General features: G+C 40.1%; 12 protein-coding genes and 1 long non-coding RNA gene across 34 annotated transcripts in view; 5 read left to right on the forward strand and 8 right to left on the reverse strand.

The window, feature by feature from the left end:
* Nucleotides 1-2,824: 2,824 nt before the first annotated feature.
* On the reverse strand, nt 2,825-13,011 carry prima1 (proline rich membrane anchor 1). Of its 2 annotated transcripts, none has more exons than XM_039786258.1 (4): nt 12,268-13,011; nt 11,197-11,338; nt 8,502-8,634; nt 2,825-2,985 (listed from the first exon to the last, which is right to left on the reverse strand). In XM_039786258.1, exons 1-4 carry the CDS (start codon nt 12,547-12,549, stop codon nt 2,886-2,888), a joined length of 657 nt encoding a protein of 218 aa, XP_039642192.1. In that variant the 5' UTR covers nt 12,550-13,011; the 3' UTR covers nt 2,825-2,885. The 2 variants fall into 2 exon arrangements, with proteins under 2 accessions (XP_039642192.1, XP_039642193.1); XM_039786259.1 differs by having other exon boundaries at nt 2,859-2,985; nt 8,502-8,628.
* Nucleotides 13,012-18,689: 5,678 nt separating this feature from the next.
* On the forward strand, nt 18,690-19,972 carry LOC120549376 (protein FAM181A-like). Its single transcript, XM_039786257.1, has 2 exons — nt 18,690-18,850; nt 18,991-19,972. The coding sequence occupies exon 2, from the start codon at nt 19,052-19,054 to the stop codon at nt 19,826-19,828; it is 777 nt and encodes a 258-aa protein (XP_039642191.1). The 5' UTR covers nt 18,690-18,850; nt 18,991-19,051; the 3' UTR covers nt 19,829-19,972.
* A 244-nt stretch (nt 19,973-20,216) lies between these two features.
* Nucleotides 20,217-26,648, reverse strand: LOC120549374 (ankyrin repeat and SOCS box protein 2-like). Of its 4 annotated transcripts, none has more exons than XM_039786256.1 (9): nt 26,611-26,648; nt 25,825-26,008; nt 22,744-22,913; nt 22,403-22,558; nt 22,066-22,311; nt 21,813-21,984; nt 21,026-21,629; nt 20,775-20,928; nt 20,217-20,635 (listed from the first exon to the last, which is right to left on the reverse strand). In XM_039786256.1, the coding sequence occupies exons 2-9, from the start codon at nt 25,944-25,946 to the stop codon at nt 20,505-20,507; spliced, it is 1,755 nt and encodes a 584-aa protein (XP_039642190.1). In that variant the 5' UTR covers nt 25,947-26,008; nt 26,611-26,648; the 3' UTR covers nt 20,217-20,504. The 4 variants fall into 4 exon arrangements, with proteins under 4 accessions (XP_039642190.1, XP_039642188.1, XP_039642189.1 ...); XM_039786254.1 differs by lacking the exon at nt 26,611-26,648 and adding an exon at nt 26,113-26,161; XM_039786255.1 differs by lacking the exon at nt 26,611-26,648 and having other exon boundaries at nt 25,825-26,071.
* A 1,684-nt stretch (nt 26,649-28,332) lies between these two features.
* On the forward strand, nt 28,333-31,485 carry si:ch1073-416d2.4 (coiled-coil domain-containing protein 42 homolog). The gene is made up of 9 exons (XM_039786260.1): nt 28,333-28,467; nt 28,588-28,633; nt 28,818-28,994; nt 29,106-29,263; nt 29,348-29,430; nt 29,555-29,727; nt 29,817-29,927; nt 30,010-30,126; nt 30,204-31,485. The coding sequence occupies exons 1-9, from the start codon at nt 28,361-28,363 to the stop codon at nt 30,354-30,356; spliced, it is 1,125 nt and encodes a 374-aa protein (XP_039642194.1). The 5' UTR covers nt 28,333-28,360; the 3' UTR covers nt 30,357-31,485.
* Nucleotides 31,486-32,015: 530 nt separating this feature from the next.
* Nucleotides 32,016-33,748, forward strand: LOC120549885 (ubiquitin thioesterase OTUB2-like). Its single transcript, XM_039787082.1, has 6 exons — nt 32,016-32,145; nt 32,266-32,346; nt 32,459-32,577; nt 32,656-32,740; nt 33,197-33,388; nt 33,512-33,748. The coding sequence occupies exons 2-6, from the start codon at nt 32,266-32,268 to the stop codon at nt 33,716-33,718; spliced, it is 684 nt and encodes a 227-aa protein (XP_039643016.1). The 5' UTR covers nt 32,016-32,145; the 3' UTR covers nt 33,719-33,748.
* Nucleotides 33,749-33,765: 17 nt separating this feature from the next.
* On the reverse strand, nt 33,766-39,183 carry ddx24 (DEAD (Asp-Glu-Ala-Asp) box helicase 24). Its single transcript, XM_039787076.1, has 9 exons — nt 39,072-39,183; nt 37,950-38,851; nt 37,406-37,861; nt 37,152-37,305; nt 35,653-36,165; nt 35,053-35,128; nt 34,519-34,707; nt 34,313-34,442; nt 33,766-34,219 (listed from the first exon to the last, which is right to left on the reverse strand). Exons 2-9 carry the CDS (start codon nt 38,845-38,847, stop codon nt 33,960-33,962), a joined length of 2,676 nt encoding a protein of 891 aa, XP_039643010.1. The 5' UTR covers nt 38,848-38,851; nt 39,072-39,183; the 3' UTR covers nt 33,766-33,959.
* Nucleotides 39,184-39,984: 801 nt separating this feature from the next.
* Nucleotides 39,985-42,251, reverse strand: LOC120549882 (protein Z-dependent protease inhibitor-like). The gene is made up of 5 exons (XM_039787078.1): nt 42,134-42,251; nt 41,274-41,902; nt 40,869-41,142; nt 40,440-40,587; nt 39,985-40,347 (listed from the first exon to the last, which is right to left on the reverse strand). Exons 2-5 carry the CDS (start codon nt 41,875-41,877, stop codon nt 40,156-40,158), a joined length of 1,218 nt encoding a protein of 405 aa, XP_039643012.1. The 5' UTR covers nt 41,878-41,902; nt 42,134-42,251; the 3' UTR covers nt 39,985-40,155.
* A 122-nt stretch (nt 42,252-42,373) lies between these two features.
* On the reverse strand, nt 42,374-48,713 carry atxn3 (ataxin 3). The gene is made up of 11 exons (XM_039787081.1): nt 48,585-48,713; nt 47,889-48,053; nt 47,755-47,799; nt 47,581-47,666; nt 47,424-47,490; nt 47,262-47,349; nt 47,053-47,182; nt 46,764-46,927; nt 46,251-46,407; nt 44,417-44,481; nt 42,374-44,295 (listed from the first exon to the last, which is right to left on the reverse strand). The coding sequence occupies exons 1-11, from the start codon at nt 48,627-48,629 to the stop codon at nt 44,243-44,245; spliced, it is 1,065 nt and encodes a 354-aa protein (XP_039643015.1). The 5' UTR covers nt 48,630-48,713; the 3' UTR covers nt 42,374-44,242.
* Nucleotides 48,714-48,997: 284 nt separating this feature from the next.
* On the forward strand, nt 48,998-69,718 carry ubr1 (ubiquitin protein ligase E3 component n-recognin 1). The gene is made up of 47 exons (XM_039787075.1): nt 48,998-49,242; nt 50,846-51,105; nt 52,473-52,551; nt 53,034-53,144; nt 54,491-54,618; nt 54,701-54,839; nt 54,952-55,014; nt 55,138-55,261; nt 55,449-55,556; nt 55,646-55,734; nt 55,832-55,930; nt 57,915-58,072; nt 58,156-58,255; nt 58,389-58,517; nt 58,671-58,851; nt 58,941-58,993; nt 59,149-59,259; nt 60,017-60,082; nt 60,175-60,276; nt 60,365-60,428; nt 60,517-60,641; nt 60,740-60,792; nt 60,883-60,985; nt 61,075-61,123; nt 61,261-61,415; nt 61,523-61,622; nt 61,734-61,837; nt 61,949-62,029; nt 62,869-63,050; nt 63,152-63,360; nt 63,454-63,553; nt 63,684-63,836; nt 63,924-64,024; nt 64,946-65,045; nt 65,141-65,289; nt 65,394-65,449; nt 65,559-65,655; nt 65,813-65,880; nt 65,977-66,124; nt 66,227-66,296; nt 67,385-67,521; nt 67,603-67,711; nt 67,825-67,881; nt 67,967-68,044; nt 68,161-68,331; nt 68,479-68,580; nt 69,188-69,718. The coding sequence occupies exons 1-47, from the start codon at nt 49,198-49,200 to the stop codon at nt 69,327-69,329; spliced, it is 5,208 nt and encodes a 1,735-aa protein (XP_039643009.1). The 5' UTR covers nt 48,998-49,197; the 3' UTR covers nt 69,330-69,718.
* Nucleotides 69,719-70,777: 1,059 nt separating this feature from the next.
* On the reverse strand, nt 70,778-74,584 carry prph2la (peripherin 2-like a). Of its 2 annotated transcripts, none has more exons than XM_039787080.1 (4): nt 74,446-74,584; nt 73,455-74,250; nt 73,040-73,286; nt 70,778-72,179 (listed from the first exon to the last, which is right to left on the reverse strand). In XM_039787080.1, the coding sequence occupies exons 2-4, from the start codon at nt 74,036-74,038 to the stop codon at nt 71,907-71,909; spliced, it is 1,104 nt and encodes a 367-aa protein (XP_039643014.1). In that variant the 5' UTR covers nt 74,039-74,250; nt 74,446-74,584; the 3' UTR covers nt 70,778-71,906. The 2 variants fall into 2 exon arrangements, with proteins under 2 accessions (XP_039643014.1, XP_039643013.1); XM_039787079.1 differs by having other exon boundaries at nt 73,455-74,270; nt 74,446-74,583.
* Nucleotides 74,585-75,474: 890 nt separating this feature from the next.
* On the forward strand, nt 75,475-96,790 carry LOC120549053 (transmembrane protein 179). 16 transcript variants are annotated; one of them, XR_005637316.1, is made up of 12 exons: nt 77,067-77,261; nt 77,374-78,623; nt 78,701-78,822; nt 78,930-79,134; nt 79,220-79,325; nt 79,446-79,534; nt 79,623-79,792; nt 79,891-80,342; nt 80,571-80,686; nt 81,433-81,680; nt 82,921-82,957; nt 86,612-86,720. XR_005637316.1 is itself a non-coding variant. In XM_039785650.1 (4 exons), exons 1-4 carry the CDS (start codon nt 85,596-85,598, stop codon nt 95,624-95,626), a joined length of 972 nt encoding a protein of 323 aa, XP_039641584.1. In that variant the 5' UTR covers nt 85,259-85,595; the 3' UTR covers nt 95,627-96,790. The 16 variants fall into 16 exon arrangements, 1 of the variants encoding a protein (XP_039641584.1); XR_005637309.1 differs by lacking the exon at nt 86,612-86,720 and adding an exon at nt 75,475-75,628 and having other exon boundaries at nt 77,165-77,261; nt 81,433-83,491; XR_005637310.1 differs by lacking the exon at nt 86,612-86,720 and adding an exon at nt 76,392-76,421 and having other exon boundaries at nt 77,165-77,261; nt 81,433-83,491.
* Nucleotides 96,455-113,816, reverse strand: c20h14orf180 (chromosome 20 C14orf180 homolog). Of its 2 annotated transcripts, XM_039785648.1 has the most exons (10): nt 113,363-113,816; nt 112,625-112,655; nt 109,172-109,258; nt 107,262-107,382; nt 104,974-105,004; nt 104,754-104,862; nt 101,121-101,284; nt 100,847-100,979; nt 98,713-98,739; nt 96,455-98,281 (listed from the first exon to the last, which is right to left on the reverse strand). In XM_039785648.1, exons 1-10 carry the CDS (start codon nt 113,513-113,515, stop codon nt 98,076-98,078), a joined length of 1,062 nt encoding a protein of 353 aa, XP_039641582.1. In that variant the 5' UTR covers nt 113,516-113,816; the 3' UTR covers nt 96,455-98,075. The 2 variants fall into 2 exon arrangements, with proteins under 2 accessions (XP_039641582.1, XP_039641583.1); XM_039785649.1 differs by lacking the exon at nt 98,713-98,739 and having other exon boundaries at nt 113,363-113,814.
* A 26,391-nt stretch (nt 113,817-140,207) lies between these two features.
* The window catches only part of LOC120548664, a 133,951-nt gene continuing 133,443 nt past the window's right edge, over nt 140,208-140,715 (reverse strand). The window contains exon 4 of the long non-coding RNA XR_005637241.1: nt 140,208-140,362. This is a non-coding gene — a long non-coding RNA (uncharacterized LOC120548664). The remainder of the gene's footprint in view (nt 140,363-140,715) is intronic.

Here is a 140,715-nt window from a genome sequence, read left to right on the forward strand (position 1 = left end):
CAGTGACAATCCCTGGCCCCGCCTGCCTCGTGCTGTCACATTTCTTTTATTACAGTGAAATCCACAGCGCCCTGGCTGGACAATGCATGAATGTTTAAATTGCTCAGAGTGTCCATTGGCATTACCATCAAGTGGCACATCTAAAGCAGGGCAGGCAAAGTACTCTATGGCCCCTCATTCACATTATAAGTCATTGACATTCCTCTTCAGTGCTCCACTGCATCAGTCTGTATAGTACAGTTTTGTCCCCCTTGTTTGTTTCACATCATTAACTACAGTTAATGTGTAATGTGCAAATTAATATCGAAATGGGAAAATGTCTGTACGATTTAATGTAAGAATGTAGCCTCTTACGCAGAGGTGTTTTTAATCTACCTTCTTTTAGCTTCCTTTAAAACAAATTTCGCAACTTGTGTTCTTGCTTTAGCTGCAGAAATCCTTTGCACACACCCATGGTTTTTTGTCACACGATTATTCATCGAGCCCAGAGCAAGCACAATATGCAACCTATAAGTATTCTTGTTTGCGTCATTAAGCCCAATGGAGAGCAATACGCTTGATAATCGTAGTTCATTAAAGATGCACTGTGTGAAACAGACTGAGGACATGTCCTCCGCTGTGGGGGGCCAAGGAGACAAGGCCAGCACAGTTCTCTGCCCAAGACATGAACGGCAAAACACAGCACAGAGTAGACAGGATGGGCACATGCTAAATATAACTCCTTTTTATCACCTTTGCCACACACAGGCCAGTTTGTCTGCCACAACATGACACATTCATATCTGCACATATACCTCTTTAAGCACAATAGACTGTGGGTCTGTTGTTCTGTACAGTTTTATTTACAACTGAAAAACTCAGCAATGAAATCAACTTATGCACGTCTTTCTATCTGTTTGGTATAATGCATAAATTGTATTTACTATTGATTGCCATATATACATTAATGGCTTGCTCCATCAACATGACAACATTGACATAATTTTAAATGGTAGCACATTGTTTAAGTCTTACTATGTATAAACATATGTTCTGTTACACTGTACATTAATTAACAGTCCAGAAGGCAGATATTTAAATATCAATATTTACATTCATGCATCCATCATTTCTCTCATATAGGTACATGGTGGGGTATACTGTTAGCTAATATCTGTGCATGTTTAGATGCAAGCATGTGTTTTTCCAAATGTCCACAATTTAGCCAATATCTATACTTAACTGACAGCCACAGAGTACAGCCCACTCTTACTGTGTACACTCATCTGCATGCACACTCACAGACAGACAGACAGACAGACAGACAGACAGACAGACAGACAGACAGACACACAGATTTAATGTATAAAAGCAGAGCAGCGTTGAGTGATGCTCCAGTTCCGCTCAGTTGTGTTTTTCCATTGAGGATGTGGAGGATGCCTGTGACAGCACTGAGTCACACACATCACTACTGAGGCCTTCCTCTGTGCAACCTGATCTCTGGCTATTGGCTAAGTCTCCTGTCTCTCACCAGTCACAAGGTCAGCTGTGGGCTCATGTCCCCTGTTTCTATAGCGATGGGCTAAGCCTTTCTTGACGGATAGGAAAATGAAGATTGTCAAATCCAAACAAAGTGAGGCTGAAGGCATCTAGCTGACCCCAAGATTTAACCAAATGACTTGTGATAGCAGGTTTAACTTTGTAAGGGGTGGGGATGGGTGGGGGGCTTACCTTGAGATAATCAAATAAAAAAATGGAGACTGGCATTATGATGCAGCACAAAAATAATGTTTGGAAAACACACATTCACATAGCACATCATAGAGACCCCTGGTTTTTAGCAGAAGTCTCAGGGAAACAGAGAGAAGCATATCAAACACCCAGAGACAAAACAACCAATACCAAAACTTTTCTGCATCAGTGTCTCAACAAACTGACAGCAGGCTTAACGCAACGGAGCATCACAAATGAATTATATGGTATATAAATTATTCACTTAAAAACAGAGCTATCAAGAAATCAAATGAATTCATCAAGATGTTTGAGATTTGTAAAGATGTGAGTAACATACAAGACATTTTTCTTTTAAGTAGAAAAATAAATTCAAAGGTAGATTAGTAAATAAATTGAGCAAATAAATCGATGAATGACTGAAGTATATTACATTGAGCCTAAGTCTTCGGTGGCATTTTTGGCATGGTAAAATAACCAGAACGTCCCATGTTGATGTTGTTGCTCCTTTTTTTATATGGATTTCTTTAAATTGCATAGTCAGATAAATCCACATCTCAGAGCCAGGACCGATAGGAACATCATGCCTCTCACAAAGCATCTGTCTCAAAAATGGAGAACAAAAGATGGACAGTGTGTTTTGGGAATGGAATGTAAAAAAAAATGTTGCATTCTCTGTAAAAACTGCATGCACTTTATTTATTGTGTGTGATGGGCTTGTCCTGTCTGGCCGCTCGTAGGACTGCAGGGATGCTGTTATTGTCTGTTGTTCCATTGCAGATGTCAACAGTGTGTGAGGTCTGGATCTGCAGCAGACTGGCAGACAGTCCCTCTCCAGCCAGCAGCCAACCAGCCTGTCAGCAACACTTGCTGTTACTAAGAGCATAATGTTCAGCCTGCTGTGCCACTTTCGACACCATGGGGGTTTGTGGATTTTTCGCTCCATCCTTTCTGGCTTGATTTTTTTTCCTTCCATCTTTTGCAGCTCCTCTTGAGCTGAATGGTGTCTTCAGTCCAGGCAACATGCCAAACAAAGAGGGAAGGTTTACCTATTGGAAAACCTTGGGTAAAACCCTGTTGCATTCTGGGTGAGAAGGGATTGTTGTATTTGTGGGGAGGGGTAAGGTGAGAGATTGTAATGTTGATGTCACTTCCTGCGTCTACCAGGAGGCAGTCTATACCACAGTGTTGTTTGTACCCATGGCCTTCTTGTTACGGATGCTCATAGCATATTCCCCACGACTTGTCCCGTTCTCTTCTTTTCGTAGTGGTTTCCTGCGAATAAACATTTTCATAAAGTGAAGACAAATTCCTTGACAAGAGAGTTACATTTGCCTCCAGTCTAAGCTATGTCATTAAACAGAGTTTCTAGACTGTTAACCTTTCTGCTGATTTGATTTCTGATGCTACTCTGGGTGCAACACAGGGGATAAGGCAATTACCTACTCTGACTGGTAGATGCAATGTTCCCTCTAAGTAATGAGTATGTGTGTGGCTGTCAAAACAACTTGGGAAAAACACAGATACATAACCTTCTCCCAACACTGGTTGCGCTGTAGTGCTCTGTCCTTTCTATGAATACGTTATGGTGCAAAATAAAGCTGTAACACATGATCCCCTTGCTGCTACTGGCCTGTGAAGAGCAGTATCATTCAATGCAGCCCTTTTCATGCACTCCTCTGTGCCTTTGTGGTTATTATATTTGTCCAGTGTACTGTGGCTTCTGCAACGACCCCCTCAACTGCTCTCCCCTGCTCGGGCTTATGTAAGTCGGAGACAGATCTGAATACAGTTAGTACAGTCATTGTCCCACTCAACACTGTACTATGCCTTCATTGCTACAGAGGACCCTTGAGCGACATCTTAGCTTAGCGTCTCCTCTCCTCTGAAAGCCCTAGCTGGCCAGTCCAACTTTGACGAACAGTCATTTCCAGTCCAGTCCAGCACAAATCTTTTTCCCTTCTCGGGCATCATGTAGCAAGGGAATCCTTACAGGGTGAAATGAACTCATCCACAACATGATGCAATCCAATACAAAAGCCATGCAAGAAAAACTACGTTTGTTAAGTTTTATTATGTTTATGCGTCAGAGACATGAGGATAAACATATAAAAACCTTTTTTTGAAGAGACTATGGAACTTTTGAAAAAGGAAATAACACAATCTTCCTCTCGTAAATGAAAAGTTGAATTCATAAATTTCTGGTCTGTTATGACCGGTAGCTTATGGCAGCTAATGTTAGTTAACTTTGGATAACTGTTGTCGTGTAACTGAAATTCCTGAGTTAATTTACTGACTTTAGGACTCTTTTCTAGTTATTATTCGTTACACTACATTTTAGCTTATGCCATTATACCATGATTGCTACTTGTGGCCAAAGTTCAGCAAAAATACATAGACTTGCCTTTGAGACAGCATTTTGTGCTGCTGTTGTATGGCATTGTGTTATATACTTTCTGTTATTATGTCCATGGACTCAAAACCTTACTATTGAGTTAAATCAACAATTTTGACAAGATCTCAGTAAAAGAAATAGGTCCATGCACACATTAACAATTGTAGCATTTATTATATGCTTCACACATTGGATTGCTATATGGTTCATGCCCCCATGTGTATTTACACACACCGTCTTACACTGGGACTTTAAAATAACAGCTGATGTAATGTCTCTCAATTTGTGTTATGTAAAATGTTTTTTTTTTGTAACATTTCTCTTGGATATAATATCATTCATAGTCTAGTAAGTGTGCACTTAAGATGTGTAGTTGTCATGCACATGCTCATTTTGCTGATTTTCCCCCTGCTGTCAACTCAATTTGTCTGCTGTCTTTCTTCATTGCTCCCACACAGCCAATCTGATTTTGCCACACCTGTTAATCAACCATCTTGTTGCTGTCACATTTTAAAACTGTCCCCGTCTTGGCTGTTTTTCAGCTGTCATTTGAAAGCCGTGAACCACCTCCGCCCCAACACCTCCTGTGTTCCAGATACTTTCATCTGTCAACAAAGTCAATCTCAGTCTTTACCAGTCTTTAAAGAGATTCAACAAAAAAATCACAATGGGGGTTAAATAATAAACACTCTCTGTCATTTTGAGCTATGCTAGCAGCATGTTTCTAGGGATGGAAATGTCAGTCTGTCAGTCTACCACATTGGTCCAGACTGAAATAAATCAACAACTGATGAATGGATTGCCATGAAACTTTGCAGACATTCATGATCCCCAGAGGATGAATCCTACTGACTTCAGTGATCCGCTGACTTTTCCTCTAGTGCCACCATTTGTGTGAAATTGGATGCATTGCCACAAAATTGGGTGCAGACATTCATGTTCCTTCAAATGCTGTGCCAAAGCACAGCCTCACAGAGCTGCTAGCATGGCTATAGAGCCTTGTTATAAAGTTATCAGTAAAAATAAAGTCATATAAATAATAACTAACTCTCCTTACTTTTAACTGAATTGTAACACTGTACATTGAGCTTTCTTTGCCATTTTATAATCTCAGATTGATTGTGATATTTTTGTTAATATTTTGGAGTGTCATGTACTGTGTACAAGCCATTTACCTGATAGGGACTGCAGATGAAAATTAGCCTGCATGGCTAAATCTGGCACATTTACATGTTGGACTCTGTGCTCATGTTGATTGATGTGCATTGTCCCTTTTAAATAAATACATCTAAAAAAAAAAAAAATTCTAAAGATGTACTGCCCAAAATAAATGACAGATTGTTTGTTAACATCAAACACTGCATTCAATCTATCCATTGTTGATGTTGTTGGAGGTGATGCGAGCTAATGGCTCATGAGCAAAGTTGTAAACAAAACACAAGGCGGTGACTAAGACTTCCTGTGGGACTCTGTCAGCTGGGAGGGGTCGTATGGGCTTAGGACACCAGGGATACATGCCGGCCATGTAGGACAGATGCTGCTTGCTGCGTCCCCCTGGGACCCGGGGAAAGCCTCAGAATAGAAACTGTCCAGTCCCTGGGTGGAAACACATTGTGCTGCGGGGGAGAAGATTGGCTGATGCAGCTGCAGCTAGGGGAGTTGGGATATACCAAAGTTTGGGACAGACGGCAGTGTTTACAGCCAGTTTGGGAATTCTTCTACTTGGAATAAAAGGTCACGGCGATATTCGTTATGCAAAGTCCTTCCAGCTCACAATAATGATTTTAATTTAGAATATTTTTGGCAGGCCAGTATTTTATCTGCTATGTTGTAAAATGCTGTCTGACACTGGTGATCCACAGCCTGCTGGAAGGTGCTTGGGCCCTGTTTATTTCTCCCAGGATGTAATCTTTGCTCAGACTGACCATGTCGCTTTGGGCCACCACACAGGGCAGAGCACTGGGGCCTCAAACCGACCTCTACCCAGGCCTTCAATAATAGATGCCATGCTGTTGACACATGGCAGGTGGCAACACAACACTTCACAGGTTAGATGAATATTTCATATCAAAGCTGTGCAATCACAGCGCACATTCCTGTTTGAAGTTTGGGGAATGGATCATGGCAAAATTGGGACATGTGTTGAGCTGTTTACAATTACTCCAGCCATCTGGAAATTAGAGTAACATGCTATGGTTCAAAGAAAACACATTAAAAAACAGACTGTAAAAATCTGTCAATGGTTTTGATGTCGCCGGTATTGTAATTTTGAAAATAAAACAGAGGAGATTAATAATGCATTTGTAAATATTGGATTTGAAACCATTTTTTCTGAGAAGTATTTCCCTTTATTGTATCTCTGGTTGAGTACTTCGGATAATGTATTGCCCTTGGACAGGAGCAGCTGTGATGTATTATCTGTCTTTAGACAAGCCTACCAGAGCGCTAAGTGATTGGGAAAAGCATCTAGCTTCATTAGTCAGTTGGTTTGAGTTTTGTTGGTATTTGCTTCTTGGATGGCTGACAGCCTGGACTGCAGCATCATGTCTTTTGCTTTGGATGGCACAGCAACACTGAAACGCAGCATGTGTCTGAATCCTCTTCTCTATGCTTGCACACACCAGCCTCCCTGGTGCTGTGGACTCTCTGAATAGAATTGTATAGAAGTGTTTTTCCTTTCCAGCCCCTTTGCTTCTGACACATGACTGGCAGACAAAGATTATAAAAAATAACAAAAGGCCAGGAAGGCTGGGACCCGCAGAGCTAGCTCCTCTGCTGTCTGTGTTGCTCAGGCCTTGGCCCTTAGCCAGCTGATTTTCATTGGGAAAGCCCGAAGCACTGAGGAGCTGGAAGGGCTATATATAACTGGCTGTGTTATTCTCACTGATAAACCCTCTGTCACATTGTTATTGACTAAGACGCTCAATTACTGCCTTTGCTTGCTTTCGTAGACGTTTTTTTTCTGTCCTTTTCGCTGTGTTGTTTCCTCTCCCTTCCACTCAGGAACGATGGATGATTAGAGCATCTGTGATAAATGTTAATGAAATCACATTTGTCCCTGAATTGCTCTCCTATTGGCTGGTGACTAATGCATGTCTAATGAGGCCAGTCTGGCTGGACCTGTGTATTTTTCCCTTCTCATTCAGAGTGGAGGGCAGCTTGGCGTGGCGCAAAGTCTGCAGTCTAGAGCCCACAGAGCTTCAGGACACGACCCGCTTGCATGTATAAAAGATGTGGCCTGCGACTGAATGACTGCGCAAATTAATTCATAAATAATGACTTGGGTTTGGGGCTAGAGCCCGTATTGCAACAACACTTTCCTACCACTGCTGCATTAAAAAAGGTGCCCCTTGGCTACACAGGGGGCTGGAGAATTGCCATAATGAATTCCTGAGCCAACCACCCATTACTTCCGCTGCCTGACTTTGCCTTTTTGTTGTTTAAAGAAAAGGGAAATAGAGTTCTGCTGAGGAAAGCCATATCTGGCATGCAGGCTTAATATAATTCCATAAATATAATAAGGTAGGATACTAAATCAATTTAAATACACATACATTAAACATAGTAGCTCCCTGATTTAGCGCACAGATCTGTGGCTGTTCTCACATGGGTGTGTGAGAGTCAATGTTTGTGCCATATTTCATAGTGTGTAAATATGCCAAGATGATGTATCTATGTATGTAAATATGTTGTGAGTTTATAGATGGGTGCACACAAGTCTCCTCTGCTTGCCTCGCTCTCTGTGCACGTGCAGTGCTTTGCACGATGTCTGTTTGTAAAATGTCTGTGAACATTAACGTGGATGTTAGAGTGCATGATGTGTGACACTGTGCTGCCTGAATGTCACACAGAGAATTGGGTCTGGGTTGTGCTGCAGGCTAAAACCTCACGCAGCCTTTTCTCTAATAAGCCAAATGGGGGAAACAGTTCCTGCTGCAACGGTGGCATCTTGGGATTCCTCTGCTTGCCTCTTGCTTTCATTTTCATGAAACCAGCTGCCGTTCTAGGAAGCTTGAGACACTTATGCAAATTAAAATCAACACAGTATTGTGAACGCGGGTCATCATGCTCAATAAATTAATTTATAGGATGTTTCTGGGTAACTCAGTGTAGTGGAGCTTTCTCAGTGACATTTACAACCCATTCTATTATCTAATCCCTGACCTTAGTGTGACCCAGCAGGGTGATGTCAACGTAGCCTAACACTCAAAGACAGGAGAGATAGTACACTCTGCCATGGGTCAAATTACACATGATATGTTAAGGAGCCTGCCTGCGACAGTTCCTATTTCCATATGTCATCGCTTGAAAATACTTCAGACATACAGTATGTGCGAGTGAGACCTAATTGGAATAGTACAAGAACAGAACAGATAAGAGAAAAGTGACATCCAACCTCTTGATGGCCTTGTAGCAGATGATGATGGCTGAGAGGAGGAAGACAACTGAGGCACAGCCCACCGTTCCAAGCACTACAATGTCCATCTCCATCCACCAGGGCCTCAACAAGGGCACCATGGGCTCTGCCCCTTAGCAAAAAAAAAGAGAAGAGGGGGCAAAAGGAGAGAGATTTGGATACAGAAGATGAGTAGAATGCATTTAACAACATAAATCAGAAAAATCTGTTCAAAATAACGAAAAACCATTTAATACAGTGCTCATCCCTTAGACACACACAGATTTGAGTTATTAGATACTAGATACTGATTATACAACACAATAAAAGCATGGAGGTGATTTTCCACCCTTCCTTCTGAGTTGGGAAGTAGCTGTGTCCTCGCCTGTTCTGTAGGTCTTAGGTTCAACGTTCAAAGATATCCACCCGACACTATGAATCATTTAAGGTCCTGTCAGTCTTCCTTACACCAGCACTCTTGTCCACACCAATTACTGTTGCAGGAACCTCCTGCTCTTTCCACATTAGATATGTGGTGTAAGACCACTCACTAGGAATGTTGTATAACATTATGTGCATCAGCAACTCCGTGTCTGTAATGCGGAACTTCTCTCTTCTCTTTCTGCAGCATTTGATGCTCTCCTAGCATCTATAAATCAGTTTTGTCATCTATCTATCTATCTATCTATCTATCTATCTATCTATCTATCTATCTATCTATCTATCTATCTATCTATCTATCTATCTATCTATCTGAATGCCGGTTTACTCCAGTTTTGCACTCCTGAGAAAAATACACTGTGCGCTGTATGTAATAAACTCGTAGCTCCTGCATTTACAGATATTTTGTTATGAATTAGAGGAAGGGTTTACACCATAGCAACAAATACTCCTTAGTAATGCTGTGGACTATTTTCCAACACAGCATATTTCTACAGAGCAAATAACAAGCCTAGGCTCTCCCTGTTAGAGCAAACCACGTCATAAGTCACTCTGAATTTAAAAGCTCCTCTCAGCCAAACTTCCATTTTAATCCTTCGTTTTGTCAACGGCTGGAGGATTTAATTCAGTCAGTAGTAAGGATATACTTCATTGTGATAAAGCACACTCCTTTGAAGGACTTCAGAAACCATTTTTAGCACACAGACTTACTTTACAGTGCCAATTCTTCTCACTTTTTTTTTTTTTTTTTTTAGACTTTTAGCAGATAAATAAGGTCTCAGTTATTGTCCCAGTTTTTCACATTAGCTATGCATATTTATTGCATTTTTAAAGACTATAGTTAAAAGCTATATTTCAGCTCTAACCATTCTGCAAATTGGGCTACTGAAGGAATATCAAGATAATTATGCGCCTGTTTTTAAATTGGGAACTGAAGAAAAAAAAAAACTCCCTTAAAGTGAATTATTCATGCTGTCTCCACCCTCTGCAAAACATTTCTGTGTAAAGTTGAAAAGGAATAAAAATTGCCTGCTTATCATGTTTATCGTGACACACTGACACTTTATTGATGCAGCATTCAGAGTTCCGCTCATGCGTTGGCTGTAATTGGGCGTTTAAACCCCCCCACCATAGCTTAGAGTCAGATGGTCCTGACAGCATTTATGCAGTGACCAACATTTACAGAAGGGTCCATAACTCTCAATATGTATCTCAAATGGTGAGTAAGAGGGTAAAAGAGGTCCGTTTAAATTGACCAGACGGAAAGAAATCATTCAAACTGATTGATTTAAAGCTTTACACTGCAGCCTGTTGAGACTGTGATGATTAAATGCTCCTCCCAACTCATAATATTAAGGGCTCAGGGTGAGTGATATTAAAGAGTCACAGTAATAGCTCAGAATGGCTGCATCATCAACAACGCTGTCCCATATTTCAGACCACTGTTCATTAGGGTGCTTGAGACTACGTACAAATCATATCAACTTTCAGCGAGCAGGCTGGTGAAATATTTCCACCCATCCATCTTTCAATGGATTTACCATCTTGAGAGGGACTGTTGGAGGGAAAACTGCTGCAACAGGCAGTGGATCCACACATATACACGCTTGTTGTACACAAGTAATACGCACACACACACACACACACACACACACACACACACACACACACACACACACACACACACACACACACACACACACACACACACACACACACACACACCCCTATTGCCGCCAGCTCAACTTCAAAACGAAGCTAAAACTACTGGGCTGGTTCATTAGCCCCTTATCTCTATCAAATTAGACCTAATTTAATTAACTCATCTGTGTTTTAATCAGGGGTCCTCCGGGGGAAACCCTACCACTGAACCACTGAGCTCGGGAGCCCAGCAGGCATGGATTTCACAGGCAGCTGGGTACTCCCCAAGGTCAGACCCGGCATAAATTAGTCCTGTGTTCAGCTGTCAACATCCTGCTGGCTCAATCACAAGCACAAGACGCACAAGAGCAAAATAGTGCCCATGCAAGGGCACTCACACAGTAATCTCAGGGGGTTGATGGTACATTTTTCTTTTGAGCATAAAAGGAAACACTTTACGTCAAAACAGTTCCTTCAGACTAGCCAGTTGCTTGACACCTGCGTTTGGCTAGGAATGAGATCCAACTGTGGGGCGAGAACAGACTGAGAGTGAGACAGACAGACTTGGAGCGAGACAGGTGTGAAACCTGGGAGTGTGAGCTGGAAGTCTTACCTGTGGTGCCCAGTAGCCGTGGGGGAGGCGGTGGAGGCGGTGGAGGAGGAAGGGGAGGGTATCTTCTACAGTGGCATGCCAGCTGGCACTGTTCACTAACTTTCTCCGCCACAGTCCGTGAGCATGACCTCTGGAGTTCTCCCTTATGGTGAGGGGAGAGAGAGAGAGAGAGAGAGAGAGAGAGAGAGAGAGAGAGAGAGAGAGAGAGAGAGATCCATTGAAATGACTAAGGCACTGTATTTTAGTGCATTACTCATGAGTGCCATCAGCACAACACTGTGCAGCACAAATGGAGATGCTTGAACACTCAGCAGCCTCTCAGTTAGCAACACTGTGGATGTCCTCTCAGCATTCTTTGTATTACAGCTCCAGTGTTGTTGTCACCGGGGCTGCTGTGTATGTAGTACATGCAGAATAGTATCACGTCTATGGCTGCAGCACGCTCCCTGTAAGAAACCACCCACCAACAGAGTGGGCAGCAGGCTGCCCCGAGGAGTGTGCGTGGGTGGACTTGGAAACTCAAGCAGATCACATTACACATGAACCCTGGCAACACTGTGTGCGTGTGAACAACAGCTCACCACTATCTGTAGGCAGCAGCACGGGGCAGAGGTTAGAATACTCATCACTAACATATGCTTGCTGCAGGGATCCTGGTGGGATAACTGAATCATGTTATCATAAAAAACACAGTTGGCTACTCCATGTTCCCACTACAAAAGAGCTGAGTGTGTGTGTGTATATATGTGTGCGTGTGTGTGTGTGTGTGTGTGTGTGTGTGTGTGTGTGTGTGTGTGTACATAGCTATATTTCTTATGCCAACTCTACACATGCATGTCTTTTTCCTAAACACAGGTGTACCCTGAAATGGTGATCCCAACATCTGGTGTAAACACACAAGCAATGCATTGCGTAGTAATTGCAGCATAATGAGTAGGCATACATAAGTTACTTGGTAAAGATAATCAGTTCCATAGCTCACAGATCCATCAGTAAATCAAACTCAAGTTACATTAGTGTAACATCTTCTCATGCGTAAATTGAGAAGTGGCGCGCCTGAATGATCCTTACCTGGCATGAGAGTAAAAACAGTGAGAGAAAGCAATGACCGAAGAAAAAAGGCCAAAAACTTAAAGTAAATGGCATTAGATCTTGGACCAGCATTCCTCTTGCGCTGTTCTCGAAGATAATAGGCAGCGATTCCAATAAATGAATGCAGTATACATAGGCTTGAACTGTTTGGGAAATAACCATCCACCCTGTCCAGTTCAGCGGCGATATCTGTGACAAGCTACTCCAGAAATAGTTTATGCCACAATCATTTTCCTCTTGAAATCCCGTTGTCGATAGCATAGGACAGGCGAGCTGGTGGAATGAGTAGCAAATCTCGATAATTCACATCTCGAAAGTAGTTTTTTTTCTTATTAGCACTCAGATAGCGACCTGAATCACGCCGCTACTCCGTGCAATGTGAGGGCGGTAGATGGCCCGTACCTTACATCCCTCCTCGGCTGCAAGCATGAGTGCAAATGGGCCACTCAAGCCATCGAAGTTGAAGAAAAAAAACGAACAGAGAGAGATCCTCAGGAATATCGTGCGGCAGGATTCCTCACAATAGGATCACACATCCCCTCAACTTATCTAGGCTGAACACTGTATGGGCGAGTCCGGAGGGCAGAGCCGAGGGTTAAACTGATGCATCCCCCTCTGTGCCAAAATACAGCGGGCTGTTTAATGCGGGAGCATCACCACCGCGCACTTGATGCAGCGCTCACATCAGCTCATCCCGACAGCGTGTGCTCAAACAAATTCACCCTCCGCTTCTCAAAAAGTCCCCCCCCTCCACCACACACACACACACACACACACACACACACACACACACACACACACACACACACACGCACACACACACACACACACACACACACACACACACACACACACACACACACACACATAGGAACGTGGTTGTGTAGGCGTCGGTAATATCTCTTGTGCTTTGTTTGTTTTTGTTTGCTTGTTTATGTTTGATTACTATTATGATATGATAGCCTATATATATATATATATATATATATACATATATAGTGGTCCAGGAAGAAAGTAGCCCACAATGCGTGAAGACGAGTCCGTAAGGATGACGCGTACTAGACCGAATTAAAGTCAAGAGGAGAAGAGAGGGAGAGAGAGAGAGAGAGAGGGAGCGAGAGAGAGAGAGAGAGAGAGAGAGAGAGTGCAAGACGCCTACCGACTGAAAACACTGCCGTACCCATGTTTGATGTGCTGTGTGTCTGCTAGAACACTCTGAGGTCCAATGTCCCAAAGTAGGCTGAGATAAACAATACTGATGTAACCTGGCATTTACTGCTAATGCTCAACACAACGCAAAGACATTTATAAGATATTTATTAGATTTTTATTTTTAAACACCAGCTTCATTGCATTTATGTTTTTTGCCACCACATTGATATAGTTTATAAAAGGTGATGCTTTAGGCCAGAGTGCAAAGAATCAGACTGAAATGTTTTTAAGAGCAGAGTTGCATAATATTGTTGGTGGTCTTCACAAGGCACAGTTATGAAATTACCCCACAGCCCACGGCCATGTACTGGTACTAGAGAGCCAACGTGACATTCACAGTTTACTTACTAAAACAGATAACTGTCAGTGGGAATAAAACCTTGGTGTTCATCTTAATAAGGGAGGCAATATAGAAGAATCGTGTTTGGATCTATGTGAAATAATTCTTTGACACCTCCACATTATTTTACATCACATTAATAAAAAAAATTATTATTTTACCAACTACTCCTAGTATTGACACAATTGGACACTTAGTGGTCACAATTCTAGAGCACATTTTTTAGTAGGTTTTAATTACAGAAAATGAATCAGTATTTATTGTTTTATAATTGTTGGTTGTTATTCTACAAGAAAAAGCTGCAAACTATGTCAAGTTCCAGCTTGCTTTTTTCTGTCTTATGTAATTGCAAATGGAATATATTTGGGGTTTGGACTGTTGATTGGACAAACCAAGACATTTGGAGACATTACTTTGAGATTGAAGAAATGATGATGGGCATTTTGACTATTTTCTGACATTTTATAGACTTTTGTCAATTCTGAAAATAATCATTAGTTGCAGCACTGCACAGTTTAAATACTTTCTCTCTTTGTAAGCTCTACAGGGATCTTAGTTATAGAGCTTAAAGGCACTTCAAAAGGGGTGATGCTTGAAGTTGAAATGTCTGTTTTGCAGGTCAGCTTCTCTGCTCACTACACCAACACACTGTCCAGCCTGTATGTCATTATCATGGCTTATTGATGTTTCATAAATCCACAATAATTCTTTTTGCCCAAAGGACTTCTGTTTGAAAGTATTGCTCGAGGTTTAAATAAGAGAAGTGACAGCCAATTGTGTCACAGCCTGCTTATTCCAAATAACACAAACAGCATCTAAGCCGACTATTCAAATAACTTTGGATTAAGATCAATGAACTCAGCATCTAGCCCTACAGCCTTTTGGTGCGGCTGAGCATTTATCACATCTTTTGCCTATCAAAAAGCTCTTCACAGACAGTAATGGGGTGAGCTAATGCACACGAGCTGTGGATGACTTTTAGAGTGTAAAATCCACATCTGCTGCTGAACTGCATTTGCAGATACAATGCAGAGATTTTTCAGAGTTTTTGAAGTATACAACAAGCCTGGGTTTGGCGTATAGTGTGCCGGGTGGTTCAGCTCGTCCATCCTCTCCTACAGTCAGTCCCAGTATTGATTATCTGACAAGAGGAAAGCACTACATCCTGGTTCCTTCCTGCTGCCTCACCTCATTCCAACTAGCAGCAATCTACCACAACATACATGACAGCCCTTTTATACTCAGATAAGCAACCCTCTTAATATAATTACTGTGGTCCTTTAGTGTTATTATTCTTGCCGACATACTCAATCAGCAACTCTGCGAACAAACAGAGCCCAAGAATATTACTTGCATCAAACAAAGAGAGATTTTAATGCCCTGTGTCATTTAGGGAATATTAATGTTCAGAGAATTTATCTTTACTATCTGTGTATTCTCCTTTATTGTAACAGTCCAGCTTGGCTGTATCACAGTGGAGGTAGATTACCATCTAGTGGGTAAGTCTGGCAACACATGACATTAAGTTGCATACATTATAGTGAAAAGGGCAGAAAGTACATATAATTGTCTAAAGTTGGATCTTTTTGCTTTGCTGCATTTTTCTTATTTTATATTTCTTTTATTTTTGTTGTAAATTATTCTGTTTATTTTGTATCCGCATATTGCTTTTTGTCACTTTGTCACAATTTAAATATATTTTACACAAACAAATTGAGGGCAAACAACAAAGCATTGGAGCCAAATAGGGAATACATCAGCCTACTGTCTCGTTGTCTGTGTCCATATTGTCCTTAGATTTGCCCAGATATGATAGCATCCTTGTTGTTTGCCATGAAGGTGATCAATTTCTCCCATTTTTTGCTCAGTTTTTCCATCACACATAATATTTTCCTACGTCCATAGCATCATGTTTAAGACTGGGAGGACCTAATTTATAATAGTTTTTGTTGTCCCTTTTTTGCAGCTAACCAGTAGAATCTTACCCTTTTTTACTCCCTTATTGTAAAGAGAAACAATCTGAAATACCTCCAACCAAAAATGTTTTATCTTGTCTGATACTTGTGATGCTGTAACTTGGTTCTCCCATGGGCATCAATACATTTGTATCTTATTTTAGCTATTTTTAGCAAAGAAGTCAAACAGGTGACAGAAAGAATTGCTTACCATAGGAAGTTGCCCAATAACGGATGTATCTTAGACAGCTTCTTGATTTGAGTCATATTAACGCTCCTCTGGGAATCTACCACACTGTTAAACCATTTTAGTTTTTACACAAGGTGAAACTTAACAGGTCAAGTTGTTGACCGCTTACAGAGCGGTAAGTTGATGCAGTAGACACATCAAGTTGACATTAGTAGTCATTACTAAAAATAATAATTAAACATACATTTTTCTTCATGTTGTCTAAAATAAGCAAATAAAGTTAAAGCTTAAGTGCGTAACTTTTTTTTATATTAATGAACGTCCGTTACATTTAAGCCATTGCCAAATGAATTGATAAAAAGCTAATTAAGACTATCAGCTTCACAAAACTAACTCTCTCTCTGTATTTCTCCGTTCCAGCAACTTCGCGCGCAGAAAATCGAGTGAAGAAAATTACCTCTTCTGAAGAGTCCATCATGTTTCCTTAATCCTCCGTGTTCTCCTTGGCTACAAGCAACTGTGTCATTACTTATAATTCCTTATGGGGGACACAGAAAATACGCACTATAGCTTTAAACATGCAAATAAACAACAAATATAAAACAGGCTACTACTTATCACTACTAGAAAAATAATTTGTTAATATAAATATTGTTTTTCCTTTATGACAGTATAACTTTAACAACAATGTATACAATACATTAGAGCCATTAAACAGAGAGGAAATCAACACAAAAAACATCGCAAAGGTCAAACGTATCGTACTGCATGAAAAGTTTAAATCAGCAGACAGAGTTATTGATTTCCAATTAACTACGTGACAGTAACCCGTTTTCTCACTGCCCAGAGCCCAAGAGTCCCCCCGCCTGGATCTCGGTCATGGTGCAACAATAAATGTAGATAAACATGAACACTAAATCAACCATACATAACTAAAACCCAGATAATATAAATGCACACCCAAAACATTGACAGAAAATTTTTAAAACACACTTTAACTTGGACAGAAACCGTTGAGAACATATATTTTTTTTTAGCACAGAACAGTTCAAATGACCCCGCCCCTCCCATACAGAAACTTAACATCCTTAGTTATTTCTGCTTAATATGATCTGTGCACTGCATACTTAAGCTGATTATTACAAATAACTATTGTGATTTAGTAATGAATATGGTTTTTAACAAAACATGAAAAAACAAGTAGTGACCACTAAAAAGTTTAATTACAACTAAGTCTGGGTTTACAGTGTAAAGAGATTTCTGTTACAGAATGCAAACATGGTAAGAAATGATGGTTCAATATTTTCTAACATTACTGTATATCACCAGACCCCACACACTCCCAGGCTGCATTTTTTCATGCAGTTTGCATGTGTGTACCAGAGATATGAAATGCAAGACCAACATCCCGTCCACCTGTCTTGGCACAAGGACAGCTGTCACAACGTGTGATTTATGGATGCCACTGTGCTTCCTCATTCTCCCTCACTTCAAAAGCACAGGAGTGGGGTGACAGGCCAGGGGAGGGGAGCCCCATTGTTAATTGGCCTTTTCAGCTGAACAGAGAGGTGAAGGGAAGAAGAAGAGAGAAGGACAATAGGGTCCTATTGCCTCTCCAGAACAAGAGGGATGTACCACCTAAAAAGATAGACCAGTCAGAGCACATATAGACCTACAGGGCTCTCCTCAGACAACCCCAAACGGAGTGAATGAGGCAATCAATCATGTTGGCTGCAGCTTACTCTGAATAAATGGCCTGTAGCCTCAATATAGACTGCAGAATGTTTTTTAAAATGCTCTGTCCTGGTGCTAGTGGTTCAGGGTATGCTTTAAGGGTAGCACAGTGCACCAGCATGAGGTGTTACTTACCAGACAAACAGTTTCCTCACATCTCTTTCCACTGCTGCTGCGGTTCAATGGGACGATAGGTAGCTACTACTTTTCCACTTCAATAAGGGGATGAAGCTCAATTAGCATTTCACAAGTCCCCTTTTCCTCCTCCATTGCAACCTTCCCCGCGGAGCCCATGCTTTCTCTGGGGATTGTCCTGTTTTGGGCCCTTGTTGCCGTTGGCAGGGTGACAGTATTCGAGTGTGCAAACTTGTGCTATTGTCCGCGGGCCAGAGGGAGCCATGGAGACCCCATAATATGACACAGGAAAATGTTTGCTGATGGCAATTCTATGGGCTTTGTCCGACTCTTTCTCCTTCATGACGACTCGATTTAAGTCTCTAAATGTTTGACTACAAATGCAGGAGTGCTATCCAGCTCCTTTCCCTTTGTCCCGCGAGGTTTGAATGAGTAATTCAGTCTTTGTGTCGCTCGATTGAGGGGGCAAACAGAAAGACAAGATTCTTGAGCGTTCAAGCCCCTTTCCATGGTTATGCACTCTTTAGATCTCTCCCCCCCCCCTCCCCCCCTCACCAAATCCTGCAGCTGACATCACTCTTGGGGAGGGTATGAGGGGTATCTATGTTTAAGACTCAACTTTAACAGCTCCAGAATAAAGTTAGAATGCACAGATATTTCAACAAAACTTCTTGGTTTTATGTATGCACACTCCAGATTTTAGGAGATGTTTGGCCAACGCGCGGAAATCACCGTGTAGGAGAAATATCGCATCCCCTCAGCGGCTTTTTTCATCCATGTTTCCATGACAACAATTTGCAGTGGTGAAGAATTCGATACCAGGGCGCTTGGAGGCTGATTGGGGTGCATTGTGAGGGGCCTGGGGTCGCTGATTGGTTCAAGAAAAGCACCATAACTACAAGGAGTTTATATTCATTCAACTTGTTGAAGTGCTCCTACTGCAGCCTGGAGAGAAGTCCGTGTGGCTTCGAGAGAGTCTGGATTCATCCAGCAGTAGTGAGTAAAGGGTTATCAGGCCTTGGCCTAAAATATCAACTGAGAGGCATCACATTCAATGTATAGGCTTGATTGCAGAATTAACAGAGAAAAATGCGCAATTACGCAACGCTTAAGTTTGTTTTCTGATTTCCCTTCAGATATTGGCGGTGGACTTCAAGCACCAACATGGACTGATATTATAAATGTTTTTTGCAAGAAATGGCGAACGCAGACAGTGAGGTCAAGACGTTGCTGAATTTTGTGAATTTGGCATCCAGCGACATCAAAGCGGCCTTGGACAAGTCAGCTCCGTGCAGACGCTCCGTGGATCACAGGAAATATCTGCAGAAACAACTGAAACGTTTCTCTCAGAAGTACTCCAGAGTCCCAAGATGCCACACGCACAGGTCAGCGGAGTATGGCTGCGCCAAACCGGTGGGGACTGTTCACCAGAGTGTGAAGGCCACAGAGAAGGCCAGTTCGGATTCTCGTTGTGTGGAGAATGTGGGGAGCGCCGTGGAGCAGGTGCCTATGAGGAAACGCCAACTACCAGCCTCATTTTGGGAGGAACCTAAGTTGACCCAAACTAAGAGGGAGCACTCGCATTTAGGACGGAAAAAGAACCCTGCAGGCACACCTGAGGGCAGTGAAAACGAAAAGAGGAAAAGGAGTTATGATGATGATGATGCAAAGGCCACTCTGTCTGCGTCTAGTCGACGCAGCTCTGCGGATAAAGAGACACTGAAATTGGACCTGACCTCTCACCACTGTGTGAGCGTGTGCGGCTGCTGCCCCTTCCAGTACCACGGCCACCAGGTCCTCCACAGTCACATCGTTGTCCCCCATCCGCCCCTGGGACTGTGGAGCAAAACAGCGGAGACAGAGAGACCTGAGCATTATTATGGACAGAAAATCCACACGCACGTTGTGGTCAAACCTATACCGACCAAACCCACCGTCCAGTCGCCGATCTTCAGTGTGTTTGGATTAATTTAATTATCCTACTAATGGAGTCAGTCACACACAAGATGTGTAAATAGGACTAATTGTTTTCATTTTGTGTTCTACACAGCCAACTCTTTATCTGTCAACATTTGTACACGAGACACTTCCTCAAGCACTTATTTCTATTTGTAATGTTTAAATCTAAAGGACTAAGTTGCACTTGTAGAATAACTTTATCATGTTCACTTCAATGCCAGTCTGATGCCTTCCAAGTATCTGAAAACTGACAGTAAGTTCAAAAGTTTCTACTTTTAGCTTCTTTTTTGTACCAAACGTCATGCAAATGAATGAGAACATCCGGTTTTCTCTTTCAACAATGAGAATAGAATGTGGGACATAGATTGCTTTTTCTTTGTCAAAGTAATGTTTGATAGGCACATCATTTGAAACGATGACTTTTATTTTTAAATAAATGATTCAACTTCTCTCAAGAACTCCTTTGGGCATTAGATCATTTTTGCTTTCATTGAGCTTTTCTGTGAAACTACAAAACACTCTTGATGGACAGATTAAAGAAACTTGTTGTCACATTATAAATGTTATAAATAGATATTTTATACATAGAGAATTGCATTTACAGATTAAAGATATTAGATGCAGCTAAAAAAAGAAACATAAATTTAGTCACATCTCTTGATGCCTATATTGCTTGAAGTTCACTTAAAAGTCAGTCAGCCAGGCTCAGGTATCTGATCAGTCTGTCTGGCAGAGGTAGACATGTGAGATATTTCAGTCTGTGTCTCCCCATTTGGGTCCGAATCCTGAATCTGCAAAGGTGCAGCAGTGGACGAGGCGACGCTGTGGACAAGACAAAGAGACAAGATAAAGAGGATTGTCGCCTGCATATTTGTAGACTACATTTGCATATGTGAGGAAGTGAAAGACAGAAAGAGACACATTTGCATTTCAGGATGATAAGATTTTGTCAGGTGCTTACACGACTTCCTCTTCACAGCGAGCCATTCTTCTCGGCTGTCCAGCAGTTCAGTGAGCTTGCTGCACAGCTGAACATGACCAACGTGCTCCAGCAGCAAGTCTATGATTGGTCCTGCCCATTTACACATAAGTGATGTTGAAATCCACTCACAGAACTTGAAAAAGGAAATCAGAAAAAAAAATACTCATAAATAACATACAAATGTCAGTTATTGTGAAATCGGTGACACTGTTTTTGTTTATTTTTCACACCTGTGTTGCTCTTTCTGGCAGCTCACTGCAGTTTAAAGGAAGCATGCTGTCATTCTGCAAAACATATCCATTGCTGCCAACAGTTCCTATGTGGGATCCTCCAGATGTTGGGTGAGGGGCACAGCCATATGTACAGGTAAAACAGGACAGGGCATTGCAGCCGGTGTCCAAAAGGCACTTGAGTAGAGGGAGGTTATTCATGCAAAGTGCAACAACAGCGGGGAACGTAGTAGCATAAGAGGGTATTCTGGCATTGACATCGGCCCCTCTCTCCAGCAGTAAGGACACAGTGCTGACACAGCCCTGCCGTACAGCCATCAGAAGAGGACTGACTGGGTCTAGGCTTAGACTAGCGCCAGCGTTCAGTAACACCTCTGCCGTCTTGGTGCTGCCGTTGGCGATTGCAAAGTAGAGGGCTGTTGCGCGTCCATCAGCATACTGGATGGAATGACTGTTGGCCAGTGTAGCATTTACATCTGCACCTGTCTTCAGCAGCACAGCTGCCACGGTGTGTCTGTCGTGCTCTGCTGCCAGGTGGAGGGGGCTGACACAACTGTGGCGGAGCCTGGCTCGACTTGTCACTGAGACAAGCAGGGCCACAATCCTGAACACAAAGTGAGAACACAAAACACAAAGACAACAAATACAAAGCAGTTTATATGACTCTTATCACAGCTCCATTCACAATAACTACTTTATTGTACATGTTGAATGTGAATACAAATGTTACATCTTCACCAATATTTTCTATTATAATAATACCTGACTAACAAGTTATAGTACTTACTCATGGTGTCCATATTGTGCAGCAATATGCAGTGGCAGCAGTCCTGAGTTGGTGGGTTTGTTGGCATCTGCGTTTTTAGTCAACAGCACTACTACGCTTTCCTTGTGGCCATTTTTACTAGCCTCATGCAGCGCTGTGACACCATCACACGTCTGCATGTTCACATCTGCACCTACAGAAAAGCATTGTCCCTTTATAACCTTTAAATGGGGATCAGAAACATGAAAAGGAGAATTATTGTATAGAAAAGTACCTTTCCCAATAAGGTAACACAGTGCCCTCATCTGTCCTCGCTGAGCTGCTACAATAAGTGGTGTGATGCTGTAGGTATTAGGTGGATTGATTGCAGCTCCGGCTCTTATTAGCATCTCACAGATCTCTGTGTTGTCCCTGGATACAGCCTCATGGAGGGCCGTCCAACCCTGACCACAACGCTGGTTCACAGTGGCCCCATATGACAGAATGAGGCTCACTGTGTCCACATTCTCCAACTCACATGCTACAGAAACAGACAAGACACTGAGTCATTTAGCTGTTATACAGTTATCCATAATGGGAGCTGTTGTTTTTAATTGATTTCACAGCTGTACCTTTGTACAAAGGGGTTTCTTTGTTCTTGCTGCTGATGTCGGGGTCGGCGCCTTTCTCCAGAAGGCACCGCACACATGACAAGTGTTTACAAGACACAGCAAGAAGCAAGGCTGTCTGCTCCTGCAAGGTACGTTTGTCTACCGAACCTGGATGGGCTGGAGCAAGAAAAAAAAGTACATATCACACAAACCAGTTGGGGGATTCATTTAGCATTTTGAGAATGTACAGAGCACCGAAAACACCTATTTGAAATGATCTGTTTTCTTTCCCATATTGTAACACTAAGCCCATGTGATTTGACTGAACACATTGACTGTTTGCATTGCTTTCAATGTCATACCCCTGAGTAGGATCTTCAAACACTCTGTCTGCCCACAGAAGGCCGCATCATGCAGAGGTATCCACCCATCTTCGTTCTCCTTCAGCAGGCTGAGAGGAGCGGATGTTGCCAGATCATTAACAGCCTTCACATCCCCTCTCCTGATGGCAAAGACAACCGGCTCAACATCCCTTGAAAGGACCAAAACAAAAAACACTTTAACTGACTTACACTTAAATGCAATCAAGTGTAATTTTATACAGACATCAGCACTTTGAGGGCTGTAGTTTTGATGCAACCAACCATGGATCTTTATATTTAGGTGATTATCTTGATTTGAATTTGGCTTGATTTAACCTAAATAAGCAATTCTAATTGGTATGTTATGTTATTAAATCAACCAAGATTAAACATGTCTTACTCATATTCTTCTATAGTTATAGGCTACAGAAGACCTCAGTTGCGCACAAGGACACACACAGCCCCCGTGTCAAACAGCCCACAACAACAAAAGACTCACTCCGGCTCTGACGTTACGTCGCTCTGACTGTCTCCTCTCCTCCTATCTCCTCGCAGTCGCGACAGAACATTATTACATTTACCTCCAGCATTACGGAACTGAGATAAGTATTCAGAATAGCTGAATTTCGTCATTACTGATGATAGATTTCACGGCAGTGTTTCCTCACACAGCGCGGCGAAGCAGAGCGCGCAGCGCCGAACGGGGCTCAGCTGCTGCCTCAGATTATTTTGGGACTGTATTGTCAGGCGGCAGGGTGACGGGTTTATCCATATATGTCAAGAGACTCGGACATCCACAGATAAGGCGAACAGCACTGGAGATAATGCAGCCGAAGCCGAGATGTCTTTCTTTGCATGGCGCCTTTATTTCATTGGCTGGTTTCCACATTAGACATCCAGATAATAAAAAGCACTAATCTTAAAGGGGACTCTTGGAGGAAGGGAAAAACACAAAGCGAGGCATAACAATGAGTATTACAGAATATTAAAGATAGACCCACCATCATTCATCAGACACTACTCACTTTTAAATGCCACAGACATTGCAGTCGTGTCCACTACTGTTATTTGAATCTTACTGTTTTGAGTCCTTCATTTTTACAAAGAAAGGAGGTAACTGTAATTACAGTTACCTCCTTTACCTCCTTTCTTTAGATCACTAAAGCGATCAGGGCTGTAGGCATGATTTTACAAATACTGGGGCCATGAATCTGAATTTCCCTACTACCACCGCACCAACATTTTTTGACATTGTCTTTAAGCTATAGTGCATAGTTTCTGTCGCCCCCATGAGGAATTCTAAGATTATCCATACAAGGACCACGTCTGTGAACTGGTCAGATTTAGTCTGTGAACTAGGTCAATAAGAAAGACAACGTCTGTGAACTTGTCAGATATTTCTGTGAATTTATCAAGAGACAGACTGTGAACTGTCCCGGATTTAGCAAGGTTTACCGAGATTAAACTTTGTAGACGGCTACATTGTAGTGAAAAGTAGAACTACTGCAATCTTGTAATGGCTAACGAAAACACCAAGTCACTTTTCTTTTTTTTATCATTTCTACCTGCACTTTAATATTTTAATTTGTTTTTTTAATTCTTTTTAACTGCTCTTTAATGTTTTATGTAAAGCACTTTGAATTACCCTGTTGCTGAAATGTGCTATATAAATAAAGCTGCCTTGCCTTGCCTAAGTAATGACAACAAAACTGTCGGAGTCCACATGATAAGCCCCCACCCCTCCTCCACGCAGTTGCTAGTAGCCAAGAAGGACACGGAGGATTATAAAAACATGATGGATTCTTCAGAAGAGATAGCCTAATCATCTTCACTCGAGCTTCTGCGCAGGTAAGTCACCGGACGACACAATCTTCTGAACATAGCCATACTGAGAAATACAGAGAGAGTTGTGTGGAGCTGATAGTCTTAATTAGCCTCGTAGAAACTCATTTGGCAAGTTACGCACTAAAGCTTTATACGGCAATTATATTTTCAGTAAATCCCATTTCCCCAAGTGATGGTCGAGAAGCTGTTGACGATGACGTTGGAAACCCCTTCCCATCCAAAATATGAGAATCATGCCTTTAAAAACCCACCATATGTAATGTGTGTGTCTTTGTAGAATGTAAACTCCTTAAAACCTCCATATTCCTAGAAACAATACTGAGGATGTGACCTCTGTGTCCTCAGCTACAGACATGGACCTCTGTTTGTGTTTATGTTTTCACACCAGAGAGAATGAAATAACTTTATATCCCAGGTATTTACCACAAAATCTCCAAGCTTTAACTTTTTTAAGAAAATGATTCCCCTCATATGCTTCTTAAAATGGTTCAAAATGAAGTCCTATTGAGGGCGCTAATGAGCAAATCGTGTCCTAACTTTTTACAAATCTGGTTTGGCTGCATAGTTTGTCTGGCAAAACTCCTATTAAAAGATTCCATTCCTTTCAAGGCAAACCACCAGGTATTGGTTAGAGTCACATGGGTACAGTAACAAACTTGTTCATGTTCATGAGCTCTGGGCAGAGCTCATCAGCTAATGTGTCTTACGTTTCTTTTAAAATGTGAAGCACCTCATACTGGCTTGTAACTTAGTCACTAATTCACTTTTAGCGGGCTGCAGTTTCACCACAAGAGGGAGGTGTTGTCATTAAAAGACCAAATACATATTTTTATGTTAAGTTAAATATGGCATCTACATGAAATTAGAGTAATAGCAGCAGTTTAGACCTGCAGATGTATACATTTTAATGTCGACTCTTAAGGTAGAAAGTAAAAGCTGCTGCACACTTACAGTCAGGCCACCTGCAGGCAATAAGTATTAGAGCAGTGGTGTTTTCTTTTAGTTGCTCTTTTCTTTGTGTGTTTATTTACAGTTTTAGATATAACACTTTTACCATGTTAGCCAAAATGAAATAACTGATAATAATGGAATGCCATTTTGTCATATTTCCCCTCAGAGTGTGTTAACTAGCCTACACCAAAACTATAATTCTAAATATTCAGCACAGTTTATTATAAGACATCATGAGCATGTGCATACTAAAGTGCCTTATAAAGTAATATTATGTTTCCTCACCTGAGCAAGTTTACTGTTGAGTTGGCTGAAGTGTGGAGACTCAGAGAGAAGACAGCCAGCCTGTCTTTGACATCATTGTTTAGTCTCTGGTAAAGAGACATGGATCTGCTGACTGCGATCATCACAGGAGGAGATGTGTTGTCCAGTCTGAGGACCGGGACATCTAACAGTGTGCTGCTGTCTTCTTTATAGACCAGAGATTCAGACCAACAGATTAGAAAACCAAAGTCAGAACACAGCAATTGTAAAAACAGGATTGCAAAGTCCCTAAAACAAAAGATAACATACCAACATGCAGAGTATAATACACACATGCTCTACAGCCATACTGTATGAATTAGAGACCAAGCTCATTTGACAGAGCTGAAATCTGCATGGGCAGACATCAGTGAGCAGCAGCTCAGGCAATAAGGATAAATGCCTTTTAAGGGCATGCTCAACTGTGTTTGATACCACTTGTTTCTGTTGCTCCAGAGGCAACGCTGAGGTGAGCTCGTGTAAAGTGAGTGAGTTATGCAGCAGAAAGTTGGCGTAAGAATAACAAATAAAGCTGGAGTTACAGTTTATTTGCTCAACTATGACTATGATTAATGAACTAAGGAAATACCGTATATTTTTATACAAAGATAAAGTTAAACACACACACACACGCACATTTAGAAGACCAAGTGTGTGAAACTTGTCTTTAAAGCTTGAACTATAATTCAAAGACTTCATCTCACCATATGAAAGTTCCTCATCCCCATTCACAGAAGTTGCTTCAACATTACAAATGTGTTGACCTACCTTTATAACAAGAAGAGAGTATCCCTCTGTTGTGTGTATAAGCTCTTACTATCAGAAAATGAAGTGTGAAAATGTGCACACAATGACCACAGATTATTGTTTCACAATAACTTCTTTGGAAGGTGAAAAAGGCTTCCTGCATGTAAACTGGAAGTGGCCTCTGGTTTACTTGACACAAACAAGTCTAGCAGTGTATCTATTTACAGCTGCAAGAACTAGAATACATGGACTAAAGCTCTGAAGCTTTTGATGCAAGTGCATTTGTATTTAAAAATGGAGTGGACAGAATATGTAACCAGTACACTCACCAAAAGGACCACACAGTTGAAAGAGCACTTCCCTATTTTCAACAAAAACTGAACATTATAACCATCATGAAGGTAGGATTTAATGCAGGGCAGAAAAGATAGTGGTAATACCTGTAGTCTATGGGTAGCTATGTTCCTTTATACACTTACTGAATCTTACTTTTATTTTACCTTGTATTTGACTGTGAGAAACTGCAACTAAATCATTTCCCTGAGGGGAACGATATAGTATTCTGATAACAATTTTCTTTTATAATATAATATAGTTCACATGGAATTTTTCCTCTTAACATTACCAGCTTTGCTCTCTGTTTAACACAGTAATGATATACCCTTTTCACAGACTTGACTTGACACAGCAGGTGTAACACAGGTGTAATCACCATTAACCATGTCTCTATCCCATTAAAGTGTGTCAGCAAGCCTTGTCAGCATGTACAGTGGCTAAATGAAGTTCAGCCCTTATTCATATTATTAACACCTGTGGGTTTCCTGCTATCTCAAGTCAAAATATCTGCTGGGAAAAATAGTCTATTGGTAAAACTAATGTGGATGCAACCATCATTAAGGTATTAGTTTAACCTGTGATTTTCCTGTTAATGACATGTCATATCACTATCCGCTATGAATTAAGGTCTATAAATCTAGAAAGTCCCCCTCCACTCAAAAATGTGTTTTGCTTATTCACTTGGATATTTGACCGGGAGAATGATGTGAAGGCAGAGTTTGACACCAGAAGGCTGTTTTCATATTTATCTGATGAAGCATAATTTTGTGATGCCTACTTGTTTTGGAAACCACATGGTTCAATATGCAACTTACACAAGTGTAATGTAGAAACTTCAAACCTCTAGTGCACAAACACAGAGAACGAAACGTTCAGTGAAGTAGTTTTCAATGAGGTAGAAGGAGTAGAAAAGTGTAAAAAAAAAAAAAAGGATGTTTAATGGAAAGTTAGAAAAACAGGAGGCTTTTACATTATCATTCCATATTACTGTTGGGTTAATTGTGGGACATCTCACCTGTAAAGTCTGCAGAGCAGCAGAATGTATCATGTTAGCTCTTAATGGAGTTGATACAGTAACAGTGGATCACAAACCCTTCGTGAAGTTCCTGGACTTCAGAGTCAGCAGAGTTTTTTTTATACCACTTAGTTCCCGGTTTTAGAATTAGAACGGAGGGAGCGCTGTCTCGGACCTCTAATGATCTCATTTCTATGCCTCTCATTCAGTCAATAAAAACGAACCGCCTCTTTGGCAGTTGCCATGACAACCGAGAAACGATCCCGGCACATTCCCTGTTGTCTCGCCCGCGGTGTCCCAGGCAACAGCTACACAAATCCAGGAAAACATCCGAAAAAAGACCCTTGGTCGTCCTTATTCTGGTCGCCCGAACGTTGAATAACTGCAGGACTTGTTTACTCATCAGGATTCCTCGACAATATGACGACTTCTTCCCTTCCTGTTTTAGATAACAGCGACCCCCGTCTAAAACTGACGGTGCAAAACAGAATTAGAAACATTTTTGTAACACAATCGGAAGACTCCAGGTAGGCCTGTGCTTTTACTAGCTAGCTATACAATGGGCAGCATGTTCACTTCCCTTCTCTTTAACATCCCATTTATAAATGTTTCAATTGAATGTTCCTGAAAATCAATTTCCTCCTCAGACACAGGAAGGAGGACAATGTCAACCACATACCTGTTGTGACAGAGGTGAGAATAAAGCATGTGATAAAAAATAAGGATACAATTATGTGCTGTCAACCTGTGCATTTAAGAAATATACTATTAAAATAATAATACAAAAATATTATTATATATTTTGTGGCCTGTAATGGCTCCCTTTTTTAAGATATTTTGGTACATGGAAAGAGTTTTACTGTTTTTATATGTTTAGACTTCAAGCAGAGTCCTTGAGGCAGGAGTGAACACTTTGCAAAAAACCCTGGTTCTGAAGAAGCAGGCTGAGTTGGACGAGGTGGACCAGCAACTCACACTCAAACGGAAAGAGTTTAAGAACTATGTGGAGGCTCTAGCTCAGAGGAGGTCTGAACTGGAAATAAAGCAACAGCAGGTGAATTGAAACCCCATGAAAGTACTTGAAAGCATGAATGATTGTGTACTAGACATTCACTGTTGACATGGGCCTAATGCCTAAAACCTTGGGGTGTGTATTTCCACCCAGACTAAAGAGAGGGCGATGAAGTTTGAGAAGTTTGTGGCTGAAAATGAAGTGAAGCGACGCCGAGCGTTGAAGAAGTATGAGGCTGCACGGGAGCTGAACATTGCGAAACAGAGAGAGATAGAAGATCTGACAGAACAGTTGAAACAACTTAGAGCCAGGTAACTTTAAACCAAAGCCTTAATGTGAGGATCATGCCCATTATGTCACTTTTTACCCCACTTGTACCACATCTCAATTAACAGACAGCAAGTTTTAAAGGAGAGAATGGCAAAATACAAAATCTATGAGGACTACTTGATGAAAACACTAGATTATCTCCCCAGCAGTAAGTTAAACTGACTTGTATTGGCCTCCATAACAGAACTTTTACATGTACCTGTGCTTTTTATCCTAATGAGTTAATTACACACCAGCTGTAAAATTGACCAAAATGCACAAATCTCTTGCAGCTTACCTTGATAATGGGTCTGAATCTTTGGTTATGCCCATCATTCGGCGCCACGAGACCCTGTCCATCACCCACCGGGAGCTGCTGCAGCGTTTGGGGCGTCTGGAGGAGGAAGTGGAGCAGGGGCAGCGACAACTGCAGATCATGAAGCAGGAGCACAGTATTAAAAAACTGGTCAGACAAGCACATATATTCACTGCAACTTTTCTTCAATTGACAGTGCTTGAATGAACAACCTATTAGAGTCTGTATGTGTGTTGCAGATGGCCAATAAGGAACTGTCTGAACTCCAGAGTGAGTTAGAAACCCTCAAAGAGAAGAACAAGCAGGCAGAGGTTAACCTGCTGATGGAACAAGGCCTGTCCAGAGAGAAGGTGTGCTTTCAAGATTATTGAGTTTAGCTAATTTGCAGACAGGAGTTTTGGATAAAAATGTGAATGTGCCATTATCACTCAGGTTGAGGAAGTGGGTTGCTTGCTTATGGCCATCAACAACCTTGCAGAGCAGTGTTATCTAGCAGCATATGGACCTCTGGAAAACATGAACATACTGACAAGGATGGACATGGTGAAGGTAATATCTTCATATCGTTATACTAGTAATTTACGTTTCTTTACCTACCTTTTAACTAACAAAGAGTATGATTTCAGGAGTACATCCAGGACAAGGCAGACACAGAGAGAAGAGCGAGAAGACTGATGGAGTCGGGGTCTGCCATGACAAGTAGAACAGCCCTGACGGACAAAAGAGAGAAGGCCATGAAGAGCATCGGCAGTAAAACACAAATTAAAAGTTCAAGTTAAGTCGGTAGAAAGAGTGAAACAATGAGTTGATGTAGATCTTTATCAACATGATGTCACTGCTTACAGTAATCAAAGTTGTTGAGAGTTAAAGTTCATTTTTGACCTCGAAAGCAGTAGTTTGACAAAAGAAAAGTAAAACATGACAAGTATGACAACTAAGAAAACTACATCCGATGATGAAGAATTTGAGATGCGTGAAAAAAAAGCAAGTAAGTACAGTTTCAGTGTTAGAAACTCTTAATGTAAAATGATTTGCACCCAATTCTGCACCTACAGTTTCATACAGATTTTAAAAATAGGGTGATCAAGTGTATTCGAGCATCAGAAGTTTGTAAATGTGTATCTCTGGAATGTGGAATCATTGTTGCATTTTAAAAATAAAATGTTTAAAATCAACTGATGCTGTCAGATAGGAAGTGATACCCATCAAAACAGCACATGCAATGGTATGTATGCAATTTCTATCAGATTTCGATTATACTAACAGCAATGAGAAAAGAGTATGGACTCTCTGTGATATCTTGAATGTATCTATTAAATACAGTAAATATATTGCAGCAGAGAGAATCTGACTTTTCTGTTGTAAATCCTACATATCATGCAGGACCATACGTTGCATCCACTTACTTTTTCTGTTCTGTATCTACCACAAAAGTTTGTGTTTTTGTACAAGACACCAAGCATTAGCAGCAATGCATATGCCTGCTCCATGTTGCCAGACACTGCCATACAGGTTTTCATACAGGCAGCCTTCTTGTGCAGACAGTGATCACCAATTATGTTTCAATGCTACTCCTCTGGGCAAGTAGCAAAACATACTCAACATATACCTTTTAGGCATTTATATCAAGTAGTAATCTGGGTTGTCAGGCTGTGAGTACATTTACTCAAGTATAGGCTACTGAAGGACAATTTTGAAACTTTTGAACTTGTACTTGGCCCAATTCACCAAGTTGTTTTTAAATTAATATTTATTTTATGATATTTTATAGGCTACTACTACTTCAATACATTTGAGGGGGAAATATTAAACATTTTACTCCACTACAATAATGTGACAGCCAGTTAGCCTACTGAGATTCAAATATCAACAGATGATGAATTATTGTACAGGCCTATTAAGTAATTAAAATCAGCCCCACCTCGACCAGATTAGAGCTGGGCAATATATCAATATTATTTCAATATCGTAATATGAGTAGATATCGTCTTAGATTTTGGATATCGTAATATGGCATAAGTGTTGTCTTTTCCTGGTTTTAAAGGCTGCATTACAGTAAAGTGATGTCATTTTCTGAACTTACCAGACTGTTCTAGCTGTTTTATTATTTGTCTTTACCCACTTAGTCATTATATCCACATTACTGATGATTATTTATTAAAAATGTCATTGTGTAAATATTATGTGAAAGCACCAATAGTCAACACTACAATATCGTTGTGGTATCGATATTGAGGTAATTGGTCAAAAATATAGTGATATTTGATTTTCTCCATATCACCCAACCCTACCAGATACATTGAAATGCAGTACTTTTACCTTGATACTTTAAGAATAATTTGCAGATAATACTTGTACTTTCACATAAGTACGAATGCGAATGTAGGAATTTGCTTGGCGGTTGCAAACAAGTCCTCTACAAAGGTATGACGCCAGCATTTAACACCCCCTGTACTGTCCCTTTAACACGAGCACGTGGTATCTGCAAACATCCGGTTTAAGAAAATGGAAATAAGATTGCATCAATGTTTTGACACACAGCTTTGACGCACGGATTCTTGCTAAACTGTAATTACGTTTTCGTACATTGTTTCCATGTTGTTGAAATACAAAGGTATGTCGTGCGGGCAGTCGACCCCGGAAACTGCTGTGGTCTCCAAATAGTTAAAGCTGTTTGTTTCTCGACAGATGGAGGCAGGCAGCCTCGTCTCATGCCGAGAGGACATTTCTTCGCTGTTTCCTGAGCATACGCCGGGTGCCAAATATAAAGTAGGACATGTATTTGGGGTGGGGTGGTGTAGTGTGCAATAAGTGATCATAGTCACCCCTCTTAACTCAAACTGTCCGCCGCATAATAATCACACCCATTGTCCTTTGTTAGGATTTAAGCAGCCAGTTCTCCACCGTCAGACAAGTGCGCGGAGATGGAAACTGCTTCTACAGAGCCCTCTGCTTCGCACACTTGGAGTCAGTCTTACACAATGCCAGGGCTTTGCAGAGGTCAGTTATCATCATTACTGCCATCTGTCCAAACTGATGTCACTTAAAATGTAAGGTGGCATTGTCTTTCCCTTTCAGATTTAAGGAGAAAATTGTTCAAACCTGCGAAGACTTCTCTTCTGCGGGATTTGATGAGAGTTCCTTCAAGCACCACCTGAACACAGTAAATAATACATTTCCTTTTACAGTCGCATTTCATTTACTTGCCAGGTAGCATTAGGTCAGTAAAGCACGAAGTGTAATTGTCTTGGTGAAAAAACTCCATTAAAATATTCAATAAGGGGAATTTATTGTTGGGAACGAACCATTCAATAAAACAAAGATAGGCAGAAGACAAGCCGATTATTAGTTTGGTCCTTTGGGTAGGCCATAACAGTGCTCCAATAAAGGTGGTGTGTTTGACATAATACACACTTAAATGCATAGAATGAGGTGTACAGTACAACATACTGTAGATCAAGTTATGTTTTTGTGGTTAGTGTGCCACTGAATCTCTTTGTATTAAAAAGGTGCAGGGAATGAAAATCCAAAGTATTCAAAGCACACTTGTAGAACTAGGATGGACAGTTCTTGTAAAACCAATGTGTCAAAATACCCAATTGGTTCTGTTCTCTTGAAGGTTGTTAATGTTGTGGAGCAGTGCCAGGCTGATGAGCAGGAAGACACGCTGCTCAGGCTCTTCAATGAGCAGATGACGTCTGACAGCGTGGTGCAGTACCTCAGGCTGCTCACTTCAGCACACCTGCAAAACCAGGCAGACTTCTTCTGCAACTTTGTGGAGGCGCCCAATCTATTAGTCTACTGTCATCAAGTTAGTAAAAAAGTGTTGCTGCCATCTAGTGAAAAATAATTGTAGTTCCAAGTTTTTACAAAAAGGATAAGTCGAAGAAATACCATTGTCAGATTTGGTAATGTCTTTGCTCTATTCATTCAGGAAGTGGAGGTCATGGCGATGGAGTGTGATCATGTGGACATCTTAGCTCTGTCACAGGCTCTGGATATTTGCATCCACATCGTCTCTATGGAGGGTGATGAACAGCAGTTGGCTCACCACGTCATTCCAGAGGGTGCTGAACCCTCCCTGCACCTCCTCTACCAAACGTCACATTATAACATTCTCTACCCACGACCTCGACACTGACCGGAGATCCACGAAGACTCAGCTCAACTCAGGGATATTGACATTGGTTAAATAAAATCCCAACTGGGCTTTTTTTTTATTTTTTATAAAGTCTTGCAGTGTACAACAACATTTGCAAATACATTTTTTTTGCACATTGTGCAATAAGTATTTAAATGAATTATGTAAAAACAATTACATAAATCAACAATTACATAAATCCTGTCAAAGATGGTCTCTAAATACACATTCCATTAACATGTCACTGTTGCTGCTGTTCTTTCTTCTGCTTTTTCTGCTTCTTTGACTTCTGTTTCTTCTCCTGTATTGAAACCTTGGTGAGGGCACTTTCTCTCCCAGCTAGAGGCATGTGAGGCAGGGAGAGCTTTCCCATTTGAGTGGGGTACCTGGTCTTTATCAAATTCTTAAATACAGGCTGGGAGATCAGATGCTTCAAATGCTTTTTCATCCCCTTCACCATCTTCTGCTGCTCTCTGTCCCCTTCCTCATCCCCGGCTCTGCCTGTAGACATAGATGGCATATTCAGTTGTCTGTATTTGAACATTTTTAAATAAAGGGAACCTATTACAAGAGATTGTGTTATGTTGGTCTTACCAATTAAAAGATCATCATCCAGGTCCACCTCCAGGGCCTCTGCTGCTTGTCTGAACCAGGAGTTATGCTGCTTTTCCCTGCCATTGTGGAACTCAATCTTTTCTATCCTTCTTGCCAAGTTCACCCGCTCCTGTGGAGGAACGCACTCAACAGTCAAATATAACCTCTTAAATGTGACAAAGGAAGGACCTAATGCTGGAACTCACCTTGATGGCTTCCATGCATTTGATCTCTATGGGGAACATGGGAAGCTCCTCATCCTTCCCAAGAGCCTTGTAGATCTTTTTGAAGTTCATCATGTCGTCTGGGCCTATTAGCAGCAAACTGAGACCCTCTTTGGTGGCTCTCGCTGTTCTGCCACTCCGGTGGACGTAAGTCTCAGATGTCCTAGGAACCTGATGTTCACAGGAGAACATTAGAAATGATAACACTAGATAACATTTACACAAAAGGTTTTCTTTATGCATATGTTGCAGAAGAACAGCCTCTAACACACTATTGCAGTTAAGCTATATTCTTAAAAATCAAATATCTGGCCATGTATAACCAGTACTAACAGCTGTAAATGAAATTCAGTTCGACAGTAGAGCATCTCCTGCACTATGGCTCAGTAATACATAGTGGTTACAGGTAATTAGTACCATTGTTTATATATGACTATACTCATGTTGGTTGAATAGAAGTAACTGGCTTTCAAAAGTAATAAATGCTATGGAAAAAAAAAGTCTAAGAAAGCTCACCTGGTAGTGAATAACATGCTCAACATTGGGGATATCCAGTCCTCTAGCTGCCACATCAGTAGTCAGTAGAACACAACTGTGAATGATATTTAGAAATTCAAGTGTCAATTCAGTAAGCAATGAGTGAATGGTGGAGTTAAGGTTGATTACATGCCAAAGGAAGTGTCACTAAAGAGATGAGAATAATGAGGTTATTTAGTAACTACTACTTAAGAGTAGCAGTGTGAATATCATTTTCTATGACAGAGCTTATTGTAAGAATTGGGGATTGTAAATCTATCCACAGAAGAAGGTCCTCCTCCTGTTGATTAAAACAAAAAAAATCTAAAAACTTGAAAATGTTGCACTATTGGAGAGACTCATTTTAATTTGCCAAACTATTGTGGTTGCAAACGTATTAGATATGCATTATGATAAAACTCAACGATGAAACTAGTCATGGGAAACATAATCCAGGACTTTTCACACATACAAGAAAAAACCCTTAAGGCCTTAGTTGCAGTTAACAGGGTTTTATATTTTAATCACAGGAATAGAATTACTAACCTAACCTGAGGCAAACACCTTCAGACCACTACTGCATGTGCGTGCAAACCTCACCTGTCCCTCTCAGCAAACCTTTCCAGGTTTTTGAGGCGTTGTTTCTGGTGCATGTTGGCATGAAGAGGCAGTGGAGTACAGTCCAAGATAACCAGCAGGGAGTTCAGTCTCTTGATACAGTCTATACTGTTGGCAAACACCATGGTGCGGCCAGGAAACTGGAGCAAAAAGTAATAAAGGTAGAAGTCCTTCTCCTCCTTCTGACAATGGATTCGGGTCTCAGTCAGGGTCTCCACAGTTGCCTCCTTCCTGGTCAGGTCAATGATTTTGGGTTTGGACTTGATCCCCACTTTCTCCATGAGAACTTCCAGCTTGTTCCTCTGGTCCAGATTCTTCTTCTTCTTCTGCAGGAGGCGGGTGGGCAGGCTGTGATCCATGGTCAGTGTGGCAGAGAACACAAAAGTTTGCCTCTTGGGATTAAACTGCACAGTGTTCAGCATCTCCAGCAGACTCTCCAGCTCTGCAAAGTGGCCTCTCTCCACCATGCGATCTGCTTCATCAATGACCAGGCACCTGTAGAATACACATCCAAGAGCATTTAATAAAAGTTAGTATGAAAATTCTAACAAGCCTCTTTGAATGATCTGGATCATAGAAATATTCATCCCACTTCTGATATTCTTGATGTTGATCTAGCTTTGTTGGGACATCAAATTCAATAAAAACAAAGTCATCACCTCTGGTATCTGTTTAGCTTTTAACACACACTTCTCTTCTGCCACAGGCCTTTGAAACCCTTAACCCCAAAATAGCAATAATGTGCATACAGTCAATGCCAGGTCTTTTTGTTTTATTTAGCCTTTCACTGCTGATGTTGTAATTAAGGCCCTACAGGCCATGGATGTTAGAAAGTAAAGGAAATGGATGTATTGGATTGTTTCTTCTTAAGCCCACTCATTACAGAGCATTTACATACTGTATATTTCATCTTTGTATTTACATCTTGTATAGTGCCCTGCATTTCAAAATTGGCTAATGTGGTCCCTCCTGACTTGACTTTCAATGGCTTCGTATTGTGATGACATGATCACAACATTAATATTAGCAAGTTGTCATTAAAAACTAATATGTTGAACTGAACTGCATCATCTTCTATCTATCTATCTATCTATCTAGATCTTTTACCATACTGCATAATAATACCACAATGGAGAAAGAGGTGGAGACATGAACAGCAATAAATCCAGTTTCTTCTTTTCTGTTCAGATTTGGAGATATTTGAGGTTTGTTTTTCCTACGTCGCTAGCTGGTGTTGCAATGTACTGTAGGTCCTTTGAATGCAATCAGATTGTATTTGGGACACTGGTCATGGCAATAACCAAATATTGTAGGTACCTCAGTTCAGCAGAGTTGGAAAAGTTACAACAACAATATTTAATTGATGTGACACATTCAATGTACAATAGCTAACTACAAATGGCAGTCAGTTTTCTCTCTCACTTTTTTTTGGTTTAGAGGGGGATTTTTGTACCATATAAGAGGTGTAAATTGTGACGTACCTGAGCTGTCGTAAATTCAGCAGATGTGGATGCCTCTCCTGGATCAAGTCCCACAGACGACCTGGAGTGGCAATAACGATCTCTGGTCTTCGGTTTAGCATCCTTCTTTGTTTCTGTTGTGCCATTCCACCCACAAGTATCGCTGTTTTGATGTCTACACAAAAGTTACATCTTTAGTATCTTGACATTCATAATTCTGTTTAATTATTTATTTATTTTTTTAAACTGGTAATCCTTAAACTTTAATGACCTACCTGTAAATTTTGCCACAGCATCAATATGGTGCTTGACCTGAACAGCCAGCTCCCTGGTGGGAGTAAGCACCAGTCCAAGCAGAGGCTGACTCCGACCACCTGCAGGTTCTTCTTCAGCGGTGGGGTCAAAGTCAAACTCTGCATTTTCGATTACGTGAACACACCCTAGCCTCTCATCTTCACCTTTATCTTCAATGTCATCATGTTCATCATCGCTGTCATGTTCATCTGTGTCACCTTGATCCTGCTCTGTGATGCTTTCACCCTCTTCTCCCTCAGCCTCCATGGTGTCCTCTTTGTCTTCTTCTCTTGTGGACTCATCTAAAGCTGGTAAATACAAACTCTCAACCTTTGTGGTTAGCTCAGTGTTGTCATCAACAGGTTTTTCTGAACCATTCTTCCACTCAAGGATGGCGTGGATCATGGGAATACCAAAAGCCAATGTCTTCCCACTTCCTGTAATGACAGTGCTCACATTAGCTTCACTAATGGAAACATGAGGACATATTGTTATGGGACAAAAACAACAGGTATTTTATCTTACCTGTCTCAGCCGCCCCAAGTACATCCATACGATCCCTGATAGCTGGTGGCAAAGCCAGGGCTTGTATAGGGCTCGGTGAGCTAAATCCAAGGCTGCTCAGTGCCTTCAGCACAGGGGAGGGAACAAACAGGTCCTTCCATGCACTAACATCAGCATTTTTGTCATAAGAGCCAGAATGTGCTGCATTTGTCCAATTCTTCATCATCTTTTTGTTTTGGGGGGCCTTTGTCAATTTATCTTGAGTGGAGTTTTCCTTTTCCAGAGGCTGAAGTTCTGATGGAGACTCCTGGTTTGGCTGGGTCTCTGGGATTTCATCCTTTTTTATCTGCTGCTTCTTTTTCTTCTTTTTGTTGCTCTTCTTTGTGGGTTTTGATTGGGCATGGGGTTCTGAAATAATTGCTGTATCTTTTGAAGCGTCTTCTTTAGGAGTTTTATTTCCCCCTGCCTCCTCAGCTGCAACTACATCCTTCTTTGTCACTTCTACAGACGTGTTATCTGGTTGGTCCGACTCCTTTGCAGTCAGTTTGTTATTTTTCTTCTTATTTTTGGCTTTTTTCTTGGCTGGTTCAGCTGTTTGCTCTGCCTCTTTGCTCTCGATATCTACCTTCTCTCCAGCCTCCTCTCCCTCGCTGGCTTTTCTTTTCTTCGTTTTCTTCTTCTTCTTCTCCTCCCTTTTCAGTTCATTTGCTGCTTTAGCTGCAGCCTTCTCAGAGTCTATCAGACGGTAATCTTTCAGCTCTTCAAAACACACCAGACCCTCCAAGCCCTCCTCGGAAAAGAGAGTGGGATCAAGCTCCACAGCTTCCCATTTGCCTTTCACATCGATGTTCCGTTTGGCTGGCTTTTGCAGTCCGGAGAACAGACGCTTGTTTCTGGGCTTCATCTTCTTTGTCTTCATTTTACTACAAATAAATACCGAGTTACGACAATATGTTGACTTGGCTCCCTCAAACTGAGTAGTTAAAAGCGTATGTGTGAAGTTAGCCAGCAGCTAGCTGCCGAGCCACTCCAACTAACGTTATACTGTATAGAATGCTCGTAGTTATATTAGAAACAACTGGCTTGCTAATCCATAAACAACAATACAACAGCTACAAGTAAAAACAATGAAAAACGTACTACCTTCGCTGACTTTGTTTTGGTTTTTTTAAATGTCAAAATATTGTAACAAATGTTGACAACCACGCATGACACGAGGGCGCAGCCATGACAGAGTTAATCACGTGGTTTGAAAAACTTTATTTTGTCGAACAACGGTACAGAGATACGGAAGAGGATTAGGGACACGTCAAAAATGTATTTGAGTTCTGAGTTTAAACTTAGAATTCTGACTTAAAACTTAGAAGTCATTAGTATGTTATTTATTCATAACAAAGCAATAACTCGTTTCTGATACTATATGTTAATATCAAATCCTGTTTTAGTCGCAAAACAATCACAGTATCTTAAAAACATATATTTGAATTGATTAGTGCTATGTGCTATGTGATCATCTTCAAAAAATCAAGATATTGATACGATTCAGAGAAAGTAATATTTTCAGACATTTCTATTCTGACTAAGCTCTAAGACTAAGTGTTAGAACTGGCACACGTCTAAGACTGGATGTGTTGGTACCACTTTCTTATAAGTCACCTTTAATAAAAGGTTTATACATTGTAAGTAATGACTTTACTAATATACTATTAATATTAATAATAATCACTTTGTCCAAATTAGCCTACAAGTTATATAATGCGGATATAAATGTTAAGTCATTAATAAAGGGACACGTTTCTCATTTTCAACCATCAGCAAAGGTTTGTAAGTAGCCTAATCTGCATAACATTATAAATGTAAATAAATCATTGGTTATTAGTTTTCACAATTATTCGTCAAGTCTGCAGTTTTTTTTTATAAATATTTAAAGGTAGTAGTGCAGAAAAAAAGCCAAAGTGTCCTTGTGATGGTGCTCACATGTATATAACCTACACTGCTCTCATATAGTCACTCATATCGTTATCCAAGAGCTGAAATTATTTGATTAATTCCAAAATAAAGGCACATTAACGTAAATTCTTTATTAATAGGTAATAATACATATAGGTAGGCTTATGGAACAGACCAGTACAAGCATTTTCAATTTAAAATTAAAAAATGCATCAAAATAGCCTTACACAATGTTAAGTGCAGTCACTTCAGGAATCAAACAGCACAGTCATGACTGCTAGTTTGTGGTGGGGTCAATGACCCTGCCCATGAACAGAATACAGTTTGTGTCTTCATGGTATATGAAGAAGAAAAATGGTCTGTTGACAGTGAAGGTTCTGGGTAAGGAATATGCAATAATGCCAGTTGTTGTGGCAGCTGCTGCAGTGGTCCCTGTCTCGTCTACCTCGATTACAGCCTTGTGCAGCACCTGTGATTTCACAGTCAAGATAAAAATTCATCATCTGCTGAGGTTGGAATATGCAAGTATGCTGTTACAGCGTGGTTAAATTGAAGACTAACCTCAGACACTTTGAGGCCTTCTTCCTTACTCAGCTTTGTCAAATTGGCATGATTATTGAAGATACTGGCCATGCCCATGTCTGGTAGAATATTGTGCATGGAATATGACTCCTCCATCTTGAATTTGGGCATGTTGACCTCCAGTTTGCTGTAAACATGAAGACATGGCCAGCCATGTTGAGTATACACTTGTTATCTGTTGCTGTAGGTATTTGAAATTGTTCATTTTTTTTAATATATATATTTTAGCATGTTTGTTGCAGTGTGCTTTTTACAGCACCTTTCTAGAGAAAATGTCACAAAGTGCTTGGCAGTAATAGCTAAAATACAACAAAATACAGACAGTAAAATAGTAGAAAAGCTAAACAAAGACAAGCCTTACAGGTGAGTGTAAAACATTTCCCACATAATGACTTTCTATGTACTTACATTTTCTGCAGCTTTTTGATCCAGCTGAGGAACCTCTCAGCAGTGATCCCATCATCAATTACAGTGTAGTCCATGCCTTTGTTGGGGAGCAGGATAAGCATGGAAACACCTTCCTGGTATGGTAGCTTCAGCACCCTGGCACCAAGAGGAACATCTTCCATGGAGTAGAACTTATCCTCTAAAAACATCATCGGCACTTGCACAATATTATAGTTGTCAATGTAGAACGGTGCATTTTCAGTTAAATTGGGGTTGAAAGGCATCTGCCAGGCTCCTGTGAAAGGAATGATAATGTTTAATTATGGACACTATAGGTCAAAGGCAAAAAACACAAATGGGTGTCAAAGCACAGTTATTAACGACCCAAGATAAAGTTCTAAACTGCACAAGAGTGATTCAAGTTACCCTGAAAGAAAATTGTGTTGATCATCATGAGTTGGGTCGTTGCATCCAGGGTGGAAATCATCTCTGTCACTTTGTTTTCAGTCTTATGCTTGATATACTCATTGATGAAGCGGATACTCCCTTTTGTGTCCGCAAAGTCTACACTTTTGATGTCAGCATCGAAAAACCTCTTGATTTGGCCTTTAAATATCTCCTTCACTGCAAACTGCTGCCGCATAAAGAGGGCCATGCCTTGGTCCAGTTTCAGTGATCCATTCTGTACGATTCCCTCATGAAGGAGTTGAAAGAGTGTTGGGATAAGTTCTGGCTGTTCAGCCCGCTCCAGCTCCTCCAGGTTGAGTCCCTTCAGGATTTCCTCGTGTGTGACACCATCAGAAGCCATTAAGAGAGCAGCAAAGCTGGTGGAAATGCTCAGAGGTGAGAAAAAGATGTTTTTGTCATGATAGCTGGATATATTTCTGTATAGGTTCATGGCAAAGTCCATATTTTTGAAGGAAAGGTCTGAGATGGTGGCGCTTGGAAGGTGCGCTTGGTGGACAGGAGCAAGGAAGCACATATAGGTTACAATAAACATAAATCCCATCTTCATTTTGTGTACCGCCATATTTTGAGAGGTTTGGTTGCACAACCTGAAACATGAAGACATGTAGATGTCAAGATAATAATAAAAGCACAATTTAACAGTAACACGATAACTAACCCATCTACTAAAAAAATATCAAGCAGATTGAATCTCATAAATGGCTTATTTTTTTCTATTAACCACCAAAAGCACTTGGACGAATTCAGTTTTGAAATGCAATAGATAGTTATGACTAAATAAAGAACGGTCTGTAAGATGAACTAACTGTCATACGTACCATTCAGCTTGTTCAAGATTGCTTCAGAAAGCTCCATCTATTATTTGGGGAAACAAAGTGCAAGTGTGCTCTGAGCGTTACATATTAACCACGACACACCGCCTCTTGTGTTGTTCCAAATGGAGTCAGAGCTGTTTTTCAAACATTCAGGGCCTCTTTTCCAGAGGCAATGTCACAAGAACCATCAATAACTGCATGTTAACGTTGAGTTACAAAAACTGAGACGTGAGAAACTTCAGGGGGAGTGAATGTCACTTTAATCCTGGAACAAGAACTAATACACTAAATGAAAGGATGTGTAACATGTGGAATATAACAAAAATGATGAGTATTTATTGTAAGAATGTAGTGAGTGAAAATAAAGACAACTACCAACATTTTATAGTCTTTTGCAAGTGCAGTTTGAATAGAAAAAAAGCCTAACAAATCCAAAACAATAATGAAATCATGGAAATTTCTTGGAAGTCATACAGCACAAGAAGTCCAACTTTGAATGACATCCAATACTTTTGTGGAGGAATCAAGATAAATCCATGCTGAGCAGTCACTGGTTCCAGAAAACATAATTACTTTAAACAAACTTAACAGTTTTGATGCTGTTATGTGGTCTATTTATTAACATTGTGTGTTGCAACATGATTTTATAAAATTATAAAACCAAGAGAAGAGTTTGTTGTATTCATACAAATATAACAAACTCTTGAGAGTGAATGCACGGTGAAACATTTTTCATGTTTTGTTCTATCTTTGGATTTTAAATTTGTCATTTGTCAGATTAGCTAATGGCTTCCATAGCTTTAACTCAAGGCAACCTCAGTGCACATGAATGTATATTTGTACAACAGATGTGAACAAAGTATTACTGAAATACAGGATAAGTCAAATCGGTGCAATTAAAAAAATATTTCTGGGTAAAACTATCAACTTTTTGTGGAGGTACATCAAAGTGAGAATCACTTTGATGTGCCTCAATTTAACAATCCTTTCTTTATAATAAATTCCCCATCATGACAAATACTGATGAGGAGAAACAGTAGATGAAGTCCTATACTAGAGTAGGCTGGTTGGACATGTCAGACGTTTTTTTGGTTTTAAGTGATCATACTGTGCTGGAAAAAATTAACTATGCATATATCTATTAGATGCAATTTCGTGGTGTTTACAGATTGCGTCTTTGTTCCAAATTACATGTTAACCTATTCTGGACAAGATATGAAAAATATGCATCAGTCAAAAGCATCTTGGATTCAGCAACTAGCTAAATAGAATTCTGTTGTTCACTGTCCATCCAAAATGGACAAAATACCCTTACATTAAATGTTTGTGAGCTGTGTATTCTTACATTTAATTATGCCTACTTATACACTTAATGATAATAACAAAGCTATAATATCACTATATTGTTGTCTAAATACCCTGGGAGTTCACTCTTACACGTTCATAAGTAAAATGATCGATGAAGTGAGGAATAAATGACCCACACGTTAGTGCTGCTGGCTAAAAGATATTTCAGTACCATAAACGATTTCAAAACCAACGGTGTTCTGGTATAGCGGGTGTTGGAACTCACATCTTAAGTCCTACAAACGCAAGTCCAGTGTAAAGGTAGGGGGCTCCGTCATCATGTATGAAACTCTTATCTGTGGTCTTAACATTGGTTTCCTATGGCTTTCACAGAACACCCATCACTGTATGTATTCACGCCCAAACAAAGTTAAAACACCCTTTGTGTGCTGAAGATTAATTTCCATCTCTTCCAGAGAAAAAAAAAAACGAGAATAAAAAAACAGTGTACAATAGAAATAGAAGGCGCCATGGTAAAAAGGCAATTGCAAACTTGGATTAACTGCATCATGAGTTCTGTGGTCACCCTTTTCCCAGCATCAGTGTCTCACTGAGTTAGATAGGACTAACTGATGCCTTTTCTTTGTCGTAGTTCTCTTCTCTATAACCTGTCAGCGAACTAACCACTGGAAATGTGTCAGCCTTCTGACTGTCCTTACTGTATGTTCGCATGTGCAAAAGGTTACAGGAAGGAGCAAAGCTACCCCTGTATGGGGTTGCCAATCCTGGCAGCTGGTAAACAACATAGGCAAACCTTGCACACTTTCACTGGCTGGGCTTTTGTTGTTGGTCCTCTTCAGAGCCAGTGTTTACAGATCCTAGAAGAGGGGAAAGGGCTTAGGTTAGTACATTTCATTGATTTCTTGGATAGTCTTTTTGATCAAATTCATTAAATAATCTGCACTATATTTATATTTAAAAAAAATAAGATGTACTTACCTGAGCCACCTGTTGATTTTGTGTCTGGTTGTTGAGGAATGTTTGGCTGAGCATGTTGCTGCTGCCTAAGAAGTCACCAGAGAGAATTTGTATTAAAAGGGGTGATGGTCACGCAAAACGTCACGTAAAATTTACATAAGCTACACAACTGACTTGAGATCAGGTAGTCTTCTGAATCTAGGTCAGGCAGATCTCTGCTTTTCCATTACAAAATTCACTTCTGAAACTTTTTTATGCGAGAAATCAACCATGTAAAGCTCAAATATGGGCCGTTTTATGAAAATTGATGGCTAATTGCAAATTTTGTCCGACTGTGTGTCGGAGTTCAGCAGCCGGTGCTGCCTGGGTTGCTACATCGCCGCCCTGCCTGTCCTCCGTCACAGACCCAGGCCTGCTGTGAGCTCGATTGAGGGCTGGCAGCTCGGTGCTCAATACCCGCGCAAACTCACCCTTTTCTGGGTGACTGGACTACCAAACGCAGCTGCCCTGACAGAGCTCCAGGGCCTGCACCTCGCTGTTCTCCCTCCCCTCTTCCTGCTAAATGGCCGGCCAGTGAGTGACTGAGAGCGCGGTCAGCGAGCTTGTTACGCCCACAATCTCTTACCGCAGGTTCCAGTTAATCTTATAATGAATATGTGTGTTGAGTTATTTAAACAAACAATCGAGGAAATAAACGCCTCTTGTCCGCGAGTCTCATTGACAGAGCCCGCGGTGAGCTGGAGTCCATCAATGAGAGCTAGCTAGCCTCGTCCTAATGAGACCTCTGACATTCACAAAAATGCATTCAACTGAAATCCGAAATCGGACAAGTGTTAGCTAAGCTTTGTAAGACCTTGGGGAACCTGTAATATACATGCCTTGACGAAATTCAAACTGTAAATATACTATAGTTATGCCGAAAGTGTAGCTAGCTAGCCGCAATCATTTCCCATTGTATTCAATGGGACACATAGCTAGCTTGCTGCTCCTCCTAACAAGACCCCTCAGTTCATAAAAATACCTTAAATTGAAATTGGACACAACGGTTAGCTTTATAAGACATTGGGGTAGAGGTTATATAATTTGCGTGATGAAATTCAAACCGTAAATATATTATAGTTATGCCGGCAGCCGGCCACGGAGCCCCGGTAGTGCAGTATCCACAAAGGGTGACTTTGCCCTGGGTATGGAGCCCAGCAGGCTGCCGCTTTCTCGTCAGACTGTGTGGAGCTCCTAAAGTCCGACACGTCTTACCAAATTTGCAATTAGCCATACATTTTCGTAAAACGGCCCATATTTGAGCTTTATATAGTTGATTTCTCGCATAAAAAAGTCTCAGAAGTTAATTTGGTAACAAAACATTGCAGTGTCTGGAATATGAGATTCTGCCGCGTCTCTAATGTGTGTGTATGGCGATTCGCTCAACCAATCAGCGTGCAGCTCATCTAAATATTCATGAGCATACCATATTTGGAAGAAAAGCTCTTGTTACAAATAGGGCCAAAACACAGGGATGCATAAGGGCCAATAAAATATCAACCAGACCATTTTCAGCCCAACCAATGTTATATACCCCATTAGGAGACCATAAGGAACAGTGTGAAATACCTTATATAATCATTCTATCACCCCTTTAAAATCCATGCATTCATTTTCTGTTCACTCAAAGGGGATGGACACAATATCATGAATACTTCAATCAGTTCTAGCTATAAATTAAATGCAAACAACAAAGAGGTTTTAATGAGGACACCATCAAATTCAAAAAACTTACTGCAGACCATTGAACTGAATTGTGTTTACAATATTATTTCCACCCCTGTACAATAGTCACCAGGCATTCAGTTAAACCTACCGATCAAAATAGGCTTGTCTCCTCTTCCGCAGTTCCTCTGCTGTAAGTGCCTCAATATGACCTTCTCTTAGTCCTCCTGCAGCACTCCCTGCTGCCTGGCTCCCTGATTTCACATTTCCCATTTCCGACTCTGATGACTTGTTGCTCATCACTGCTCCTATAATATTATAAAAAACCAAATTTTCAGTATTGACATTTCTAAAACACAAAATTATGATAAATATATGTTTAAAACAACATTATTGTGAACCTGAAGCACAATTTGTGAAAATAAATTTGACTCATTGATATGATTAATGGGAAAGGCCTAATTAAAAGTGCAGTGTATCTGTTCAAGACATGTAACTGTATGTGTTTGTATTTCTCTGTTATGTTGTGAAAACAATAAAAAGAATGTTGGTAAAAAAAAAGTGCAGTGTATAAAGAATTGAGAGTTCATGAAATTAATTGTTCTGTTAATTTCATACTCAACTGTTTTTAAAGCAATATCATATTTTAAAACTCAGGATTTACCTTGCATGCTAAGCTGTATGGCCCTGCGAAGATCAGCTTCTTCATCTTCCACATCTATGTCCTGCCTGCTGAGTGCCAGAGCTTTCTTCAGCTCTTCATCTTCATCCACAACCTCATCCTCCACACCAAAGCCCATTTCGGACTGGCTCAGAGCTGCTGACCTGCTGCTCACAGTACAAGGCTTAATCAGTTGCCACAAGTAAGTAAAAAGCTTTAATTTAGCAACTTCAAACATAAACTAAGATACTTCTCTTCTCCATATTGTACTGTCTGCACATACAGTACATACCCTGCACTTGGCTGGGCTTCATCCTCTCCAATAAGCCTTGGTCGCTGCTGCTGCTGCACCCTCATAATCCCAAGAATCTGCTCTGCTTCACACTCAGGGAGGTTTCCTCGGATCACAAATATGGAATAACCTGCACAAATTCAACTTTCAGAATCATTTATGCTTTGCAACAACTAAATATAGTATGATAAAAGTCAATTGTACAATACCTTCTTGTTGTAACTGTGCAAGGAAAAGTGCTAGATAGGTGTCTGATATCAACTCTGGTCCAGTCAACAGCGAATTCAGGTTAAACCACTGCAATGAAAACAAAATGATTTTTAGTAAATCCAGCTGTGTTAACATTGTTTATGATAACAAGTGCCTCATACCTGTTGCCCAAGCTTGCGTATAGTAAACCAGTGCTCCTTGTAGTTGCATATGAAGGCTTTCTCATTTCTGAAACATGCAAGTAGGATTTGCTGTCACGTTAACTGTAAAGTAGCTATGTGATTAAGACATTACACAATAAAGTCTTGAAAACTTTACATTGGATTAATCATCAGGCTCTGGTACTCCCGACTGTTGAAGAGGATTAGCTCCAAGCCCCACACACTCAGTGCATTGCTAATTACCTAGAGGAATTAGATGACAGAAAAGGGAATTGAAATTACTGACTTATAATGGTTGTTATTAAGCAACATGAAAAAGTGAATCTCTCACTTGTATTGAAAAGAACCCGCTGTCATCCATGTTACCAGATGGTTGCTAGAAACAGATTCACAAAACAAAGTTAAAAACAGTTTGTTAAGAGCATGTATAAATAGGCTGCTGCACTAGAATTTACTTTTCATCACCTGTAAGAAGGTCCTATACTCCTCACTGGCCATACCTCCCTCAGCCATCCTCATTCTTTCCTCTTCATCAAGCTGATGAGCAATGGAGGAGAGATCCACAGGAGTGAAATACTCACCCTGCAGGAGGTTGTTGAGACAGTGTTGGGCGCAAAGAGAGCCCTCTTGCTACAAATACAATAACATAATACATAAATACATATAATGCCACTTCTAACATCACTGCAAGATACAATTGTTAGCTTTATGGACATGGAATTAGCTAACGTCAATACTCAAATGTTATGGATTTGGTCTGTCCTCACGGTAACAGCCATACACCAGTAAAGCTACCAACAGTTAGCTTACGTAACGCTAAACAACAAACAACTAACGTTACTCTGCTTTGTGAGACCAGATAGCTAGCGATGTTAAGCCAGTTCGTTTTCTAACTTGACAAAAACAACATGATTGCGGCTGTTATAAAACTTCCTGCGTTGTTACTCCTAGCTGAAAAGAAACTTTTCATATCTCTGACTAGCAGGTTCAGTTAGCATTTTAGCTGTCTGGACAACAATACTGCCAAACACCACAACAAATCTCTCAACACCGTCCAGATAGCGCCGGTAAACAAACCGCCGCCAGAAGGCCCAAGGCTTTCCGAATAAACACGACAAATTAGTTGGGGCTTAATATTTTAAGTTAAACGTTTTAACTTACTTTCTCATGAAATATGGAATCCATATTCAGCTTTCTGTCAAACATTCAACTTTAACCTCTAGCCCCGCTGCATTCATTACCATGGAAAGAAGGGACAGTCTCGACCGGCGCCCTCTAGTGGCTCGGTTCCTACACTGGCACTTGCACCGTCTACATTCTTATCGCCTTTTGCGGATTTAAACATTTATACCAGCGACATCATGAAAATCACTGGCTGTGTGGGACACTCAGAGCAATGCAATTATTACTATACATAGAGACACTGATCCGTAATATAACAACAATTGACAAAAATGTTATAGATGGTCTTATAGTACCTCGGAACTCGGAAGCCGGAGCTGGGAATGACGTCCCTTAACCTAGCTAATAATTGTCCACCAGAGGGCGAGTCTATCAGATTTTTTTGTTTACAAAATGCTTTCTTTGACCAGAGGCATATTGACGGGCAATTTTAATAAATAAGTGTCCTATTTGATTAATAAACTAGCATATCTGTGCTTAACTACATTCAAATATTTATAACTGTTCAAATTATGGTTTAATAGCGTCGCAAAAGGTTTCGATAACAAGTGGAACAGTCTCCTAGTGACACCTCCTTTACGGCAAATGGAATATGGCGGAGGGTGAGAAATCCTTAGACGGACTGGAGCTCAGCAAGGTATGATTTTTAAACAGCTAATATAGCTAACTGTCAGTGGTTACTGCCACTCAAGGACAAAACCCTGAAGTATAATGTGTCAATTCCTTTCTACAAAATAGTTTGACCGGGCAGTTAAAGGGCATCTACTTACCAGGTTAGCATTCGTGGTTAGCTCCTGTGCTAGCTACCTAAATGGTTAAAATGTCTCTGCAGAGGCTGCGATATTTACTGCTTAGTGCTTACCAACAGTGAGTGTATGTTGCTGGTTTTGGAGCCAGTACTTGTTGTAAACAACACAGTCTGGGGAAATATGTCAGTGTTGTCCGTTGTGTTAATAACCATCCTGTGGTATTTTGGTGGGCGCTTTGTCCAAAGCGCTTCAACATGAGTTTTCCATCAGTTTATACATTTTAAGCACCATTGTCCCGATTTTTTTCCGACCTCAAACTCTTGCAACGTTTTGTTAGTCATAAACTATTGTCCAAAATGTCGTTCGCGTTGTGAACGTGAAAATGGCCTAACGTTACTTGGATATGATTTTTTAGTTTTTTAGTTTGTCACTTGCGGTTACATTGACTTGATGGAGTACAACAAATAAAGTGACAGACATTGTTTGCAACAGATGTGGCCAAACCTTGCAGAGCCAGCACTTTTAAAATATGAAAATGATTGGATAATATATTTTTATTTAGCAAGTGTAACTCGAGCCTCCACGTACAATGTGCAGTATTCCACTACAGCAGTTAACTGCCAGTATGAATGCTGAAAAAAAATGTATGAAATGAAATTGGAAAAAAAAATGCTGGAGCAATCTAGTATGTGTAAAACAGTGCACTGTATAGAAATCCAAATTCATGCACAGGTGTGAGTACTGTAAAATGTTTATCATGATAAACTACTACGTTTCAGCTTACACTTTCCGTAGGGTGTTGAAAGAAGAAAGTATTTTCTAGGCCTGCGGTTCTACCCTTTTTAATGTAAAGAAGTCAATCCAAGTGTTATTCACACTCCCAAATTTAGGTTGAATTACCAAAGATCACCTTCCAGTCACAGATATTTTATTAATTGTTAGTTATTTAATTCATTTTTAACGTATATAATATATAGATGGTACCAATATTAGTCATTCTAGCTTCATAGATATCTGTCAATTCCAACAGTAAAAACTACCCTGTGTACATGGTGCTTTCCACCCAGCTGCCAGCTAATACAGGAAGTGTCAATGTGAAAAGGCTTCATTAATTTGGTAGACATTAGGAGGAAGCAGTGTGACTACTTTATTACTAATAACTATTAAAACTAAGATTTTTTTTATTTTGATGCCAGGCTGTTTGTGGTGCATTTCAGATTTCTAAAGACAAAACAACTTGAAAGCTCTGCTTTGTGGTAGCATTAGCAGCAGTCAATACAAAATAACATATTTCTGCCTTTATCACAAAAGTTTACATCTTTATCAAAAGCCCTTAAGCCAAGATTTGAAGTTTAATTGTTACTTAGTAATCATAATGCCTTGCTAAAGTTTATCTGCGTATCACTATGGAAATGCTGGCTTATAAATGTGGTTATAAGTCATAAGGTGGAGTGTGTGGTGTGAGTCATGCTTTTCTTTGTTGTCTTGCAGGAATGGCTGGAGGCTGCAGACAGCAGGGCAGAGCTGTTCTGCTACCTGAAGGACCAGGTGCCACAGATCTTCTGCCTGAAAAAGGAGTCCAGCCCTCAGGAGGAAGAGGAGCTCATGCAGAGCCGGCTCCTCTACCCTCTGGAGTGCTTCCTGTTTGGAGAGGATCCTCAGGAGGGTTTGGAGAAGCTCAAGCAGGGCAGCAGCTCATCCCAGCTCTGTGGACGTGTCTTCAAAGAGGGAGAGACTGTCTACTCCTGCAGGTCTAAAAACATTTCAGATCTTCTTTAATAAACAAGTTATAACAGCAATAACAATAGCAGTTATGATAAAATACTAGGTGTTTATTTGCTCATATTAGTAATTTTGAGTAGTGGATGATTAATGTCAATATTTAGATAAAAAAAAAATATTTTGGTTGTTGCTAACATTTAGGCATGAAATGCAGGTATAAAAAAAAAAAACTGTATTTGGCCCCAGTGGAGGTTACTGGATTTTGTATAAAGCCACAGAGTCATATTTAAGATATTACTGGTACATCCTTGCATAATTAGGTATAATAAAAGACCAGGGTGTATTCTAGTAGGTATTATCAATAAACAAGGTACTATATTCAGACGCATCAGATGCATATAGTATTTTAATAACTATTTATTCTTAATAAATGGTATATACCCTAGAGGACAACAAACAAATCTCAATAACTTGCCAACTACAAAAAAACTTGAGTAACTAGTCACGTTAACACAACACTGATGAGTAACTTTGAAATAACTTGGGAATAAAAAATAAAGGGTCTCAGTTTTATGTGTTTGTACATACAAAAGTATATTAAAATGAGCACATAGTCATTGAAAACAGGTACTTGTAATATACTGTATAATGAAGCAAAGGTGTGTTTGCTTCTGTATGAAACCAATCCTGTGATACTATAATCAGTATGACAAGCAGCCAATGACAGTGAATCAGCATCAACACAACTAAACTAAAGTCCATGTTCTCATAAAGTTTACACTGTAGATGTTTACATTAAAGTATTGATTAGTCTTGCTTTGCCAGACCCTCCTCCAAAGCACCCTCGAGGAGGGTCTGGCTAGTCCACACAGCATTCGGGGATGGGAGGAAAACATGCTCTGGTTTATTGGCATTTCTTTAAACCAATCACAATCATCTTGGGCGGTGCTAAGCACCGGAGAAAAGCCGCTGTGCCGCTGCAAAATAGGCTCGGAAGGAACTTGTTTTGGTGGAACATGTGTACATTTAGTCATGCAACAGAAAACTCAGATTGGACAGATAGTCTAGCTAGCTGTCTGGATTTACCCTGCAGAGATCTGAGAAAAGGTTTACCATAGTCTTCATAAATCAACCGGAGATTAAAATGCCAACACAAAGGAAGCCCAAGGCAACGGATATCTGGCCTAATGAGTGAAATCCGGCAGATTTTCCGGTGGCAACAGAGCAATCCCGGAAGTGGAACGACAAGTATATAGACTAATGTTTAATTAATGCAGGAGAGGTTGTTATCCATTTCAATTTGGACAGTAACTACAGTGGCATGTCATGCCTCAGATAATACACTTTTGTTGTAATTTGCTCCCTCGAGTAACAAATCTTCTTCAACATGTTACAGGGATTGTGCAATAGATCCCACTTGTGTCCTGTGCATGGACTGCTTTCAGGACAGCGTGCACAAAAGCCATCGTTACAAGGTTGGTGTCAATATAAATGTTTGCATTTTTAATGAAATCCAAATGAACATGTTTTTTTGGAATATGTAATTTTGATCGTTGCAGTCTGCTTCTTCCCACGTGGATAAATGGGAATAATAGAAAATCACTCATCATTGGATTTCTGTTGTGAGATTTCTTTATGGCCCACACATACTAAAGCATCTTATCTTTCCCTTGTCAATTATAGTGTCTATGATTCACTTCTGTACACAGTGTGCTATAATGTCAACTTGATTACCCTCCCTAAACTTTGGGGAAAAAACACAACATATTTCTAGATTATACTAAAATCTATGTTTGATATATTTTATATTTATCTGACTTATATTTGGCCTCATGTTCAAACCCCAGCGTTGCATAATAATGCATTATCACAGCTAACATAGTTAAACAACTTAACTGCTGTTGTGTGTATCCATTACTCTCCCATTGTGATATACAGTATGTACATTTTTCCCCAGATGCATGCATCTTCTGGCGGGGGCTTCTGTGACTGTGGGGATGTAGAAGCCTGGAAGATTGGCCCCTGTTGCTCCAAACATGACCCAGGGGCAGCCACCGCCATGGTAACGGTGAGTTACATAATAGAGCGGAAAGAGGGACGTGGGAGGGGCATTCTTGTCCTATTCTGTGTCAGTGAACCCCAGAGTGCTTATTTTCCCATCTTAGTCCTGGATGCTGCGCCGTTGGCTATGGCTTTGGCTCCGGAAACGAGAAAGAAAAGCACTTTGTTGACCTGCACCAACTGAAAACATTTATAACTAGGTTAAGAGATTGGGAGGGTGATTGATGCTGAAAAGCTGGTTGAAAACAGTTGTCGGTGATACTGGTTCAAAGCAGCCTTTCTACAATTGCTTAAATCCTGCTGAAATGTGCAGGGATGCATTCAGTTTACAGCTTATTCTACCAAACTGCTGCTGATATATGTTGATGATTGATTCTGCTGTTCAGTAGTTGTTTGTCAGGCCTTCCTTTGCTGATCACAGTGTTGGGCTTTTCTCTGATAAGATCCTGCTCAGGGGCTTTGAGCAGACATACAGCTTGATGGCTCTGTGCCTGTTTCCGTAAACAGCAGGTGCTCCTTACAACAGAGACATTACTGGCACCCAGTCTGGCAGGCTGCTTTGTTTTTTCTACACCAGATCTGAACCTGTACTTAACATCACATGACCATGAACACATCTCCACACTAAACATGAAAACCCATCATGCTGTTTTAGACCTTCCAAGTATTCCAGTGCTTGTTCTCACACTGTAGTGTGACGTAGAGACTGGTGTAAATATACAGACTCACTGTATGTTTGGTTTGGTTTGTGTGTTAAATGTCAGACATTTGTATGAAATACTTAGCTTCTATGTGAAATGTTTGCTCTCAGGGGATTTGATATTAGCTTAACTGGGCCAGCTGCCTATTTAGCTCTTATTAAGCAAAATATTTAGATCAGCTCCATGTCAAATTGTAGAGTCACTGCTGGCACAGGAAACAGGGAATTAGGAAAGGTTATTACAACAAATTTGTCCATCATCAGATTTTCTTCATTTTCTGCAAAGTAGACATTTTTCACTTGTAGCAACATATTTATTAAATCACTCCAGGTTCAAGACTGACGGCACTAACAAATGAAAGTTAGTTGTCACAAAAGAAATGTTTCTGGTAGTGTTTCTAGTGCGTTACTTTCAGAGACCTACTGAGAGTGTTACGGTGCCTGCCCACTGGACGTGACCTGACTGGCGGCAAAAATTCCCACTCATTCATTCCGTATGGGAAGCGACTGATTCGCTACACAAATCATGCTGGGATACCTGGCGATGTGGACCATGCTGGCGGTGTAAGGAACTGGTCGCAGACAGTGGGCAGGCACCATCAGTGGTGTGCTCAAAAAATGTATGTCCTGTATGATTGTCTCATTTTGTGCAGGACGAGTGCGTGTTGGAGCCTGAGATATATGAGCGTGCTGAGAGGCTGTTCCGGATACTGCTGCACTACGCCACAGATTTCTTGGTGTGGGAGGAGAACCTTGAACTCTCAGCGGAACTCCAGCCCCGGTATGGCCCGTCTAATCCCATGCTAAATCCATATGCAAATCACACAACTTAACTTTGACACTGTATTTATCCATCCATGCAGGACAAAAGACAATGCATACTACTGTGTACTGTACAATGATGAGCACCACTCGTACGACCATGTGATCTACACCTTGCAGCGTTCTGTTAACTGTGATCAGGCTGACGCTCAGACACACACAGCACTTATTGACAAGGAGGTATAACTTTTACTTTGCAATACTGTCATGTCAAAGGAAAGCTGCTATGCATGCACTCATCATATCCACTGCAGATTATGCCATTTTGTAATTGTTGTTAACTGTTTTACAGGGTCGACGGGCAGTAAAGAGGGGAACCCTTCGTTCCTGCCAGCAAGCAAAAGATCTCATCAGGGTAAACACCAGCCACTGACTATAGACCAGAAATTTAGAATAACTTTAGTCTTGAATCTGTAATTATTATTGTCCAGATTTGCATTTCCAAGTGAGCTCTAACTCTTTTACTGCTGTGTTGCAGTCCAACTCCGAGCACATTTCCCTGCAGCCACTACGTGTGGAGATCCTTCACGCAGCAGTAATGGCTCATCAAACTTTTGTTTTGCGCCTTGGCCCCTGGTTCCAAAAGATCATCAGTTACTCAGGTTGTTGGCATCATCTTCACCATACTTGCAGTTGCACCACACAAACTTCACAGCGTTATTTATTGATTGCACACCTTTTGACGTGTTCCTTTTTTAGAAAAACATATCTACACCGTTTAATCCTCAGTTGTCCGTGCACACTTTCATGTCATGTGACTGGGAACCTATGTATGTGTGTCTTGTGTAGTGGGCTTCCGACAGGCCTTCTGTCAGGTGGCATTAGAGGCCAACATAGACAGAGACCAGCCTTGCCTCATCAGCAGACTCATGCTGCACGATGGCAGGATGTATAAAGGCAAGTAGAGCTTTATTTCCAGTACAAGCTTAATCTCAACTCTATTCCAAATGACAATAACATGAAGTTTTTTTTCTTGTTTCCTTAAGGAGCTCGCAAGATAGTACATGAACTGATTTTCTGTAGCATGCTAATGGAGACAGAGTTCAAGAGGCTTTTTGCAATTGAGTTTACAAAGGTAAAACGGGAGGGAATTTTTAAGTTTAAGTTTTACATTGTAATTCCAATTCTTTCGCCTGCTTAAATGAATACATGCCTCATGTTTGTATTTTCAGCACTATAAGCAGCTTCAAAAGGACTTCATAATTGATGACCATGACAGGAGTATATCCATCACTGCTCTATCTGTTCAGATATTCACTGTACCCACATTGGTAAGTGTTTGTTATTAGGGCATCAATGTAGATATTGTGTCATAGTGGGCTAAATGTTATCTATCTTTCATATTTGTGCTTCTTTAAGCACAAATATTGTTCTTTAAGATGGTCTTAAGGCATATAATATATATATATATTTTATATATATATATATATATATATATATATATATATATATATATATATATATATATATATATATATATATATATATATATATATATATACAGTGCCTTGCGTAAAGTATTCGCCCCTTGAACGTTTCGACCTTTTGCCACATTTCAGGCCTCAAACATAAAGATATAAAACTGTAATTTTTGTGAAGAATCAACAACAAGTGGGTCCCAATTATGAAGTGGAATGAAATTCATTGGCTATTTCAAACTTTTTTAACAAATAAAAACTGAAAAAGTGGGGGCGCGCAAAATTATTCAGCCCCTTTACTTTCAGTGCAGCAAACTCTCTCCAGAAGTTCAGTGAGGATCTCTGAATGATCCAATGTTGACCTAAATGACTAATGATGATAAATAGAATCCACCTGTGTGTAATCAAGTCTCCGCTATAAATGCACCTGCTCTGTGATAGTCTCAGAGGTCCGTAAAGCGCAGAGAGCATCATGAAGAACAAGGAACACACCAGGCTGGTCCGAGATACTGTTGCGGAGAAGTTTAAAGCCGGATTTGGATACAAAAAGATTTCCCAAGTTTTAAACATCCCAAGGAGCACTGTGCAAGCGATAATATTGAAATGGAAGGAGTATCAGACCACTACAAATTCTACACGACCCGGCCGTCCCCTAAACTTTCAGCTCATACAATGAGAAGACTGATCAGAGATGCAGCCAAGAGGCCCATGATCACTCTGGATGAACTGCAGAGATCTACAGCTGAGGTGGGAGACTCTGTCCATAGGACAACAATCAGTCGTATACTGCACAAATCTGGCCTTTATGGAAGAGTGGCAAGAAGAAAGCCATTTCTTAAAGATATCCATAAAAAGTGTCGTTTAAAGTTTGCCAAAAGCCACCTGGGAGACACACCAAACATGTGGAAGAAGGTGCTGTGGTCAGATGAAACCAAAATCAAACTTTTTGGCAACAATGCAAAACGTTATGTTTGGCGTAAAAGCAACACAGCTCATCACCCTGAACCCACCATCCCCACTGTCAAACATGGTGGTGGCAGCATCATGGTTTGGGCCTGCTTTTCTTCAGCAGGGACAGGGAAGATGGTTAAAATTGATGGGAAGATGGATGGAGCCAAATACAGGACCATTCTGGAAGAAAACCTGATGGAGTCTGCAAAAGACCTGAGACTGGGACGGAGATTTGTCTTCCAACAAGACAATGATCCAAAACATAAAGCAAAATCTACAATGGAATGGTTCACAAATAAACATATCCAGGTGTTAGAATGGCCAAGTCAAAGTCCAGACCTGAATCCAATCGAGAATCTGTGGAAAGAACGGAAAACTGCTGTTCACAAACGCTCTCCATCCAACCTCACTGAGCTCGAGCTGTTTTGCAAGGAGGAATGGGCAAAAATGTCAGTCTCTCGATGTGCAAAACTGATAGAGACATACCCCAAGCGACTTACAGCTGTAATCGCAGCAAAAGGTGGCGCTACAAAGTATTAACTTAAGGGGGCTGAATAATTTTGCACGCCCAATATTTCAGTTTTTTATTTGTTTAAAAGGTTTGAAATATCCAATAAATTTTGTTCCACTTCATGATTGTGTCCCACTTGTTGTTGATTCTTCACAAAAAATTACAGTTTTATATCTTTATGTTTAAGGCCTGAAATGTGGCAAAAGGTCGAAAAGGTCAAGGGGGCCGAATACTTTCGCAAGGCACTGTATATATATATATATATATATATATATATATATACACACACACACACACACACACACACACGGTCTTCTGAAGACCTTGTATATCTGTGCCTTAACATCCATCTCTGTCCTCACGTTCCTTTTCTAGGCCAGACAGCTGATTGAAGAGGGCAATGTCATTAAAGTGATAGTTGGTACAGTCATGGATTTGCTGCGTGAACATCTGGATGACAACAATCGCTTCTTCTTCCTTGGCTACAACTCGGACAAGTTTGCACGTATCCAGGTCATCTTCCACGACCTCAGGTCATTAAACAGGCAAAACTTTAAATAACTCTTTGTTCCTAACTTTCTTGGTCTTTATCTAAGATGTAACTTCTGTCTCTCAGGTATATTCTGATCAGTAAACCCTCAATATGGACTGAAGAGCTGCGGAGAGAGTTCATAGAGGGATTCAAAGCCTTTCTTGGGCTTCTCAAATGCATGCAGGTAATAATTATCGCAACCCTAACTCATTCTTTGATAGTGTGTATTACCAGGGCTATCACTGTACATCAGCTGACAGTAACTTAACAAACAAGATATTTAATGAATCCTGGCTTTCTTTCACCTACCTTTTCAGGGTATGGAGGAAGTGAAGCGCCAGTTTGGTCAACACATTGCAGTAGAACCAGAATGGGAGGCTGGCTTTTCTCTTCAGATCCAGCTTCGCCATATTCTTGCTATGTTTCAGGACTGGTGTTCCTCTGATGTGAGTTAGAGAGTCATACAATTTGTCCATCAAACAATAGTTATCCCACAAATAGAGGGAGCATAACTATAACACCACCTCCCTTACTCTCCATTCACTTAGAATAGGCGGAGTGAATTGCTGTGGTCAATTATTGCTTGTTTGCCCCCTCAGGATGAGATCTTGCTGCTTGCATTTGAAGAGTGCCACAAAGCCCTGATGCAGTGCAATAACCAGCCCTTCCACAGGGAGGCCACTGACTACTACATGTGCAAGCACATCCTCCATGTTCGTCCATACAAAGTTTCTCAGGAGCCTGTCAGCATACATCTGCCAATCTCCAGGCTACTGGCTGGTAGGAGAACCTATATTTCAGACACCGATTGATTTATTGGTATTTTTCTGTTACTGTCAATTTACTCCTCTGTACATTGTAATCCCTAGGCCTGTATGTACTTCTGTGCAGGACAGGGGCAGTTGAACGTCTGGATGATTCTGTAAGTGACATGAAAAAAAAATTATGATTTTAAATGTTTAGTAAGCTACTGGTTTCAGGGTTCATTGTGTGCTGCGTTGTTGTGTTTATTGAATGAACAGTCTTAACTTTTGCTACTGGTTTTAGAGAGTTAAGGTTTTTCTCCATCTGTTGCAGGAGAGCTTTGACCGCACCCAGCTGGCAGAGCATCCCCTGCGCTGTGTGGTGCTGGCTGCACAGGTCTCAGCTGAAATGTGGCGCAGAAACGGGCTCTCATTGGTCAGCCAGGTATACTGCATCCTAGGGCTGTCCCGAATACCATTTTCTGGGCTTTGAAGCCTATGTACTAATCAAGATCAGTGGCTTAACGCAAGCCAGTTCACTGTGTTTACCTTTATTGAAGCGTCTGGAAATGACACCAAGCTGCTGCAGTATAACCACACAGAACTCTTAGACTGTCATCCTGACATTTCTCTGTTCTCAGCTGAGATGGACGGCATAGTGCTGCAGTGTTTCAGTGTTTACACTGCATAAATTAGCCCATCTGCTAGTGGATTTCCATCACTTTCATATCTTAATCGCGACAGAATATCACAGTGAATTTTAGCCTGCATGCATGTTTTTTTTCAGCCTCACATTGTTGAAAGAGCAGCTAATATTGGTTGCGAGACCAACAAGTTAGCAGACTGCCAAGTTGTCACTGGACCTTTCTCTCCGCTCTGCACTGGGCGTGTGTGGGTGTGTGCAAAGCCCCTCCCTCTGGGAAACATGGAGCTCAAAGGAGAGAAGAGAAAGACCTAAAAATGCAGTAAAGACTCGCACTGAGCTAAAATGGAAAACACTGCGCTGCTACACGTGCCATTCAGTTTAATTAAAGGCCTTCATTTGGAAGGATTCTGTTATTATACAGTATTTAAAAAAATAATAATAAAAAAAACACGACTATCCAAATGTTCAAGGCATTGCTTTTATTCGGTATGCTCTCTGTTATTATTTCTTCAATTAACAAATGACAAGTACATTCATTGTTTTTTCACATGGTCAGGTCTACTACTATCAGGATGTAAAATGCAGGGACGAGATGTACGATAAGGATATTCTCATGCTTCAGGTTGGTAGCAATCACACATTGAGAATGTCTTGAGGATTTTTCTCATGCTCTTACTCTTCACCATTTATATAATACACTATGTGTCCCTACAGATAGCTGCTTCCAAAATGGACCCTAACCACTTCCTCATGCTGGTCTTGTTGAGATTTGAGCTCTTTGATTATTTTAATGGAAGTTGTTCAAGCAAAGACCAAGTAAGCAACACCTCAACTATCATTCAGAAAAAAAATCGTTATGCCACCTATTGCTCTACTTAGTGATGAAATGCAACACAATTTGCAGGATGAACTGACACAGTGGAACCGCTTGACAGAAGAGATGCTGTACCTCCTTATCGTCATTATTGGTACAGTGTCACATCCTACTAATCAGACTTGGGAAGTTAATTGGTTGGATAGAAACTGTACTATAGTGTCTGTGTCTTTTGTTTCCAGGTGAACGCTATGTCCCAGGTGTCAGTCAGGTGACCAAAGAGGATGTGACAATGAGGGAGGTTATCCACCTGCTGTGCATTGAGCCCATGGCTCATAGTAGCCTGGTCAAGGGTCTGCCGGAGAACGTAAGCTGCACATACTGTCTACATAACTTTAGAGTTAGTATCTAAGTTTTTATAAGGGAATAATCATTTTATAACAAGTTACAAAATATTTTTTGTAGGAGAGCCACGAAACAGGCCTGGAGACTGTAATTACCAAAGTTGCCACCTTCAAGTATGTAAAGACTGTGAAAGAGCTTATGCATTTTCTCCTTAATAGTCATTCCAGAGTGGGTTTAATCGGTCTGTTTTGCACTGTTTTAAGAAAACCGGGTGTGTCAGGGCATGGATTGTATGGACTAAAAAAAGAGCGTCTGGTAGAATTCAACCCTTTCTTCTACCATTATTCAAGATCACAGCATAGCAAGGTAATGCAATGTCTCAACACCAGTTTTACGATAAATTGACACAACTTTTGTTTAATATTCCTCATTTCATTATCTTTTACGGTTTGCAGGCTGAAGAGTCTCAGAAGAAGAGGAGGACTCAGGAGGGCAATGATAAAGGTGATCAATGTCTTTGCTCTGCACACACCTATGTATAGATACAAAATGTGACAATCTGTACTCCACTTGCAAATGAATCTGCGCTACTAACATTCCCTCTTTTTTTTTTTTTTTTTTTTTTTTTTTTTTGTTCTTAGCTCTGCGTCCACCGGTACCCCCAGCCTTCTGCCTAGCTTTCTCCAGCATAGTGCGTTTGCTCTGCTGTGACATAATCATCCATGTCCTGAGAGGTGTCCTGCAGAGAGCTGCAGAGGACCGGTCGACTCATTGGACAGAAGCCATGATCCAGAGGGTACACATTACATGTGTTTTTTCCTTTACAGAGTCTGCCTCACTCGGAATTTGCCCTTAATTACTTAAACCACTTGCAGTAACAAAATGCATGCATTTACCACACAGGCCCTGCACTTGATCGGTCAGGCATTGATTGAAGAGAAAACACAGCTTGAGCGTAGCAATGTGGAGGAAGTGACCTTTGATTTCAGCCTCAAGGCCCGCAGTAAGTAAAAAAACTAATTGTTTTGTATGATCTTTTCATCACTCACTATTCAACATAGTTCTCAAAGCTATAAACTGGTTTGGTTTTGTGACATAAATGTCTATCTTCCAGGAATCGGTTCAGAACACGGCAAGTCAGTGTTCCTCTTGTTGTCCAAGATTAAGGCTGTTCCTTCCCTTGAAGCTCAAAACGACATGGTCAAATGGGTTCTACAGGTAGGCTATTTAGTTAATAATTTTTTTTTATCTCCAACAGTTCGTTGTTGTAGACTGATGCATTTATTTTCTAGTTACCTTCATCATTTTATATGAATGTTTTTCTGCTAGATGTTTGAAATTGTCAAGTGCCTTAGAGAGAAGTCCAGTCCAACCGCCTCCATGAGCATGGATACAACCAAGCCAGAGGAGGTAAAAGAACAATAAATGATGAACTAAAAATTGTGCATTTAACGATACAATTGACTGGTCTTAACTTTTGCTTGCTCTGTTTTGGGTAAGTACTTATAGGTTAAGTTCTATACTGCCACAGTGAGTGTGAGAAACTGGACTTTTTACAAAGGCGGCTCTGGGCAGGGTAACTAGAAGATTTGGCGGTTGCATGAGTGCAGATGAAATAACAGATTCAAGAGAGCTTCATGTCATTGTCTCAAACAATAAAATTTTAGTTGTAACTCCATTTCGGGGGCAGATACAATTATCCAAATTAAAGGGCACCTTGTAGAGCTCAGAGCCGCCCTGTCTTTACATGACACAACCTCCCTCCTCCTAGGTTACAGCATCCCAACTCACCATTCATTTGGTTTCCAATTGGATCTTATTTCCAACCTTTATTTAACGAGGAAAAGTCCCATTGAGTTACAGAAACTCTTCTCCCAGGGAGTCCTGGCCAAGACTGGCGGTAAAAAGTTTCAAAATACATAAGACAGGACAAAGGTTACAAACTACACCGCAAATCTCTGTACATACACTACTAGAACACAAACAATACATTAAACTTAACTTAAGCTAATACAGACATACAACTTAAAGGGCATCTAGTTAAAAGCAATTACACTGTTCAGTCAGTTAACTTTAAAAGATTTTTAAAAGTATTGAAAGGTGGAAGTGATTCTAGATTTAAGGTGTTAAGGTGCCAAACACAATATAGCTCTCTGTCATGAAATTATAAGAAACAACGCAAACTGAATTGCATTGTGTATTTTCTCAGTATTGAATTTTTTTTGCTGTCTGACTTGTTATTATTCCAGAGTGCTCAGGACAAAGAGAAAGCTGAGCGCAAAAGGAAGGCAGAGGCAGCCAAACTCCACCGGCAGAAGATTATGGCCCAGATGTCAGCAATGCAGAAAAACTTCATTGAGTCAAACAAGATGCTGTATGAGAACATGCCAGAGAGCGGGACACAGGGAGAGCCTGTTACATCTACTGAGAGGTGAGAAGGACCATTTAATAAAAAAGAAAAAACAAAAAATCCATGTGTTTTTAGCTTAGTGTTTGGCTAATTCTATTTGGGGTTATGTTTATTCCCCCTAGCTGTCTCATGGAGCACAGGGAGCTGTGTGTAGCCATCGGGCCACACCGAGGCTCCTCTCCAGCCGAGAGGGAGGTGCTCACCTGCATTCTTTGTCAGGAAGAACAGGAAGTTGTGGCCCAGGCTCCAGCCATGGTGCTGACTGCGTGTGTCCAGAGGTCCACTGTTCTGACACAGTGCAGAGGAAAGATACCGACCAATAGAGCAGATGGTCAGTCCATTTACTAATCATTTAATTTAATTGTAACTGTAATTTGACTCTGACACTTTTGACTCATATGTGCATTGTATTTATCTCTTCAAGGGACAGGGACATCATATCCCCTCTTCATGCCTCCTGAACTGGCAGTTGGCACCCACACTGGCAGCTGTGGACATGTCATGCATGCCACATGTTGGCAGAAGTGAGTTATTACAAGAACAAATTTGCTAATTATTATTCTGTCAGCGCTCCCCTTTGTGTGTATGTGGTCCGTTAGAAGGCACAATTGACAGTTAATTTACCATTAAGGTGTTATTCTCTATATTTTTCAGATATTTTGAGGCTGTTCAGAATATGACCAGGAACCGGCTCCATGCTGAGCTGATCATCGACCTGGAGAATGGGGAGTACTTGTGTCCCCTGTGCAAGTCTCTGTGCAACACTGTTGTCCCTCTCATCCCGTTTGAAACACTAACGTTTAACTAGTAAGTTCAGTCCACCTTCTTCATGCCATTCTGCAATAGATCGTTGATTGTACAAATGTATAGAAGTTATTTGTTTCCCATGTACAGTGAAAATGCAGAGATAATTGGACAGCATTTGACCCTGCCTCGCTGGATTCAGATCATCTCTGCCAGGATTAAAGGACTCAAGTCAGTCACTCAGGATAATGGTAAGAAGACATACTCAACATACCATGATTGCATATCTTTGGATGAGTGGCACAGAAGAAGGCATGTGGCATTGGGAGGTTTTAGGTTCAGCCACCGCAGCTCTTTGCCTTACAGTGTCGTTTGGGTAGAAAGGCTTACCTTGATATAAGTTATTCAGCTTCAATAGTTACTTATGAGTGCCATGCAATGTCATTAGGGACTGTTCGTTATTTATTTCAGGGGCCACCGGAGGAGTTTTGGGACCTTTTAGTCAAAATAGACATGACCCTCCCCTCGCCTGTAATAATTTTTCTATGACCCTCCAAAACGGTTTGGAAAAAAGGCATGACCCTCCCCCAATAATTTATCAATACCTTCTGTATTGGTTTGCGCTTGGCAAATATATACAGATTCCCATTGTTTTTTTTACAGCAATGACTTACATGACTAGACCTCTGCATTCTAATCTGACGCATCACACTCCTCTGTTATGGTGTGGTGGCCATTTCAGTAGATTTACTCACTAACGTTGTTGTGGAAACACAATAAGCATGGAAACTAAATGCACACTTACTGCATTACTTCAAATACTAAGTTACTCCGCTAGTAAAGTAGTATTCACATGAAATAAAACAATAAAACATTGAGACCATTCAGCAAAGGATACTGGGTAACATTCAACACACAAACTGGTTGCTATGGACTCGTCACTAGGCTTCCTCCACTTCGCCGTTTAAACAAAGTGGAATAAACATAAGTCCAAATCTACACAAAACCCGCAATCAATTAGTAAGCTGACATCAAATGTGGCATTTAGGAAACTTTTATTGCAACCTTTTCCTCCGGTGGTCCATTCCATAAATACTGAACGGTCCCTTATGCCTAGTTGTTTTTGATGTGTGACACTCCGGTGATTATAATTAATCTTCTCTCTCGTGCAGATTGCAACACAGAAGGCAGTAGTGTTGATGGGGACACAGGGATGTGTGGAGAGGGCCAGTCAGACTTTAGATCCATTCTGAGCTATGGTGTACAAGAACCGTGAGTGAAACTGTCATCCCCTTTGGTGTCCCTTAAGGATCTATGTTTTTCATTTAGCACACAAGTTTGAACTCTATGCTGGTGGTTGTTTTCAGGAGGAAGTTCTCCGACAGCATAGCGGAGATGCTGGTTGTCTGCGCCACCACAGTTCACAGGGTGGGACTGCAGACGGCACCCAATGAGCTGTGCCCACATGTTCCTGTTATGGCTTGGAACACATGTGCCTTCACTATTCAGGCCATAGGTACAGTAGGAGTTACAAGGCTTATTGTGACTTTTTTTTTTTTTTTTTTCTCTTTCTTTTTTTTCTTCAATTTAATTCAAAAATACATTTGCATGTCTTCACAGAAAACATATTGCAGGAAGAGGGAAAGCCACTGTTTGGGTCCTTACAAAACAGACAGGTTGGATGCCTCATGACTCGTTAACAGCTGTCAAATAATGCGTATGATGTATCATAGTTCAGGTTTAACTTGGTCAGACATCAGTTTTTGAAATGCTTTTCTATTTTAGCTTGCAGGTCTGAAGGCAATTGTTCAGTTTTCAGCAGCTCAGAGACTTAAGAGCTCCCAGGCTGTCATTCAAAGGCATTTCCACGACATGTTGGGGGGTATGTGGTCATTTAAGAATACATCCATTTACTTGAAAAGTAAAAATTGTAGACATTGCACAGCTTTCTTCCTTGTAAAGCATATTGTGTTTTCCTCTAAGTATGAAATGTGCTATATATTATGGCTTGTGGTCATAACTGTGACTTATTTCCCCAGTTTTGCTTCCGGGCATGGGCAGAAAAAACAGCCCTTCTCTTCTGGAGGTGGACTTTTTCCATCTTCTGGTAGGTTCCACCTAGAGGGAACAGCTTTGTTGAGAATGATAGACTCCAACTTGTCTTGTCCTCATCTCTCAACAAGTTCTTGTTGTGTTTTGTCAGGTGGGGTTGGTGTTGTCTATACCTGCACTGTATCAGGAGGAGGCTGTAGACTTACAGCCGTCTGCAGTCAGCTCTGCCTACAACCACCTGCACATCCTGCATCTCGTCACCATGGCTCATATGCTGCAGGTCCTCATTTCCTCTAAAGGTACAAACCGCAAAACCATACATTCTGGTTCATTTACTGAACTACCTTTAGAACGTAGTACAATAACAAGGATGATTAAATAAAGGTGTCATTTCTACTTAGATTTCCCTGCAGTGGCTGGAGAGGAGACGGAGGAGGCGAGAGCAGCATCAGAGCTGTACACTACAGTGTGGTACAAGTGTTTCTCATCATCATATTATTTATCTGGCAAAATACATGAGCAGAATGAGCAAATTTTGTTGGCATATATATATATATATATATATATATATATATATATATTATACACACAGTACAGGCCAAAAGTTTGGACACACCTCATTCAATGTGTTTTTTTATTTATTTTCATGACTATTTACATTGTAGATTTTCACTGAAGGCATCAAAACTATGAATGAACACATGGAATTATGTACTTAACAAAAAAGTGTGAAATAACTGAAAACATGTCTTATATTTTAGATTCTTCAAAGTAGCCACCCTTTGCTTTTTTTATTAATAAGGGAAAAAATTCTACTAATTAACCCTGACAAAGCACACCTGTGAAGTGAAAACCATTTCAGGTGACTAGCTCATGAAGCTCATTGAGAGAACACAAAGGGTTTGCAGCGCTATCAAAAAACACTTTTTTTGTTAAGTACATAATTCCATATGTGTTCATTCATAGTTTTGATGCCTTCAGTGAGAATCTACAATGTAAATAGTCATGAAAATAAAGAATATTCAATTTTTCTTATTTAGGTGAAAGCTTAACATTTCTTCTAAAGGTCACACTACTAAGCTCAGAATTTATCTAGTAAAAAAATAAAAATGGAACTGTGTCCAAAGAATTACTGCTGCTAAAATTGAGTCTCTAAAGATTTAAGCTCCTTGGTGGCAAATCTGTTTTTTCCCTACAAAAAGTTAGTTTGAAATCTGCATTTCTACCAAACTACATTAATTTGTAAGCTCAGTTTGACTGTCCCTTTTACACTGCAATAAAGAGAAAATTGTTCTTTTTCCAACATGAAACTAAATGATTTGCATTTCTGTTCGTTCACAATTTAAATGGCAGCTCTTGACAGGAAAAAAAACCAAATTACATTTATTTTGTATTAGCCTGCTTCATAATCAAACTGGACAGGAATCAACATCATGCTCACTTAGTAGAGGCAAACTTTGCTCCTTGTTCCCTTTTCATGCTGCATGCTCAGTGATGTACACGGTAATGTGGACTGCCCTCAGCTTTTTTGACCGATTGTTCTGTGGTTTGCTCATCAGGCTGATTCCAGATGTGTCCGGCAGCTCTGTGGCAGAAAGAGTGAATAGAGGAATCGAACCTTTCCTGCGCTGTGCTGCTCTCTTTTTCAGTTGCCTTACAGGAGTACATCCTCCAGAGGAGCTTTCTAGTACTGCTGGTAGGTGAAGTATTATATAATTTTAACATACTACAAATGTCGATTTTAATGAATTCATGCTGACATTTAGGGTCTTTGCAGTTACCTCTCAAGGTCAGATGGAGGCGCTATGCAGCTACTTGGCACTGCCCTCTAATGTGTTCCAGCTCTTCCAAGACCACAGAGACACTGTTACTCCTCTGATGCAAAGGTACAGTATGTGATAAACATTGAGGCAAGGCCGATTGTACGTATTTGATCAGTGATCTTTTCATATTGACTGGAGAGATGAGCAGTTTTATGACAAGTCTTTTTCCTCCTTAGGTGGAGTGGGAGCCCAGCTGTAACTAAAGTCACGAAAGGCAACATCCAGACAGTCAGGTAGACTTTGACTTTTGTAATCTTTCAGTCCCACTTATATTTTGTAATAAAACATTACCTAATAATTGATCAATAAACTCTCCAGATACCCCAGGAGAAGAAATCGTTTGATTGATCTTCCTGAGGATTACAGTGCTCTCCTCAACCAAGCCAGCCATTTTCAGTAAGTGGGGGGGGGGACGGGGGACGGGAGATTGAAGTCTTTTCAATTATCACCTTTCAGTGGGAAACCTGCCAGAGGTGTTCAACCCGCTTGTCTACTTTGTACTTTGTCCTCAGGTGCCCCAAGTCTACAGATGATGACAGGAAGCATCCAACCCTATGCCTGTTTTGTGGGGCCATGCTGTGCTCTCAGAGCTCCTGCTGTCTCAGCCAGCTGGATGGAGACGATGTGGGAGCTTGCACCGCCCACGCTGCTACCTGTGGCGCTGGAGTGGGCATGTTCCTCAGGTGGGTCAATTCTAGGCCTTTTATAGGGATCAAGAGAATTCTTTTCCAGCTTTAAAACTTGATTTTAACTGCATTATTTTACTTTGAATTGTATTCTTTCTTGCTTGAAATTTGCTATATAAATGAAGTTTGATTTCATGTTGACAGGATAAGAGAGTGTGAAATTGTGCTGATGGCCAGTAAGACTCGAGGAAGCACATACCCTGCTCCTTACCTAGACGATTATGGGGAGACTGATCCTCACCTTGGGTAAGAATTTTAGCTTCTTTTCCAGGTGTCAAACTGTTATAACTTCTGCTTAGAATTGCAAATGTAGAGATGTGTATATGTACATGCATATTGCCTCCACAGGCAAATAGGTGAAAGCTGCTGCAATTTAAACCCATCCAGCACCTGCAGACAATGAGTCTTACAGCTGCAGTTTTAGGTCTACTCCACTAATTGTGTCACAAACCTGCACTTCCAGGTGCTTTTCATCAATGACACCATGTGTCCTTGTTTGAAATTTGTCTGTACTACACTAAAAAGACTTGATTTCCAGATTAGGAGCAAGCTTATATGACACATTTTTTATTATATTTAGTCAAATTTTAGGCAGAAGAACACTGTACAAGTCGCGCTGTCCTATTTTGCAAAAGTCTTCCATCAAAGTCTTGCAGAGTTTAATGTCATTCAACAATGAGGTCACTGAAAGGAAACTACTAATCATATGAAACATTACTGCTTCTGTAGGCAGCATATAGGCATGGCCATGAAGTACATCATTTTGTCAATACAGTATGAAATGTATTGTGTTGTTTTTTTTTTTTTGGACAAACCCTTGAATAAATCAGGCCTTTTGTCTTTTAATTTCTAGAAGGGGCAATCCATTGCACCTTTGCCCAGAGCGGTACAAGAAGCTGAACCAGCTGTGGCAGCAGCACTGCATCCTGGAAGAAATTGCCCGCAGCCTAGAGGTGGTCAACGTTATGTTTGCCTTTGAGTGGCAGATGTTGTGATGATTGCTCCAGCTGTGGTGGCCGGGAAGAGCACAGCCATAGAGCACGATCAGCTCCATTGCTCCTAAGGCGCGCGTACACACACACACACACACACACTCACACACACACACACACACACACACACACACACACACACACACACACACACACAACCTCCTATAGAGGAGGCCTGAACAGCCAATCCCTCCGTGATGAAACCCCTGCTGGAGTCGAGAGAGGTGGGACAGTCAAAAGAGGAAGAATAGTGGAGTGTGATGAATAATGAGTAAACCCAAGTCGCCTTGTTTTAATTTGATTGTCTGCTGTGAGAATGAGTTACTCCTAGAGAATTGTTATTTGCAAAAAGGCTCATTCAAATAAAGACAAGCATCAGATACACACGAAAATGTTTGTTATCAGTTTATATATTTGTTTTCTCTCAGTAATGCTGTGAATTTTCTGCATTCTCTTTTGGTGTTAGCAATTATGATTTGTCATAAGTTATAATTGTTGAATTGTGCTGCTTTGAAGGGTACATTTGAAAATTAGGCATGGTCAGAGATCTCATACATTTTTGCTTTCGACCATTATGTAAAAGGTCCAAATGATGCAGCCACATCCTATTGTCACCTTTACTCACATATATAAGCATATGTAATGGTTAAAACATGTATAGAATACATTATTTTTTAAAGTTGTATTAAAACAACTCAGTATTCTGAAAGGCGTATACAGTAACATGCCTCCATGATTTCCTGTTATAGATGCATTTAATGATAAGAAGACATTTTGACACTAAAGTTTTCTGAATATTTCAGCCACATTTTGACATTTATGGTTGTAAGTCCTCACTGACGTCAAGAATCAGTGAGTGAATTAAATGAAAACAAGTTACAAATCCTATTAGGACAAAGTGATTATGATGATCAGATATCCACTGTATGTTTGTAATGATTAAAACTTATCGAGGGGACCATTGATAGACAGATTATTTGAGTCACATTTCACCATGTGGTGGGAATCCACTTTACACAAATTGAATTTAAGTAATAAAAAAATCTATATTTTATTTAGGAAGGGAATTTACTTTTTATTGAAAAGTAAAATATGTGTCAATAAAAAATGTCCTCCTTTTTGTGTTGTTTGACAGTACTATTTGACTTCCAGGCTGTGGAAATAAAGACTCTAGCCAATATACAGCTGAACTGCTCCTGTGCCATGAATCCAGCTTGTGTCTATAATATCTGATGTGTTATGGGATTAGATTTGTTTTATTATAATGGAATAAAAATCTCTTCTCATTGCACACCCATAGAATCAATTAATGATCTATTTTCCATCATCAATATTGCGCTATCCATCAAGTGAGAGGCAAAAATCGGCAGCATTCTCTTATTTCATAATTCTGATGCTGCATTTTAACTCAATGTCTCACAGACATAATTAAAACTTAATTAAACCACACATTTTTATTTAGGTTTTTTTTTTATTTCCCCCAATGTTTAAGCTGTAATTGTCCTTCTCACCTGCCATGTTCTCTATAATTCCTGAAGCAGGCAGAAAAGGCAGACTTCTTTTGACCAACAGACAATGTCCTGCCAACAGCCAATATGTCAAAGGCTTAATCATTAAAACTAAGTAAGACATGGAAGCTTAGTTTGCAACGTACTGGTTTGGATCTCTTATAAAACAATCACAAACAACAAAATCCAACCATCACCAGCTCAGAATGTGTTTGTCAAGCTTTTGGTTGCTCATCCCAGTGAAAATGACAGGTTTTTTCATAAGACCATGGTGGCATTGCTGAGGCACATAAGAGTCATTGTACTGATGGCTTAACCGTTAAAAATGGATGATGTGATGTGTACTCTATTACACTGGTACAACTTTGTTTGCTAAAGTCTGGTAAAATGCACAGCAAGGATCCAAAAATGTTACTATTGATTTTATCACCCAGAACTAATGTAGATTTCAAGTCAAAGTATCCTGCACCTACATTTGTGGAATTTAATTTATATATATAATTTATATAATATATATATCTCTTCTCTTCTTGCTATAGTAATTTCAAAAAAATGTTGACTGCATTTTCTATCATACTTTGAAGCTAAATCAGACAAAAAATGTGGGCTTCAACTTCAACGACCCACATCACTAATTTGTCTTCATCAAACAATTATATATTTCACGTTCATTTTGATTTCAGTGTTGCAACTGACTGCTATACAAAACTGTTTTGTACACATGTTGCAAAATCACGATATACAGGCAATAACATATCAGAAAACAGAAGACAGATGTACAAAAAATATGTGATTAAATCATTAATAGTAAAAAGTCAACAAGGCATTATCTGCATTTTGGAAAAGAGCTACTGTCATACTAGCAAATGTATTATATATTATTGTGTGATATTTCCCACAATATATTTTAGTTTCCACACACAAACACCTCTGTATAGGTATTTATTAGTTCTAATTCTTGACTGATATGGATAACAACCAATAGATGTAACGTAACAACTCTTTTTAAGTAACGAGGAAAAGGCCCTTACTTAGGCCTTTAGGGATGCTGTTCACTGAGGCCTGTGAAAGGTCAACTGGCTTCAGGTATTTCCTTTGGTGGCACATTGTCCGGCCCATAGTGTGCTTTAGAGGTGGAGGGAACGTTAATGTTTGGATCTCCATTGTTGGCTGTGTCTATCTGGTTGCTCTTGCCAAGGCTCTTGATGATGTTCAGGTTGGTGCGGGCAGTTTCCATAAAGCTGTTTTCCAGCAGCCAGCCATCAGATTCAGAGTCAAGGTCGCCCTGTCTCAGCACATTTTCCAGGGAGGTCTGGAGGTAACGAACCCCTGTCAACACCGACAGCTAAAACAAGACACACAGATATTAGTGACAGTCAGATTACAATAGGTCAAAGAACTAGTTTTGTATGTTTTGTTTGGTATGGGGTCATTTTGTATTTGACATACAGTAATTTAAACTGAGTAGAGGACAGTAGAGTCCACTTCAGGTGCTGCATGGACGACCCAGAGATAATATGATAGTAGAGATTTGCTCAAGGATTAGTACTTCAAGTGTGTGAAGTGAATGTGCAATCCCAGTGTTAGTGCTATTGCTATGTATTTTTTAAATGTGAGAAAAGAAAAAGGCACCAGCCAACCTTTTCTTATTACCTTTTAAGTGATTTAACTTATCTGAGAGGATAATGTCTCATATTTCAAACAGTTTTAAGATAAAGAAAAGTTTAATGCAACACACCAGCACAAATGCAGCTTTTTTGGAGAACTCCGTCTCTTAAAGAGTACTGCGCTGATTTAGCATTCCCATAACAACTTTAAAAGATCAAAAACGATGCAGCATAACCAGAGATGTTGTCTTGTTTTTTGTTCCAAGCACTCTTCTTCTTTGTCAAACCCATGGTGCCTACATTACCCACAATGCACCATAAACAGTTAAGTTGGAGATTCAAGTGTTATGCTAGCAGTGAGCATAAACCTAGCTTTAACACAAACAAGAGGGCTACAGACGTCAACATTGCCTCAAGTTACGTCACTTGAGGCAATTTATCAGACTAGTGGGGCCACATAAGCTGTATAACGTTTTTGACATATATTATGCATAGAACCCCCCAAGACCTGAAACATTAAACATGTAAAAAAAAAGTGGATTTCCCCTTTATCTTCCCCATTAAGACATTATGTTGTTATAAACCTGTCTCTCCTCACCTCAAACAGCCAGGTGATGAGGACTGTGAGGCCAATGGACTGCATGATGTGGGTGTAGTACTCCAGCAGCGCCTGGCGACACCCTTTCATCCACAGGTTCAGCTCTTCCGTCTGGTGCTCATAGTTGAAGTGAGCGGAATTGTTGGTGATCTGTTGCTGGATGCAGGGCCGAGGGGAGTTGATGTTGCAGCAGCTGAAGGGCACTCCGTCCATCAGGTACTTCCCCTCCACGTTACTTCTTAATCGGCTAGAAAGGAGGAAAAAGAAGGAGAAACTCAGGATCCGACTTAATGCTTTTTTTTGCAGCAGTGTGTGCATATGTCTTTGTTTGGGACTGTACTAAAATTATGTCAGTAACATTTACAAAGTCCTGTTTTACGTCATCTTTAGTATGAATATACTCTCTTGCACTTACTCTGCCACCTCTTTTTTGGACATATCCAGGTAACGGTTGCTGATCCACTGGATTTGAAACCAATCTTTATAGCCATTGTTCCCACAGCACTGGAACTCAATATGCAGCATGTCCACAGTTCGCTTCAGGAAGCATCGTCCTGGTGTGTCTGTGTCCTTGTAGAACCTGATGGCCTCTGCCAGCCCCAGGTTCAGAGACTCCTCTAGCTCCCCACGCATGCTGTAACACATCAGAGCCCCAACCAGCACACAGAAGGTGAAAAAGAAGGTACATATTATGTAGGGCAGCATGATCAGCTTCCAGCGCAAGAACTTGGTGGTGTCCACGCAGTCGTAACAGATCTTCCCACCCAGGAAGTTTATGGCACAGGCGATGAGGCCCACAGCGATTAGCATGTTGGGCACGTACTGGATGTCCCTCTCAGCCATCAGCTCTCCTCGCTTGTTGATCTCCACCTTGAGGAAGAGCCCCAGGCTGAACAGGATGACCCCTGTCACGACTGAGATCCAGTTCAGAATCCACAGCACCTGAGCCAGCTTGTCTCTCTTGGTCTTGGTGAACCTCAATCTCAAGACCGCCATCATGTATCTATAACTCTCTCAATTTTCTTTTAAGTCTAAGGGGGGATTAAGGGTGGGACACAGGTAGAGCAGGGGAGAGGAGCAGGTTATCCTCCATGGAGTGTGGGGGACCAAGGGGAGGGGGATTGGTTGTACAGTTCTCTGAAGGTCCTCTCATAAGCAGCTTAGCCTGGTAGTCGTGATAGATATCTTGTGGACACTGCATTATGGTTATACTGTAGATGCATGGAAAACACTGTTAAGACAAAATACAATGACACATGATCAGTTGGAAACAAACTGAGAGAAATTAAACAAGATGTAATTTGGTTTTTAAAAAAAATCCTTTCAAATCCAATCGTCCTGACATGTCTTTCTGGACAAAGCTCCTAAAAATAAAATTTAAGAAATAAGAAGTCCACTGTACCGACCTTATTTGGGTCAGCAGTCACATTGAACATCTGACATCGTTCTCCTCTGTTTCTTTGCTGACATCCTCAGATTTAGTCCTGAGAGAGGCGAGTAGTCGACACAGAGAGTATAAAGGCAGCATCACAGCGAGACTAGTAGCCAAGTCCTGACCCTCCTCCTAATCCCCTTTAATCATTAATCAGCCCTGGGCCCAAGAGGGATTTGGACCCACCTTCTGCCACTTAGGCATTTCTGACTGTCCCTACACTGTGAGAGTAATGGATGATGGCCATTGTGTGTTTTCATTTGTGTAGTAGTAAAAAAGGGGACATCCAACTGGACATATAATATACAAAAGTAAATAAAGGTCATAAAGAGTCAACTAAGGTAACTAAATACTTACTGACACAATTATGGAAGGATGAAACTACTGGTGGACACCTTCCAGTAGGGCTGCAGCTAACAATTATTTTCATTATTAATGAATCTGCTAATAATTTTCTTGATTTATTGTTTTGCCTTTAAATGTCAAAAAAATGAAAAATGTATAATATACAAGAGCTCAAGGTGATGTCTTCAAATGTCTATTTAATTTGACTGATCGACTTATCATTGCAGCTCTCCAGGCATGTGGTGTTTTTGTCCACAATGAGTGATGTCATAGCAACAGCATAGCCTTTGCAAAATTGTGAAAAGAAAACTGGTTGTGACATCACTGACTGTGGTGTGGCCAAAAGTGCCAAATGCCTGAAAGATCCAAGCTGTAGAGAGCAGAGTACTTTTTCCTCCCTCTGTCATTTAAGTTCATTTTTACCTCCTGCTATCATCCCCCCCTGCTGGTCTGAGCTATTCTGTTTGCAACTTTAATTTCAACACACACACACATACACACACACACACACACACACACACACACACACACACACACACACACACACACACACACACACACACACACACACACACACACACACACACACACACACACAGCCAGACTGCAAATCAGCCAATGAAACATTAACTGAGAGTGAGATTAGTGGATTAACATGTACCAAAGTAGCTTGTGTAAGAAGAGAACAGTATCGTAGCCACAGGGCCAGTCAGCTAATCTACAAGGCAGACAGAACACACACAGCACTCACCTCTGTGCAGACCAAGAGAGAAGCATGACGAAGCTACTGGAAAACTAAACCACGTCTCCAAGTAAGTATTGAGAATCCAACAAATATTTACAATGTATTGTATGGAGGCTCCTCAAAATAATTACTACCACGTTCACGCTTTAATCTGTTCTTGCACAATCCATTGATCTAATAATGGAAACATGTCTAAGAGAGAAGTTTTCCAGGCTTAAGTGTAAGTTGTTCATTGAGATACCCTAAGTACATTACATTATGGTTAAAACACTTTAGTATACAGTACATAAGATATTTTCATAAATAACTATTTGTTTTTTTTGCTGTAATGAACTATCATTTCTTTTCCCCAGTAATGCTCCCTTGATCCCACCATGTTACAGTTTTTTTCGATTGCTAAACGACAGTGGGCACAACTGGAGTCACATGTGCAAAACTCTAACTACAGTCTGCACAGCAGCAGTTCATGTGGACCAAACTCTAGTTCATTTTTCATTGCTTGAACACAGTTTTCAAAACTCTACACACTTATCCCATGACTTTAACCACAACATGCACAACACTGTAGATTTACAGCACTTTGTTCAAATGCTAACACACTGCTGTCAAAACTGTTAACCACACATTCAAAACAGAATAGATTTCAGTCTGGTGCCTATCAAACACTGCTGATTGCAATTTTAGCTGAAAGCCTAAGCAAGTGTCTTATTTTAGACTAGTTAGTGAACATATATGGTATTTATACAGAGAAAGCTCAGAAAGTCTTTTTTTGTATACAAACACCAAATAAGAATGAAACAATTCTACACTGTACTGTTTGAGAGAAACAGGTAAAAGAACAAAGATACCAATATTTCCAGGTAAGATGTCTGAGGTTATGTACGCAGCTATAAAAAAAAGTGAAAAACACTAAATCTTTACAATAGTCAAACTGTGTTCTTACTGTTTTTCAGAAAGTAATGGAGGTGAAAGAAACACCACATTCATTTGTATTTAGAGATGATGCAGACATCCAATGTGATGAAGAAAACTTGCCACATGATGCTGGAGAGAGGCAGGATTAGTCACACTATTCTTTGTTACTGTTATGTACCTTTAGTTTTTTTTCCCCAGTAATTCCATAAATTACTAGAGACAAAATACTTTATTGAAGAAAACTGCTGATTTTCATTCCTTCTTGTTTACCTTATGTAAAAATTGGTATGCTATACAATCTATATTTTTTCCTTAAATAAACTGTTGAGTAGTGTCAAGTCACTCAAATTGTTCAAACTGTAAAGATGAGAAAGTTTGTAATTTCTGTATTGGTGTTTGATGCTAGTGTTTTACCCTCAGTGTGTTCTGAGTGACAGTGTGTGTTATCTCAGTGAGGCCTGATTGTTTGAGAGAGGGGGAGGTTTTTGGGGTGAATACTGTTTGAAACGTGTTTTTAAAGTTTTTTTTTTTTGAATGTTTTTGGGGGGGGGGGGCTTTTTGTTTAGCTCAGGTGACTGTAGGTAGTGCAGACTGTAGTTTGAGTTTTGCACATGTGACTCCAGTTGTGCCCACTGTCGTTTAGCAATCGAAAAAAACTGTAACTCCCTTTTCTCGTTGTGGGTCTGAGGACATCATGCTGGATACACAGGGCCAGTGGTCCGAGGCATTAGCCGACAACAACATGAGAGCCATTATCTGCTGGCTGCGGAAGCTTACAGCTAAAGGTATATAAGGATTTGACTGCCATAAAACTAGAATTTAGAACTCAGATGATTTGGCTTATAGATTTCTCTCTTTATTTTCTCTCTGCTTTTCTATTTTATTATGTTTGATCAGATAGGAGAAATGGAAAGATTTAGGTCTTTGATACAGGGTATCGTGACTCAGCTGGACAGACAAAATGGGTGCATTTGGACTTCTGAAGACTGCACAGACCATTGCTATCCTCCTCCTAATCTGCAGGCCCTGCTAAAGCTTGTGCTGGTGCCTCATATCGACAACATGTCAATCCAAGCACTCGTATCCATCCAAATACAGCATCAACAAATTCTTTGTCCTTTTTTCTTCTATCGTGCTCTGTTCTGCTTTATTAATAAATACTGTGTATTTGATTCCGGTTATTAGTTCTTAACGTTTATGCATCACAGTTAATGTACTTTGTTCTGGATTTGGCGAACTTCCTGCAGTGCAAGGACGACCTCTTTAAATCTTTCTGCCACGCTTGTACTATTCCTTCCAGCTTTTCCCAACATATCAGGGCTTTCTGGATGTTTGATCATGGACACATCAAGGTACATAACCAAGAAGCAAAATAGATTTTTACATTAGGGGAGTGGCTGATTCTATTTAAGTCATTAAAATGAGCATGTGCATGCTGACTGTGATGTGAGTGCAATTCAGGGGCCACTTAACCATCCTGTTGATTACATTAGCGTCTGTTTCAGCAGCCATAATGGACTGCAGGTGACACTAATGGGCCACTTGAGTAGTGCTTATGATTAATGTAATAATGCTCCACTGTGCCACTTAATAGGGATGAAACTACAGTATACCTCTCTTTTGAAAGAGAATATTCTTTCATGGATGATAAGAAATGTGCCAGTTTATTTCTTGGTCACAACAAGTAGGGGAGGTATAACTGACATATTAAGTGGCAAGCAGCCTCAGTTGGCATTAAGGTACCTCCACTGGACCAGAGCGCTGAGGATGCTAAGCTCTGTGCAGATGTGTTACTTCTAAACAGGTACATTCTGGTACATTAATGGCTAGCCAGTCATATGTTGAATCTTATTGTCTTACTGTGTGTCGTTGACAATGTCTTTGGTCTCCAGTTGTGTCTCTGAAGCCTGGGCTCTGCTGAAGAGAGGCCACACAGAATGTGACAATGTGGTCATGTACCTCCTCCAGGCTTGTAATAGACTTGGTCTATGTGCAGATACTTTAACGTGCATCCCTGCAAAATGCAATGTAGGTGAATGTCTTGTAATACAGCGAAACATATGCTTTTTTTCCCAAATTCTTTTAACAGGGTGCCAGAGGCACTGTAAATGGGACTACAGGGTCACAGCTGCCACTGATGAACAAAGGTAAGGCAGATTAAATGAATTTTAAATGGTATCCGAATAGAATAAACTACATTAAATGTAACCATAATTATTTGCAGGAAGGCCACCCTGCCCGCTGTCTGCCAAACTGTATCAGGCCCAGAGAGTCAACACAGTGTCCCCAGAGGAACTGGTCCAACTACTCAGAAAGGCTGTGATGGAAGCCACATCCCAAGATAAGGTACTGTAGTTGTAGATGGCATGTGGACAGCAGAGGTTGAAAATATGTTCAGTACCCCAGAGAATTCAGCAGATCATTTCTCTACCTTCTCTACCTTGACTCTGCAGAGGATCTCCTCTTTCCTCAATGATGGAGAGAACTAAAGCAGGGAAGAGGAAGAAGAAGAAAAGAGTGGAACCCCTTCATCAGTTGATGGTGACGCCTTCCCAGATTGCCTTGAGCTGACAATGACACTAGATGGCGCCACAGACCCCTTTTTTCTGGGCAACTTGAACAAAGACGTTTTGATAGAGCTGGTGTTTTCTGCAGAGGGTAAGCTTTGTGTTGAATTTTATTTTCACACCATTCACATTAAGAGGCAGTCATAAGATAAAGAGAAACTTGAACTCTTTCCTAGAGGGAGAAGAGGATGTTCAGACAGATATTTTCTCAGGCGAGGATCTTTTCAGTGATGCAGTTTCAGGAATTTCCATGGATGAAACCCTTCCTGTACACAACAACAGGTCAGAGGTCATCTTATCACACGCTGTACCTATGGTGCACCTAACATTGGTGAGTAAATTAAAACTACATTATATATTGTTTTCCTATGGTCCAGTTGCATGTTATTTCTTCCCCCTCAGTTCTACAGTAATGAGGTCAGCCAATCAGTGCCCTCCCTATGTGAGCCCCAGGTGGAGAGTCACAGCTTCCTCTCACCTGACTACGCTGTGTAGGTGCATCCAACTGAAGGGACAAAAATATATCACACTAAACTGTGGTTTACTTAATGTTAACATCACTGCATCGACTTTTATCAGCAGAGAAAATATCTTGCTGTAAAGGAGAAGAAATCCTTCATGGTCCCCCAGATGTCACAGATTTGTGGAGCGCTGCATTGCCACTCAGCCAAGAAGAACAATCGTATTGCATCCCTTCACAGATTTTCAGTTTTAGTGAAACAGGCTGTTTCCTGGAAGAATGTCACCAGGTAGGCAATATCTGTCTTTAACAGTACACACATATATATATATACACCCATATAAATGGGTCTCTTCATGTGTAATGCTTTACACCCTATGTGCCCAGAAAACATATGAGCATCACCAGCAAGAGGAAGCAGTGGGATGCTTCAATCAAGACCTTTCCTGTGCCTGAAACCACTCAGGACATGCTGACTGACCTTCCTCAGAGCCTTCTGCCAGAGGATCATGTAGCCAGTGGCCCAGGGGTCTCAGCAGGGACTGCTCAGCAGGACATTGCCCTTCTCACCCCCATGTGCTCTATTTTCCCCACACAGCTTCAGATCTCTGGTATCCCTCAGACCCCCAGCCTAACCTGCAACATCACAACCACCTCTGCTCCTTCTGACATCACCAACGAGAACTCCCCCAAAGCCCAATTAAAAACAGATGAACCCTGTGTCCAGAGCACCTCAGCCTGGCTCGATCGTTGCAAAATGGGCAGCTGGTGGAAACAGGACCTGGAAAACTGTAGAGCAGGGGTCACCAACCTTTTTGAAACTGAGAGCTACTTCATGGGTATTGAGTCATACGAAGGGTTACCAGTTTGATACACTCTTCTGAAATAACAAATGTGCTTGTGTTTGCCATTAGTTGTATATGATTATTAATGATTAATGACACTCATCTATGTGAAGACACTGATCATGTTAATGATTTCTCACAATAATTATCAACAATGACTTAACAAGGTTGGAAACAGATAATATCAATATTCAATTTTCATTTTTCATTTTTCATTTTTAGAACAGGCCTGAGGGCTACTCATGTGGTCCTTGGGGGCTACCTGGTGCCCGTGGCCTGCTGTAGAGCTTCCACTGGCCTTCTATCTGCTACAGAGCCAGGAGCAGCTATCCCATCAGGTGAAGAATTTTGGATGATTTTTATATTTCAAATAAACAATACTATATACAATACATATAAAACCACATACAAACATATGCAACCACATGTTGTTAACTGGTCTGTAGAGATAATGAAATATGTGCTACCAGTTGCCTTATTGACATTTAGAGCTACCAAAACATTGCAAATGGTCATTAGCAATATGCTAATTAAAAACCCCATTCATGTCATTGCATGTTGGATGCATAATTTGTGTTTGTGTTCTGGCCAGACATAATTATATGTCAGAGGGGCTGATGTTCACTGCAGGGTGCAGGACACAGGTACATGTACCAAAGGCAGGGGGTCTTGGCTGCTAGGAGAGGGAGACTGGCGAGGAAGTGAAGTGTCAGAGATTGGTTCCCTTAACCTTGCTGCAGCAGTCATTCATCCATAAAACAACCCCTTCTTCCTCACTCCCTCCTTCATGCTTTCTATGGGGGGTGTACTGTCTACCACTGCAAGCAGACCTCCCTCCATCTGCTGGGTTGTGCTGATCACCACTGGGCCTCTACGGCCTATTGCCCCACACTGATGCCCCAACCTTGTCACTGGGATAAGGGTTAAAGACATAAGAAGGATTAAAAGAATAGTGTCAGATCGGCAGTTTACCAGACATCTATTGTGTGTGATGTGTTTCCAGCAATTGATTATTACAACTTAGACAATGTAATTACGGTTATTGTGTTATGTTATTTACGGTTGTGTTTCTGTTTATTCACAGATAATAAGAGGCCTTCTCTTGCACTAGGCCAACCATATTCCTACGACTTTATGAACTTCACTGAAAAGCAAAAAGGGGATAGCAGAGATGGCTTCTATTGAAGCTGTGGGTGTTCATTATAAGGAGATAAAAGCCAGTCTGGCCAGTAGGGGTCACTATTGTTCCAGTTAAGAAAGCTTGACAGCACCTCTGATTTGGATGATCTCATTTCTGGTCCCTGGAGATGTTGCTTCATCACAGCCCAGCAGGTGCCCTCTTTACTACCCTTCATCCCTCTTTCTCCTGTCCTCCAGCATAAACACCATTGCTTTTAAGATCTCCGCCTACAATGATGTCATTTTCTAAATATGAAGGCAGTATTTCAGGGGATATGAATTAATTGTATAGTATATTGAAGTACAGAGTCAAATGTGCATGAAATACCACAGAATGAAGCTATTATTTATTTGTCAAAAATACAATATCTGTCGCTGATGTACTACTTATCTATTTATATTACATAATTTTACTGTTGTGCGTTGACCTGACCATTACACTGCTAAGCGCTGTAATATTATTGCAGGGATATGACCAGGTAATTGCTTTACTGCGGTTTGATCATTGGATAATTGTTTGATTGGGTTGCAGTCACCTAATTATTTTGTTCAGAATTGGGGACCATATGGAGCTTGGCAGGTGAAACGTAATTGGGCTATGTTAAGTTATGATGATTATACCTTGGGCCTAAATAGCCTATACTGTACAAACAGTGCGTGCCTATCCCAGGCAATCTATTTTGGTTGCATGGTGCATGTTTGTAATGAATGCATTACATCAATTAACTTGAAGTCTCAGTGTGAGAGTGTTTCCAGGGGGTTGTTTTGAAAGAAATGTTATTTAATCGTTCAACCAGTCCAGAAATGATGCTGTGTAGGATTTGCTTAATTGGCAGACAGAGAGATATTTGATGACTAATGTGTGAAAATTAGTTTAAGACAAACCCTTGCTGATCAAACTATCATCTGTTTAATGCCAGGGTGGCTAAAATCTGGATATTAAACATAGTTATTAGTGTAAACTATACATTTTGATCTTGTCCCATATGACCTCATGCATGACTGTTTATGACGATTATTGTGGCACAGTTGAAAATGAGATATTCACCATGGTGAAAACAAAGTCATCGATCAAATCGTAGAAGCTCAAAAAGAGATCCTGCCCGCTTAAAAAGATATCACAAAATGAAATATTATCGACTTTGCTGTCTTTATGAAAATACCAATATTTGCACAGAGAGAGGCGGGGAGTAGTAGTGTTGGGTGATGTTGCATTTTGAAACGAGGGGAGACGAATGGCCTCTATTAGGAGCATTTAATCAGTGCTCCCAGTCTCCTGCGCCCCCCTGGGGAAAGATTAATGGGTACAGGATATTTCACCAGGCCTTCCACATCACTGCCCAGGATATGAGGCTGTAATTGGGTCTGTTTTTGCTGTTGTTTTGTGTTACAGGGAGACAAAGAGGAGCTCGCAGGTTGGAGTAGTTTGGGTAAGGATTCACAAGGTGCCATAAGAAGTGTGAGAACACTATTAAGGAAAGGAAAATGAGTGAAGAGAGCATGAAGATTTAGCACATCTATGACACAGGACAGCGCACGAGAACTGAACTGAATGAAATATATTCTCTAAGTCTTTTAGAATTATGCATCTTTCCTTTGATTCAGAAACCTAAAGCAATACTGTAAGGATTAACATACACCAAAATGAACTTACTGATCATGCGAAAGGCTTGATGATCATTACATAGACTTTTCACCTTGACGTCTTCTTCCTCATCAATCATCTAGTCAAGATGTCCGACCTGCCAAACCCTTTTTCTTCCACTGTAATACCACGTGTCAGAAACACTCAATAATAATGAGTTACTCAGGAATTATTGATACACATACATTATTAAATATTTGCTAATTAAAACTCTAGTAAAAATAGATATTTTTTGGCTTATGTTTTGTATTTTTATTATCTGGTCACAAGGATGCATGTTGATCCATTTGAAACATAAATGCACTACATTTGAAATGCAGTGATGTTGTCCTTGAAAATTATTCTGCACTTTAGATTCTTCACTCAAAGGATGTTTGCTTTGCTGCCATTGTAACTCATGAAAAATGGATGACCTCCCAATGCTTTCTGCTGCCCATCGCTCCCCATATTTGCACAGAGCCAAGGGACTGCATTTGGGTTAGCATCCTCCACTCTCCCTCCCACCCTCCCTTGGTGGCTTGTTGTGGGGGTGAATAACTTAACACATATTTCAGCTTGACACACTTCTGCTCTGGGTCTCCCCTGGGTTCCCAGTTCACGAGCCCACACATGCTGTATTATTTAAAAGTGTGGGTTTGGAGTTCTGTCTGTGTGGCTGTGCATGTAATCTCCTGTTTGTGTAAGGAGGAATGTCTTATGGAGTTGTCAGGCCTTTACCTGTGACCTTGCAGGTGTGGCAGCACCTGATACCAGATGAATTCTAACGGGAGACTACATAAGCATGGCAGCATAGTTATGGTTCCCTCCACATTTTTAAAAATAACTTTTTGCTGTTCTGAAATTGAATATTCCTATTAGAAAAAGGAGAAATTGCTGTTTCACAAGCAGTACAATACTCCAGTGATAATGTATCAACAGAAAGGTCTGAACTGAAAAGTAATTTATTACAGAAAATCACTAATCTGGACAATTTATCATACACCCAAGAATAAAGATCTGCCAGAGCAATGGTGATGGTAAAAAGCAAACTACGACCACACACACACACACACACACACACACACACACACACACACACACACACACACACACACACACACACACACACACACACACACACACACACACACACACCATGACTCAAGCTAATCTGAGAGCTGATAACATCATGGAAATCAGAGTGCTTTGGTACAGCAAAATGACACATAAATCATGTGCAAGGGAGAGGATGCAAAATGCTGCAGTTTGTATGATGGATACAAATAGCCGTCTGATATCTGGAAAGCTCTCGTATAAATCCTTGTCTTTATGTTGCATGGGATATTTCCCAGGAAACTGCTGTAAGATTAATATTTTCGGACGCAAAATAACTCAGTGCCAGCCTCTAAAGACAAAAGGTCTTTTCATCCCAACATTTTGCAGCATCTGTAGACTTTACATCAAGGCAATTATTGTCTGAATATGCAGGTGACTTGCATGTGAGCAGCAGGCTTTTCATACAACCTTTCTTGGGTGGCCAAGAAAGGTTGAAAGACACCTTGGCTATCTCACCAGATGGGCTCAGTGAAGCGTGTCAGATGGCTGTGACAGCTACCTGCCCTTCCTTAAGGTCTGTCACCATGTATAAACAAACCATAACTCTCATTTGTGTATGTGTGTGTGTGTGTGTGTGTGTGTGTGTGTGTGTGTGTGTGTATGTTTGAGTAAACAAGGGCATGATTGCATTAAAGCCACTGAATGAACATATCAGAATAGTTGCATCTTCAGTAACGAGTCTACCATAAGAATACTAAACTATGACTTTGTTATGATCTTTTATCACATACTTTAATATTACTTTATTATGACATTTTTATGACATAGGACCTACTATACTATTATGTTGATTTACAACATACAACAGAAGGACTTTTTATGAATTCTTTATGACATAATATATTATTACTTTTTTATTACTTTTTATGAGATACTACACTATGACATTTAAATGTAATACTATACTATGCCTTTTTTAAGACTTTTTTATGACAAACTATACTAGAACTATTTATGATATATTATACTATGACTTTTTAAATACTTTTATGACTTTTTTATGACAGACTGTACAATGACTGTACAATGACATGACATACTATACAATTTCCTTTGTATGACTGTTTATGACATACTTTACTATGAGTTTTTTATGACATACTATATTATGACTTTTTATGACATTTTTTGTGACAGGCTTCTATGTCTGGTTAAACCGGATGGCGAGTTTGAGAGACAGCTGGAAACTTGCGTTAGCTGTTTACAAGTACAGTGTAGATCCCGCTCACCCCAGCGTCATCATGTTGTAGGCTACTTTGTGAATATTGGGGGTATTTACCATATACTGTCTATGATATTTACTATGCTGAAACACCATAGCCAATGCGATGCTGTCAGCCAGTAGGGTAGGCCTATCAGATGAATTGTCCTTATGGGGTAAACGGTACGTTAAGGGGTTAAATGTCATAATTAACTTAAATACTTGTGTTGCAAATGGGAACACCAGAGAAGATCTACACCGCCTGGATGCAGATAAGATGGAGAGCCATAGGCCTCAGCCTGCTCATTCATTTGCTGATTTGATGCTGCGCCTCCGCTCACCGATGCCTCCACTGCGCAGCCGCAGTTTCTCCAGGACACAGAGAGCAGAAGAGGCAGACAGAAAAATGGCCCTCGATAATTTAATTTTTGCCCAATGCATCCTTTATTTTTTATCCTTCGTATTCGGTTTCATCGCCGTGGTGCCTCTGTCTGAAAACACGGAGGATTTCGGAGGGAAATGCCTGCTCTTCACGCGGGGTATGTGGCAAAACGAGAACATCACGGTGTCGAAGCAGCGCTTCATCGTGGAGGAGTGGGGACCCGAGTCCTCCTGCAGCTTCATCACTTTTGTCGGGATAACGTCACTCATCCTGTCCGCAGTGCAGGCATGGAGGCTGCTGTTCTTTCTGTGCAAAGGACACGATGAGTGAGTGACCGTTCACTTACAGTGCTCGTTCTACGCAATTCAATACGAGCACCATAACATAAGTTCAGTAGGACATGATAACAGCTTATTGTAAATGTGTTTTTTTCTGTCTCATCATCATCTCCCACGCCCCTGCTGTATGTGCACGCTATTCTGGCAGAATCATAGACTGCATGTAATCGGCCTATAGGTATGATGATAAATGCCATAGAATCGTCCATTCCTCCAATCCTCCATTATAGATGGAGGTAATATAGGCTACTTAGTGTTGCCTTTGAACAAAAATCTCACATACAGTATTTCCAACATGTGTCTCTATATATAATTTCATGTTTGACTGGAAGACACTATTAATCACAGAAAACTAAATCATGCTGGGTGATGTAGGCCCAACTGTGTTTCAGTTTTATCAATTTCTGTTCTAACTGCCCGCAGCTCCATATTCAACGCCTTTCTCAACCTGCTGATCAGCTCCCTGGCGGTGTTCACAGTCTTCCTGTCCAGCACCATTGTCAGTGTGGGTTTCAACATGTGGTGCGACTCCATCACCGAGGGTGGGACCATGCCCAGCAGGTGAGAGAGCAGCCCACAAACTCAACTTTTCAGACAATCTCATTATACAGTGCAGAGGTCCTCCTAAACACCAGCTAATGTGTGTCATATTATAGTTGTGAGGACCTGCAGGACACTGATCTAGAACTCGGCCTGGACAATTCTGCTTTCTACGACCAGTTTGCTATAGCTCAGGTAAGACTATTATTGCGTGAATTCTGATTCAGCAGCATTCACAGTATTGTTAACTGATTCTTCCGTACAATTTTTGGTCGCTTACTACTTCTGCATGATTTCAGCTACAAAAAACATTCAAATATTAAAATGTTCGACTCTTTAAGGATATTTGTGCTTGTATTCAACTTTTTCCGCCATTTATAGCTTTTACAATATTGAGCTTTTTTCTTTTTACATTGAAAGTCAATGGAGCAATCTTTAAATCCTCTCCAGGCTTCTTCCACTTCTAAATGCTACTGCTCCCACATACCTTCACCTACAAACGTCATTCAAACTTTAAACTATTCATAAAACCTTCAGCTATTAGAATTAGCTCTTTGATATCTTTTACAAGTTTTGTGTTATCACTTTTTAAATTTGGTGCTTCTTCAGGCTTTTTCTGCATTTTTAAGGACTGCTCAGTGTGGGTGATGTCACAGCTACAGTGCAGAGGAGAGAGAACATTGAACTTTCTCTTTAACTTGCTCTCACGGCCACAATTCCTTCTTCTCATACACCACTTATACGTCAAAACGTAGATATACTTGTCTACTTTCAGCCATTGTGCTCATTTAAGCAAAAGGACTTGTACATTTGGCTCAGTGAGCCTCCGAATGACAAGAGCCACAAACATTCCTTCATTGACAGCCCTCCTTTTACAAACTCAACATTTCTGGACATAAGCACAGAGTACCAGTTTTTCAAATTGCTGATATAACCACATTACTTTTCACTTTATCCACGCAAATTATATATCAATATTTTCGCAAATGCTTTCTGGTGCTCACGGTGAGGTCATTATATTGATACCAGGTATTCTTTAGGCTGTTTTCAGGCTTCTTCAATGGGACGATTACCAGGGTGCTTTCAGTTAATCTCAGATGCTACACCATCACTTTTTTTTATCACTTTTTCGACATACATACCATGACTTTATTATCACTTACGACATACTATACTATGACTATTTTATCACTTTTTTGACATACTATGCTATCACTTTTTTATCACTTTTTTCGACATACTATACTGTAACTTTTTAATGGCTTTTTCGACATACTATGCTAACACTGTTTTCGACATAAATTCTTTAGTGGCACACTGGCTGAGTGGTTAGCACTGCTGCCAAAAGGCAACCAGCAAGTAGTCACTGTGGACTCAGACCCATGTTTGATACTCATTCCAGCCTGGCCCTTTTCATTTTTCAAGTTTTTTTTTTTTTTTTTTTACATACATTACTATGACTTTTTAAAAAACATTCTATACTATAACTTTATCACTTTTTTCGACGTACTATACATTGACTTTTTTCGACATACTTATAATATGACTTTTTTCGAGATATACTATGCTATGATTTTTTTACATTACATATTTTTATGCCAACATACAGAACAGAAACAGCGAAATACAAACTGAACAAGAACAAGCTGATAGTTGATGGTTTAGCTTTGTTAATCCTTGCTGTAGAGAGCTCGAGCATAACTATGTCCAGAAAGTATGCCAACCACTGTTTTATACAAAGCGAGTGGGCGGGGAGCCAGCGCTGAGCTATCATTTTCTTAGTTGCAGTTGAGCCGGCTAGCCAAATTTTCCTCTGTCTCCCAAGCAGGTGTAATTTAGAGTTGTCATTAAGTAACAAAACAATCGGGTCAGTAGGAATTCGACATCCTATCACATCAGATATTGTTGATTCCAGAACTCATGCACCTGTTCACACTCCCAGACCATGTGCAGAAAAGTTCCATACTATGACTTTTTTCAAACGAAATTCAAACTGTAAATACAGCTACTCTAGTTATGCCGGCGCTCCGTGGAGCCCCGAGCCCCGGTAGTCCAGTAACCGAGGAAACGGTGACTTTCACTGGGTATGGAGGTTGCCGCTTTCTTGTCAGACTGTGTGGAGCTCATAGCTAAAGTCCCACCGTATACCTACCAAAATTTTTAACCAATATACCATCCTTTACGTAGAAACGGCCTATATTTGAGCTTTATATAGTTGTGTGAATTTAATAACAAAATAGCCCGACAAACAAAAAAGCTCTTGTTCCAAATAGATCCATATTCACAGGTTAGTTAAGGGCCCATAAAATAGCATTCGGGCAATTTTCTGCCCAACCAATGTTACTTACCCTATTAGGAGACCTTAAGGAACAGTGTGAAATACCCTATATAATCATTCTATCACCCCTTTAAACATTCTTACTATTACTTTTTCGACATACTTTACTATGACTTTATCACTTTTTTTGACATACAATACTAAGGCTTTTCTCAACATACTATACTATGCCTTTTTTTGACATACTATACTATGATTGTTTTCAATATACTATATTATGATTTTTTTAAATATTCTATACTATGACTTCTTTCGACATACTATACTATGACTTGTTTTGATATACTATATTATGATTTTTTTTAACATTCTATACTATGACTTTTTCGACATACTATACTTGGACTTTTTTCGACATACCATTCTATGACTTTTTAACGGCTTTTTTCAACATAATATACTATGAGTTTATAAATTTTTTGACATGCTATACAATGCCTTTTTTATATACTATACTATGAGTTTATGACTTTTTTCGACATACTATATGATGACTTTTTTTGATATACTATACTTTTTTATGACTTTTTTCGACATACTATACCATGACGATTTTATCACTTTTTTCAACATATTACTTTGTTATCACTTTTTCCAACATAACATACATTGACTTTTTTCGTCACTTTATACTATGACTTTTTCAACATACTATATTATGACTTTTTAATGGCTTTTGTCGACATATTATACTATTCATTTGTGATAATTTTTTTGGGACATACGGTAATGCTATGCTTTTTTGACATACGGTAATGCTATGACTTTTTCAGCATATTTATTATGACTTTTTATCCCTTTTTTCGACATACTATACCATGACTTTATTCAATAAACATACTTTGACATTTTTTTACTTTTTTTCACATACTATTCTGTGACTTTTTTCGATAATATATTATTACTTTTTTCGACATAAAAACGTAGTAGTATGTATGTTGAAAAAAAGTCATATTATACTATGACTTTTTTCGACATACATACTATTACATTTTTATCCCTTTTTTCGACATGCTATACTATGACTTTTTTCAACATACAATACCATGACTTTTTTATCACTTTTTTCTACATACCATACTATAATTTTTTTCGACATTATACTGTGACTTTTTTCAATATATTATAGTATGACTTTTTTCGATATACTATACTATGATTTTTTTAAAGGGGTGATAGAATGCAAAACCGATTTTACCTTGTCATAGTTGAATAACGACAGTTTAGTGGGTAAATAGGACATACATAGAACCTCAAAATCCCATTGACACCTCTTTCCTCTGCAAATCTCACAATTTGAAACTGCCTTTGAAAACGGCCGAATCTCAACTAACCACCGAGTTGACGTCAACTCGGTGGCTCCTCCTTTTTTGGCTCTAGTCTCTCTCTTTGTCACGCCCAAACATTAACATAGGCTACATCACTGATCAGAGATCAGGTAGTCTTCTGAATAGGTCGTGCAGATCTCAGAAATTGTATACATTTTTCATCTGCTATTTTACCACTAAATTCACTTCTGAAACTTTTGTTATGTGAGAAATCAACTATGTAGAGGTCAAATATGTCCCGTTTTACGAAAATGTTTGTCTAATTGCAAATTTTATCCGACTGTGTGTCGGAGTTCAGCGGCCGGTGCTGCCTGTGTTGCTGCCTCGCCGCCTGGCCTGCCCTCCTTCACAGACCCCGGCCTGCTGTGAGCTAGATGGAGCTCCGTCACGGCTGGCAGCCCACGGCACTCCATACCTGGGCAAAGTCACAGTTTTTGGGGTTAATGGACTACCAAACGCTGCTGCCCTGACAGCGCTCCAGGGCCTGCAGCTCGCTGCTCTCCCTCCCCTCTTCCTCTTCCTGTGTGAGTGAGAGCGGGGTCAGCAAGCTTTTTACGCCTGCAATCTCTTACCACAGTTTCCAGTTAATCTTATAATGGATATGTGTGTTGAGTTATTTAAACAAACGATCGGGGAAATAAACACCTCTTGTCCGTGAGTCTCATTGATAGAGCCTGCGGCTGGATGGAGCTTTATCAATGAGAGCTAGCTAGCCTCCTCTTGGAATTCCTCTGGAATTCACAAAAATTGATTAAATTGAAATTGGACACCATTGTTAGCTTTATAAGACCTTGGGGTAGATGTTATATAAGTGGCGTGACGAAATTCAAACTGTAAATATACTCGAATTATGCTGAAAGTGAAGCTAACTAGCTGCAATCTGTACACATAGGATTGAAGGGACAGAAGCAGCTAACGAAACCCCTAATGTTCACAAAAATGCATTAAGTTGAAATCGGACACCATTGTTAGCTTTATAAGACCTTGGGGTAAATGTTATATAACTGGCGTGACGAAATTCAAACTGTAAATATACTCTAATTATGCCGAAAGTGAAGCTAACTAGCCGCGATCTGTAAACATAGAATTGAAGGGACAGTAGCAGCTAACGAAACCCCTAATGTTCACAAAAATGCATTAAATTGAAATCGGACACCATTGTTAGCTTTATAAGACTTTGGGGTAGATGTTATATAACTGGCGTGACGAAATTCAAACTGTAAATACAGCTACTCTAGTTATGCCGGCGCTCCGTGGAGCCCCGAGCCCCGGTAGTCCAGTAACCGAGGAAACGGTGACTTTCACTGGGTATGGAGGTTGCCGCTTTCTTGTCAGACTGTGTGGAGCTCATAGCTAAAGTCCCACACGTCTTACCAAATTTGCAATTAGCCATCACTTTTCGTAAAACGGCCTATATTTGAGCTTTATATAGTTGTGTGAATTTAATAACAAAATAGCCCGACAAACAAAAAAGCTCTTGTTCCAAATAGATCCATATTCACAGGTTAGTTAAGGGCCCATAAAATAGCATTCGGGCAATTTTCTGCCCAACCAATGTTACTTACCCTATTAGGAGACCTTAAGGAACAGTGTGAAATACCCTATATAATCATTCTATCACCCCTTTAAACATTCTTACTATTACTTTTTCGACATACTTTACTATGACTTTATCACTTTTTTTGACATACAATACTAAGGCTTTTCTCAACATACTATACTATGCCTTTTTTTGACATACTATACTATGATTGTTTTCAATATACTATATTATGATTTTTTTAAATATTCTATACTATGACTTCTTTCGACATACTATACTATGACTTGTTTTGATATACTATATTATGATTTTTTTTAACATTCTATACTATGACTTTTTCGACATACTATACTTGGACTTTTTTTCGACATACCATTCTATGATTTTTAGGGTTTTTTTTAAAAAAAATCCCCCCTTGTTTTTAAAAAAAAAATTTGGGGGGTTTTTTTTTTTTTTTCCCCCCACCACAAACCCACAATTTTTCTTACAACAAAAAATATTTATTTGAGTACCATTCCAGTCCGGCTATCCCTTTTCATGATGTTTTTTTTTTTCGACATACAATACTATGACTTTTTTTCCGACATACTACACTTTGACTTTTTAATGGCTTTCTTCGACATGGTATACTATGACTTTTTACCACTTTTTTTTATATATATTTGGCATTTCTGCCTTTATTGGCTAGGACAACTGTGATATGAAAGGGGAGAGAGAGGGGGCAAGACATGCAGCAAAACCATCACAGGTTGGATTAAAACCCTGAACCTTCTGCATCGAGGAATAAACCTGCGTGTATGTGCACCTACTCTACCAACTGAGCTCATCAGCCACTTGTTAACCATTTTTTGATATACTTTTACTATGACTTTTTCGACATACTATACTATGACTCATTTATCACTTTTTTCGACATGCTATACTAAGACTTTTTTTTATCACTCTTTTTGACATACTATACTGGGACTTTTTTGTCATTTTTTTGACATACTATACCATGACTTTTTTAGATATACTATACCATGACTTTTTTTTATAATTTTCTTTTGGATACTATACTATATCCAACATACTGTCAGGTCAGATAGCTTAGAGTGATAAGAGAATGATTAAAAGCCAAACGGTTGAGTGTTCAAATCTCATGTTTGAGGAAGTTTTGAGATCCAATATACTAAGTGAAAGAGACAAATATGCAAAAATCATGCATGCTTCTGTCATGTCAGATAGCTTAGAGTGATAAGAGAATGATCGGAAGACAGAAGCTTGAGGTTTAAAATCCTAAAGGTTTGAGGTCTGATATATTAACTGAAAGAGACAAATCAGCCAAAAACATACAGGTTGGATAGCTTAGAGGTATAATGCAATCTTTGGAAGACAGAAGGTTGAGTGTTTGAATCTCACGTTTAAAGTCTTTAAGTTTAAAGCTTCAATATACTAAGTGAAAGAGGTAAATGACAAAAACCTGTATGGGTGTTGCAGGTCAGATAGCTTAGGCTTATAAGAGAATGAGTGGAAGAAAGAAGGTTGAGTGTTCAAATGGGTTAGGGTAATCCTGCAATTAGCTTTTTTTTACATGCTATACTGTGACTTTTTTTATCACTTTTTTCATCATACTATACTATCACTTTTTATGACTTTTTTCAACATGCTATTTTCGACATGCTATACTATGACATTTTTTATTACTTTATTCAACATACTATACTATGACTTTTTTAATCACTTTTTTCATCATACTATACTATGACTATTTTGACATACTACACTATCACTTTTTATCACTTTTTTCGAAATACTATACTATGACTTTTTTATCACTTTTTTCAACATACTATACTCTGACTTTTTATCACTTTTTCCGACATGCTATACCTACTATAATTTGTTTATCACTTTTTTCGACATACTATACTATCACTTTTTGATCACTTTTTTGACATACTATACTATGACTTTTTCGACATAGTACACTATCACTCTTTCCGACACGCTATACTATAATTTTTTCATCACTTTTTTCAATATGCTATACTATGACTATTTTTGACATACTATACTATGACTTTTTTGTCACTTTTTTCTACATACTATACTATCATTTTTTATCACTGTTTTCGACTTGCTATACTATGATTTTAAGTACTTTTTTCACATTCTATACTTTGACTTTTATATCCCTTTTTTCGACATATACTAGACTTTTTAAAGCACGCTATACTATGTCTTTTTGTCACATTTTTCGACATACTATATATTTTTACTTTTAATCAGTTTTTATAACATGCTAGACAATTACTTTTTATCACTTTTTTGACATACTATACTATCATGTTCTTATCACATTTTTCGAAATACTATACTATGACTTTTTATTACTTTTTTGACATACTATACTCTGACTTTTTACGACATGCTATACTATAATTCTTTTTATCACTTTTTTCAACATACTATGCTATCACTTTTTTATCACTTTTTTACAATACTTACTATATTTTTATTACTTTTTCGACATAATACTTAACTTTTTATACTTTTACATTTTTGACATTATACTATGCCTTATTTTACCACTTACTTTTTACGACCTGTGTACTCGATTATTTCATCACTTTTTTCGACATACTATACTATGACGTTTTTATCACTTTTTTCGAAATACTATACTATGACTTATTTATGACTTCTTTCAACATGCTATACTATGACTTTTTATCACATATTTCGAAATACTATACAATGCCTTTTGTATCACTTTTTTCGACATGCTATACTATGACTATTTTTGACATAATATACTATGACTTTTTATCACTTTTTACTACATACTATACTATCACTTTCTTATCACTTTTTTCAACATACTATGACTTTTTTCAACATACTATAACTTTTTAATCACTTTTTTTTACATACTATACTTGGACTTTTTTATCATTTTTTTTCAACATATTATACTATGACTTTTTGTTTTTTTTCGACATACTATACTATGACTTTTTATCACTTTTTTCTACGTGATATACTATGACTTATTTATCACTTTTTTTACATGATATACGATGATTTTTTTGATTTACTATACTATGACTTTTTATGACTTTTTTGGACATACTTTTCGATTACTTTTTTCAACATACCATACTGTGACTTTTTTGGACATTCTATTCTATAATATGACTTTATATCACTTTTTTTGCCAAACCTATACTATGATGTTTCAACATGCAATACTTTGACTTTTTTTTTACTTAAAATATTCCACATTTCTGGTATTATTCAACATTTCAATGAAATTTATACTAATTAAAACCATTCCCACATTTCCAACTATTCTCAGTACGTCACCTCTTTCTTACGCAATTATGCCAGCAATCCTGTTTAGTTTTAGCAATTTAGCTTTTCAGCATTTACAAATATTTTCTTTTCTTTTTTTTTAGTTAATATTGTTCATAGTTCAACAAAATCCAGAATCTCAGTCTTTATATTTACAATAATTTCCTTCCGTCCATCAGTTTGGCTTGTGGGCTGCATGGCTCACTTGGCTTGGGATCGCAGTGATGGCCTTCCTGAAGGTCTACTACAACTACAGACAAGAGGACCTGCTGGACAGTCTGATCCATGAGAAGGAACTGCTGCTCGGCCACTCCTCGCGTCGCAAATCCGACCTCAAGACCGGCCTGATCTAGAAACCAGAGCACGCACAAACACTCCCACTCAATCATACAGTACTCTTGCCTGCCATGAGAAACACCAATGTTTGCCTCTGTAGACATTCAAATTTATATTTGCTCTCATTAATCATGGATTGAATCAAATGCAAGGTTTTAGCTTTGTTCTCCAAAGATAATAGATTTTCCCTCAAAAAAATTTCCCAATGGTAGTTAATCCTTGAGGAATCCTGCTTTATTGAGCTTATTCACTGTGTGCATTCCTCTTCAACACACACAACCGTAATTCAGCTCCGACAGTATTAAACCAGTAAATGGAAACTCACACTAAGTTTTTCAACTCATGAATTTCTAGCTAGCAACACAGTTTTAATGGCTCGGACAGATTGGCCAATCGATCATGTTGTCTTTGTGAAACCTCTGCATGGACCTAATGCATGACAAATGAATAGGGTGGTGGTTTTTAGATGTAAAGAAAGGTTATTTTGTTTTATACACCAATAAATGTGTTCCTAAGAAAGGATGTTTGTGTGCTGTTGCAGTGCATTCACTATTTCATCAGCAGCTGCAAAGGTGTTTTAAAATTGTAGTTTCACACATTCATGTATGGGGCAGCCAGTCCAAAAATGCTTTTAGCAATCTGTGTGAGAGAAAAACAAAACAAATCCTCTTTGTGCCATAGAGTAACCTAGGCTTCTCCTTCACACTTTATAGGCTACAAAACCAATATACTGTATTACTGTGAGTAGACGCACAAATGTACCCGCATGCTTTCTCTCCCGGTTACAAACACATCACACACTCATTTTCAGATATTACAGGAAGAAAGCAAATCACCTTCTTGACTTTGATAGGCAATGAAAGTTTTATTCAAAACAATTGAAATCATAAAACGGTAGGAACTAAGAAAACCCTCCATAAAGGCACTTCTTTCAAAGTGACCATAAACGTCTGGACAGCCATGAAATGCAGCTTCTAAGCTAAATGTGCATATGCAGGGCATGAGTTCACTGGGTATTGTTTATTGCCACTGACAATTTAGTTTGACAGTACAGAGTCAAGTGTTTCTTTCTTCTATACGGGCGTTATTAGCCTTATATTGCTTTGACATTCAAATGCGAAACCTATTTCCTTTTGAGTTCCCTGAAATCTGTTATATAAAGAGAAATGTTTTACTGGAAACTATGTGATGTGTCTTATTGCTCATAATGAGGTCTGTGGGATGTGCATCACTGTGTCCTTTAATTCCTATAATCCATTTGCGTGGTCTGACTTTTATTTGCTTCATTTCATAAAGGGACTCATACAATAACATACAGAATGTGATTGTTATTTTTCTGTGTTTGGCCTCATATTAGTAGTAATGAACTTAATAAAATTAAACGTGTTTTTATATGTATTGCAAATATTTGTCCATCCATACATTTGTCCAAAGCTTGACAAGCATTTGACATCACAATTTAAACCTGAATATTATTGTTTTTAAATAGAAATGTTACCTGTAACAAAAAGTTAAAAAAATCTAAAATAATTGAAAGTTGGATATTTGCGAAGATGCAGATATACAGTATAGAAGAATAAATACCATTTAAGATAAAGGATATTTTGTGGGATTCAAGCGGTTATAAGGAGAAACACTGTCAAAAGCATTAGCATTCATTCAGTTTGAGTATATTCTTTCGGACAATAGATAAGGAGAGAGAATTCATAACATTGTGCTGCAGATATTCTCCTCAGTGTAGCTAGGAGTCTGCTGAAGACAGTCAGTCGTAAAAAGACCAGAGAGTCTGTAAATAAAGAGGTGTTTTTCATCTGTTAGTCATTTAACCTGGTACTGTGAAGTGATGCAGCCCTGTGTTTTCTTCCTCATGGGTCAAACTCCAACAGTTCACACATTTGTGCTTCCATCCGTTCGCCCTCCTCTCGAATGTGCGGCGTGCTAATCAAAGCTGTTTCCAAACATTCTCTACATTCATTTATGTGCAAAATTACAAGGCTGAATATTGTGATAGTCCTTAGTATATTGAACCATATACATACACATTCAGTTCTGTGTAATATTTGAAATACACAAATCATGTATCATAACAAAATAAATATTAGCATTCCATGGAAACATTTACTCACATACAATAGACTGTGACATGTATCCAATGGTTGTGGTGATTAGGTGATTGTTATATGTGACCATCAACATTGCAGATGTGCAAAATCATAACTTAAGGAGTGGCGTGCCCACCACCTTAGCACATATGTACATACAGTACAGACATGGAAGCTACATATTTCTGGGATTACACATTTTTCCCTTGGTCACTGCGAGAGTGGTTCTACACCACAGACAGTTCACAGAGCCTTGGCAAAAGGCTGAGGTGTTTGTTGGCCTAGGCTCCGCTTCAGAGAGAAAAAAAGAGGGATCTGAAAAAATTAAAGGAGGCTCTATGTCTCCGCCTCTGGTCGGCGTCAGTCACTGCATGGTCAGCCATATCCAGCAGCCCCACAGAAGCTGTTTCATATGCAGCAGGTAGATGGCCAGAGCGGCTTCCAGCTCTTCGCACACTCGCTGTGGGCGCCGCCGGTCTGTGCAGTACATGGCCACGCCCAGGAATGACATCAGGAGGAAGAGGCAAGTGAACAGTGCGAGGTGGGGGCGGGATGGTGTCGTCTCATAGGCTACAAAGAAAAAACAATACCAGTTTTTCACAATTTTGATTTGTAAATGAGCATTTGAATTGTCACATGCACAGATCTCTCGCTTTCCTGTTGACCTAACAAAGTCAAGACCTCAAGAGGAGGAGAAGTTTTTGATGGAGGATTTAATGTGACTACATACAGTGTAGTGGAGGCCTTGTCACACAATCTGGTGCTCTGTGTTCCAAAAAGGGAGTGACAGTGAAAGGCTCAACTCCATTTTGCATGGCAGGCAACAAAGTTAATAAAAAAGTGATTTGATTTAATTTACACTTTTTACCTTACAACTAACCCTAAAACCTTTTTCCTAATGCATTCCCCACACCTATTTACATCCACCAGACTAGAAAAAAAGTGTAGTGTTTCTCATGCACATTAACATAGTGAATCTGAACACTTTTCAACAGACTTACCACCTAAACAGTCACAGTAAGGAATGTCTGTGAAGCCGACAGAAAAGAGGCCAGTCAATCAACAACCTCTGTGATGTACAGCAGCTACCAACCAGCTGCTGTGCCCTCATAAACTCCACTATCTCTATGGAGCAGACTCCATGGTGCCTAATTTGCATGCATAATTAATTACGAAGTGTAAATCACTTGCTCATGTTTGGGAGTCTCACAGCATTTTATTATTTTTAAATAGTACATATTCCCCAAAGCACAATAGTGTACGATGTTAGGATGTTGTATTGCATTTTGTCTTTCCTCTTTACTGCTAAGTGCAGAGCATACACAGATTTAAAAAAAAATAAACAATCAAATATTATGCTCATATTGTTAATGTATGAATACATTCCCTTATTCACGCTTCTGCAAGTATAGAGCTGACATAGACAGGCTGCACAAAATATTGGTGATATGAAGCCACTGGACTAGTTTGGTCGAGGTGTAAGAGCACCAGAGGGCAGCATGTTCTCTCTAGTTGCACAAACACACACACACAAAATTATTCATATCCATTACATACTGTTTACTTTTCTGTAGGGGTGTGACGAGACACCCAGCTCACAAGAGAAGACACGAGATTGGGTTCACGAGATCGAGATGAGACGAGATTTTAACACCATTTAAAAACAAAAACAAATGAAGAAATAAAACTGGTAAAATAGTCCTTTATTCCATCAAGTTACAAAATGAAAAACAAGCACTTAAAGGTTTTGCCACAAACTCAAATAACTGGCTCCGTACGGTGGTGAGATAGTCTCTTCACTTAAAGGAACACGCCGACTTATTGGGAATTTAGCTTATTCACGTAACCCCCAGAGTTAGACAAGTCCATACATACCCTTCTCATCTCCGTGCGTGCTGTAACGCTGTCTGACGGCTCCAGCGGCATCAGCCCATAACAGAACAGGCATGTGAATGGTTCCAGTAATCCTACTGCTCCGAATAAGTGACAAAATAACGCCAACATGTTCTTATTTACATGTTGTGACTTGTAGAGTCACAGCGTGTACAAAAAACAATGTAACATGAGACACAGCCGTCTTCTAACCATAAACAAACCGGGAACAGGCGGAAGAATATAGTACTTGGGCGGAGTGATATGCTCGCAGCAAGCCTGTCTGAGAATATAGTTCTCGGTTTGTTTATGGTTAGAAGATGGCTGTGTTAATGTCTTCGTTGTTTTGTACACGCCCGTAATCTACAAATCACAACATGTAAATAGGAACATGTTGCGCCGGATATTTGTCACTTTGTCCAATTCGAGCAGTAGGCTAGTTGGAACCAGTTACCTGCAGGATCTGTGCTGGGCTAAGCTAATGCTGGAGCCGTCAAACAGCGTTACAGCACACGCTGAGATGAGAAGGGTATGTATCGACTTGTCTTACTCTGGGGGTTACGGTGAATAAGCTAAATTCCCAATAAGTCGGCGTGTTCCTTTAAAGAACCAAGGTTACATAACCAAGCGTTTTCTGGCAGTAGGCTAGTTGAGACCAATTTTTTTGTACTTGAATTTGTCATTTAGTAGACAGAGAGAAATAACGCTTATTTTATTATTTCACGGTGATTACGTTCTAAAGCACAAACAAATTACCATCAAACACTCATCAGATGATTTTTGTGAAGACAGATGCTCTTTTCGCCTCCTCTGCATTTTATTCATTGCAGCATAGGAAGTAGGCTACTCTAGAATCAATTTATGACCACTAGCCTATAGGAAGAAGGGAGAGCAGTTTTCTTTGTTTAATATCATTAAAAGTGAAGTTAGGTTTTGCTGTCCGCCTCCCGACTAATTTTAAAAAGGACAGAGAGTCTGTGTGTCTCGGCTGAGAGAGAGAGAGGGAGAGCTGCGGTACTCTCTAACGTTCTAACGCTGGGTTTTACAGGCATCTTTTTTCTTCTGCTATTGCTCTGCAAAAGCTAACTCAAAGTCAACTTTGGAGAACGGGCCGAGGGATCTTCTATGTTAATTTCGAGGTTAAATTCAGACTCATCCGTCATGCTGGCTGCTGCTCTGCACTTACAAGCTAGTGATCTTGCGAGACACTTTTTACCCCGTGGGATGAGCTCTCGTCACACCTCTACTTTTCTGTTCTCTCACCATGTACTGTGGTCTCTGGCTCTCTGAATCGAACCCTCCTTTCGCTTTTCCGTCTGTGGTTGGGTTCTGTGTCCGACCCGTAGTTGGGACTTGGCCTCTTTAGAATTGAGGTGGGGACTTTGCCATTGGTCACCTGTATCAGATACAGCTCAGGATGAGTACACTCTTAACAAGCTCCTGATGAATTTCAAAGACAGGCAACAAACAGCTGAAAGGAAAAGATCTTTTGCAAACAAACACTGGTGAAGATGTCTACTGGTGTTGTGAACACTACCATAGGTTTCGGTGCGTCCTCCTGTTGGTGGTGGGTGTCCTTTCTGTGGCGGACCTCTGAGTGTTTCTCCCGGTGGGAATGAGGAATACAGTTGACGGTGTCTCTGATGGACTCTGCAGCAGCGAAGTGTTTGGACAGTGCAGACACACACTGACCCAGGGAGTCTAGTAAGAAGCATGACCACACATGAGTAGTGATCTAGTGCTGCTTTACACAGGAGCGTGCACCCTGCCCTGAAGATAAACTATGAGGTGAAGTTAAACATACAAAGCTAAACATTTATCTTAGACAAGACGCCAGCATTAACTTTGTCAGTGCCAGATAGAGTGCTTAGTAAGATAAGACAGATACAAAGACAGTCAAAAACATTCAGTTCACTTTTTTTCTAAGGCTGCAATGATTCGTTGACATAACCGACAATGTCGATTATAAAGATTTGTCGACACATAATGTCATTGTCGACCTGTTGTTCCAGATATGTTAAAGGACAATTCCGGCGCAAAATGAACCTAGGGGTTAATAACATATGTGTGCCAAGTCGAACGTTCTCTGGGATCTGTTTTCATGCTAATCGAATGTGTCTGTAGCCTGAAACTAGCTACCGCAAAACGTTGTTTAGCTGCTAACGCTAGCTTTAGGGGCACAGGGTAAATCACTATTTCTATATCACTAACAAGGCTCAAAATAGCACCACACTTAAACAGTAGCATAATGAGGGTCCCTACATGCAAACCGAAGCATTGAGAACTTTGTAAGTGTACAGATAGTTTATTACAAAGATAGACTATATAGACAGTAGAGTTAATGTTTACATGCGGCCGCCATCTTGGATAACAGTCATGACCAGTCGAACGACAACAAATATATATGTGTGTGTACATGCATATGTGTGTGTGTGTGTGTGTGTGCTACACAACATACTACAGCTGACATACTAATTCAACTTGCAAATACCCATAAATAGTTTGTTAGCTGAGGGAGAGTGATTGACCCAGTTTACAGTGAACGACATCTAGGGGAAAAGAGCTGGAACCATTTAAACATGACTCTGTTGAAGCGTCTTACTGCGGGTCAATTTTTCTATTTACAATACATAATTAAAAGGTCACAAAAAGCGCACTGAGACTACTGTGTTCTGACCTGCAACAACAGCTACAGCTGCTCTCTGACTCACTTTCTCACCATTTCACCAAACATGTTTAACAAAAAAAAGAGTGTTGTTAATCTTTGTCTTTATATGATGTACACTCCTGTCTTTATGTAGCTGTTCAGCACCACTGCCTCTGAAAGCTGACTCGACAACAAGGCTGGTTTGTACATATTGCTTTTTTTACACCACAGCAGACTTTATAAAAATGCAGTGTTCAGAGTGTTACTCCCATTTATTGCAAGCCAAGCACAGATACTGTACAACAAAACGGTGCCCTCAAACTGTCAAAGCTACTTTTCTTCTTTGCTCTGCATAAAAGCACTTGTGTCCGACATGACTGCAAGTGTTTATTAATTTAACATTTTTATGAGTTGACATGGTTTAAAGGCTTACAGTACTAAATTGCTTTAAACCACATTCTCACTGTGCTGTGTGCTCAACACTGTGCACGGTCCGCCGTCGATGGCGTGCGTGCTACGAGCATGCACAGAGATATTTATGCTCAACGCATTGTTCATTGCGGTACTCTCCAAGACACCAAAGGGCGTACAGACAAAATAATGCACACGCATTCATTCTCTCTTGTGGGGGGAGGGGCTTAGGACACTGTTTTGGGCTTTAGTGGAAAGGGGGGAGGGACTAAGAAGTTGTCGATGTTCAAATGTTTTGGCTAAGTCCTGGATCTTCAAAATCCTATCTACAGCACCTTAAAGGAAAGCAGGCTGCCTGGCAACTGTAGTAAACACATCCATGTTAAAACACAGACGTACCGCGAAACATTATATTTATCTACTTTAATCACTAACATTAAATCGAAATGACTGTATGCCTGTAACACTGTTGAGAACACTTTCCATGTAGCCGTCTCTCTCTGAACACATATTTAAAGGGGTGATAGAATGATTATATAGGGTATTTTACACTGTTCCTTAAGGTCTCCTAATAGGATATGTAACATTGGTTGGGCTGAAAATTGCCCAAATGCTATTTTATGGGCCCATAACTACCCTGTGAATATGGCCCTATTTGTAACAAGAGCTTTTCTTCCAAATATGGTATGCTCATGAATATTTAGATGAGCTGCGCGCTGATTGGTTTGAGCGAACCACCTACAAACACATTGGAGACTCTGCAATGTTTCGTTAATAAATTCACTTCTGAGACTTTTTTATGGGAGAAATCAACTATATTAAGCTCAAATATGGGCCGTTTTATGAAAATGTATGGCTAATTGCAAATTTGGTAAGATGTGTTGGATTTCTGGAGGTCCACACAGTCTGACGAGACAGTGGCAGCCCCGCTGCGCTCCATACCCAGGAGAAAGTCACCGTTTCTGGGTTAGCTACTGGAAAACCGGGGCTCGGGGTTTCGTTAGCTGCTAGTGTCCATTCAATTCTATGGGTAGCTAATGATGGAGGACACACCGGGTGGCGAGGCAGCACCGGCCGCTGTCACGTTAGCCTGCTGAGCTCCTGCTGAACTGCGACACACAGTTGGACAAAATTTGCAATTAGCCATCAATTTTCATAAAACGGTCCATATTTGACCTGTACATAGTTGATTTATTGCATAAAAAAGTCCCAGAAGTGAATTTAGTAATTAAAAAGCGGACCTCTGGAGATCTGCGTGACCTAGCTAGATTCAGAAGACAGCTGACCTCAGGTCAGTGGTGTAGCCTATGCAAATGTTGGGGCGTGACAAAGACTAGGAGTTGAGGAGTTGACGTCAACTTTTAGCTTTGTTGAGATTCACCTGTTTTCAGCAGCAGTTTCAAATTGTGATATCTGCAGAGGAAAGAGGTGTCAATGGGATTTTGAGGTTCTATGTATGTCCCATTTACCCACCAAACTGTTGTTTTTCAACTGTGACAAGGTAAAATCGGTTTTGCATTCTATCACCCCTTTAAGGCTGTTTGACTCCCTGTGGTCTGGAGAATGGAGAATAACACAGATGTTTGTACAGACGAACCTGTCTCGACTAGTCCTGGTCTTGGACTTGTCTTGACTCGACAAAGGTGGATTTGACTACAGCCCTGGGTCAAAGCGGTGGCCATTTTTATGTGTACCATTGTCATTGCAAAAAAACATTATGGTGGGCTAACTTCTGTAGAAAGGCATCTTTTGTACACTCTGTTGCCTTGCTGCTAGAGAGGATTGCCAGATTTAATTGCTTCATATTTCTATAGGTAAGTCATCAAAACCTTATCATTAAATGATAGTGAGTGTGACACTAACTGGCCCCACTGGCGTGTTGCCTCCATAACAACTAACAACATGACCACGGCAAACAGTTCAATATCCAGACTGAATGTTAAAATATATACTGCAGAGAGAGGTGTCCTGCTCTGTTTTCAGAAATCATACAACCACGTTTTTTCCCACAATCTATTTATCTGCATATAGTAAGTCAGTTTGTCATGACATCGTGTCAGGATGAGCGTTTGCTGTGCCGCTCTGTGCCTTTCATCACAGGTGAGTGTTTACCTGAATATTCAGTCTTGCCGATCTCAGCATAGACAGTGGCCATAAGCTCCAGGCTTCTGGCTGTAATGGGGTGGTCATTACCAAAAGCCCTCTGGTGGATCTTTGCAGCCTGAAAGATTAATCAACAGGCAGCAGGGATTTGAAGTTGGTACAAGAGTGCCATAAAATATTTTATTTGTTCAAAAGTCTAGAGAGAAAGCGAAGAGCATGATGCACATACCTTACCACTGTATTCTAGAGCAAGATGAGGTCTGAAAGGAAAAGGAAAATGGCACCGTTAAACAAATACACTACCTCTACTTTTTTCTGTGCCCTTGGAGTAAAATATTTGGTAACACTTTATAATACAGCCCGCAATTTCTAGTGTAATTTCCCAACACCATGTAATTCCTCTTAATTTATGGTGTTATATCGTTGTAAGAATCAGTACATATAAAATACTTACCAGTTCCTAGTAGTACCTAAATGTAGGTATAACAGAACAAGGGAGTAACAATTGGGACTTTTAGAGGAAAGGAGAAATAAGTATTTTTGAACTGGGTACCTACGGGGTATTTTAGAAAGAAGGAGAAGTTATTTATGCTTTAAGTATTTTAATACATACTGGGTATAAATCATTTCTCCTTTCCTACGCGTAAATGTCGGGAAATTACACTGCAAAACCAAATATTTTATACCTGATTAAAACAAAAAGCAGTCTCTTAAAAATGGAGAGCACTAAATGATCAGATTAAATCAACCTCTGCACATTCTTCTTCCATTTAAACACAAATAAACAACGCCTGACCTTAATCAAAGGTCGCAGCAGCCCGTGCTGCATTGTCAGGTGAGCATGGATCAGTTTCAGCAGCATGAGAAATCTAAACATGCGTGTGCTGTGATTAGACACAGAGAGCAGGGCTGCAGGCGTCTTATGGAGGAAGTGGGAACTTCTATTTCTGCCAGCAGACTGCCCATTTCTATTCTCCAGGGTGAATTACAGAAGGCATGGCGTTTACAGGTTGGTTTACTGACTTGTGCCCTCGCACTACTTTCTGCTTAGTGCTAAGCTCTATGAACATGATGTAGTACATTGAGAATCTGCCAGCTGTTCTGCTCATATCTGCCCTGCAAAGTCAGCCAAGGACATCACCCTCACACCCCCACTTGTGCCTATAGATGTAGAGCAAGCCCTGTTTAGTGTGACAGATGTCAGCTTCACTGTTCCAAACCCACACTTCCCTTCAATTAGTAATAGCCAGGTGTCAGTTTGCACTGCCTTAGAACGTCCTTTTCAGGGGAAATCTGATCGGCAAAGACAGAAAAGCCCTTCGCCGGTCCAAAGGACTTCCTACGACATCACTGAAAGATTCAGAAGAGTATTACAACTTCCTGTCTAAAAAAAGAAAGACTGGAACTGAGGCTTTTGGTGGAGGTAGTAAGAGCTTTGGGGCATTAATAATATTTCCCCACTTAGAGAAACCAAAGTTTGTGTTTCTTAAGAGTAGAATCAATTTCCTGCTTGTTCTTATTCAGCCAGAAACCGAAGCCTCTGGGTACGGTCATGCACAATCAGTACCATCTCATTTAAGTTTAACTACTGTACTGTACTATGCATTAATGAAGCACTGTGACCAGCCCTCCGTCGAGCAGACCTTCCACCCTCTGTAACCCTCTCTGGCAATCAGGTTAAATGGCCTAATCTCAACAATGACAACACAGGCACAGAAAATAGGTGCATGCTTCAACCCCTGCAACAGGAGACACCAGATCCAGTTAAGGTGTTCCTTCTGTGACACTCGGAGAGTGCGGTGTCTCTTTTCTCCACATCTACAAGGAAATTCAACTCTAGCTAAAAGGACTTGAAGCCGGAGTTTATCTAGTTAAAAAAATTTCCATTCCAAAAAGGCAAATGTGGGTACGTGCAAGTACCCACATACACACACAGGACATGGCTATGCATAATTATTTTGTCTGTAACTACACATTTCTCACATTTTCTCAGTGACTGTTTAAAACATGACAAATAACTATGTAATGTGAATAAAAGCAACTATCAAAGTGATTCATTCCCTAAAGTGGGTTTTTCAAACAGTCACACAAATTTACCCAAGCATGCCAATAATTAATTTCAGTGATCTTGCAGAAAGATTATTTCAGTTAGAGCTGAATCTATGCTCAGGGTTTTAAACAAATGATCTTTTTATTGCTCCGAGCTTTTGCACTAAAACTGATAACAGAAACACAAATGCTAATATATTGATTTCTGTTTTTGTTTGTTACAACTGAATCAGCACAATTTTCACTTCAGCTATGGAGTGATGGCCAAATGCAACAGTAACACACACTTTACATATATGCAGTACTTTAACTGTATACAAAACTGGTGATAAAACAGTCATAAAAGTGAATCTATTTCACTATAAATCCACTCCTGATGAGCCCACTGAGCCCTTAAACTCACAGAACATGTAACGCCTCATTAATTACACCCCAACAGAAGCTACAGCAGGACACAGTTTTACCTACTGTTTGCTCATGATGCAGAGCTGGGCCAGCCGTTCGAGCTGCTGTGCCTGGGAGGCCTGTTCCGAAAGCTCCTCTGGGGTTGTCCATCCTGCAGAGCCCAGCGTAGCCTCCTCCTGAGGCCCTGTTACGCAAACACAGGGCATAGAATCACAGTTGGTCCGCCAGCAAACCACTCAGTCTTTCCCTCTGCTCGTCTCTATCTATTTATCCCTCTCTCCTCACCGTCCTTTGATCTCTTTACCTCTCTAACACTGTACAGAGTTTGATAAATAAAGCTAAAAAAGCCTGGATATATGGCTACCAGCCTGTCTGGCACTGCTGTGGACTTTAAGCCTGAACAGCAGAGTGGAGCCAACTGGAGACTGGAGACAAGAGAGCAGAGATAAGGGCAGAAGAGAGCGGATAAGGGAGTCAAACAACACACTCACCACGCCCACTGGAACACTGAGACACATGCAGACACACGGTGACACACCACAAGCATACAGTATGTACCTTACAAGCCAAACACACACAAACACATACCACACGCTGACAATAGTTGAGGTGGTAATGATTTTTGGCTTGTAATCCATAGCAAGAGCAAATAAATAATTGTAACAGGTAAAGACTTTGTTTTGTTTGCATTACAAAACCTCAACATGACAATTATGTGAGCTTCCAGTGGGGAAATACTGAGAAATTTTAAAAAGACACCAGAGAGAGAAAGAAAGCAAGTAAGCGGCAGCTATAGTGCCTGCTCTGCCTCTGGAGAAGTCCAGCATTTAATACAGTAAGTGAGTGCTGAATCAGGGGCTTCAGTATTCTATAGCGACACACAGCTCCTAATGAGATGTGTGCAAAGTGAAGCCATTTGTCTTCTACTATGTCTGTCCCCATTCTCCTCCACTGTGCCCATGCTACACTGCGCTGCTGCCTCAGCAGCAGACACAGAGGAAGAGGCAGACGTCTGGAGCAGCAGCAGTTGATGAATGAGCGGCCTTGCTTTGAATGCTCGCTTAACGCTCCACCGGGTACCGTATATTGTAATCAAAGATGGACTTGGGTAGAAATGGGACGTCACTTCATATTGGCTTAATGAGTTAGGAGAATATATTTTTTGGGGTGTTATAAAAACACGTGTGTGACAGTCTAGATATTATTTGCAGGTCAGTTTGTAGATGCAGGTTACACACAAGTCACTTTGGAGAGCTGCCCACTTCAGTCTGTCAGCCACTGAACAGCTTCAGTGCTGCTTTGCTAACAGCCTCAAAATAAATAAAACAAAAAAATAAAATTAGACTCCCCACTATTTTGCATCACCCTTTCCAGTAATTCAGGTTAAGAAAAAAACAAACAGTTAAACTTTATTTAATGGGGCTGTTTTTTCTAATAATTTCCTTTTAAAGTTTGGAATGTGGTACTTATTATAGGGAAAATAGAGACAATGTTTTGAGACTGGTAATTTAGTTACTTTAGTTGTGTTGAGCTCAAACAGTTCTTCCAGGAATTTCCTAAAAGAACCACTCAAGTAAATATTCATTCAGATATTTTTTTTAAACTTACTTCTTATATACTGAATTATATATTTGCCTGTTAACAAATGTCACATTTTTACACATTCAGCTGATCTGATGTGCACAGACTACAATACTCAAGGTTACACTAGAGATTAGCAATTAATTTGAATCAAATAATTGAAACCAACTGAACACTATCTCTATTTTACCCATAATTAGCCAAATGGCATGTATCTTTCAAAGAAACTATAAGGAAAATAAAGCATTACCAAAAAAAAACATTTTCAAAGTCCAGTTATAGGACTTATCCAAGGCTGCATGATATACATACAGTACGTGCAATACTGTATATGCACTGTACAGTATTTTCCCAGAAGTATTTATTGATAGCCTAATGTCAAAAGTACTTGCCTGTGCTCCCCTGAAGAGCTGTGAGCTCGATCAATGCCACCTCATAGAACATTTTCTCAGCCTGGATGAACTGCAGGGCCTTCTCATCTGTTTATATAGGTGAAGGATCAGTCTTAGTTGTCATCAGGATTAGTCAGTTGTTGAAGTTAAAAACAGCCTCATTGCCTAGCTCAGCTGTGCTTTATGTTTGTTTCACCCCTCTCGTGAATGACCATGATTCCAGGCAAACAGAATTTGTAGTAACCCAAACCAGATTTTTAATCTTGAGGTATGAATTTTGCAATACAGATTTCAACTACCGGTGTCTGTGTCATTGCTTTTGTGTTGTTATGCAGTTTGTGGTTTTTGTACTGCATTTCAAGTTTCAAATGCTGAATCTCAGTGTAGTCGTATCTGATTGCACCCCATTGTATTACATCATATTATATTCCTATCTTAGAGTCTTTTGTTTTTGTGTTTGGTACAGTGTCACTTTTGTTTCCATGAAAAGACTTTCTATAAAAAGCTTCCTAAAAATAGAGCCTCTTAAATCTTTTCCAAAGCATTCTGCGTGCGAGAGTCCGGCCCACTGTAAAATGACACCACTGATGGTTGTCAGGTGAATTTAAAGACCAATGGGAAGGAGAAGGCTTAAAATAAACACAGCCCTGCCTGTCTAAATGTCCTACTTAACACCAGATCTCTTATTTGTAAAATTCTATAAATTACATTCTACATATTTTATGTAGAATTAAAATTTGCCAAATCTACTTTAATATACCTTACATAAAACTAACAACTTTATTTTGAGGTTGGAAATATGAACAATAGGTTTCCACTTTTACCGCTGAAAACCACAACAGCTGGTTTCCTTCATTAATGTCAGTACTGCGGGACAGGCGAGCCACAGATCCAACAAGAAAACCAGGACACAGTGCAGTTAAAATCCTATTGTACATATGGTCATCAACAAAAGGAAAGGTTCTGTTATTAAAGAGAAAGATAAAAGATAAAAAAGGAAACATTTTTACTTCTGATGAGCACAATATACCAGAAAAGATAATGGACGGTGAGGAGTTGTTGAAAAGCTTTTAGTGGATGTACATCTGAATAATTTACTGTACAGTACAGTAGGAGATGACATAGCAACCTGTCAGGAAAAGCCAGCATTTTTTAATGATGAAGTGAAACTCTGGGTTAATATTATTGGTGCATACAACACCACACATTTGTTTAGACTTTTTTTTTTATCAAATCTTGAGATATATCACAGGATGATTAAAGATGCATTATATCTGCCCCAGTTCCTGGGAGTCACCTGGCAGCAGGGAATAAGGTGAGTGTGTAGTGGACCATCTGGGAGGGAGGATTAGGGAAACAGCCATCATCAAAGGTCAGTCTACTACTTCTGCCTGCTATTTTTAGCCTGGCTGGACCACAACAACGCCACAACAGTAACCTCACACAATCCTCTCCAGGGAATTTGTGCTCCACTCTACGCACCTACACACAAACACCCTCTTCTCTCTGGTAATTGGACTGCATTCTAAAACTTGACAAGAACTTGCATTAACACTGGGAACTTCAAAAGCACAATTGATCACAAGTGCCACACAACTCTGCTAAGGGTGCACTGAAATTAATAACACCATTAACTCCAGCCAGTAGAATTATGTGATAAATATGACTACATTACATGTCATTTTAGCTGATGCTTTTATCCAAAGTGACTTACAATTGCTACATATCAGAGGTTGCACGCCTCTGGAGCAACTAGGGGTTAAGTGTCTTGCTCAGGGACACATTGGTTGATGTACCGCAGTGGGAATCGAACCCAGATCTCCCACACCAAAGACGTGTCATATCCACTGCGCCATCACCACCACCTACATGTGATATATTGATTAGCTGATGTTCTTAAGCTCCCTGTGACTATCTATTACTACTCTTTCTGTACTGCATATCCACTTTAGGAATGTAAATGCACTGCATATCCACTTTAGGAATGTAAATGCATGATATGCCCAGATTTGTATCTGATATTCCCTTTTATTTGAGGTTAAAGTCAAAATATCTGGGTCGGCACACTTTCCAAGAAACATTTATCAGTAAACACTCAGCAGCCAAAAGAGCTTTTGGCTTTGGACAAAGGTCACTTGCAGATACTGCCAGCTCCGATAACGATACATCAAGTTTTGACTATGTAAAATCAGCTGTTTCCAAATTGTGGATTTTGTTAAGACCCCACAGATAAAATGTGAGGGGACACCACAAATTCTGTTGTTGTAAACATCCGTGTGAAACTCCAAAGTTCCCATATCCTTTCCGAGTTTGAGCACACTGACCCGTCACCTCCCTCCCCAGAGGACCACTGCAAAAACCACATCACTTCTTCAGCTCCTATGATGCTCATGAGAACTACTAAAAAAACGACCACATACTTTCAATCTCTGTGCACAATGATATTATTAATAAAGTCATTAGATGCAATTCTTATTGTATTATGTTATTGTAAATATCATATGTTCATGATTACATTTTGAATACTGACATTTTATTATTATTGTTATGAACGGCTCCTTTCTTCTGCTGACATACTAAACAATGTGTAAATACATTTTCATGGCTGTAACCTTATACTAAAAGTAAAACAATGTAACATGGTAACTCTACCATACATAGAATGCCACAGTTTGACACGACCTGACTCCATTACTATTGATGTTATGTAATAAAGTACTGTATGTCAAAAGATTTAACCCCATTAAGCTAGATGACCCCTCTAAGTAGATACCATTTTGTGCTGAAGAGGGGTCTACTGAAGGCTATTGATGAAGTAAAGCTCAGCAAATCGACCTATTTTGGAAAATGGACAGTAAGGGGTATAGCCTTGCTGAGGTAGATAACCTGAGCTGGCAAGTTAAGTGTTGGAGTGTCTCAGAAACGGGGAGAAGAGCCACACAGGTAATATATCCTGAAATGTAACGCCTCTCTATTATCTCTATGTCCTATACTGCTATAGCTTATAGAAGCAGTTAAGTGCCGTTGGACAGGCTAGTCGGTGCAGATGCAGGTTAATTAGTGCTCTTCCACTCTGTTGTGGAGAGATAAGAGCCTACAAATCCTCTTAAGAGACAGACACACAGCCTGAGCTGCACACAAAACGTATGGCATTCTGGGACAAATGTGTTGTTATGAACTCGCCCACAGACATCCGCTCATCCCCCTCAGTTTACATGGCTTTTTTTATACATGGTCTACATTCTCCAGTGTACAGGACTTTGCCACGCCTTCCACCGCAGGCAATCCTTTACATGTTCAGAAAGAGAGTTATAGAAAGTTTGTTCAGAAAGAAAGAGAGTTTTATAGTTAGCCCGCATGCTAACACAAACAGTCCTGAAGGGATGGTGAAAGTTTGGGTATGCAAGATGTAAGATGTAAGAGTGAGGCTTTTCCTGAGTTAGCAAAGGATACAATTCTTTTCAGTGATGAAGAGTTCTGCGATCTGTAAAGCACAGACAAGGGACAAAATAATTAATTTCCAACATCATTCCTGGTTGTGATGTCATGAGCTGTCATAACAAGTAATTTGTTCTCCTCGCAGCACCATTGGTCTGATCAACATCATGCCACACGTTCCAAAGTTCTGCTGTAGAGGCTTTGTTTTGACATCAGGAACATTCCTTCAGGCATTACTAAACAGAATTAAAATTGTTGCCTTGCCTTTGTATATGTAATCTGCTAGGACTTTGGCCTGGTTACACAGTGCCATAAAGCCTGTGACCTCAAAAATAGGCTCTTGCACAATGGGACAGAAAAAGGTATTTTTAACAATGTGAGCAGTCTAATAACGCTGTATATTAGTGCTGCGTCCGGTGCCTCATTTAGCAGCACGCACACTATCACTCCTACTGAGATTGAAATTATCTCACAGTGTCAACACAGGGACACTGTGCTGTTAGATTTGACATTGGTGTTAGAGATAGGTTGAATGTGTCCTGTGTGCTGTGCAGTGTGATAATATGAGGCTCTAAAGGGGAAAGTATGCAAATATGTCTATGCAGCTGTGCAAATACAAGTTACAGCAGATTTTGTAACCATGTAATGAATACGTACATGCATGTTGGTACTGTATGTGGGTGTAAGACAAAAGGGAGAGAGTAACATTGTGTTGTGAGTGTCTGTGTGAGTGTCTTCAGGCATCTGGCTCACCTGGTGTAGGCAGTTGGGCAGAGAGGTGAAGCTCTGCACATGGGTCAGTCCCAACAGGCAGCTGAGGAAGCAGTGGAGGGCGGCCTGATACTCCCCCTGCTGCTGGAGCTGCTGTCCCAGCTCAAACAGGCCCTCCCTCCCCCTGTTCAGCATCCCCAGTCCCAGCCAAAGCCAGCACTGCCTCCCATCAGAGCTCCACCGGCCGAGGACAAACGCTCCTCTCCTCGCCACTCCACTGAAGCACCACAGGTAGAAAGAAACAAGCCACACAAAGAGTGAAGACTAAAAAAATGAAGCTGCTCACATAAACACAGACAGAGATGTGCCAGAGGGAGGAGCGAGCAGCACAGCTTCCTCTCAGTCTCGTCTGAGCACTGTAAGTCAAGGACAGGTGGTAAGAAGCAGGCTGAGGGAGCTCCGACGACTCACACAGAAAAGATCCATTTACCTCCCTCCTCCCAGGCTGCACCAGGAAAGGAGGACAGAGGAAGTCGGAGAGTATTTGCTGTTAGAGTGGCAGAGCTGTTGACCAATCCCTGCTCTGCTCATATACAGTAGCCCTGCCAGCATGTGTTTTGCACATTGGATCTCCCTCCACTCCTTGAAAAGGGACCATTCAATGCTGTAGTGGTTGATGAAAATCAAATATAGTCTGCACATGTTCTGTGATGTTTAAATGTAGTATATAATGAGACATTTCATCCAGTATTTTTGACCTAATTTTCCATGCTATTGTGCATTCACAGAGTAGTGCATTATGTATATTGACAGTGTGTGAGAAAATCCCTTTAAGTCTTATTGCCCCACTTATGATTTATAAATGAGGAGGAGTGCATAGGATGTATGCACCAACAAGCAAACTAGAATACATAATGTGTGAGCATGTTTCACATTACCTCAGAGAAAGCCAGCTTTTGTAAATTCTCTGAAGCAAACCAGAGAGAAAATGCAAACACATGGTCATTAGGAACAGCCACTGTATGATAGAGAGAAAAGACTCCTCACTATCCAAACAAGGACAACAAATATTTATTCACAAGGAGTGCCTCCTCCGGATGTGTGCTTACTTCCTCTCACACTCTACTAATCAACATTAATGTGAGGCCAATCTTTGCCTCGGGAGAGAGAGAGAGGGAGAAGAAGAGATACTGGTACTACGTGGTAGTTGATCCACGGATGATCCAGAGGATCATGAATGAATCTCGACTTTGTGAGCAGCACTCCTCCCCACCGTCACTTCATTTGGACATGTGTGTGGTAGCTTGAGGAAATGACTGGGGAATCACAAAGTAAATGGGCAGAGTCAGTCTCCATTAGTGTCAGATACACCTAGCTAAGCAAGATGGGACTTTAATGGTTGTGAATGCCAGGAGAGGGGGTGGGCATTAAACTTACACTGGCAGGTCAGACTCAGGGAACTGTGAACAGTGCTCATTTTGGACTAACTAAGATTCTGACGGTATGATCACCTTCAGCAAAAATATCACAGTTTTACAGTATTGCAATTACAGCAATAAATGTATTCATTTTGAAATGTCTGGGTAAAAAACAACAACTTTTTTCCATTTAACACAATGTATTTTATTTTTAAACTGACTGCACAGTGGCAGGGAGAAGGATTTCTAAACTGCACTTTCTGTCCTTGTAGACTCATAAAAAACAGCTCATACCTTAGGAACTGTATGACAGAAAATGTTAGTGATTTTGAAACTGACTTTTTCAAACCGCGGTACACCTTGAAACTGGTAACCGGCCCATGCCTAATCTAGAGCTGCGGTGGAACTTGAGAACACAGACAGGTGATTGTGCTCACTTTACTGTGGTGTCAAAAGAGTTGAGTTAGAATGCAGCAAGAAAGTTAGCAAAGCGTCTGATGTGATTGAGTTGGAGGGCCACTGGCTGAATCTCAGTGTTCAGTCCTAATTGAAAAAGAGAGGGCTCCATCTCCTCATTACAGGCCAGTCAAGCTGAACAGAAACACATCAGCTGTGAGATAGCGGCACAGAATGTTCTTGAGGTCATGTTAACATTTGACAACAACCATGCAACAGGAAACCCACCCAAGCAGGACTGCAACCCTTTCAAGCTGAACAAGTGTTATGACGCATAATATCTGATACAACAATAGAGCAATATGTATTTCAAGAAGTCACTGTGCTTGTTATGTTGGGGGGTAAGTAAGGTTCTAGTTACTTTGAGAGCAATCTGAAACATACTTATGTATTCAGTTTTCTATACAATGAATGCATTGAATGAAATAAAGTAAGAAAAAAAGCAGGAGGAAACCAGCAAAAGGTGTATCAATATATACAAAAAGTAAATAAAACACACAAAATATATAAGCACAAAAACAAATCACTCTAGGTACACAGCTTGTCCATACATTAGTTTAGTCAGTACTCTATATTTTAAAGCAGGTACTGTTTTTGTGTCAGGGAATCCACCATGCAGGTCAATATTTCAAATCTGTCCTCTGTTTATAGCACATGCCTCAGTCTTTCAAAATGTAAACATTGGAATTGAGGTCACTCTTAGTCCAAAGATCACTTTCAACTATTTACTTGGGATTGTCACCATGTAACTGCAAATTTATAGCTATTTTATAGCTTATTTTACGCTGTGTTTTAATACTGTTGGGAAAGTCCCTGTTATAGTCTGCACTGGCTACTATACTTACTATATGCATACTATACAACTTTGCATAGACTGGAAAAAATACCAACCGCTACGGTTTTCTGACATAATATAAAATTGTTACTTGGAAGAATGACTAATTCGACTTACTGGCACCACAATGCAGTAGGTCTTCTACCTTTTTGTACATGTACTGACAGTCATTTTGACAACGAAATTGACTGATGTTCACTATTCTACAGTGCAAGAATTGGAAATCTACCCGTAATTGGAATATTGATCGTCTGTCTTGCAGAGTTGGTGGACAAATACATCAGTGCGATCAGTAAACACTCTCTACAGCACCCGTTCCTAGGGAAGCCAATACACCAGAGTAATGCAAATGAATGGTGAGCAGGACCTGGCTGCAACAGAATGCAGAGTAGAATGAAACAAGGAGTTATCCACAGATATAAATCATCAGCAGGTTATTGCAGTAAACCTCAATATATTCAATTAGTGCTAATGCTTTGTGTAATCTGTATTTACACTGTGCTACCATGAGTACATCTTGAGCTGGTGTAAAAATCACAGTATATCCCCAGTAAAGACCTGCAAAACTTTATTAGAGGGTCTTATTAATCTGGCCTTCTATTTTATTCTGGAAATCTCGAGTTTTGCAGAGTTGACTATGTGGATATTTGCACATTCCTCTTCTTCTGACTTACGATAAGGTCATAAATCTTAGATGATTTCTTAAACCATTTGTTAGAATAATGCATTTTGCATTGTCCAGCAGGTTTGAGCAGGAACATTGCCTCTTTTGTGTCCTCGTGTCATTTCACAACACTGCGCATGGCCCTACATCAGCATATCCTATTTATATTTTCTGCATTGTGCACATACAGACACTCTATGCAATTTTGCTGTAGCCTAGAGGCCTCTGTAATGGAATATTTTACTCTGTGTGAGTGACAGCTACGTCCCTCGCTACAATACGCCAACTCCAATGATGTGAGGAGAGGATCAAGTACTCCTTTTGAAAAACGGCACCATAGAGAGTAAGATCTCTATCAGACTCTTCTGAGTCTGATAGTTCCACACAAAAAAACACCATATGCACTGTTACAGACATGAAACCATGCATCCCTGTTGAGATACACATATTGTGTGCCTTTACTCTGGATGTTAGAGTCTCTAGTCTTGGCCTCTTCTGTTTAAACCCCTCCACTCCCCAAGATTCAGGCTCTGGCAGTTTAATAGGCTTGGACCCGACACCCCCAGCTACTGAAAGGCAGTTTATGACCTCCATGTAATCAGCAGTAAATGCTACCACCATCTGTCTCTTTTTACTCAATTATCTGACCCAGTGACTTTTACTGACAAACACTGTCCAGGTAAACACAGTGACGCAAATCCCCCCAGCTAAGATTATGACGCATCTATACATCATCCCACACTTCTTTATGATTTCCTTTCGGTCAGTTCTCATTCCAGCAGTGCTTCGAACTTAACCGCTGTCCCTTAGTTATGAGCTGAAAATTCTAGAATGAATCACCATAGATCCTGCACAATTACAGCTGTGGGGGTGTTATAACTTGAATCCTCATTTCTGATTCATTGTGAAAGGGTCACATACAGTAGCCTATACTACACACTCTGCATGACTAACACTTTGAAGCAAGAGATTTATTTATTTAATGTTAACTAACAGCCTCTTAACTGGGTTTATAATGATTCATCACAGTATGTTAAAATCAATTTATTAAAAACTGTTGATTACAGGGAATACCTCATTTAGCACCTTATTACCCCATTCAGCCTCTATTTTCTTTCTTATGCAACTGCTATTTTGTATGTATATATTAGTTTTTCTGTATGTATTGTTTATTTCATATTAATGTTTAATATGTTTGTTTATGTATGCACCTTTCACCAAGGCAAATTCCACATAAGTGTACTTATTGTGGCAATAAAACCTTTCTGATTCAGATTCATCATCTTTTGCTCCACTCTTGCACCCCCTAGTGGACAATTGGATGGATGGGTGGATGAAATCTGACGCTGTTTTCACAAAGCTTTGCGAAACAGGGGGGTTAATCAATGTGCATCTCTGTAGTTAAAGAAATGTCTCATCTACATACATTTTAATGTCAGACATCACTGTTGTAATGTCATTTTTTTGTGATATGGATCATTTCCATAAATGCAAACAGCTGAAATCTAAAAAATTGAAGTTTTAAGTGAGCAGTTGTAATCAGCCACATAACTCAAAATACTTCTGTGGGCAAGGCCTTTAATCTATAATTACGGATCAAATGTTTAAGTTGATTATATATTTTGTATGCAAAATCAAAGCAAATAGTAATTGCTGTTAAACGGAGCCATCTGTCTGCAAAAAGAGTCATGTTTTGGGAGGTTAACTGTGAGACAACAGCAAGTGTGAGAAGACAATTTACTTCTTACTGTTAAATTGGTATGTCTATGACAATTGAACACCTTTAAGTCACTTGTGACAGCCACTCAGATCGGACTGCTGGCTGTTTGAGACTGTCACTTGCTCCCAATCGCACCCCTGATACTCCCTGACTCGCATTTATTTACATGCCTTTACTCAAGAGTCTCCATCTATTCTTCTCTCTTCTATTCCTGCATTTGTCTCAGCTCTTTTAAATGCTTATGAGACATGATGTCAGAGTGTAAGATAGGAACAGTGACACTCACAGCTGCTTACTCACTTTAACAAAGATATGATGCTACTTCCAGTCACAGGATCTCTACCAGACCTTGTAGATGTAACCCTATTTCACACTGCTTTACACTGCGTGGTCATACTACACGCAGGCAGTCATTACGACCAGGCACGTGGTTCCTTTGTTTGCTATTTCTCCATAAGAGGCAGGGAGATAATAAGAAAACCAAAGGAAAAAATATTATTCATGTAGAGCACCCAATCTAAATTGTATTTAAAAAAAATGAATGTGAGACACATTAATAAACATAAAAGCTAAGTGCACTCAAGCTATTCGCAGCAATTCACCTTATGGTGGCAGTAACATAGTACCTGCTGTCCAGCTTACTCATGTATAACTTTTAAGAAATAAATGTCTTGTCCACACAGCATCAACTCACAGCAGGTTGCCATGCCAACTGGTATCAGTCTAGTTAAGAGTCTTTCTAGTTGTGCAATGGGTCAAAGGGTCAATATCTGTGATTAATTGAAAAAAGACTTCATGCCACCTGTCAATAAGGCTCAAGTGTCAACAAGACACCTACAGCCTTGACGGCCTTGTTGCTGCTTATCATTTTCTTTCTCCCATGTTCTCCCACTCTCCCATATTCCCCCACTTCCTGCGTTATCATGCAGGTGTGGTCCACTCCATCAAAGCGGTTGCATTTGGCTGCTTTCTCCCCTTCAAGGTGTCTGAGTGGAAAAATAATGACATCTGGGTGGTTTTAATAACAACAAAAAGCCCAGTGATGTTTTCAATATGAGCTGAAGACAAACAGATAGCTTCAGTTGGCAGAGCACTCCAATTGTCTAAAGCTCCTCATGTGCTGCCTCCTTAAGTCCTCTGGTTGATAGGCAGTCACTTCTTCTCTGCAGGCTTCTCTCTACTGCAGCTTCATCTTTTCCATCACCTGCTCAAGGGCTTTTTTTTTTTTTTAAATTGTATTTCAGTTTCAGGTTCTTGGAGACTGTCTCCATAAACTGAAGCTGGGTCTGACTGTCACCAGTTCTTTCTTGAATAGTGTCCGTCTTCTGCCTTTCTGCCTGGTCCTGTAATAGTTAGTTGACTCATCCAGGGGCTCAGCTGGAAGTGCTCTGGAGGACAGATTCAAATGCTAAGATGCTTAATTTACATAGTGAACATGGTAAATATTATACCTGCTAAACATCATCAGCATGTTAGCATTGTTAATGTGAGCATGTTAACATGCTGATTTGAGCATTTAGATCCAAAAACGTAGTGTTGTCCAGCCTCTCAGCTGCTACCTTTGAAATGCTGATGTCTTGTTGAAATACTTGTTAATATGTGTATTTGCATTTGCAACCTATTTTGTCTTTGTTGTGAGAGCTATCCTAAAACAGCTCAGGGACCTAATCTGATAAACTAAAGCTCTTTGCAGAGCCCATTTTATCTTCACTTTTATTACTTGCTGGCGAAATGGTAATTTGTTGGATATTACTGTTGATCAAAGTAGCACAGTGTAGTCGAGCAAAACTATCAGGCAAAACAGCCCTATAACAAATCCTGCTTTTTGAAGCAATACTGAGAAAACCTTAATTTGATCCGTTCCGGCTGCAGCACTACATATCATAACAAAGAGCTCACAGCTTTAAAGGAATGCCAGTGAGGAAATTAAAGGTCAAGTGTTATCTCTTTCCACATTCAGTGACCCACAGAAATGACCATGGCTGTGTGATGCTGCTGCCTCGGTGGTCAGTGTCACGGTCAATCAACCACTGATACAGATTCAGAGACACACACCTCACTCTATGATAACTCAATAGGTGTGTGTGTGGGGGGCAGAGAAGGCCAGTGACCAGCAGGGACTGGCCACACACAGTAAATGTTTATGTGTCATTATTCATCCTTCAAGAGAAGCTCTCCACTTCTACTCTAAAATTCCTTTTATTATGGTCCATTCAAAACTGGGATAAGAGGCTTTTAAATTTAATCGGTTGGAAAATTTGGTCGTTTTGTTTTTGGTGGCGAACTGGTGCTACTGTACATACTCAATCCTGGGAATTTCCAGCCGTTTTACATGCGAGTGGTTTAGAGAGAGTCAGGGAAATTGGCTCATCGCTCAATAGAGCTGTGAGATTTCTGCTGATGACATTTCCATTAAAAACAGGACATAATATGTTTATAGATCCCGGTTTGCTTGGCCCTTTAATTTCGCCCTCTGCAACACAGTTTCCAACAGCTGCGTGGGCGTGATGAGGAGGGAGGACTTTATAGATTGTCTATACAGTGGATCTACAGGCAGTAAATTTTGCTGACAAAGCATGGTAAGGTGTCTGGAGTAGAAAACTACATCGCCTGGTGACTTATAGAACATGCAGAGCTTAATGAAGATGGTACAATGAGATTGGTATACAATAAGATACTGGTCATTTTACTAGATGTACACCTCAGGAAGTAAATTATGTTATGCAGTACTACTGTACTCTTGAACCCGGCATTTTCAAATAATGATAATGGTGTGATGAGGTCATTGTGAAAAAATTGATTTTCTAAATCTAAGGAAGAACAAGAAGAAAATCACCAATACCAGCTATTTTAGCAGTTGCCAGACTTCCTGTCTCTGTGTTCTAGCCCCGGTTTCAGCTGTTCTGGGGTTAACAGACAGCTCCTGCCACATGATGTCCATTAATTGTGAGTAAATTATATTCAATTCTGTATGACCGGGTCTGCTTATTGAGTGTAACTGGGTTTGTGAGGCCTCAATATTGTGTTCCTTACATGGCAAGGAGATTTTTAATGCGAGAGCAGAAGTTTGTCTGCCTTATAGCGAATCAGGATTATATGTATGATTATCTTGTGGAGGGAACACAATGAAGTCTGGGTTTCTTTAACCAGACAAACTCCATTTAAATGCCTTTTTAAAAAAAAAAATCCACAAATCCCCTGCAAATAACACATTCTAATGACGCTGATCTTCGTTCCTTCCATAAGCTGGCTATAACAGAACATTTTAAATAACCTAAATAAAAAGTGACCTAAATTTAAGTATTATGATTAATACTTACCCTAACCCCCAAAATATAGTTTCATTGATGTCTTAGCAAAAAAAATATATACTTGAAGTCACCAAATAAAAAAAAATAATAAAAAACAATTCTTGTCAAAAAAAAATTGTGGCTGCCTTAGCTTTAATAGCTGTCCAATATACATTTTTTTTGAGTAATATAATTACATATTGTCCCATCTCCAACAAAAACAAACAGGCAAAGAAGCTTACTGTCACTGTCTTTTTTTTCTTCTTTTTTTTTTGACAGTTTTTAAGACAAATTTTATTATGTAAATGACACTGGTAAAAGTGGTAGGGGTGTTGGCTCCTAAAAACTAGGATTTTTAGATGTAGAAATGACACCCTGAGACAAACGGGCACTGTCCCCAGGCTGAGTGGATTCAGGTTGTGTTCTTTAGTCTCTTTGAATTGTTACAATAGGAAAGCTGCAGGACACCTGTACAGCCACATCTGCCCTGCGATGATTACACAATAATAATTACATTGGTCACCGGAAGCCAAGAGCTACTGCTCCATGAACTGTTTATTTACGGAGTCATCAACCTCTGGACAATTTCATCATGGGAAATAAACAACCAGGGTCACGTCCTTCACTGGTGAAATATGTCAACTCGTCTGTGAGGCACCGTGTTAATAAAACATTCTGGCACAGAGACATAAAACTCAAATATTAGGTGCACACTCACACACAAACTCGCACAAGGTTTAGGCAAGATATAGCCCCGGTTTAACCATCTCAAATCAGGTTAAAAAAATAAAAATGAGAAGCAAAAATTAGAAACCTGACATCCAAAATGCAAAATATGCTCTATACCATGTAATTAACCTAAAACACTACATATTATTGGATATGCACCATTGTATTATAGATATACTGTCCATGTTGCATCAGCATTGAGATACTGGTTTGAGAAATTCTCTTTCCTAAGCTACGGCAGCTCCCACTCCTCCACCTGCCCAGTGTTGTAGGTTTTGATGCATGCATGATGCAGGAGATGGATAAAAAAAAAGATTTGAGCATAATTGCTTGTTTGCGAAATGAATCAAGGTGTTTATTCAAAAGAACGACAGGCATGATCCAATTTATAGCACATTCTGTCATTTTGTCCCAATAATTGAGCTGAATCTAAGCCCTGCTCTCCCCTCCGCACAAACTCACCTTTTTAAAAATGGTTTTTTAACTGTTTTCTTCTGGTTGTGACGCCTGTAAAGCACGTCCACTGAGGATGCCTTGTGGGGGCCGGGAACTCTCATGGGAAATCTAGTAGTTTGTTTGGCGGGAAACCGGAGGAGTAAACAAATGGATGGCGGTGGAGGATTTACGGCTTCCTGATGCATACATCTCTGTGGTGGGACAATCCCACCTGCTAAGCCATGGCTCATTCTGACAGGCTGCAAAGAGGCAGTCAGAGACTAACCTGCTGCTCCTGTGAGTCTTAGTATGTACTGCTGCTTTTCTGTTATACAATACTGAAGTATAATGTACTGAAACTGCAGAATTACCTTCCATGCAGTAAATTAAACTGAGGCGAAACACTTGGCTAGCTGAAAGAGCTGGTGGCGGATTTGTGTCTGCTATAAAGATTGAAATAATTGGCTAGAACTGCACTGTAGTTGGTTTAAAGGATAGCAGGCCCAACCTCTCGCTTCTGCTTTCGCCGCCTTCATCGCCTCCTGCTACCGACAACAATCCACGGAGCGCTGGTGGTCTGGCTATGTCCTCCAGAGGACAGGTCATGCCTTTGCGACGATTTCCCCTTCAAAAATAGGTAATTGAGCACTGTAGTGGTTATGACCATATCAGTGACTATGTAACTACATGGAAATGGTCCAAATAATGCCTGTGTCTTGCACAGTATTAGTGTTCCTGAAGGCTAGCTGTAGTCTCACGCTGAAGGCCCACTGGAATTCAGTTGTTGCAGGAAATGGTAAACAAACAAACGCGAACCATTTCTTTTTCACAGTAGATCAACACACATTATTCTTACTTCTTGCCTTGTGAACACCTCAGATCTTCACTCTTCCCACACTACGCTCTGATCTGCACACTACGGTTTACTGACGGGAGAGAGAGCAGAAGCGAAGATGCCGGTCGGGCCTGCTAGCTACCAGCAGGATCGAGACAGGTGACAGTACAAACTTTGAATTTAAACGAGTTGAAAACGCATCTTGTTGTCACATAAGGGCCCTGTTCATGCTGCACAGACATTTTAATTGCATTTGTGTCAGTTAAGAGGCACAAAGGCACTCTTGATAAGATGCCCCGACTGGCATTTTAGCTAACTGGGAGCTCTGGACGTAGCTGCAGCAACTCCAGTTTGCTAGCACCGATTTTGCTCGTTTCTTTTCCTATCGACAGTACCCAGAGATATATAGCGATTAAGTTTCAGGTAAAAAGAATCGGCTGGAATTCTCCTTTAAGACGTCTCTTTTAGGGACATTCTGCGTGATAAAAAGGCAAGCCCTTCCCTTAGTTCAGTTGTCCATGATGCATAGCAGTAATTCGGTTAAAATGCAGCCCAGGTCCCTGTCCCTCTCCAGTCACATGACAATAAAACAAACTTTGTCTTCATGAATAAGAGTTATATATATTTTATAAGTTCTGACAGCAATCAAAAACCAAGGTACCTGAATATTTTGAAGATGAAACTGTGAAGAACCACTTTGTGTGTAGAAATTCAGGAACAAACAAACAAACAAACAGCAGGAAGAGTCCTGTGCCATATATTAGGTGGCTCACTTGTTTGCAAGAAGACTGATAGCGGAGACTTTTTACAAGATGAAATTAGCATTATGAAACAAATCTAACAGGATCCAAATTTGTATTTAATTTATTATTTATTTAGCTACAGTGCAAATTATTAGAAAATTATTAGAACTTCACAGTTGAAGTGAATATGATGTTTTGGGATAAATGTCTTATCTTTTACATGGCAACAACAGAATACAGATTGGCTTATTTCTTGTTTTGTTGTGACCTCCTGTAGCAGGTCAGCATCTACACTATGGAAATTAGTTACATATACAACAAAATATCTAACATCAAACAATGTGACTACATACTGTATGATATGCATTATGTTGCACATTACATTAATATGCAACCACTGATGCGTTTATTTTTTCATTGCAGGTTCCATTGACTATAAAGCTAGGCTATTGTATTACATCTAAGATAGTGAGGCAGTGTTTTACTGTGAGCTAATAAAAAGCTAAATTCATCTGCAAATGCTTGACAGTTTCCCCTCCAGGAGAAATGCAATGGGCATATTGTAAAATCCATGATAATTATCTTCCAATATTCGTTTTATTGCTGGAGGATGTATCCCAAACACATGCTGCTTTCTGGTATAATTTCATTGCTTCACTGCCAAATCATGAGGGTAAGGTTATACCCATGTAGCAAATAGACAAAACCAACAAAAGACCTGTCCACACTTACTCTGTATGTTAGTGTCTACTGTACAGAGAGCATGAACTTCCGTCTTTTTGTGATTTGAGATGATACAATGTTTTTAGCCATGCAAGGCATCCTTTCCTATTACTTCTCAACTACTGCATTACTGTAATTCTGGCATAGCACACAAATGCACTACTACTATTCAGGAACATTTTCATCTTGTGCATTTTCAAACATGCCATGGCAATGCCGGAAAAATGTGGCAATGGACATTCCAGTAGATGGCAGGAATGTCACGGAAACCTGTAATCTTGGCTGCCGATGTTAATTATTTCTCCCCAGTTTCAGATCACTTTCCTGTTGGAATATCTTTGATTTTGTAATTTTTGGTTTCGAATCCTTTATTAATGATTAATCACGGTAGAAAGTGCCGCTATACTAAGTTACAGTAAGTCTACGGCTGCAATGGCGGACAGTACCAGTGTCGCGTTGTAGCAGGGTTGAAATAACCATCTGTGTTGACGCCTGCACAGTATGCCCTGTTGACGTCGACATGTATACCGTGTGCAATCTACGGAAGACGTTGCTTATTATTTTCAGGATTACGGCGGATGATGAGCAGTTATTGAAAAATAGCATGATTGCAAACAAAAGAACATGAATTGCTTGTTCCCCCGCAAAAGCATTGGTATAAATTTAAACTAACATGTCATGGATTCAAATAAATCAAGGCGCGGAGTCTGTAATTGGGTCGATCACTTCACGCAAAAGCGCCTTTAATCAGACGGCTGTAACCTTTTACCTGCTCGTTTCTGCAATGTTACTTCTTTCATTCACAACACAGCCATACTGGAATTTTCAATGAAATGTTACTAGGTCTTGAAATGGGAAACTGGCAGTACAAATTTACCTGAATATATATCCCCGCTCCCATTCAGACCTAACCCAATCCAGACAGTATTCCTGAACATTTCAGGGATAGACTGCATGTGTGAAAAAGGCTTAAAGCTACATTGTTTAAGAATTACTCCCATCTAGCCGTGAGATCATTTATCGCAATCAACTCTCTCTCGCCACGCATTATTGCAACTACAGTAGCCTTCATGCTTCAAAAAGCGAAGGTGTACAAAAGGCCGTCTATCAGCCGTCATTGTTGGAGTTCATGCGTTCTCTTAATACATCCATGAGTTCATGTCGGAGAGTGGCGCGGACACCACGAGTGGGCACGCGCGCCACCCGATGGAAAGGATTGAAATTGATGGTGGTGGTCAATATTCATGAAAAAGGGTTTGTGAAGGGCAATACAGATTTTGATAATGAACAACTACAAAGGTTACACACTGGGGCTTTAAGAGTCTACAGCCATGTTATACACTATATATATATATATATATATATATATATATATATATATATATATATATATATATATATATATATATATATATATATACTGTAAGACACGGTGGTGCTTTGAGCTAAATGCTAAGATCAGCATGCTAACATGCTCCAAGTGGCAATACTAATGTGCTGATGTTTAGCAAGTACAATGTTTACCATGTTCTCCATCTTAGTTACCATGCCATACAGTGATCCACTGAAGGGTCTGTATGTTTTCAACAAGATTTCTTGCCATGGAAACACCTTTTGCACAATTTTCAATCTGTCAATTGATTTATTCTTTGCCTGGTGATGTTGGTGCATCACAGTGGGGGGACTCACTAAAGCCAAACATTCATCTTTCAAGTCACTTCCTGCTCATCAGCAGGTATATGTGGGTTTACCATGCCTCTTGCCGGATTAACTTCTTGTCAGAAGAGAATGGAGCCAACAGGAGGGAAAGCTCAGCATGACCTGCACTTACTGAAACCCTCAGTGGAAAACAATCTACTGGAAGACTCTATTCCTGATCCCCAGCTTGCATCCTCCTGAAACCATCCAACTGTAACGTACGTAAAGATCTCTGTATAGAATCACACAGCTTACTGTCAGACCTACACATACTGAAGATTTAGGGGGTCTGTGTATAATCCTGAATGAATGCTCCTTCGAGTCTGTGCAAAGGTCCGTCACTGAAACAATATACATTCTGTTTTTATTCTACATGCTTGTAAGAATTCCACTAGGTATTGTGCGGTTTCCATGAGGCTGTATTTCTGATTTGACAACCATTAAGATACCACTTTTGCCTTCTGGCTTACAATGATGTCATTTTTTAAATGCAATCCTGAAGGGACTGGAGAGGGAAAACTCAATGTGTATGCAGCACAGTGGTTGGGCTCTGCCCTGCCTAAAAGCAGTACGGCAGTGCAGTTCAGTAGGGCATTAGACGTGTCATTATGGCAACCGTTGTCTGAGGTCTCAGAAGGTCAGCGAGTATTGGGTTGAATGTGTATTACTGATGGAACCTTGTGGAGTGAGAGAAGCCCATTACTGCAAGTCCCAGACAAGAGTGAAAAATGAAATGGCTTTTCAAAAACTGGGCTGCTGCAACATTTTGGTGCCATACGGTGGAAGAGTAACTGTGTCAGCTGCAGCGGGGGGAGTCGGTGAGGAAGTGGGCAGCTCAACAGGCTCGGGGACGATGGAGTGATATGAGAGCAAGGTGTAATTTCCTGGAAGTCCCCCAGAGAATCCCGTCCCATGGATGGGAATTGTCACAAATTGTAGATGCGCTGCTGCACATACACACTGTAGCTTGCTCTCTTTTGTGTCTGTACACACACACACACACACACACACACACACACACACACACACACCTCTGTTCTACACTTTTACTGAGGGAATAATTGGCTCCAGCAGCAGCTACAGATGCTGGTGGGGAGAAATGGGGCAAATAAAACAAATCTAATTGCAAATAAGTTACCTGGTGAGTTCAGTTAGATATTCTCCTTCAGGGCCTCTGATGAAAGAAAAAATAAGACAAGGAGGGTGAGGGTGTGGGTGGGTGGGGGGTGGTGGTGTGGTAAGTTGGGGGGGGGGGCGGGGGGCTGCATCTGCCACACCTGTTGGGTTAATTGGATTTTCTGACATTCAGAATATGATCATCTACTGTACACAGGCAGTTTAAAATTTTCCAAATTATATTCCAGGCCTGAAGAGGGCAGACCAGTCTTCTTTTAAACATGGAAAGTGGCAGTCAATCACATCCACAGTGTGTTTCCCCAAAATTCTGACATTTGTTCATTTGTACAATATTTATAAAGTTATATAATCTAATAAAGTCATACAAGGTATGTCAGCGCATGTTAAGAACTGTATAGTTAATTACAGCAGCTGTAGCATTTATCATAAATTTTGAAAATCAAGGACACACAAACCTACACATAACAGTATTCAAATGTATGTGGCTTGGCAGACACACTTCAATCAGAGCCATTAGTTCCAACCATGTAACAGTGACAATAGCATGATAACTGCCCAGCAGGCAACAAAAATACAAAAAAAAATTTTTTTTTTTTTCTCTCACCCCTAAAAAACCCCCCCCCCCGGGTGGGTTGTTCAGACAAAAGCCAACACAGTGGCACATGGCTGGAGAGCAGAGAAAACACCTGTCTTCTAATCTTTATGATGCTGCGGTAGTGGCGCTTCCTGTTGCTGAGGCTTTTACTACAGCAGGAGTTCCCCTCATTCACATCCTTTTTTCTGTCCAGGAGAGTTAATGTGCTCATATTATGCTTTTTGACTTTTTCCCTTTTGTTTGTGTTATATATATTTTTTGCACGTTATAGGTTTACAAAGTGAAAAAATCCAAAGTCCACCCCAAAGGGACTAACCATCTTCCAGAGAACACAAACACTGTTCACAAACTGCTCCAAACAGCTCTATTGTAGTCCAGCCTTTACTTCCTTGACAAACGTGCGTGACTTTGTAACGCACGTTATAATGCTCTCCAAGCTGCTAGCGTGGCACGCCCTCATATTCTGCTTCTGACTGGCTTGTAGTGCTGACCTAGGTTTTGCGCATGTGCGACTCCCAACAAAGATTGAACAGAAGTGCGATGCCTCACTCTGTAGCTAAAACAGAGAGCTCAACACACAGGGTGAAAAGAGGCGCTGCAGCAATGTGAAGTACAACAAAAAATATTGTCTTTTGAAAATTTAAAATAAACCTATTCGCATAATTATGTAAATAGAATGTCCAGAATAATAAAATCTGATCTATAGTTTGATTATTTTCATGCTATGGAAAAAGAAGTCACATTCTTCTTGCGAAGGTTGGAACCTTCATGCACCAAATGGGAGTAATGAACTGCAAGGATCTACTGCTCATGATCAACAGATTTTGCTGATGATACAGAGTCTAATATAAGGCAATCGGATATTTCCAGAAATCATACTGGTTCTTCTATTAAGAACATGCTGGAAACAGCAAAAACAGAAAATGGCCATCAGAAAATTACTGTTTTTTAAACTGAAGGAGACAAGCTACTTAACTAATGAAATGGTCCTTTTGTAGGAAATGATGTTATTATGGAAAACAATATGATGTAATTTCAGGTGTGGTGATAAGACAGAAATAAACAGTTTTTCCTCTGTAATCACATTTCTGTATTGTTAAACGCAGTGGTGTGGGGCAGATAGATGCCATTACTTTGTGGTCACCAGATGCATCGCTCTCACTCTAATAGTCCATAAAATTCTACTGCAATCATCTCTCTTAGTACAGTAATGTTGCAGTGTCTTCGAGAAACAATGGGATGACTCACACAAGATGATATGTCTTTGGATTCTGTAGCGAGATCGGCTTGTCTCAGACAAATTAATGGCACTGGATGCCGCTCTGTCCTCCCTTTCATAGTGGAAATGAAAATGAATCAGGGCAAAAGATAAAAGCATGACAAGCACCACAGTCAATCCTTCAGTTTAACAGCCAGAGAATTCACTACTGAACAAATGAAAGTGGGCTGCTGGGGAGAGGGAATAGCATTATTGTGAAAGACGATGGCATTGCGAGAGCTGAGCAGTTTAATGTGTGTGTGCCTTTGTCGCCACTCTGCACTCTCTAACTTGCAGAGAGAGAACAGAAAGGAGGCATGTGTTTAGAGGATATGGGCTTTGAACACAGGATATCTTCGAGCTTCAAGCCTTCCTTAGAGATTTGAACAAATAACCCGCCCTGACTCTCTGAAGTATGTCACCCTTCTCTCTGAGGGGGACAGCAGTATTGTTCACTGCAGCTCGGTGAGTGTGTGCAGTCCCGCTTCGCCTGGCAGTGATGCAGTGACTTCTAATCAGTAAGTAAGTCTAGCATCAGCATTTTGCAGAAGACATGTTGCAGTCTCTTGGGCCACTGACCTAATCGCTGGAGCTAGCAATGAACAGACAAATCCATCAATGTGACACCACCAATCCCCCAATGCCCACCACCTTCACCACACACCTCTAGACACACACCTAGCCTCTCAGTGCGAGTTGACAGAGAGGACCAGGGACACCAGGAAGTTAAACTGTAAACCAGGGTCAAAATAAGAAAGATGTCTGCTTATGTTGTGTTTTGTTACAGTGTGGCATCTTGGGAGGTTTCATAGTCACAGGCCTCTTAAAGTTACAGTATAGTCCTCTTCCCCTAATCAGATCACCATATCTCCTGTGTGTTCTTCAGGCTCCACTAATCTTATTACAAACCCCCATGTGGAGGAGCTGCAGTGGAGTCCCTCGGACGTGACACCTGCTCACACAACAGAGCGCTGCACACTGATCTAATCAGGTGATATGCCCATCATTGATTTTCAGCTATAAAATTTTGAATAGGGTTTAAGTGGATTGAAGCAAGGAGACAGACAGGGGAAATGACAAGGAAAAAAAGAAATGGGATGGAGAGACAATACAAGGAAATGAGAATGATGCGCGTGACGATGCAAGACTCACTGTGTCGGCTGTCATTTGAATATCCCCAGGGCTCAGATAGCAGCAGTCAGTATTGAAACATGACTTTAAGACATGGAAAATGCTAAAATAATTTATCTTTACAAATCCTTTAATTTAATGCCAAGTCTAAAAATCTGTTTCTTAAAACTTATGACAAAATCTGCGTGACGGATTGAGATGGATTTCCATTATATAACTATTTTTCTTGTGTTACATATTCCTGACATAAGTGGAGTTACATATTTTCCATTTCATGATATTTAGTGTTCTTGCAGATCCACAGACATTTAAAATGTGGATGTTGGCATATAGAGAAATGATAAGCATTACATTGTTGTATCTCTTCAACTCCAGCTCAATAATGCCCTCTCACTGTCACTTCTCTTGTGTCTTTGATTGGAGGGGTAGGCAAATAGCAGGTCTATGGGACAATAGGAGGATTAATGGGGAGTCAGCCTGGCTGCTGATATGAGGTCCAAACAGACAGAGGACTGGATCCCTCCCCCAAGGGACAGCTAAATGACATACATTAAAAATAATTAGAAAAGACAAAACAGTCCTGCTCGAAATTAACCCTCCCTAAATCCAAGACATGCCCCTCTGTGAGCAGCATTCAGGCTGTTCAATTACAATTACCATGACTATTACAGATAGGTTACTTCCAACATCTTTAGAATTGTTTTCACAATGTGGTGTTTGCTGTTTAGTATTCAATATGGGTACTGTAAGAGGTTCCATATTGTTTTCAGAAATTAGACTTTAATGGACAGCTATCAGGAAAGTTTGCTCTTTGCACAGGTAAGCTTTTAAATTTCTCTGCATTTAAGCCAAAATACCACAATTCAATAGTTACAGATTTGGAGCTGTAGTGAAGCTTGACAGATCTTTAAAGAAAAACTGATTGGGGCTTAAAATTGGAAAGAAGATAACAGAATCATCATGTGCATTAGGTGTCTTAACCCAGGATATATCCTTAAATTGCATTAATTATTCTACTTAAATCAGTGAGTTAATGATTTCATGTAAGGGTCCTTAAGGGTCCAACTACAAGTGTGAAGTACAGCAATTTTTGCATATTTATTTTCCATGTGGATTTAATCCAGAGGGTATTTAACAGAATAGAGATCTTTGACCAATATGGCTCTATAGATCTTCTTAATCTTATTTCATAATGCACATTTCATTACCAAACATTTAGTGGCCATAGTTTCTTTCCACTGTGATAAACAAAATGTTGAAATTACATGACAATTAAGCAATGAATCATGAGTAATGTTTCAAATGACATAATCTGTCACTTGTTGTGTTCTTATGCAATTAACTTTCAGAATTAAGAGCACAGTAAGAGCACTAATAGATTTTTCAAATCCTACATGCTAGGTATGAAAACTGAATGTTACTGTTTTTTCTAACTGCTTACACACAAAATCTTTTCATGTCACACGATTTTTGAAACCTCTCACTCAAAGTGCAGAACTACACAGCAAATCTCCAAAACCATAAGCTATTTCTCAGTCCATTTCAATTGCATAAAACACTTTTCAAAACATTAAACACAATTCTCTACCTAAGACACAAAAATCTAACAGGAAGTGACTTGCTTTCCTTTTCTAAACACAACCAATCAAAATGCTTCACTTATTACTAGGGCACACACACACTCCTCACATTTGCAAACACATGTCATAACTGAACACTAACCAATCACTGCTTTAGTATAGGCCTATACATAGGTCAAAGGTCAGATTACCTGTTTTGAACAATGGATGCCAACAATACACAGAGAGCAAGGGGAGGAGGACGGAGAGACGGGACAACAACGAGGAGGAGGAGGAGGGAAGAAGAGGAAGAAGGAGAGCCATCTCTGATGAGATCAGGGCCACACTTATTCATCATGTGATCAACCACGGATTGACCAATGAGAGAAGCCCATCTTGAGTAGCTTTACAGTGGCGTCCATACTGCATGCAACTATCTAATGACTATTTCAGCATTACAGTTTTGAAAACGTGTGTAAGCAGTTGGAAAAAACTGTAAATCAGTTGGGAAAATCAGTAGCTTGTTGCTGAAATGAGATCTGGCCCTTGTAATTTCACAGTAGAGGACTCCATAAAAGAGAAAAAGTAGAGAGTAACTAGAGAAGATGGGCTTAGAGAAGTGATTTGTGTGGCTCTCACAACCATATAATTTATAGGCCATTGGGGAGTGTTAGTTAGACTTACATGTCCAGTGGACAGCAGCTTCATATTTCCATAAAGCCTCCTTTCAGATCCCACACTGTGTATGAATGTCAGAAACATCCGTCTGCTCTGCTCTGGGGAGGATGGGGATGCTGCCAGAAGCGCAGCGGATCCCTGTTTAGGTCCCATACCACAGACAGAGAGAGAATGGGTGGGTTGGAAACCAGAGACAGCTCCTTTTCCCCCTCCTGGTCCCAAAAGAAGGGGTGTATTGGCATCAGCAAGCTGCAGACCCCCACAGATAATTAAAAGTGAGGTATAAATCAGTGTGTAAGCAGTAATCACACAAGCTCCTGCCAACTCCCCGAAACGATCATAAATCTAGAAGAAAACAAAGCTTCAGCACTAACAAAGGCTCTGCAATCCCCACTGATCTGGGGTTGGATATGTATTTCATAGAAACCACATTACCCTTTCATTGCAGAAATAATACATACTGTTATACTGAACACATGGTTTTATGTTTAAATCACTTTAAATTGATCAAAGTCTCTTTGAGGGATCACTTCATGTGTTGGTTTTGATTAAAGAAATGCTCTTGTACAAGAATATGGATTAAGAGCAATTTTAGTGTTAATGTTCCTTATGCAATCTTAATCTCCTTGGTTAAGTTTTAATATGTTTTGTCTGGAAGAAAACCTTTTCAGGGAACAGCAGAAAGAAGATGTTACCACTTGTATGGGACATTTTGACAGGAACAAGTAAAAGCTGAATGGAGCCAATGTTAGTCTTGCATTGGTGTGGGGATGGTAGCAGAACAACACATTGCGCACTGTATTGATTTGTGGAAAAAAAAAATAGTGCAAAGTGTTTGACATGAAAAGAAGTTATTGATCCTGACTAAAATCATGCTGATTGAAGTCTGGGTGAAGAGGAAGGTCAATAATGGTTCACCAATGAATGCATCCTGATAAGGTCAGGGCGACGCACGAGAATACACTTTATGTCCACAAAGAAAGAAAAAGAACTGCAACCACTGATTTGATCTAATTTGCTTGCGTACCAGTTAGTGAAACACATTTCCTTTCAAATGCACAAAAACACAATCCTTTATAAATTACCGCCCCCGAAGATATGATTTCAAAACATGAAAGATGATATCAAGATCACATAAGAGGAGCCTACCATTTCTTTGTTACTTTAATTGTACCTTGTTGCAGAAAGAGAGTCAAAGACAAGGACCTGCAGGGCCAGGATCAAAGCTAGTCTGTGCCTGAGGACTTATTCAGGATTGTAGCGAAGAAATTACTTCCTTTTCCCATCATGAAATAAAATCAAGATGAAAAAGCTCAACACCTCAACATGTTATTTAATGAGATTCAGGAGTTACAGGTAAAATGTAGTGTGAGTTACTAACTGGAAAACAAGGGCCATTAAAATCAAGTGTCTCAACCTGCTGCAAAATACTCTTCTCTAAAAGCCTGTTTTAATAAGCAGCATGTTCAATCTTTTATAAAACACCAAATCAGATCCATTACTTCATAAAGCCCATAGACGGGCCTCAAGCATTAAACAAAGCTGGGTTTTATTACAGCTAAATAGAAAAAAATACAAGAACATTTTCACATTTAAAACCACTGGGCAAGCGATAGAGCAGAGACGGATTATAGCATGTCTAAGCTATCAGAACAAACATGTTGTGTACTTATCCTGCTAATCTGCAGTGATCAAAGCATGTTCCTGAGATGACCCGCTAATCAGCACAAAAAGCACAAGTGGATCCAATGAACAATATTACTCTGTGTGTGTGTGTGTGTGTGTGTGTGTGTGTGTGTGTGTGTGTGTGTGTGTGTGTGTGTGTGTGTGTGTGTGTGTGTGTGTGTAAACCCCCTTGTGATCAATAAGCGTATAAGCGTATGTTTAAATCACGCTGCCCTCTGTTCTTGGGTAAACATCCGTGTGAATAGCCGCTATACTATAGTCAGTGTTTTCTCAGTCAGGCCCCCCGATTTTAAACAATAATGACTTTTTAATGTGGGACTGTGATTACATTGTCATGGTGAAATATGGGTGGTCTTGACCGCATTGGAAATGAGGGCCTAAACGTGAATTACTACAGCAGCATAGATTACAGCGGTGCTCCAGGTGAGGCAATCTTCATAAATTCAAATCTAATCTTAACAGAGCCAGCAGTGTCAGCCAGTGGGGAAGGACTTTACTGAAGAGAGGCAGGGCCAGAGAAGACACAAAGCCCAGAACTCAGGCTACTTAAGTAAACATGAGACAAAATAAAGGATCAAAAAGCCATACCATTAAAGGAATAGTTTGACATTTTGGGAACTACGCATATGTACTTTCTTGACGAGAATTACATGAGAACTTAAATACCGTTCTCATATCTGTAAGGTAAATATGAAGCTAGCCAGCAGCTGGTTAGCTTATCTTAGCATTAGGACTGGAAACAGGGGTAAATAGCTAGCCTGGCTCTGTCCAAAGGTAAAATCTAAATCTGCTTACTAGCACATCTAAAGCTTACTAATTAACATGTTATATCTTGTTTGTTTAATCCAGGCCAAGAAATAGTCCGACACATAACCCTGTAAAATCCAGTCTTTATGCTATGCTAAACTTACCAGTTGCTAGCTGTAGCTTCACATTTGACTAGACACACACAAGAGTGGTATCGATTTTTTTATCCAACTATCGGCAAAAGAGCGAATAAGTGTATTTCCCCAAATGTCGAACTATTTCTACAGTACTTGTTCTTAAACTTGTATACTCTATTGTTGAGTCCAAAATCTTCATTTTTAAATAAAACTTATTGCAGTTGTTTCCACTACAAATACAGGTACAATGCAAATCAATAATTTAAGTCAGGAATCAAGTATGAGTTTCTCCCAAAGTGGTACTTACTATGCAAGTAAAACCACAATGAAAAATTGAAACAGGTGTGATATCTAATTTCTTATCATAGGATCCTTAGCTGAATGAAGAACACCACTGTTAAAGCTATAGTGCGTAGTTTCTGTCGCCCCCATGAGGAATTCTAAGTAATGACAACAACACTGTCAGCGAGTCCACATAATACAAGCCTTACGTGATCACACACCACCCCCACCCCTCCTCGATGCAGTTGCTAGCCGCTAAGGAGCACAGGAGGATTAAAAAAACATGGACTCTTCAGAAGAGGATTCACTCGAGTTTCTACGCGGGAAAGTCACTGGACGACACAATCTTCTGAACATAGCAATACTGAGAAATACAGACAGAGTTGTGTGGAGCTGATCAGTCTTAATTAGCTTTGTAGCAACTCATTTGGCAATTGCTTGAATGTAACGGACGTTTATTAATATCAAAAAGTAAAATATAAAGATTTTAAGTAATTGTCTAGTTTTTAAAATATTTTTGTTGTTTTTTCCAGGACATATGTCAATTATATTTTATTCCCCCATGAAGTGGTGACACAATGGTGTCAGTGAGGTGACAAATTACAGGAATGTGGTGTGGGGCAAACCTTGGTATCTGTCAGCACCTTGTCAGGGGTTGCTGCTGTGGTTTATCTATCCTCTGCCTGCAACCACAAGTGATTACAGTTTGATGGCTCAAGCCACGCACCTCACAGGGACATTTCTTATTCAAGTCACAATGCTGTCATTGACATTTTAGAGCCTGTGGGGCGCTACGGTGATGATAGCACAGTTCCTATTAGCAGCAAGCCTTCTGACATGCTGACAGAATTCTTATCATTAGATCGACAACATCAATATCTCACACCTCCCAAGTACAAATTATATGTGAGGAACCACCTACGCCACGGAGGGAATATAGTATGCTTTCCTGCATTCATCTACATAGCTTTAATTATCAACACCCACTTCACATTAAGCACTGTGTGGAAAGAACAACTGAGGACACAGAGGCCACATCCTCTGTATTTCCTATTTGCACGTGTGTTTTTAAAGGCTATAACTTCTTTAACAGAATTTTTTTTTAAGCAATAGTTCAAAATCTTTTCCCAAAAGTTAGATCAGAAGATCGATACCACTCTCATTACATTTTAGCATAAAGGCTGGTTAAGGGGGGAAACAGCTAGCCTGGCTCTGCCCAAAAGGTAACAAAATACACCTACAACTAACTTATTGTTATAGCTTGTTTGTATTGTAAAAATGACTGCTCTTGTATATAACATGTTAGTGAGATTTAGATGTGCAGATTTTGTTGGAGCCAGGCTAGCTGAGCTGGGAGCGTACCTATGTTCCCACATTTCTAAGATTTTTTTCTCCAAAATTGGGCCCTATGTTCCCACATTTCCTTTTTCATAAATACCATCAGATATATTGTATCAGATTTTATCCCCTTTTCTCCCAATTTGGTAGCCAATTACACCCAAATTATTATTCAGTAGCAATGGACTACAGATGGAATGTAAACCTAACCTAGGGCCTAATTTTGAAAAAAATCTTAGAAATGTGGGAACATAGGGCATAGGGCTTATACAATTAAACAAACACTTAAAGACATATGACTGTATCACATTGTATAACATTTAAAAATGTATTTTAAAATCAAGGACACTTTTATCCAGACAAGTTGGAAAGAAAGCCCTGATGCGTGCATCTGTTGGCCCAGATAACGCTGTGTTTTTGGATGAGGAAAGAAAGTGAGAGTGATGACAGGAGAGATGAGTGGTGGGAACAGCGATGAAAAGAGAGTACACTTTTAATTGTCTCAAGATTTGTCCCTGTGAACTGTGTGGGCAGAACACCTCAAGATGTTTCATGTAAGCATCAGTATTTTTAAATCCTGGCTACATGCTTAAAAATACTAAGCACTTGGAATAGTTTCCACTTGGCTGGTACTGCTAATCACATTTGAAATCTGAATGTGCAGGCCATTCCCCTAAGAAGGTATATCGATTATAAATTACCCTTTGCTCCACTGCTACATCATACCTTAACTTTTGCCAGTCATTAACTGGCCTATTTAACTATAATGCATCATCAGACAGAGGTGCATTTACCAACCTTTAGACCTTAATACAACTTGAGCTTGTCAAGGGTCTGTCAGTGGCTTCACTTGTGGCTGGACACATAAATAAAAATAGTTGGGGGATTTTTGGCATTTCCAGTGACCCCCCCCAGTCTAAAAGACAGGCATATATTTCTTCACTCCATGACAGTGACACGGTAAAAGGTCAAAGCCCCTGAGCGTGGCACTGAGCTGGCAGAGGAATTAAGAGGCCTGCTGAAAACCTGCACCACGCAGCTTTTATGGCTCAATGGTCTCTTCCCATGTTCTGCCCAAGCAAACACATTTGCATACCACCCTGCTGATGCGCCCTAGACAGAAATCACAGAACAAAAGAGATTATACAAGGGTGAAATACAGTATTATCATGTGTGTTTGTGTGCACATGTGTGTACAGTTAAGACAAAAGAAGATATTGAAAAAACATTAAAATAGATATGGTAATGAGTGAATCTGAGACTTTACACCTGAAGTGCTCCCTCTCTCCATGTTAAGATATATTGGAGGAAAGCATTCTAAGAATATGACAATAGGGAATAAAGAGCAGTTGAGCGAAAATGCATTTTGTCTGAATCCCCCAAGCCCTCACATGCAGCCATTATCCTTCTTGTGTATGATTCTCCGATGCCTCATATGCTCCGGTAAAGTGCTCCTCTCATTAAAAAACAATGTGATATTTCCAATTTCTAATTAAATAGGACATTATCTCAAAGACAAGCTGGAGTGGAATGAGGCCCTCAAACGAGTTATGAAAAAGACTAGCTGCTCATAGCCTAATCATGCTTATGTTGATCTCAATGGTGTCTTCGCATTCAGCTGATACTCAGGGATAAAGCGGGGTTATTACACAGCTAATCTATCCGAGAGAATGGTTATGCTTTTTCCAAATCTATTGGTAATTTGAGAAGTGCTACTTTGCAAAGAGAAAACCCATGTGGTTTGAGGCGTTTGATGGAAAATAAGTGTGGTCTAAATAGGCCTTTGTTTTCTGCCTGCACTTCAAACGGTTTTCATCTTTACACAGTATCATCACACAGCGAGTGTGTTTTTGAAGCTCAACTCATACTTCATTGCATAAATGGCTTTGGCTGCAGGAAAAATTGCCTGTCACCTTTACTCAGGCAGAGATAAGCCAAATAGTAAGGAGGCAAAAGATATCTGTAGAAAACCAGATTAGAGGTGAACAAAAAGAAGTGTGATTCACTACAATATAATGCAATACACAGTATACTCTGAATCACATCTCTCAGCTAAAATCTACTTGAACACTGGAAATATCAAACAAAACTACTGTATACTGCAGGTTCTCTTCCGCATCATTTGCTGTTCTTATCTATTATTGATTTAATCTTTGTAAAAGTGTGTCCATCCACACAGGGATCTCGATGATGTCATTTGTTCCAGCAACACAACCTGCTGTACTTGGGAAGCGAATTGCATTGCTCTTACGCAGCGTAATGTAGAAGGAGCATCCTGTTGCCACTGTGCATTGGCCCCACTGACAGCCAGAGCGGCTCTTTGGCCTGAATATTCCTGGGAACACTAAGTGTTTCGCTGTCAGCTCACATCACATGCATCAAACATAATAGCTGCTTTCTGTGTGTGTGTGTGTGTGCGCGCGCATAAGAAGCGAGTGGTAATGGGTTAAATCAGCTGAAATACCAGTTCGAGCAGATGGGGGCTCCATTAAGATGCACAGGTGTAACAGTGAGATGTCTACTGTATGTTTACATGTGAATTCTTGAATAGAGCTCACAGACAGCAGTACAAAACTAATATTGCTCCCATAACTGTTTCACTGTAAAAGGTCACCCTTCCATGAGGAAAAAAAAACTAAATATATCCCCTGCAAGTGAAACGCCTTTTTTTGTGTGCAATGAAACATATAAAATATGCCATAAAAAAGCTGTTCTGGTGTGGTTTATTGATGTGAAAATAAAGCCAGTGTAACTTGTAGTAACATTGAATTGTGCCATCTCGCAAGCGTCAGTGATTTTACACAAGGAAAACACCCTAAAAGGCACCTTTCCTGTCGCAGTGCCATGGGGCCACGCTGGCATCGTGCTTCATGGCCAGCGTGCCATTCACAGAGAGATGACAAGGACACAGCCAAGATGACTTCTTCCAGCACCAGGGCTGCCCGGACCTGATAAAGACACATAATTACACAGCTCCATTTATCTCTTAGGGTCAATCCCATCTCTACCTGATGATAGTAGGAACTCTCATGCACCAAACCTGAGTTCAATTTCAGATAACACTGTCTCCACCATTTCATTCAGCAGCTTGCTTACCGTAGATGTGTATTGCAATGAACCTGAAAATAATGTGCGAGATGAAAGAGGGGTTTCACATTGTCAGACTGGCTAACCTCCTGAAGGAAGATCACGAGAGCTCAAGAAATTATGCCTCCACACTCCAGCAATTATTACCTCCGCCAAGGAGGTTATGTTTTAGGTTCGGTTTGTTCGTTTGTCAGCAGCCCAAATTTTATGGAAC

This window comes from Perca fluviatilis, chromosome 20 (assembly GCF_010015445.1).
Source record: "Perca fluviatilis chromosome 20, GENO_Pfluv_1.0, whole genome shotgun sequence".
Classification (NCBI taxonomy): Eukaryota; Metazoa; Chordata; class Actinopteri; order Perciformes; family Percidae; genus Perca; species Perca fluviatilis.

Coding starts and splice junctions, on each gene's coding strand:
- prima1 (XM_039786258.1), bottom strand. CDS start 12,549: ATGCTATCGACAACGGGATTTCAAGAGGAAAATGATTGTGGCATAAAC. Junction 8,635..11,196: donor ACGGCTACTGGGCACCACAG/GTAAGACTTCCA, acceptor TTTTTTGCTAAG/GGGCAGAGCCCATGGTGCCC. Junction 2,986..8,501: donor TGCTACAAGGCCATCAAGAG/GTTGGATGTCAC, acceptor GTTTATTCGCAG/GAAACCACTACGAAAAGAAG.
- atxn3 (XM_039787081.1), bottom strand. CDS start 48,629: ATGTTTGACAGAAAGCTGAATATGGATTCCATATTTCATGAGAAA. Junction 47,800..47,888: donor AGTATAGGACCTTCTTACAG/GTGATGAAAAGT, acceptor ATCTGTTTCTAG/CAACCATCTGGTAACATGGA. Junction 47,667..47,754: donor GCGGGTTCTTTTCAATACAA/GTGAGAGATTCA, acceptor TAATTCCTCTAG/GTAATTAGCAATGCACTGAG.
- LOC120549885 (XM_039787082.1), top strand. CDS start 32,266: ATGGAGGCAGGCAGCCTCGTCTCATGCCGAGAGGACATTTCTTCGCTG. Junction 32,578..32,655: donor AATGCCAGGGCTTTGCAGAG/GTCAGTTATCAT, acceptor TTTCCCTTTCAG/ATTTAAGGAGAAAATTGTTC. Junction 32,741..33,196: donor TCAAGCACCACCTGAACACA/GTAAATAATACA, acceptor GTTCTCTTGAAG/GTTGTTAATGTTGTGGAGCA.
- ddx24 (XM_039787076.1), bottom strand. CDS start 38,847: ATGAAGACAAAGAAGATGAAGCCCAGAAACAAGCGTCTGTTCTCCGGA. Junction 34,443..34,518: donor AATGCATGGAAGCCATCAAG/GTGAGTTCCAGC, acceptor GTTCCTCCACAG/GAGCGGGTGAACTTGGCAAG. Junction 34,220..34,312: donor GGATGATGATCTTTTAATTG/GTAAGACCAACA, acceptor CTATGTCTACAG/GCAGAGCCGGGGATGAGGAA.
- LOC120549882 (XM_039787078.1), bottom strand. CDS start 41,877: ATGGCGGTACACAAAATGAAGATGGGATTTATGTTTATTGTAACCTAT. Junction 40,588..40,868: donor ATCAAAAAGCTGCAGAAAAT/GTAAGTACATAG, acceptor TCATGTTTACAG/CAAACTGGAGGTCAACATGC. Junction 40,348..40,439: donor AAGGCCTCAAAGTGTCTGAG/GTTAGTCTTCAA, acceptor GTGAAATCACAG/GTGCTGCACAAGGCTGTAAT.
- ubr1 (XM_039787075.1), top strand. CDS start 49,198: ATGGCGGAGGGTGAGAAATCCTTAGACGGACTGGAGCTCAGCAAG. Junction 55,931..57,914: donor TATTCACTGTACCCACATTG/GTAAGTGTTTGT, acceptor TTCCTTTTCTAG/GCCAGACAGCTGATTGAAGA. Junction 65,450..65,558: donor GGTCCTTACAAAACAGACAG/GTTGGATGCCTC, acceptor TTTCTATTTTAG/CTTGCAGGTCTGAAGGCAAT.
- LOC120549376 (XM_039786257.1), top strand. CDS start 19,052: ATGGCGAACGCAGACAGTGAGGTCAAGACGTTGCTGAATTTTGTGAAT.
- c20h14orf180 (XM_039785648.1), bottom strand. CDS start 113,515: ATGCTGAACAGGGGGAGGGAGGGCCTGTTTGAGCTGGGACAGCAGCTC. Junction 112,656..113,362: donor TGCCCAACTGCCTACACCAG/GTGAGCCAGATG, acceptor TGTGCTTTACAG/ATCGCAGAACTCTTCATCAC. Junction 105,005..107,261: donor CTCTGCATCATGAGCAAACA/GTAGGTAAAACT, acceptor TTTTCCTTTCAG/ACCTCATCTTGCTCTAGAAT.
- LOC120549374 (XM_039786253.1), bottom strand. CDS start 23,376: ATGACGAAATTCAGCTATTCTGAATACTTATCTCAGTTCCGTAATGCT. Junction 22,914..23,242: donor GACGTAACGTCAGAGCCGGA/GTGAGTCTTTTG, acceptor GGTCCTTTCAAG/GGATGTTGAGCCGGTTGTCT. Junction 22,312..22,402: donor AGAAACCCCTTTGTACAAAG/GTACAGCTGTGA, acceptor CTGTTTCTGTAG/CATGTGAGTTGGAGAATGTG.
- prph2la (XM_039787080.1), bottom strand. CDS start 74,038: ATGATGGCGGTCTTGAGATTGAGGTTCACCAAGACCAAGAGAGACAAG. Junction 73,287..73,454: donor TCCAAAAAAGAGGTGGCAGA/GTAAGTGCAAGA, acceptor CCTCCTTTCTAG/CCGATTAAGAAGTAACGTGG. Junction 72,180..73,039: donor TCATCACCTGGCTGTTTGAG/GTGAGGAGAGAC, acceptor GTCTTGTTTTAG/CTGTCGGTGTTGACAGGGGT.
- LOC120549053 (XM_039785650.1), top strand. CDS start 85,596: ATGCTGTCAGCCAGTAGGGTAGGCCTATCAGATGAATTGTCCTTATGG. Junction 86,177..86,611: donor CTGTGCAAAGGACACGATGA/GTGAGTGACCGT, acceptor AACTGCCCGCAG/CTCCATATTCAACGCCTTTC. Junction 86,750..86,844: donor GGTGGGACCATGCCCAGCAG/GTGAGAGAGCAG, acceptor GTCATATTATAG/TTGTGAGGACCTGCAGGACA.
- si:ch1073-416d2.4 (XM_039786260.1), top strand. CDS start 28,361: ATGACGACTTCTTCCCTTCCTGTTTTAGATAACAGCGACCCCCGTCTA. Junction 28,468..28,587: donor ACACAATCGGAAGACTCCAG/GTAGGCCTGTGC, acceptor TTTCCTCCTCAG/ACACAGGAAGGAGGACAATG. Junction 30,127..30,203: donor CAAGGATGGACATGGTGAAG/GTAATATCTTCA, acceptor GTATGATTTCAG/GAGTACATCCAGGACAAGGC.